The sequence below is a fragment of the Camelus dromedarius genome, chromosome 26, assembly GCF_036321535.1.
Source record: "Camelus dromedarius isolate mCamDro1 chromosome 26, mCamDro1.pat, whole genome shotgun sequence".
Lineage (NCBI taxonomy): Eukaryota > Metazoa > Chordata > Mammalia > Artiodactyla > Camelidae > Camelus > Camelus dromedarius.
The window spans coordinates 15,656,994-15,801,172 of record NC_087461.1 but is presented as its reverse complement, the minus strand read 5'-3'; the positions used below and the strand labels follow the sequence as shown (position 1 = coordinate 15,801,172).

At 39.0% G+C, this 144,179-nt stretch overlaps 2 protein-coding genes across 3 annotated transcripts; one reads left to right on the top strand and one right to left on the bottom strand.

The window, feature by feature from the left end:
- Positions 1 to 61,599: 61,599 nt before the first annotated feature.
- PTER (phosphotriesterase related) lies at positions 61,600 to 120,219 on the top strand. Of its 2 annotated transcripts, XM_010992045.3 has the most exons (6): positions 61,632 to 61,707; positions 90,885 to 90,981; positions 91,957 to 92,427; positions 93,766 to 94,031; positions 112,020 to 112,160; positions 119,381 to 120,219. In XM_010992045.3, exons 3-6 carry the CDS (start codon positions 91,996 to 91,998, stop codon positions 119,589 to 119,591), a joined length of 1,050 nt encoding a protein of 349 aa, XP_010990347.3. In that variant the 5' UTR covers positions 61,632 to 61,707; positions 90,885 to 90,981; positions 91,957 to 91,995; the 3' UTR covers positions 119,592 to 120,219. The 2 variants fall into 2 exon arrangements, with proteins under 2 accessions (XP_010990346.3, XP_010990347.3); XM_010992044.3 differs by lacking the exon at positions 90,885 to 90,981 and having other exon boundaries at positions 61,600 to 61,707.
- Positions 120,220 to 120,335: 116 nt separating this feature from the next.
- Positions 120,336 to 130,479, bottom strand: C1QL3 (complement C1q like 3). The gene is made up of 2 exons (XM_010992043.3): positions 128,915 to 130,479; positions 120,336 to 123,031 (listed from the first exon to the last, which is right to left on the bottom strand). The coding sequence occupies exons 1-2, from the start codon at positions 129,500 to 129,502 to the stop codon at positions 122,852 to 122,854; spliced, it is 768 nt and encodes a 255-aa protein (XP_010990345.3). The 5' UTR covers positions 129,503 to 130,479; the 3' UTR covers positions 120,336 to 122,851.
- Positions 130,480 to 144,179: the final 13,700 nt, after the last annotated feature.

Genomic DNA, 144,179 nt, shown 5'->3' with positions numbered 1-144,179 from the left:
ACCCTGAAAAGTCCTTCTGCCTGCAGACCTAATCATTGTCCTGCCCATGTTCAGACAGGACAATTTCCTTCTGGGATGAAATTGGCTACCAGTATTTGCTCACTCAGGAAAGGCTTACCCTTTTGTGGAACATAGTCCCTTTATATTTCTGTGCACCCGTAGCTCTCGGCTGTCTTTAAAACATATGTAGATTTTATGGCTATCCATTTTATTATGACAGGAGTGATGGCCCATCATGAACTTTTTCATCCTACCTAGAAGATAAGTTTTTTACCCGTATCTTCTTATTTAACTCTTCTCCCTTTCTCCCCCAATTTTCTTCCCACTATCCAGGAAACCAGGGAATTTTTATCTACCTTGTACATTCTAATTCCAAATAACTAGCTAAGCATTAATCACAATAATTGGTATTTTCTATATTTTGGGGGTTACTCTATGACCCAAATTCCTGGTTTAGCAATTAATATGCCAAAATGTAGGGAGACTAGTGCCAAAAGAATTTATTAAATTCCTTTTCAACTAAATAGAAGGTTTACAGGGAAATTATCTTGGCTGCAAAAACCTATTTTGAACATCAAAGTGTGATATTATTTCTATACAAATAACAAATCCTAATTCTCCTCTCCCACAGCCATGAGATGGCTGTCCCAAACCAATTAGGGCCAAGTTTATGGACTGGAGGAATCAAAAAAGATCAGATTACACCCTTAAAAAATATTAACTCTGTACTTTAGGTTAGTCACAGTAAGAATTAAAAAGAAACAAAAAAGGAGAGCAAATAAAAAAAGACTGATTCTGTGTAGTGTCTTTAAAAGAGTGAAGTCTCACTTTATTTCCTCTTTTTTTTTTAATCAATTTTTACTTATAGTTGTACTTGGTTGAATTGTATCCCGCCAATATTCATGTCCGTCAGGAAGCTCAGAATGCAACCTTACTTAGAAATAGATTCTTTGTAGATGTAACCAAGTTAAGATGAAGTCATGTTAGACTTGGGGAGAAGCCTAAGGCCAATGACTATTGTCCTTAGAAGGAGAGGGAGATTTAAAGAGACACAGAGACACAGAAGAGACACAAAGGGAAGAAGGCCATGTAAAGAAGACGGCCGAGACTGGAGTGATGCAGACACTAGCCAAATGCCAAGTAATCTCTGCAACCACCAGAAGCTAGAAGAGAGGCAGGGAACAGATTCTCATTCAGAGCCCCTAGAAGGCACCAACCCTGCCAACACCTTGATTTTGGATTTCTGGCCTATGGAACTGTAAGAAAATATATTTCTGTCATTTTAAGCCACCCAGTTTATTGTAATTTGTTAAGGTAGCCCAAAGAAATTATTACAGCAGTTAATTCTCTCCTGTAAAATGACCCTGTGGAAGAAAAGCAAGAAAATTTGTTTTTGTTCTTCTTTTCTTTTCCTCTCTGATATTGATAATGACTTACAGTGCATTTTTTGTTTGTTTGTATATTCATCACATGCATCTATAAAGAATAATCAACTTTATAACTATGAAAACAATAATTATTTATTTTTCTTTTGTAAAAAAACCCCAAAAGTAGTACCAAAGTGCTTTGGCTGAAAGAGTGGTGACAATTAAAAAAATGTAAAGTATCAGGGAAAGGAGGTCGTGTTTTTGAGGAGATTAGCAGGTTGATAAACGTGTCAAGTTGACAGGGCAATATGAAGTCAAATGAAGAAACTGGGCACGTAGTTAGGAGTAACACAAATCAAAATTACTACTAATTACAGTGACACCATTTATTGAGACCTGTATGCCATTCTACTAACTGCTTTATATCATCTAATATAAAACAACCCTGTAGAGCAGATATTAAGATTCCCAACATTCAAATGAGCAAAACCGAAGCTCTGAGAGTCTAACTTGATGCACATCACACAGGCAAGTGGCAAAACAAAAATTTGAATTCCAAGGCCATAGGATTACAAAATTTCTGGTCTTTGTTCTAGTTTAAAGCTTCGATGCTCTACAATTTCATTTTAAGGGGAGAAAAAAATAAGGCATATAGAATATTGGCTTGGTTGGAAATTTAGGATTCCCCCAATTTTCTTTGGGGAAAATTATAAATGATTTCTATGATCTTTCCTTAATTCCTTCCTGAAGCAATAATTGACTTGATACTTGTTTTTAACTTATAAAAATAGGAAACTTTACTTATGGTGCATACCCAGAGTGCTTAGTCGGAACATTCTTAAGGATAGTTAAAGAGGCAGAATGAAGCTTCTTTGGGAAAGTCAAATGAGTAATGACAAATTGATAAGATCAAACATTTATAACCACATATTTTCATCAGAGAAAAATTTCTGTAAGAAAAAACTGCAGTACTAGAAGGCAAGAAAAGTCTAATTAAAACTCAGGTAGTTGTAAATTAACAACTAATTGAAAACACATTATTTTGGAAATGAAGTATTCTCACTGTTGGATTTTCTTATTTGACCTGAAAACAAACAAACAAACAAAATATATATATATATATATATATATATATGGAGCTAGAAAAAGGGTTTAATTTGGAATCCCTTAAAAACTTTTATCTTTTTCTAAGGAGAAATATCTGTTAAAATTGTACAAGTTACAAAGTGCGATTACAGATCCTTCCACAAAGTGTGAGGCCTCCTTAAGTCAGCTGAGGATTTCCCTCAGGTGGCTATCATCACTGATTGTCCATCACAAGTCCTGCCAGTTCACTGATTCAGAGCCTCAATTGACCAGACCCCAAAATCTGCCACCATCCACCCTGACAAAGGGAGATAAATGGCTGAGTGCCGTCAGTGAGCTGATGATTCCACTGCCAACCACATTTCCTCATTTCTTGAGTGGTGTCACAGCACATTAAAAAGGAGAACTGGCTGGAAACAGATCCCCAAGGCACTCACTGAGATGGAGCCTTCCAGACCAGCATTTCCATTGCCAAATGTTATGATGTCCGATTATCTCTGGCACTTTGTCTACAGAATTGTTATTGCCGTGATACTTAGGCAATTAAGCAATTCCATTGGCTTGAAGATATACCATTCTTCTTGTGTTTAAATAGATGACAGAATTGATTGAGGTCCTATGGAAGGTCGGTACTCAACAATCACTCCACAGATACTCAGTGCTGTTTGTGATGAAGTCAAGTGAGGAGCAGGCTGAAGAATACAAGTCTCTGTCTAATACTTTGCTTAGACTTTGAGACAGACTTCTAATATAATCCTTCTCCCTGGAAGCACAGAATGACAAATACAGCTCCAGATGATGAAAATGATAGTCAGTGAATCTACAGTTAGCTAAATGAAAGAAAAATTAATTTTAAAAAGATAAACATCAAAGTCCCCTTTTTTTGTTGGTGCTTGCTATTTGAAGCTGCTAATCAAGACTTTATTTCACTTGTTAAATTCCTATCTGCTCATTTGACTTTTATTCCTGTTAACGTAAAAGATGTTTGAACAATAGTCCAGGGTTAGTCTGCCTTATGAGTATTTATATTTCTAGGAATTAACTACACTGTAAGAGAAAAGAGTGTTCATGTAAAGCGTTAAGGCAAAATGATATGGCTGGTTATGAATGGATTATTAATTTCTATCAAATGAATTTTAATGTGCCCATGAGTTGGTTAATAGACTATAACTGGAAGATTTTGGATTAAGAATAGCACATTTTAAAAGGCCATGTCTTCCTATGACCATAGCACTAGTTATTTTTGTTGTGCTTTATTTTGAATAAAATTCCTTCCTTATTGGTCACTTGGGAATTTCAGCCACATGAAACAAGACACAACTCAGAATGGTATAAACAATAAGGACATTTATCACAAGGGTGGAAGTCCAGAGGGCTTTACAGAGCTGGTTAACTCAGCAGTTTGAGGACACTGCCAAATACCCCAGCTTTTCTCTCTTAAGTTAACTAACTTGTCCCAATTGTGGCCGACAATTCCTGGTTTTAGTGTTTAAAGTTCAAAGTCCTGGAAACATTCTTGGTCTGGACAACTGGGATGATTGTTCACCTATTAACCCTTCCATCCTTGGAGTCTTAGCTTTGGCCCTAACTGAATTTTAGAGTGAAAAATGATGACACCAGCTCGAGTTCTTCTCACTCAAACACATTCAGAGACAGAAAAGTCCATTACTCTCTCTGTCTCCAAATAAATGCAAATATACTGTCCTAGAACCTGCCCAACACACTTCCCCAACACCCCCTCCATCAGAACTCTGTGACTTCTCTTTTCCTCATCCAGTCATGGGCAAAGGAAATGGGATTGGCATAGCAGGCTTCACCTAATCTGGATTCAGCCCCTTAGGGCTGGGAAGTCATCCTCCCTAAGCTCAGTGATGAGGAGAAGAAGGAAGAAAGGCACAGGGTGCTGATGGGTTTGGCTGGTGTCTGCACAGCAGATATTACTGGAAGCCTGTGGATCTTATTTTATAATGTGTGCTTGCCGCCCTGCTCCTGTAGATTCCTTGAGGGGGAAAGGAATCTCTTCCCCAACCACATTTTAGGATGTCAGGGGAGGGAAGCAGTGGGACTTTCCCAGGTGACAGTGATTCCTTCTCTGGTCTCTGCGCTGTGATTAGAAGCCATAGCAATGCAAGCCAGATTTCCATGACTTCAGACTGTTACGGAAACGACAGGCCAGTCAAGAAACAAGCACCACTCGGAGGGTTGGAGTACTCAGATGTATTACGCTGGCGGGCTCAGAGGGGCTTCTGCTCCGAAGCTCTGAGCACCTTCAAGATGTGCGCATGAGGTTTTATAGGGTAAAGTACAAGCATGGGGTATTCGGCCAATAGGCATGGAACAACTTTAGCAGCATTATCATCACAAAAGTGGAGGCGGGGAGGCAGCAAACCAACATTCCAAAGCCAGATATGTATCTTTGAAAATCCATCTGGCTAGCAAAAAAACATAAACAGCAAACCAACACTAATTAACTTAGATTTACAAGTTAGTCCAGCAGAACTCAGATCAGTATTCCAATACTTAGACTTGTGAGTTATCTTGTTAGACCAGCCCAGCCTCTCCTTCACATTCCTAGACTTATGAGTTATCTTGTCAGACCTACCCGGTTTTTCCTTCACAAGACAAACGGTGCTAGTCTTTCTAGAGTTCCCACTCTCCAGAAGATCAGGCCCCAGCCTCACAGACCTGAGATTCTTTACAAATAAAAACCTGTTTGTTTTTCCTTACATCACTCCTGTCTCCCATCAAGGGCTTGAAATGTCATCGCTTAACGTGCTGTCAGAGGAGGAGAAGCAGTATTGGTGGGGGTAGACTAGGGGTCTTTTGCATGATCTAGTGTTTATTTGGGAGGCCACCGTACTGTTTGTATAACAGGGAGCTGGTCAATTAAAGGCTGATTAGTAGAACCATCAGTTTATGTATAAAATAGCCCTCAACGGAGGGAATGCTCAGCCTTGCCTTCCAGAGACAGCAAGACTCATTTCAAATTCATTTTCAATTCTTTCCTCAGATTCTCAATAGCCAAAGCATTGGATTTAAGCCTCAATGCTCTTTAGCTGTAACATTTCAAGGATAGACTGAAGTAGCTTCTAAGTTACAGGTTTAAAAAAATTTTTTTAATCAAAGGTGTCAAACATTCAAGTAAGCCATTTTTCTGCCTAAACTGGTAGGTATCTTTGTGAGACTTAAAAGCGGCTGAAGAAACACCTCCAATATTTTCAATGAACTGCAGTACAGTGACCCTGTCAGTTGCTTTTCCAGAATGTCTGCACTGAGGATTTTTATCTGCACTTACTCCCCGTTCACAGAGGACCTCCTGAGCCACATCTGCAGGACCACATCAACAATAGCGGTGTCCTTTGCAAATGCAAATATTTGTAAAATAGTCTCAGAGTGGGTGGGCTCAAGTTGGCTGATAGTTTAGAACAATTAGAGGGGCTCCGTGAGCAAATGTCAAAATAAAAAAAAATTAGCAGAAAATGGGGCAAAGTGACAATACAAATGGCCAGATCTCCCTATTATCACTTGCTGTACATCTCACAAGACAGCTGATTCCCCGCTCTGTATGGGTTCCAGCATCCAGTGATTTATTGGGTAATTCAGCATTTGCCAGTATGTCTTGTGCTAATTAAATGCATCGCACTCTATTCAGAAATGTCACAATTGATTTGTCTTCTGCAAGCACTGACTTTATTTCAATCTTCTGAAGAAGATTTTATGAGGCCCAGATAACTTATCCTGGCACATTCATTTGCCAGGTTAGCTTCCGCATGTGAGGGCAGTGAGAGAGGAAACCCTCAGTGAACATTCGGTACAAATGCGTTTGCAGACATCTTATTTATCCGTTATGTGCCATATATCTGAGAAACAGCAGAGGTATAGCAAAATTACAAGCCACCTCATTAACCTATAAAAGCATTTAAACTTGACAGAAGTTAATGTAAAATGATATCGGCAGATCTCATTGGATGCTGTTAGATCAATCCAAAAACATGTGCTTTGAAAGTGTGTTATTTATTACGAGGTGTTCACTTATTCACAAATTGATTTTGACTAAATTTAGCTATTAACTAACTTGCATGCAAGAGGAAATCACAGAATGTCATTTCAGGGGCAGGGAGAGGAGAGGAGAAGCTGTAGTGTAGTGGAGATTTTAGGAGACAACACACCTCATACTTGTGGAGAATAACAAAGTCACGGATGGATGATCCGGCTTTATTTAACTTCTGGTAGTTTTCCCCAACAACACTCCCTATTCTGAACCCAGTTGCAGCCTCCATAATCAGGGTCTTCATGAAGGATGAGCCATAGGAAAAACAGCCAACTTAGTTCAGGGGAAATAAAAATTCAGCCCCAAAGAGCCACTGCTTATGAATTGATCTTCTGTGCCACAGAAAGAGAAAGACTATACATGTCGTGTTGGAAAAGAGTGATCACTGCATCTACGTGACAAGGAAAAGATTACTCAAAGAAGGGAGACAATGAAATCTTCAGCAGGGAAATTTTAGAGGGCATTTGTCTGGAAATCAGTAATCGCTAGCTTATATTATCCATTTTTCTCCTTGTTTATATTAACATTTAGGTTTGGGTGCAAAAATGCATGCCTGAATATTATCAGCCTACTTGGTCTTCTAGTAAAGACACAATTTTCCTTTGAAACTTAATGTAATGCTAATTATAAGGGCAGAGCTCTTTGTGAGGTTCAAGTTCAAGCTCTTTATGGGGTCCTACTGAAATGGCCAGTTCTCTATCTATTTTAGGGAAAGTCAAGTCTATGTGAGACTAATTAATTTATTCAGAGGTCCTTAGAATCAGCCATTTTACTCCACTTCTAAAACAGTGCAATCAAGTAATTTTAAATCACTCCATGGGATTTGGTTTGTGAACAGCTAATCTGCAAATGACTGTAGAAAGTTCTTCAGCAAAAAACACAAAAGGAACGTACAAGGTAGCAGTTTACCAACTAATTTCTTATACCTTTAAACTTTAAGATATACTATTATTTTCACTGAATAGAATAAGAAACTGAGACGCAAATTAGTCAAGAGGATCTACTTACAGGTATACAAAGAGTTGTAAAATGGCAGGACTAAACTAAAAAACAGCCTTCTGTCTCCAAATTCCATCTGTTTCCATGACAGCATGGTTCAAACTGTGTTGCAGGGCACTAAATAAAACAGTATCAAAATGTTATCAAGAAAGATGGACTAACACAATTCTGAATCATTTGGTTTAACACCGTATCTTCTTAAATACAGAACTGTAATAGATGCCATTGTGTGCTGTTCAGATCTCCCCTGCAGGAATGAGGTCCTCATTCTTGGCTGCTGGAAATGTCGGTGATAGTTATTAGCTCAGCCCTTCTCCAGGAACTGCCCTTAGTCCAAGGTCACCTGTCCTTCCAGAGGGCAGCAAGTATCCCATGATTGGCTCAGGGAGGAATATATAGTCTTGACATCTTACCTCACAGTGAGATGTCTCTGAAGACCATCACAGCTTTAGAAGCCCCTGTGGGAATCACTGAGGCCTCTGTTGTAACTGCACTGCAATTTGACTTTTCTATTGATCCAATTTGGCTTCCCTCACTCCCTTACAAGTGGGGGGCTCCCCCACTGCCTTTGATCTAATCTCCACCTCAGAGTCTGCTTACTAGGAAACGTGACTTCTAACAATAAACATCAGATTGATTCCAAAAATCATAATGAATTTCACATTTTGAGCACATAAGAACTACTAGCAGATATATGTTTTCTTAAGATCATTTCTACCAATTCTTATCTCCCTATTTTTGGTTACATACAGTTCACACTTATTGGTTAACTTTACTTGCTCTAAAATTAGATACAATCATTATCTGAGTTGTAGATTCACAGGAAATAAGACAGCTCATATGGATTTTAAGAGATTGAAAATATAAGTAGGTTTGAGAGTTTAGACATATGTTTTAGAGCATTATCCATAAAAAAGTACGAAAACTAAAGGTGGTTTTAATTAGCTTATAAATGTTGTAAAATGTGAATTGAATAAACATACTTTTTTGTTTGTTTTTACTCAAGACACCAAAATAAGAGTTTTCTCAAATCTCGGATGAAATATGCAAATAAACATGAGAAAGTATCAAATTATCCAAGTTATAATGGAGACAGAAAATAAAAGGAGGCTCTTAAAAATTAGTGAGTCTGCAAGTAACAGATTTATAAAAAAAGTGAGAGATAATTACCTAAATTAGTTCTAAAAAATCATTTGTCAAAATTCAGTACTCATTCATGACAATAAAAAACACTTTAAAAGTAAGGATAGAAGGGACTTCTCTAATCTGGCAAAGAATGTATCCCCAAAATCCATATTTAATTGTGAAACATGCAAAACTTTTCCCAAATTGAGAAAAAGAGAAGGGTACCTGTTAACAATATTATTGCATATCATACAGTTCTAGCCAGTGTGATAAGACAAGAAAAATATAAAGCCTAGGAACTAGGAAGCAAGAAATAGAAGTTTCTGTTATTTGCAGGAAAGATGATTTTTTGCACATACAGGATGCAAAAGAAAATAAAAATATTAGAATTGATAAGTAAATTTAGCAAGATAATTGGTTCCAAGTTCGGTCTATGAAAGTCACTTTTTTTCTAAAGGCCAGCAAAAAATAAAAATGGCATTTTAAAAATTATACCACTTATAATACCAATAACAAACATAAAATAGGTTGAAGATAAATCTAGGAAAGGATATACAAATTTCTACTCTGAAGACTGCAAGACATTATAAGGTGAAATTAAATAAGACTTAAACAGATATATACATATGTCATATTATGGATTTAAGATCAATATTATAAAGATGTCAGTTAATAAAGATAAACGTATACCTGCCCTACAATCCAGCAATTCTACACTTAGATATTTAGTCAAAAGAAATAAAACCAAATATCCTCAAAAAGACATCCAATAATGTTCAAATCTTTATTCACAATAGTCAAAAACTAGAAATAACTCAAATGTCTATTAATGGGTATTTAATGGATATGGATAAATGAATTTTGCTATGGTTATATATTGGAATATGGCTTAGTATTTAAAAAACAAAAAAAGAACAGACCACTGACAGACACCACAACATGGGTGCATCTCAAAAACATTATGACACCTGGGAAAATAGACATAAGAGAATATATATTGCATATTTCTATTTATATAAAATTCTATAACAGGCAATATCTATCTCTAGCAACAGAAAGCAGATCAGTTTTTGCCTACGGTAGGGGTAGAGAAGAAATAGATTAGAAAGGAACTCAGAGAACTTTTTTGATGTGATTGAAATATTCTTAAAGTTGATTGTCAGGGTGACTACACAGGCATATATATTTTTTTCAAAACTCAAACTGCACACCTAAAATGAGTACAATAAATTTCAAAAGCCAAAATAAAGAAAAAAAAATCACTGGCTACAAGGATAAACAATAAAAACTCATTCTAAATAAACACAATGTATTCATAAGATATATAGCAATGTGCTATCTCCAGGAACAAAGAGATCTCATAAATTTTAGATGGACATTGTAAACTCCCTATCAGGATTTCAGAAAAAAGAAAAAAAAGAGAGAGAGATGACACACTCAAATTAGGTAATTTAAAAAATATTTAATTTAAAATTTATTTTTATTAAATAAAATAATTGATTTAAAAGACATAAGCAGAGTATTAAAAAACTATAAGAGAAGTTGCAGTAAGACCTTAAGACCAAAGGGCCAAGGAAGGGAGTGGTTACTGGGACATAGGAGACAATCCTGTGTAGAGGTATGCTTTGATAAGACCATCAGGAGGAAGATCTCCAGTAGAAACAACCTGCAGGTGGGGAATGAGGGGGAATTAATACTCAAACTCATCTTCTTCCTTCCCTCCTGTCTCCTGCTATGGCCCCCTTTGCTGAGCATATCAGGAAGCCAGAGGCAAGGATGCTCAGTGATGTTGTTTGTACAGATCAGCCTCTTGAGTACAAAGCAGAGTAGAGAAGACTGAAGCATGCTTGTGGAGAGGCAAGTGGAGTATACACAACATAACTTCCAACTCCCACAATCCTTCTCACTGCCCCCCCCCACCGATTGTTATTTGGTAGGTCAACAGTGGGCCTAGGAATCTGAATTTTTAAAGCTGTACAGGTGACTGACAACCAGTAAGTGATTGGATCATTGCATAAAACTACCTCTCTGTGTTGATCGTCAACAACAATAAAATTTATAATATGGACACATAGGCAAAAATTTCATGAGATTCCACAGGTAATTGTTTTTCAATATTTATTTGTAGGCTCCATTCTCCTAAGGAATCTGAGGAAGCTGATACCACAGGCAAAAGGCACTTCAGTGACTATTAGAAAATTAAGTATTGCAGCTGGGACACCTGGAACAGTGACATTGGGCTCCTTCCTCTCTGGGAGTTCATGAGTTTACTACCCAGGTCTTTACCCCTGAGGATTCCTGGAGAAAAACACTGAAGGTCACAAGAAACATGAGAAATCAGTAAGGTCAAGATACCCAACTGTTTAAGAGATAAGATAATAAGAGTCATTAGTCATGGGCAGAGACATCTTCCCATAAAGGGAGCAGCTGTTGGGTTTATGGGATCAGTTAATCTCAGTCATACTTAAACTTATTTTTGCAAAAGGAAGTGGGGGATGCATCTAGGAATAAGTAAGAGGGGTCAATTTACTTCCCAGAATTGTTTAATTGCTCCATTCTTTATTCTGAGGCTTTTCATAGAAGGGGAGACTCTAAAAAGGAGAGCAAAGCACTTGCTCTCAGGTGCCAGGTGAAAAATATAAGAGCTTTCCCTAATGGCAAATCACAGAGCCTGCACTTAGGGCTCTTCAGATTAATTTCACCATCAAAAGAGAGAAAGGTGAGAAAAATGCAGCAAACTTCAACATCAGCACAGACGCAACCACATTTTCACAAATGTATATTTTCAGTAGTACAAAAAGCTGTGTCTTTACTTTTAAAGTACTTAAAAGGAAAAAAAAATAGAACTGGAATTATAACACAAATTCTGTAAAGAATACACTTTGAATGTATTTTTATCCTGAATTCACGTAATAACAGTATGATGCATACCTCGTATGAGAAGACAGTTACTAATGCATCTACAATGCTTCCTTTTTTTCATTTAAATACCACAGTAAGTGCATAACGTTTTTGTATAGGAGTAGTACATAAATATGTTCATCCCCAAAATGACACAAAATGTAAGCATGATTTTAAGTAAAATGATTTTTTTAAGCATTTCTATTTTTTTCCTATAATAAGACAACAATTACACTTTTTTTTTAGAAGAGTGGGTATTATTAATTCCACCCTCCAATGCCTCTTTGTTCTCCAGATCAGTGTCTGACACAGTTCTAATACAAGGGATCCGTTTCCATAGACAAGAGCTGCAAGATGGAGAGGGCAGCTATGGAAGTTTCTGAGGTCAAAGAACTTGAATATGGAACCATAATTAACTGGCACAGACACATGGATCAGCTTCTCTGGGGTCAGTGTAGAGGAAGCAATTGCTGTCATGTGGCCATAAAGGATGATGCCACAGAGTCATCTCTAGAACTCAGGAGGGGAATGCAAGTAATCATTTCCCTGCAGATGCTCCTCTCGCATTCAGGGTAGACCTGCCCCTAACACTTGCAAAACAGAAGGTTAAGCTGACAAATACAGACATATATTGGTTAAAATATTTACATTTTAAAAAGCAGGCTAAAAACAATGAAAAAATATGTTCTACTACTTAACAAATATACCTTCATAATGACAACTTAGAAAAATGTATATAAAGCTGTGGCTTTATAATATGGCAAATCAGTAAAGCAGCAAATGACTAAATTTAACTATTTTTATGTAGTCAGACTATTTTGTTGCATAAGTAAGTCATAAGATAAAGACATATAACTCACAAATTATAAATAATTCTGCAAAGTTCATTTTTGATATCTTTCCAGGAAATCAATTATGTTGTTATAATGAAGATATGTATATAATTATCAATTTAATTGTCAGTAATCACCTAGATTTACAGTAGTGATTTTAAGTGACAGTTATTGACTATATTTTCATCCAAATGTAAATTAATGTAACTGTGAAAAATCCAAAACCCATTTTATCTATTTTTAAATAGTTATTAATTAAAATAAAGGGAAAATACAAATTGCATTTAATGTTTGTCAAAATATCAATTTGATCAATTTAAGTTGCTTAATATAACTAAAATTTTTAAGCAAAATTATTTAAACATTCATTTATTTTTTGTAAATTTCATTAAATATATTTGTAAAAATAAGACTATTTTTAATTCTAGTGTTCACTGTTTATCTAGTTGCCATTGTATAGGACTGATATATGCTTTACATATCTATACCTACATATTTACAAATTTAAGAGTAGTATGAACCATGTAATGTCATGGAAATGTTCTGCCAACACCTGCAAGCTATTGTGCACATTACAAAACTTTGTGAGTACTTCCAAAACCATGAATTGGAAAAAGAGGGGGAAAACTGGACTGTAGTTTATACTGGGAAATTCACTTGTTTTACAAAAATCTATTGGACTCATGCCATCTTAGAGGAAAGATTTGTTAACTTAATTTGCCTTCCCTTTAATTAAATGCCTCAACTTTTTCAAAGCCCATTATCCCCGCCCCCAGTTCTTTCTCCCACCCACTCCAATGTCAGCCGCCTTCAAGGCTCCAAGGCACTCAAGTGCAATCACTTGATTCAAGGTGTGAGAGCAGGAAACATGAATGAATTTTCCCTGCAGCCTGAAAGTTTAGGACAATGGATATAGCCTTGCTGGTGCTGAGCACCAGCGTTTATCCATAGTGGGTCTTTGCGATTGTAGAGAATCCCCTGAAGTTCAGGGCTGGGATTTAGACTAGCAGACTCCACCCAACGACACCACCACCACCACTACCGAAAGTTTAAACTGATTTGTTTCACTCAATTCACAACGTCTTTCTGTATGTGTAGTTCAGAGCCTGGAGAAATATGGGAACTGGGCGAAGACTAACACAGTGGGAAGAGTAGAGCCTGTTACCAACTAGAAAGGTTATGACTACCTAAAGGCATTTAAATTCAAAAGCAATTTGTAAACATATAAGATTTACCCTAAAGTGTTCTCACAAACACACACATGCACACACAAATGGTAACTATGTGAGGTGACAGGTATATAACTGACTTGACTGCGGGAAGCACTTCACAGTGTATCCATTTATTAAAGCATCATACTGTACACCTTAAAAAAATCACATTGTACAACCTAAATATACACAATTTTTATTTGGCAATCATATCTCAATAAAGCTAGAAAAACAAAATTCCTGGCCAAACTGAGGCAAGTCTGAAACAACTGTGACCCATCCTGCAAGACTATTGTTGAATTATACAAAATAACTTGTTCTGCAGTAACAAATATATATGTCACAGATGTAATGCTTATAGGTGCTGCTCAGAGAATAACTCCCAGTCCCCAGTCCCAATCCAAAAGCACAATTCAAGCAAACCCTAAGGCTTGAATTTGAGATCAGTGTTTTCTTCTCTAATTCAACAGATATGGTATCTATCTATCTATCTATACACACACACACAAACATACATACACATAACATCCCTATATATGTGCACATAAACATACATTCCCTTTTTCCTGGAATTTTGTGTGTATATATATACATACTATGTATATGTGTGTGTATATACATATGTGTGTGTATGTATATATATATATATATATATATATATATATATATATATATATATATATATATGTAATTGGTATATGTGTGTGTGTTGATTGAAGAAAAACAGTGAATTTTATAACCCCTTTGTATATTTAAGTGTTCAAGGATAGTATCCGAGGCTATTACTTCTCATAGTCACTGTTGCTAAAATTCAGGAAAGTTGCTATCAGGAGGGCAGTAATGCCCAGCTTATGACCCCATGTTCCAAACAGCTCAGCAAAGCAAATATAAGAGCTTTTTGAATTTCAGTTACCCTACAGTTAAGCTTATGTAGTAGAAGGCAATATTTAATATGATTTAATTTAGGCTAAGGTTTAAATTTTAAAATACGCTTTTGGACTAATCAATTTCTGCTTATATTGACCCCGCTTATATTTCCAGAGTTTTCCTTTTTCTGATTTACTTCAAAACTTCTTTCTTCAAGGCTAATCAAGACTTAGCTAGGGTTAGATTTCACTGAGAGCTGATGAAAATGGTGCTTCTCATGCAGCTCAGGGCTGAGTTGTACCTATTACATTTTCCCCCCTAAGTGTGGGAGTATCTTGAGTCACATCCTCAACAGCAAAGGAGCATTCTGCACAATCAAGAGGCTTTTATCTAGATTTTAAACATAAACACAAGCAAAGAGTGAATAACAACCAACCCTCAAAATGAAATATTTGGTAATGCTTTGTGCTAACATACCGTGAAAATGCTCTACTCGTTAATTTCTCAAAATCACCCTATAGAAAGCTGATGAAGTATTGTTAGCATCACCTCCATTTCACAACTGAGAAGGACAAGGCAGAGAAGTTAACTACTGCCCAAAGTCGTACAGTAGTATACAGCTTACCCAAGACCCCTGACCATGTCTGCTAGATCTTATCTGTCCCCCCACCTTTTTTTTTTTTTGCTTGCTGGACGTACCTGAGCCTCCATTTTCTACCCAAACAGCTTCCCTCCGCTAACTCCATTTCTATTTCAAATTCTATTCAAATTTCATTTCTTTACCCAGTCAAGTTATTTTTTGTAATTTTTAATTTGACTACAAAGTTTAAGCCTCTATATTAAAACTAATACAGTTTCGTCTGATATAAATTGCCTTAAAAAAAAAGATAATGAACTCTTTTCTACATCCTAACATTTTCAGCATACATCAATCAAGAGTAACAAGGAATTTAAACAGAGGTAGAAACATATTTCTCCATAGTGAAGAACTCATAATAGCTCCCATCCGAAGAAAGCCAAGGAATGACTTGGACGGTTAACGGAATTAACTTTAAAAAGTGATGAAATTTTCATAAAGTAGAGACTTTCCTAAGGTGTAAAACAAATTTGAATATTATATAATGAATTACTAGAAGTGAAATGTTAGGGCTATCTAAAACTACCCTTAGTCTAAAGAATCCTTCACAAAGAAATAGAAAAGTATATTGAAAGAAAAAAATCTTACTGAGGAGTGGAAAGGTCCAGGACCACAGTGAACTACTTTTACTAAATGGTTGATCCATTTTTTTTCTAGCTGTACATTACTTTCTGCAACTTGAGGCAACCAGTGGTTTCACCCAGACCAGATGGTTGACCTTTTCTTGAAAAGGAAAGCATCACCTACAGAAGTTCTTGATTCAGAGATGACTCATTGGTGTCCACTGTCCATGAGCACTGTTTCATACAGATGGACACCTGCTTCATGACTAACCTCTGCTATGGGCTCAGTCGACTTGGAGACTGAGCAAATGATTAATGAGTGAGGAATGTTTCTTTCTCTGCTACTTATAGTGTCTGCACCAAGATGGAATGCTATGGCAACCAGAATATAGAGAAGTGATGGGAGGATGTTGCTGAGTGATGACAAAAGCATTTTGCAGGAAGGACTGAAGCTATGGGAAAATGAATACAAAACAAAAATGAAGTCTTGGGAAGGGAAAAATAAACAGAGAACAAAAGGGGAGGAAAAACTCAAAAATGCTGGACATTTAGGAGGAAAAATAAAACTTTACAGACCTTAAACAAAATGAGAAACTTTTCTGGGTAACGTGGAAGAAGCAATAACAATAGAAACCACAACTCAAAAAGCTCTGAGTCCATCAACTAAAATTAGGTGATTTTTCTATCACATTTGAGCAGGTGTGATTTGTTCATCACAGATGTCATAAACCATCACCATCATCTTCCAGAAGCAGCTAGTAAATGTCAATTATACATGACTAGGGGGGTCCTGTTTCAGTTTTTTTGCCAGAAAATTTCATATTCTTAGTTTTTACCTAGTATGTCACTTTGGTACGCATTAAGTGCACAACTAGTTGTGTTAGGTTATCATGTACAGGAATATCGAAGAGGAAAAAAAAGAAAAAAAGAAACTCTCCGAAATATGTCATGGAGCAGTTATTCAAATAAATGCATCTTGGCAACATAAAATAAGGCATATATAATCAAGATGGCATCAGGTGGCTACTGAGTTGCATGTGCTTACTGTACTGTGAAATGGTGAGCTCAGTTCCCATCTCTGGGAGGCTTGAACAGAGGAGGGAACTCAAGGGCATTTCTAGTGGTGACTAAAAGAAACAGCTTAGTGTCCTGCTGGCATGGAGACATCTGTAGAGAATGCCAGGCTCAACAAAGATTCACTGAATATACTTAGCATCGCTGATATTTACAGAAAAATGATGAAGGTTAACCTGTGTTTGAGGAAGGAACTCAATTCTCTGGTCAAAGAACCAGTCCAAGATTCCTGCAGTCAAAATGAGAAGAGATGTTAAAAGTGCTCAAGTTCCTGGGAGATGTCATGAGAATCCACATGGCTCAAGGGGCATTTTTAAACCATTCATGGGGCCAAGCACCCAGCCCTGGTAATCCTTTTCCCAGGACTGGGCCTAGGTGTCAAGGACTTGCTGTTCCCTCCGCTCCACTCAGGCACCCATTTCAAAGGATCAACCCCTGAGCTGCACTGAAGCCAGTAGAAGCAAGACAAGCCCCTCCTTTAAACAGAGTTCCTCCAACTTTGTATTCTGTGCACAACTGTGAACTCCTCCATGGTCAGCTTCTCTCGTCTGAAAATTGTATTGGAATTCTTAGAACACACCACGAAATGATGATCTTTTTCTACATTCAGCAAATGTTTGTGTTATGTCTTCTTAGTGGTGAAAGGAATATGGTAACTGAGAAAAATCTTTTAACTTAGTTTGAATACTCATTAGGCCTCATTTCTCAAGACAGTATTGGTAACTATTACATGCCAGTCATAGAAGTGAACTGTAAAAGCTGCTCTGAACACGTATGGACACATTTTTTTGTGGACCTGCTTTACCCTTAAGTAAAATCCTGGGTGCAGGATATCATGTTGGTGCAGAATTTATAGGGTTAAGTTAATTTTTCCAACATGTTTGTACCATTACACATTCTCATCATCGGAAAAAAAAAAAAAGACTAACCCAATCCACATTGAAATTGGAAGATCTGAACAGAGTGGCAACCAAGGCAAATGTGACCCCGTGACCATCAAGTCCATTTGGTTGAAGCCAAAAGACTTTAATATTAGCCTTACCCCCTCCTCTGATTGTGTGACCACTCAGGGCAAGTCACCGGCAACTCTTCCTTCAGGACTGATAGGTGACACAGAGAAGACCATCCACCCAAAGGCAGCGAAATCAATCAGTCAAGCCTATGAATCCACCTAAACTCTCATTAACAGCTTAAGTGCACACCCTGGTATCATGGTTTGAAGACTGTTTTAGATGTTCCCGGAGGGCAGTGGCACTCACACCCACAGTGGCCTTTCTGGTATCAGAACAGTGTTGATTAGGTAATGTTTGCAAAGATGGGGCGAGGCTCCTAAGGTCCCAAATAATCCTCATGAACGGTCTGTTCTCTATGGCAGAATCTCAGCCAGAACTGAGGAGGGAGGGAATGCACTCTCCAGCTGGGCTGATGTCCAATAATTTGTCTCTAAGAAGCAACAATTACTTTTCAGGTGTTCTGTCGATGAAGGCCTACATACATGCTGCACTCTAAAAATTTCCCAACTATTCATTATCTGCAAATCCATTACTTGCAATGAGCCTATAGCTCTTGGCATAAAACACTGAGATTCACCTCCTTCCTGCTAAATATCTAAAAAGTCAGGAAAAGGACAATGGAGCAGAATATGACTAACCCATCCATCAGGTCACTTCTGTGACAATTCCTGCAGACCCTTTGTCCCCTCTCCACCACTATTAACTATACAGTCCAATTAAACCTAGCACTGGTTGTCCACAGGGATTCCTTTCATACAAAAATGCAATTCTCTCCAAGATTCTCAGCATTATCTAATGGCCTGCATAGAATCAGTGTGATGGTCTCTGGCTGGTTCCCAGGGGACAAATTGATCACCATGGCAATAATCAGAGGCGCTCACCCTACAGAGGGGCAAGGTAAAATCCACAGCACCACGGAGGAAGCAAATCAGATTATCTCTGAAGGGCTGCCTCCTTGGAGTAGGCTGCTGCTGCCCATTAGACTGCTCCTACACACACATACACACACACACACACACACACACAAGCACACACTTACGTATGCATGAACGCACACGTAGGGCCAAGTGCCAGAATGTGGAATCAGGCATATGGTTGGAAACTGAGTGGGGAAATCATGCCAACTTCTGCTGCAGCCCAGCTGCCTCTGCTCAGGTGGTCTGGGTCAGCTCTCTGTGAATAAGACCCACTCAGCCCCAGGAAAGGGCACTGACTGATACCTGCAGAAATACAACTGGACTGAATCACAAAACCTCTTTGCCAGCAATAGAGTAGACGGAGGAAAATCCAGGAAACATGATTCCGTGACAATGTTAAAGTACTGTAAGCCTAACTCAAAACCCTACTATAATTGTAACCTGCTAGATTATACAATTCTTTTGGAGCGACTACCACTATTAAAGGAGGAACTATTTATTTTTTTCTACTATCTAATTTTTTCTACTATATTGCCTTCAACTAGATTTGCAACTTTTATTTGAGACCTTCTCTGGAAAGAATTAGTCATTAAAATGTAGACGAGGGGAAAAGCATAAAAGTAAATATATACCAGTATTGTGTAACCTCTATAGCATAACAAATGCCCTGTGGGCCAAGCAACATAAATCTACTTTCCTGCCCTTGTATGAAGTTGGCATGTTTGCACCACACAAAGCTGGGATAAAATCATTCTGGGCAGAAGTTAATGTATGCATTCTCATTATTGCCTATTGTGGAGCACTTACAAACTCTTCCTTATTATTCTGCACACTCAAAGCATGCATTCACAACCCTGACTTTCCTTTGGTGCTGAGAACAATCTAGGGACAGTCCTCTATAGATAATCAAGGGAGAGAAATATTGTCTAAGCCTTCACGGAAAGTTCCCACCTTTGTAAGGTCAGAGGCTGACATCTAGCCCCACATGACAGGAATGATGTGGCTTAGCAGTCAGACTGCTTCTCAGGGGGGCTGCCTGCAATCAGTTCTGGGTAGAAAGATGGTCCCTTACAGGACTTTTAATGAGCTTGCTGAAAATCGCACTGAACCCAAACACAGAACGATTTCACAATTAGAAGTTGGAATGTCTACTCTCTTACTTTTCTGTCACATTTTCATACAGGGTGTTAATAGGTCCTTCAAACTGTTTTTAACTAACCCCTTAAGTAGACGGCAATTAAAGAATTTCAATGATGCTCTACCATATAGGACAAATCATATTTCATATCTGTGAAAATAAACCTCATCTTTTTTTTCCTTTTTCAAGAAACCACTACCTTATGTTAACTTATTTTGTGTTAAAATAAATGTGAATTTGACACAACGTTTTGTAGAAAGTTCCTTTATTTTAAACTGCTGCCATTTAAAATAAATAGCAACCTCTTCTTTACTGTGATCGTAGTAAAGATTTAACCTATCTATTTAATCTCTGAGTCTCAGTTTCCTCAGTCCTTGAGGAAATTGAGGTTTGTGTGTCTATCCCATGGGTCTGTGGTGAGGAATATATACTTGGCATGTAATAGTTTCTCAAACAATTAACTACCCACTTCTCCCACTTATTAACCATCTTTTTGTCAAGATTTTACCTTAAATATCCTTAACTAGTAAAGTTCAATTTTTGTTCTATTTCATGAAAACAACATAAACTGATGAGAGGGACTGAGGCAGAACATACGCACCTATAAACCTAATCACTGAGCCTTCTGTCTTCCACATCAATTAAATGTCCTATCTCAAGTCAAGTGTCTTCATTCTTCCTTGCCCTCAGTTCAGGGTGTGCAGGGACATCCTAAAACGAGATGTCACCCAAACCAAGAGAAGCTGGGAGGCATGGGCGCATCTCATTTGAAGAGGTCCATTGTTAGGTTGGGGGTGTCATCTTCAAAGTGAAGCAGAACTGGGTTCAAATCCCAGTTCTCCCATATTTGGCTGTGTGATCCATGACGAGGTGTTCAAGCTTGCTAAGTCCGTTTCTTCATTGGTACCGGGGTGATGCGCATATATGTCAGTGTCGTCAAAGATCCAGGTGGAGTTGCAGTGGAGCTATTGAAGATTAACATCCAGCATAGTTCATTTGTATGGGTGTCTTCAATGCCCTCTATCTAATACTGTATGTCTACTTTTTACTCCTTTTCTTAAACAGAGCTCCTCAACTTGCATAAATGTCAGGCCTACCAGTTCTGGATCTAGTCCTTATATGATGATTACACAGAATAATAAACATAAGGTAACTGGCCCACAGCAATTGTCTAATAAATGGTATTACACCAGACTCACAGGCCAAATGCTTGGGTCTGGCATTAAGTAAATGCAGAAAAGGCTACCGTATAATGGTATTGCTTACAGATTATACAAAGTTTAACTTACCCTAAAACATGCCATACCAAGCCTGGTGAGATGCTGGAACCAAGATCAAGCGACATATTTGGGATCAACATTAATATTCAATGTGTAACCATATTTAGATTAGGAAGTTAGGCTTCAAGTGAATGTATCCCAGGATGGGTCAATTTAAATGTCTAGGAAGCAATGCAACAGTCTCAAGCAAATGATGCCCAGGGATCTAGCAGGGAGGGCTCATAATGGAGGGAGTGGGGGGCTAGTGAATGAGAGCCAAGACTGACCCTCTCCATGGAGTAAGTATGACACTCTGCCCACGAGGGGTCTGTCACCCACGTGCATCCGAACCTTCTAAGAAACCTCAGTGAAAACACAACTTCCCTGACTTTACCCTAGCCCACTAAATCAGGAACTCTGGAGTTGGGGTCCAGGATTTTGCTTTTTTAACAAGCTCCCCCACCTAGGTTGTTGTGAATTCCAGGTCGTTTAAGAACACTACTGATTAAGCCTGAAAGAAACGACTGATGACATATTTTTCAGGATCCCATATATGTTCCTGCCTGGCTCAGAAGATGACCAATTTCCTACTGATAGCACAACCCTTCTCTTTCACAGTAAGAGGCAAGTGGCTTGTACTTCTTCTTTCTTGATGGGTCACTACAATTGTAGATAAAGAACGTATCATTCAGACCTATATCACAATTTCAGTAAGATCGGGTATCTCACAATATCCTTGTGGATAAGATGGTTAATGTTAGCTGCAATATGGATCTACTGCACAGAGAAAATAGAACCCTCCTGAAGAAGGTGCATTAGCAGCCACAGAAGCCTGAAACAAAGTTTCTAGTGAAAGACGAAATGCTTGCTCTCTGGCTTTGTCTTGTTCAATCTTGTTACCGATAACTTGAATGGAAACCAAGCAAGCATGCTTACAAATATGCAGATGATGCAAAATATGGAAGGAATAGATGCCTGGAAAAGGATAATGATCAAGCCACAAAGCAACCCCGACAGGCTGAAATGAGATATGGAAGGAATAGATGCCTGGAAAAGGATAATGATCAAGCCACAAAGCAACCCCAACAGGCTGAAATGAGAACCAAAAACAAGCAAAAGCATGGAATTGACGCAAACATGAGTGAAAAGAAAAGAAAGCCAGGACTGTTTCAGGAGGTGATTATTGAAACAAGTTTTGTTCAACAGCAAAATGCTGTTAGTTTAACGCTGTTACTGCTACTCTTCTATGTGCATTTATTTTTAGTTTCTGGAAGAGAATAGTTTTACTCTATTCTGTGCTGGTCCCACTATGTTTTCTTGGGACAGATTTGTTTCTGGGCATAACATTTTAAGAGGAGAAATCCTCCAATTACCATGCAGCCAAAGGGGGATTGCTAAAATGGTGAGGAGTCTAGAAATTAATGTCTGCTCAATTTGACAGCTTGAGGTGAGGGGGGAAATACTTGTCTTTCTTCAAGTAATGGAATGTCTGTAGACTTACTCTGTTGGTACTGGGCAAAAAATCATGATTCTGTGATAGTTGTAAGAAGGCATATTAAGTTAACTATGGGAAAATACAAAGAAATAGTTAAATACCTCCCAAAAATTGCAATGGAGAATTCAGAATGGAAGTGAGCTCCCGGTTGTGAAGGTAATCAAGCTCAGACTAAATAATGACTCAGAACTGCTCCAGATTGTTTTCTCCCTATTGATATTGTTTGGAAAGGAGAGTGGATACATCTGAGGTGCTTTCAGCTCCATAGAAAGGTTTCTACTATTTGCTTTATCTTAGGTAGCTTAGGGTATTGGCTGCAAGTTGAAGCTGGAGAGTGAGCAGAAAGCAACTAGGAAAAGAAAGGGGGGAAAAGGGAGAATCTAGACATTCAGTAAATATGCATGGAGCACATACAGAGTGCCATACCCCATTCTAGGCACTGGGGATATGGTGGGAAAAAATCCCATCCTCAACCTTTGCACTTGTAGAGTTTGTATTTTATTAAGAGACAATTATGAGAGGTGGTTTGGTGATTTCCTCCTGCTATGAGAACACAGAGTAAAGTAAAAAGTATTATGGGGAGTGAAAGGGAAGCATAATTGTGCCAGGGAGGACTTATTTGAATGAATACGTTTCAGTTTAAATAAATCCCAAGATTGCTTATCAATGAAATCCACCCCGTATTAACATTTCACTGACTTCTCTGAAGCATTGCAGTCTTTTCATTTAGAGAGGGCACACTTGCTGACCCTATCCCCCTTTTTAAACATCCCCAAATGACCAACTGGCTCTATCAATATTGACTTCTTTACAGGAGGTCACCACCTACCAGATGTTACATCCATCACTGCAAACAAGTTCCCCTTGACATATTGATTATTTCATTTTTCATGTCTTTTGGCCAGAACCTCCTTTCTAATTAATGTATTCTTGATTCTATCAGCACGTACATCTTTGATGTTCCCAAGACCATACCATCCTCCTGAATCACCAGCTGCCTAACTCTCATAGCTGCTGTTCCCTATCCCTGGCTCAGTGATCTTCTTGAACCCCGACTCTGTTTGCCTTGCTTTAGAAGAACGTGAACACCTTGCCAAATCCCAGTTCCAGGGTTGCTTCAGTTTACATACATGTATCTCCTAAGGTGTCAGCAGTGAAGGGCTCTTGCTCTAAGAGTCTTATATAATCAGATAACCCCTCTACTTTCTCTCTGCTTTTATTGCTGGTTTCTGCTCATTTCTGTTCACTTCCAGGAATAGTGCTGTTGGGCTCTGGAGGTCAATGGTGAGGGTGTTTGAGTTAATAACCTCAACAAGCCATGAGACATTGATCTCCAGTCTCCTAGTGCACTCATATTTCTCCCCGTGGAATTAGATGCTCAGCTATCTGCCAGGGGACCTCTTCCCAGACAGTCTCTGATTTGAACTATCTGAAGGCTCCTCATCAAGCTGCTATGGGAGACTAACAACCCACATAGCTCATGCCACATACCCCTCTCCTGGAGAAGGGAGCTGCGCAATCAAGCCAATACCTCAGTCATAGAAGACTAATGTCCCTTTGCTTACATCCTTGAAGGGGAGAAATAGCTAATGTGATTCTCTCCTTCCTAAAGGCTCCCATGCAGTAAGTGGCTGGGATTAAATTATCCAATCACGTCATCTATCCGTTAGAAAGCCTGTCACTCTTATGCTGCATTTGCAACTTGTCTCTTTAGCAGAGGGGCTCAATACTGTGAGAAGTGGCAAAGGGAGCATTATGATGCCGGATAATATAATTCCAAATACCATCAAGGCCATAAAATGGGAAGTAAGTGATAAATAATTTATATTTATCAGAATGACTGAATCTTATTACAAGTTCAGCAATATGATATCCTCCCATACAGCACAGACATGGATGGAGAGAATTTCAATAGGTGGCCAGGATCAGATTGAATTCTTGTTTAAAGCCCTATGAACCTGGTGTGAATCTGATTGATCTTTTTCTTTCTTCACTGGTCCCTAGAAAAGAGGGTGCTAGTCTTTTAACAAGGAAGTACGCAAGTGGAAAAAAGAAATCCCATTCAACCAGATAATTTGGGAAAGATAAGAAAACATGGCCATCAATAATAAGGCGAAGATGCATAGTTCTTAATTCCAACTTTACATTTATTCTGAATGCACTTCCTCATTCATTCATTTTCTTAAACACCTAGAGCGTCAGATATTGTATTAGGGATTGTGGAAGATGCAACAATGAAGACTAGATATGATTCTTAGCTTCAAGTAATTTACACCCAAATGCAGCATCCTAGAACAAACCTTGGGAAGCAGAACTCCACCTTTATAAGAGGAGATGTGAGCATATGTCTGAGCTAGACACAAATACATTATCTATTTCTCCCTCCTTCTATTTTGATGGTATCTGCCTAAATCAGAGCTGTTCCCCCTTGAAAAGTTTTCTCCTGGAACCAGGTCAGTGGTTTGAAATGCAAAAGATCAAATCCAGTTACATTCCCTAAACAGGATAATCAGAGCAAAGTCAGTTCGCAAGTGATCAATTAGACTTTGTTTAACACATGTTTTGTAACAGAAACGACCAATGATCAGGGAGGACTATCTCTGAAAACAAGCTAATCTCAACACATTTGCAAATATGTGTGCCATTGCAGCAAATGCAAATGCAAAACTCCAGGCTGCATTTTTCTGTTGGTGGTGGGATATATCCCAAATATGAGCACGGTGTAAGGAACAGTTATTTTTAGTAAATACCTGATCATGTGCTGGAATAAAAACACCAACCCCTTTTCACCATCTCTGCTTAAGGGGGAGTAATCTGCTTTGAGTAACAGTAGCAGTTCAGCTGTGCACATCTTTGCCTGGCATCTGGCTATATTTTCTTTCAGGGTAGGCTTCCAGATTTCATCTTCTGGTCCAAAAGAGTTTATTAGATAAACTACCATCAGAATACATTTTTTTGCACACTTGTCCCCATTCCTGCTGCGGCAAATGACACCTGAAGGACGTCCAAGATGGGAAAACTGAGGGACACAGTGGCAGCCTCTAGCTACCAAATTTCAGGAACAGTGAGCAGAGGTTCTGGGTTATTGCCTCCTCCAGTCATGACCTTGAGGACTTTGGAACAAATGAGGCTTTGTCATCATGACCGCTTACTAGTGTATCCTCTTCTCCTCCACCCGCATTCCACCTCAATCGCTCTCCATAGCCCTGCTTCAACAGAACCCCCATGTTGAATTAGCAAAGCTCTCAGAATTGCCCAAATGCAGCAAGCTCTTCTGAGTCTCTGAGTCTGTTCCTGCACTGCTCTCTCTGCCTGGAATGGCCTTTCTTTCCCCAACTTCCTCCTGCTTTCCAAATACTAATACTAATAACTTTTAAAACCCAGTTCAGGAACCACCTCTCCAGCATCCTTTCCACAGCCTTTCCACTGCAGAGGAATTAATTCCTGCCTTCTGTGAGTTTCCTACTGTTACAATAACAAATTACCATAGATGGAGTGACTTAAGAGAACCCAAACTTATTATCTTAAAGCTTTCGAGGTAAGAAGTCCTAAAACTCAAGGTGTCAGCAAGACTGTGCTCCTTCTGGAAGTGGGGAGGGGAGAATTCCTTTCCTTCCTTTTTCCATCGAGGCTGCCTGCATTACCTGGTTCATGACCCCTCCCCCAAATCACTCTGCTGTCTGTTTCCTTCACATTTTCCTCCTTCTCTCCAACTCCTGACTCTCCTGCTTCTTATTAGGACCTTTTCTGATTACATGGGGTCCACCTGGGTATTCCAGGAAAATCTCCCCATCTCAAGATTCTTAATTTGATCACATCTGCAAAGATCCTTTCACATGTAAGGTAACCTATTCACAGGTTCTGGGGGTTAGGACATAGACATCTGTGGGGGGCAGTTATTCTGCTTACAGCACCTCTTTTTGAAGCCCCACTGTCCGGTTCCAATTATCCATGTTAGCTGCATAACATTCCAGTGCATTTTGTTTATAAAAATCACCCTAACAGCCTATTGTCTCCCAGAAGATACCTTGGGTCTTTAAGTTTTCTTCTCCAGTGTCTAGAATTTTGCTTGTTACTTAGTGATTGTTCAGTAAATTGAATCAGATGTTTGTAGAAAAGAAAATCAGGTAGGGAAAGAGTAAGGATGATTCAACTGTAAGGCTATTATTTGACAAGAAAATATAATAAACAAATTTTTGCATCTACATGGATGGCAAAACAAATCATTGGAAAAACTCAATCAAATTCAGCATTGTGGCATAATGTCTCATAGATAATCACAGAACAACAAAATCCAACAGGTCTAGATCAGGGGTTGGCAAGCTATAGCTCATGGCCAGATGTTTTCGTAAATAAAGTTTTATTGGAGCACAGTTATGTCCACTTGTTGACATATTGGCTAAGGCCACTTTTGTGTGTCAGTGGCAGAGTTGAGTATTGCTACAGAGACTATCTGCCCTGCAAGCCTAAAATATTTAGCATTTGGCCCTTTATACAAAATGTTTGCTGAATTCTGGTCTAGATAATGAGAGATTAAATCAGAATTTTGTTTCAAATAAGTCAGAGTATGAATTTTGAAAGCTGAATTCATCTATTCAACTATCATGGTAGTCAAATGCCCAGCTACTTGGCTGGGTTCCCTCCACCTTTTAGATTAGTATGCTGACATTCTAGTCATGAAGTTATAAAGTTGGTCAGTTGATATATTTTGAATATATTAATGATAGCTGAGATAAAATAGTGGTGTATCTAATTTCTTATCCAATAATCAAACTTCCGACTTCCTAACTCCATCCTTATGAATGTGGATTGAATTGTTTTACCAATGCTTAACAGTGGCACCCTTAGAAAATTACTTCAGCTTTTACGATGCATTGTTTCTGCTTCCTCCTTGCCTCTTCAGAATGCATTCACAGACAACAGGGAAAAACAGCCACTCAATTCTGATAAAAATTAATGTTTTTGCAAGAGGAAGCAGAATAAGGATGAGAAGAAAAGTCAGGAAGTAAAAAAATTTTTTTTCTAAAATGCTATGTTTTAACAAAGATGGTTTTCTAGTTTTAAAAAAATAAAACAAAACAAAAACAAAAGCCACAATGTGTGGTATTTGCATGAAGTTAGAACTTTTGTTCATATATCTGAAAGAAAATATTTATTGGTCAAGTCATTTTTGTCGTATCACTTTAAATAATACCCCTTTAATTAAAAAAAAAAGTAACATTGACCTGGCAAAAAAGTACATTAGTAACCACTATTATAAAACTACTAACATTTAATCTAGTTTCTAATACTCAGGAATTGGAATTAAGAGTCTTGGGTCATAATTCCAGTTTTGCCATGAACTTGCTGTGTGAACTACAAGTCATATACATTTCCCTAGCCTCAATTTCTCCTTATGTAAAGTCATTATAACAATATATTCCTCACCTAATTCGTGGAACTGCTGTTACAATAAAATGATGTAATGTTGGTGAATTCATGCAAACTCTATGTAAGTGAAAGATATTATTATTATCAGATTATTGCCTTAACATCTTTCCAAATTGTCTCTGGCATTAAAAACGTTATTGTCATAAACATCTATAATAGTGCTCCATAGTTGACTATGAAATAATTCTCCTTGTGAATTTCACAGTTTAGATTTTATTTTGATGTAATAAACAAGCATAATTAACTTTTATTGTGCGCATTATTTGTGGGAATGTTTTAACACATTAAGTATAGCCATCTATCTCAGCAGTACACAAGGATTACCACGCTGAAAAGTGTTATCTTTAAAAATGGGATAATTTCATTTGGAGATTTGAGCTTGGTTTTATTGCTGAGATTAATAAAATGTTGTTGTTTAAAATGAAACTGTTTTCTTTCCAGCACTTCATATTTTTGCTCGGTTAAAGAAACAGCAGTAACATGATTAGATGTCAGTAATTAAATATCTTTGCAGAACAGTATCTTAATGGCATATATTTAGAACACAGCCATACCAAAAACATTCATACAGCTTTAATATTTAACAGCTTGTTTCTTAACGACCAACCTTCTGGTGAGCTGATGTTGACTATGTATAAAGGAAAGCAAGCAGTTTAGTGTCAAATTAAGGGAAGTGGAATATATTATAATGGTACTTCTTATGTTTTGCTATTCTCACATTCAGCCAAGTATAATGTTTTTATTTAATACGTTTAACTATCAATTCATCCCTCTTATTTTTAGCAACACGGGCCTTCAATTTTCTCTAAACGTAATAAAGGTTTATCTAGGGACCAAAAAAGAAAAAAAAAATTCACTTAACTTAAATGTCATGGGGAAACAAACACATGTAAGAAGCAATAGGCATTTCCAGTACAATTCCCAGAAAATAAAATGCTGAAACCACTGGAAAGGCATTTGGGGAAGTGAAGAAGAAACAACCTCACACTCTGTCTTAGAGATGGGAATAGCAAAGAAGCCAGGCTCCTGCTGGAGGTTCTGTGTTCCTCTTTTACCTAATGTTAAACATGAGTTTGTGAATAAATAGAAGTATCCCTAATTTATTAATGGTGTACTTTGTTTTTGAAAAGAATGTAGTGTTTTCCCCAAATTTTGAGTTTGATTCTAGTTTCACAACTCCTTCCTATAAGTCAGGGCTCAGTTCTTTGCATTAAAAACTAAAGAAATATCCATTGACTCTAGTAGGTAGGGTGACTTTCAACAATCCATGAGGGGAGGGACATGACTCTTCCTATGTTTATGTCCCCGTAGTGATAATGGCCCAGTGGTCCAGGAAGCAAGCTGTCCATCAAACACTGATTCGTATCTCCAGCTGGGCGGAGTAAGCCAGCCTGCCACGTAGGGCAGACAAAACTGAGTCTGAAGTTAAGCCACGAGGGTTCAAAGTTGAGGGCCACCACTTACTGCTCTCTGTGTGGCCCTGTCTTGGCAAGTTGTTAACCATCCAGATCACTTTCTCTTACCTGTGCGCTGAAAGCACTAACAACGGTAACTACTTCCTGGAAACGTCAGAATGTTTAAGCCAGGTAGGCAATTAGCGCTCATTAAATATTAGAAGAACAAAGGTAAAACACCGTTAGGGAAAAATCAAGCAAAGGGGAAACATAGGGAGAGAGAGTGACTGTTTAGATTAAAGCAAGTCTTTGGTGGGGGAGGCCAGGAGAGGGGGATTTAGAGAGAGGTGACTTTTACAGTAGTTGAAAGGGAGAGAGGATGACATCCCGCCAGCGGGTTCTGACTCCTTCACGTCAATGACAGTTCATAAGATTACCCCAAAATTAGAAGGTTTTGACTTAAATGCTGTATACATCCTCTTGACCTCTGATCCTTAAAATATTGTTCACTGTTGCTGGCCTTTTGAACTTAATTATGCTGAGAATAACCATGGGTGTAAATCTGGAGCAGCTCACACCCTTTGCATGTGAACCATTGGACACTGTGCTCATTACTCCGGTTTTTGGTAAGCACTTGATAACTATTTGTTGAATAGCTGATCTCCCTGGCATTCTTCTAGCTGTTCTGCACTGTTATCCGTGGAGCATCAAATACCTTGTGTAGAGATAACAGAGGTCAGAGGGGTGGCTCGCATTACTTCTAGCAAATGAGGGCACTGAGGGCCCCCGTGAGATGCCTGTTTGTGAAGGCAGCATCTCATCAGAGGGAAAATGGGTAACGCCGGCGAGAACATCTCCCCTCTGTCCTCCTGCTCTATTCTCCAGCCAAGATCATAATCAACATCCTTCAGCAGTGAATGGCCTATCAATGGCTGAAATGGGTGGGGAAAAAAATAATTCATCTCTGATTCATCTCTTGAGGACTCCAGTGGAGGGGATTTTGATAAAGGAGAGTGGTAAACATTCTCAGCAAACACTGCTCTCCTTCAGTCTGCTTGGAAGGGAACTAAAACACTGCCATAGAAGCAATATTTCTATGAAATCCTCCCTGATTATTTCCACCAGGGTCTGTCCAGTGTCAAAGCCACACTATTTAAAAAGAAAGAAGAGGGGGTATTGCTATGAATAATGTGAACAAGTAAAGGGAAAGGCACCGGAGAGTAAGTCAGAGAGATAGCATTAAAATGCCTTTTTGTATTTGACATAGAAGCAGCCTTATCTCAAAAAAAAAAAAAAAGTCTGATGAATATGTAAGCCGCTAATACTTCACTATATCTGAGATTCCATCTTGGAGAGAAAAGGAATGATTTCATTCTGGTGTTTTGAAAAGAAACCTACAGAGAACGAAGAGGACGTGTCGCCACTTAAAGACAGGAGAGTGTGATACCACATTCTGAGAAGCTGTCTCCTGCCACCGGCCATCATAGCATCCCAGGTTTCCATAGGGTTTGACACAAACAGAAAGGCGGGGTTGTAGAGAAAGCCCTTATTTTTACCTCTGGTTTAAAAACAATGGAAAGAATGAAGCTGTTCCCTCCATCACAGACAAAACCAAGTGCTATTTTTAGGTTCATAGTTAACTTCAAAGCAGTTAAGAGTCAAAGGACATTGAGGGAAGAGAAAGCACTAAAGACTTTACATCAATAGCACAACAGCACATCAGCTATCAACCCATCAGAAATGAACAAGCTGAAAATTGCTTCATTTATTTTGAAATAATTTAAATCCAAGTCAATGGAAATAATTAAGTGAAAACAGTTGGTCCCACAAAGAACAATCAGTGTAGTGAAATGGACCATTGAAGCAATATTCTCTCACTCTGATACCTTCAAACCACCCTAGCCCAGGAGTTCTCACTATTGACTTTTGGGGCCAGATAATTCTTTATTGTTGAGTGCTGTCTTGTAGTCTGTAGGATGTTTAGCTGCATTTCTAGCCTCTAACTACTAGGTGCCAGTAGCACCTTCCCCACCCATAGAATATCTCTAGACTTTGCCAAATGTTCCCAGAGTGGGGGGGAGGGGGGATGCAAAATCACCTCAACTGAAAACCACTGCCTTAAACCCAGTCCTGCTTTTCACTGATCCATAGTTTGCTGTCCACTCAGATACCCCACAAGACTCATCTGACATCATCACCTACTTCTCAGATATCTCAGGCTTCACTTCAAAATGTGCTAACCCATCCCATCCTTAGCTCATCACCCTTTATTTTCCTTCACATGGTCCTTGTACAGATCACGTTGTTTTCTTAGGCACTGGGCTGACAACACCACCAAACTGTCTTAAGGCCACTAAAAGCACTTGTTGCAAATTTGGTGAGCCCTGGGTTCAAATCCTACCTCTGCCACTTAGAAGCTGTGAGACCTTCAGGCATATCATTTTCTTTTCTGAGTCCTGGCTTGATAGATAGATAGATATCCATATATATATGGATAGAATTATACAAAATTATATCTACCCTATAGCAATGTTGCAGATTAAGTGATATATGTAAAGCCCAAAGCCCCCACCAGCATCTGGATGTACTTATTTCATGATAGCTTATAAAATTGAAAATATATTGCTTCAACATAAAGAATAAATTTGAGGGGAACAACAGGAGGCTGGTTGTAGCTAAAATAATGTTTGATCTACTAGCACAAGAATGAACATCAGCAGTGCTGGGAATGAAGAAATGGTCAGACATAGGCAGGAACACAGGTGAGTGCAGATCATCTGGACACTTGCAAGTGGCTTAATGATTATGATGGTCAGGGCCAGGGAACATCAAATGATGGTGTACAAAGATGGAAATGTAAATAGCTGGTGTTGACAGAAAACACGACATGTGCCTAAAATAGACACAAAAGAATCAAGGGCTAGATTGGTGATTAATTCTTCTTTTGCTCCCTTCTGTTTCACTAGCCAACTATTTGCATCTCATTGATTTTCTAGCTAATTTGGAAGTTGTCACCTGCTTGTAAGAGAGTTCCCTGTTTCCTTTAGATTAATTTTTACCTGCTCAGTGTTTCTCTGATTGATTCATCATTTTAAAAGCAAAACATATTATTAATGATGATTAATTAATGTGATACTTCTATAGCATCTATTTTTGTAATGTATGCCCCCAAAAGATGAATGAATATGTCTTAAATTGCATATAGCCATTCTAGTCTATATTTTTTAAGGAAAGGTAGGTACTAAAAACCCAACTAGTTTAAAGAATTAGACTTCAAAAAACAAACAAACAAAACAAAATACATTGCTTTGTTAAACTCATTTGCAGAGTGGATTTCTTTATGTCTAGAATAGTACACTAACAATATTAGGTAAGTTTGAAGATAAATGCATATTCAATCTTCCCTTTAAATCTAATATTAGTTTAAAATTTGTTGCTTAATTAGGGGCTGAGCTGGTAGCCCAATATATCCTTTTATGTAACAATAGTCATGACAGAAATTATTGTATTGGATCAAAATAATACAGCAGTAGCTGACAACTGCATTTTTCTATCAGGCACATTCCTAATAGCTCTATACAATCACTATTAGGCCAAGCCCCAGTGAGGAGTGTCAGGAAAATTAAAACAGACAGGCACCTCTTTAAGGCACTTGGTACAATTTAGTTTGACTTAATAGGGTCTGTTCCAGGGAGTTTGAATAGAAGTATAAGCTGTTCCACCAAAATTTTCAGATCTTGTGTTAGAGATGTCAGCTGCTTTTGATCATGTTGATCATGGGGTTCTTTAATTTGACTCGTCCATACGGCTAGGTTCCTACAAGATATTATCTTGTTTCTCCACACATTTAAATGCTTCTCTGCTTTCATTTCAGTTTAAGCAAATACGCATCCAGCAATAACCCACCGGATTATGAGCTTCCCCAAGTCAATATTCTGTGCACATCTTTTCAGCCATGTTTTTTCAGTTACTATGTATGTTTCTCCCTGTATCCATTTTGTCATGTATGTTATCTCTGTTATATCCAGTTTTATCACTCTATTTTTAATCAACTACAAATCTTGCCTCTATAAAAATTACCAATGGAGACAACTTATTTTCCATCTTAATAGAAGATAAATCGTATAAATTTTATTATCAAATTCTATCTCTGTTTTAAATGTCTAGAACAAAGGTGAATTTCACTTTTATTGCATTGTCTATTCCATTTTTGAAAACAGTTTAGGGTGCATACCCAGACTGTGAAACTTTCCATAGCAACAACATATAGGAAAGTATATGGCTTTCGTTTGCATTTTCTAAGCTAAATGGCTGTGAGCTACTTTGATTTTGGCCTTTTAAATGCATTGCCCCCAACATTCACAGATAGGACAAACCCCCAAATTTCTCATGTGTGCTTCTGAATCAATGGAGTCAATTGTTTTTATTTTCAAACTATATTTTAATTATGACCAGTATTAGGGACTGAGTTTCAGGGAATTAAAACTATTTTACTATGTACTCACATGAGATATGAGATTATTTTCTTTGTATATAATCTGGGGGGTAGAGAAATTAGATATGATTAAGAAAACTAATCTCTCTCTTTCCCTCCCTCTCTCTCTCTCACACACACACACACACACACCCCTATGTGACCGCCAAGATCTGAATCATGGCTGGGACCTGGTGAAGGAGGGAGTGAGGTAGAGTGTTTATATATTGGGGAATATGGTGCCCATTGCTGATGGTGTTTAGACTTGGGGGGAAGTTCACAAGTTCTAAAATCTCAGACCTAGCTGTTGTTTTCCTTACTTCACTTGATATTTTATCTCATATAAGCTGAGAAGCCTGGCCAACCGCAGTTAAGGGGCTAATGACTAATTAAACATTTTCTAAAGCCTGAAGAGTCACCAGTCTACTAGCAGGAGACTTCTGGGTTCAGCAGTGCAGCCAAGAAATCCAGATTCAACATTCATGAAACCTGGTGTTCTTTTGATAAACCATTCTCCCAAAGCAGTGCCTGGATAATTATATTTTAAAATGAGTAACTGTGGTTGTGATCAAGAAGATGGGGAAGAGTAAGCCCTAATTTTCAATATTTGTGAATAAAAGGAATTTATATTATTCAAATGTAAGGAGCTAATAATATCTCTAGAGGGTGATGCTTTAGAAATCTGGAACCAAATTTCTCTGTTTGCAGAAATGCACACCTCACACAATCCACATTTATACGGGTCTGGTTTACTTTAGCAAAAGTACCTGTTACATATTTGTTGGTGTTTTCCTACCTTGTGTTGTTGATGCTGCTTTAATTTTATGTGAAGAACTTCCAAAATACAAGGTTCTGTTTCTCTTGAAACATCTATTTACTTAAACATGAAAGTCTGTTAAGAAATAGAAAAAGACGTGGAAATGCACACAACAGAGGGGAAAAAATTTACATCAAGATATGCATATTCTCAACTTGGTTTTAAATTTTTTTAATCAAAAATTGAATGGATACAAAATTTAATTATAACATGTGTATAAGGTATGGTGAATTACAATAAAATTGACCACCATGTGTCCACCATCCAAGATAAGGAATAGAGTGTTTGGAGCCCTTAAAGGCCCCCTATGCATCACTCCATGAGGTCATACCACTCCTCCCTTGAGGAAACCACTACCCTGAATTTTGGTTTATACTTCCTTTGTTTTTCCTCATAGTTTAGCATGTATGTTGATATATTCAAACAATGGGTGGTTTAATCTTGAATGTTCTGAACTGATATAAACAGAATCACTGTCTGAATTCCTCTGCAACTTGATTTTTTCACTCAATATTATCTTCTGGGATGCACCCAACCTGATCTGTGCAGCTATGTTTTCTTCTTTTTCACTGATATATAGTATTGTTACATTATTTTATTAAAACACATAAAAAAGGAAAACTGGCCGTGAAAAACATATGTCTTGAGTATTTGTTATTTAAGAGAACTTCTAGCTTCATTTCTATTTTATCCTTGACTCTGCTTCCCTGGAGAAAAAGAATGACATGTTATTTACTATTGCTCACAGAGAATTTAGAGATTATTTTGCTCAATTATCTCACTTTATGTATGAGGTAATTGAACCCCACATAGATGAAGGGATATATGCAAGAATACAGAACATTTATGCCTCTGGGCATCTAACTTCAGCCTACATTTCATTCCTCCTCAAAAGAAAAAAAGGGGGGAGTGGCTTACCCTCTGCCATTCTCTTGTACCTTCTCATTTCTTCAGGAATAATTCATCAAGATACCAACAGAGGGACTGTGTCTAGACTCACTTCAAAGTGACCATATGTTCTGATTTTCAGGAAAAAGTATGATTTGATTGTATAATGCATGTTTTTACTCTTAAATACTGCTCCACTCTGTCATCTAGAAAATAAGCACTTTGTGGATTGTAAAGTTTTCTTTCTCCCACTTGCAACAAAAGAAACTAGTGAGAAAAGTAAGTTTAAAAAACTAAGATGCTCTAACTTCAGAATGCACAAGGACTTTCTAGAAATTCAGATTTGGAGGCTACATTCTCAGAAAAACTGATATAGAAGGACTATGAAAGAACCCAGGAATGTTCACTTTTAACAAGCACCCATGATTGACACCGTTACCAAGTAACCTCCTCGAGAAAATACAGAGGAAATGAACTTGTGCGTTATGTTGGAAAACAAGTTACCAAGAATACTCTTGGTTCCCATGAGTAGAATTTAAAAATAAAAAATAAAAAAAACAAAAGGAAGCAAGAAAGGAAATAATAGAAGCAATTTCAGCAAACGAGGGTTAGAGGGTAGCAAGAGTATAAAAGCAATTATTTTATTTTTTCATTGAGATATAAGAGACATATAACATTATGCTAGTTTCAGGTGTACAACATAATGATTCAATATGTGTACATACTGCAAAATGACCACCACAGTAAGTCTAGTTACATCTGTCAACGTACATAGTTACAAAATATTTCATATAGGATAAGAAATTTTAAGATCTACTCTCTTAGCAATGTTCATATATGCAATACAGTATTGTTACCTACAGTCACAATACTGTGCATTACATCCCCAGAACTTTATCTTATAACTGGGCATTTGTGCCTTTTGACCCTCTTTAACTATTTCTCCCACCCCCACCACTCACCTCAGGCAACCACCTCTGTATTGTGTCCCCATATCTATAAGTGTGTTTGTTTTGTTTTATTGAGATCCCACATACATGTGAAATCATATGGTAGCTGTCTTTCTCTGTTTGACTTATTTCACTGAGCATAACTCCCTCCAGGCCTGTCTGTATTGCTGCATAAGGCAAGAAAGATTTCACTCTTTTTATGCCTGTATAATATTCCATTGTGTGTGTATGTGTGTGTGTGTGTGTGTGTGTACTTTATTTTCTTTTTTATTTTACTTTATTTTTCCAGCTGTATTAAGAAATGATTGACACACACCATTGTGTAAGTTTAAGGTGTGCAGCATGATGGTTTGATTTACATATACTGTGGAACGATCAGCACAATAGGTTTCATGAGTGTCCATCATCTCCTACAGATACAATAAAAAGAAAAAAGCTCTCTTTGTGATGAGAACTCATAGGATTTACTCTCTTAAAAACTGTCCTGTCACACAGCAGTGCTCACTATAGTCACTATGCTGTCAATTATATCCCTAGTACTTACTTACAACTGAAAGTTTGTCCCTTTTGACCCACTTTGCCCATTTTGCTCACCCAAGAATCTCTGCCAACTTGTTTTCTATGTCTGTGGATTCAATTTTCTTCTTTTTTCTCTTTTTAGATTCCATATACAAGTGAGATCATAGGATATTTGTCTTTCTCTGTCTGACTTATTTCACTTATAATGCCCCCAAGGTCCATTCATGTTCTTGGAAATGGCAAGAGTTCTTTGTTTTTTATGGCTGAATATTCCACTGTATGTATGTATGTATATACACACACACATATATATACACACACACATACACACACATATAGTATATGCAATATATTATTATGTAATATAATATAGCAATATAATATGCATATATATTACATATGTAATATACATTATTATATTTTACACACACATATATATATAACAACTTCTTTATCCATTCATTCACTGGTGAACACTTAAGGTTGTTTCCATGTCTTGGCTATTATAAATATGCTACTGTGAACATGGAGGTACAGATACCTTTTCAAGTTAGGGTTTTCAGTGGAATTGTTGGATCACATGGTAGTTCTACTTTTAATTTTTTGAGGACTCTCCATAGTATTCTCCATAGTGGCTACATCAATTCACATCCACACCAACAATGCGCAAGCATTCCCTTTTCTCTACATCCTCGCCAATACTTGTTTCTTGTCTTTTTGATAACAGACATTCTAACAGGTGCAAGGTGATATCTCATTGTGGTTTTGACTTGCACTTCCTTGATGATTAGTGATGTTGAGCACCTTTCCATGAACCTGTTAGTCATATGCGTATGTTCTTTGGAAAAATATCTATTCAGATCCCCTGCCCATTTTTAATTGGATTATTTGTTATTTTGCCATTGAGTTATGTGCATTCTCTATGGATTTTGAATTATAGCCCCTAATCAGATATAGGATTTGCAAATATTTTCTTCCATTCATTAGCTTGCCTTTTCATTGTGTTTATGGTTTCCTTCCTTTGCTGTTCAGGAGCTTTTTAGATTGATATAGTCCCACTTGTTTATTTTTTACTTTTGTTTCCTTTGCTTTTGATGTCAGATCTGAAATGTTATCACCAAGATCAATGTCAAGGAGCTTGCTACCTAACCTTACTACCTTACTAGCTATGAGTTTTATGGTTTCAGATCATACATTCAATACATTTTGTGTTAAATTTTGTGTATGGAATAAAACGGTGATCTAGTCTCATTCTTTTGCATGTGGGATAGCCAGTGTTTCCAAAACCATTTATTGAAGAGACTGTCCTTTTTCCATTGTATATTGCCCCTTTTTCATAAATTAGTTGACTATATATGTATGGGTTTATTTCTAGACTCTATTCTGTTCTATTAATTTATGTGTCTTTTTTATGCCAATACCAAACTGTAATATAGTTTGAAATAAGGAGGGTGTGATGCCTCCAGCTTTGTTCTTTTTTTTTTTTTTTTTCTTCAAGATTGCTTTGGATCTTCACAGTCTTTGTAGTTCCATACAAATTTTTGGATTGTTTGCTCTATTTCTGTGAAAAGTACCCTTGGAATTTTAATAGGGATTATGTTGAAACCTGTGAATTGCTTTTGGTAGCATGGACATTTTAACAATATTAATTCTTCCAATCTTTGAGCATGGAGTATCTTTTCATTTATTTGTGTCTTTTTCAATTTCTTTAATTAATAATAGTTTTCAGTGTCCACATCTTTCACTTCCTTGGTTAAATTTATTCCTAGGTATTTTATCATTTTTGATGCAATTGTAAATGGGATTTTTTTAATTTCTCTTTTTCTTAGTTCATTATTACTATGTAGAAACACATCAGACTTCTGTATATTGATTTTGTATCCTACAACTTTACTGAATTTGTTGATTAGTTCTAACAGTTATATGCCATTTGCAAATAGTGACAGTTTTACTTCTTTCTTTCCAATTTTGATGCCTTTTATTTACTTTTCTTGCCTAACTGCTCTGACTAGGACTTCCAAAGTTATGCTCAATAAAAGTGGAGAAATTGGGCACCCTTACCTTGTTCCTTTTAGCTTTTCACCATGAGAATGATGTTAGTTGTGGGTCTGTCATATATATGGTCTTTATAATGTTGAAGTACATACCCTCTATACCCACTTGTTGAGTATTTTTTTAATCATAAATGGATGTTGAATTTTGTCAAATGCTTTTTCAGCATCTTTTGAGATGATCGTATGATTTTTATCCTTCATTGTGTTAATGTAGTATATCACAGTGATTGACTGGAGGATGTTGAACCATCCTTGTATCCCTGAAATGAATCCCTCTTGATCATGGTCTATGATCCTTTTGGTGTATTGTTGAATTCAGTTCGCTAATCTTTTGTTGAGGATTTTTGCATCTGTGTTCAGCAAGGATATTGACTTGTGTTTTCTCTTCTTGTAGCCTCTTGTCTGGTTTTGGTATCAGGGTAATGCTGACCTCATAAAATGAGTTTGGAAGCATCCTCTCCTCTATTTCTTGGAAGAGTTTAAGAAGGATTTGTATTAATACTTCTTTGAATGATTGATAGAATTCCCCAGTGAAGCTGTCTGGTTCTGGACTTTTGTTTGTTGAGAGATTTTTGATTATTGATTCAATTTTTATTAGTAGTAGGTCTTTTCAGATTTTCTATTTCTTTATGGTTCAGTCTTAGTAGGTTGTTTCTAGGAAGGTGTCCATTTCTTCTAGGTTGTCAAGTTTGTTGGTGTATAATTGTTCACAGTAGTCTTTTATGATTCTTTGTATTTCTGGGGTATCAGCTGTAATTTATTTTCTTTCATTTTCTATTTTATTTATTCAGTTATGTATTCATTTATTCCTACTTATTCTGAGTACTCTTTTTATTCTTGGTGAATCTAGTTAAAGGCTTGTCAATGTTTTTACCTTTTCAAAGTAACAGCTCCTAGTTTCATTGATCTTTTCCATTGTCTTTTTAGTGTTTATTTATTTCCACTCTATCTTTGTTATCTCCTTACTTCTCTAATTTTGGGCTTCATATGTTCTTCTTTTTCTAGATCCTTGAGGTGTAAAGTTATGTTCTTAATTTGAGATTTTTCTTGTTTCTTGAAGTAGACATTTGTCACTATGAACATCCCTCTTAGGTGCAGCCCATAAGTTTTGGTATATTGTATTTCCAATTTCATTTCTCTCAAGGTATTTTCAGATTTTAAAAATTTCTTTCTTGACCTATTTGTTGTTCAGCAGCATGTTGTTTAATATCACATATTTGTGATTTTTCCAGTTTTTTTCTTGTAATTCATTTTTACTTTCATACCATCATGGTTGAAAAAAATGCTTCATATGATTTCAATCTTCTTAAATTTATTAAGACTTGTTTTGTGTATGATTATCCTGCAGAATTTCACATGTGTAATTGAGAAGAATGTGTAATTGGTGTCTTTAGGATGAAATGTTCTGTATATATCTGTTAAATCTATCTACCCTAATGTGTCATTTAAGGCCAATGTTTTCATGTTGATTTTCTGTCTAATGATCCACCCATTGATGTTAGTATGCTATTAAATCCCCAACTATTACTGCATTGCTGTTTGTTTCTCACTTTAGACTTGTTAATATTTGCTTTCTATACTTAAGTGCTGCTATGTTGCGTGCATAAATATTTACAAATGTTATATTTTCTTGTTGGGTTGACCCCTTCATCATTATGTAATATGATAATGTCTCTTATTACAGTCTTTGTTTTGAAGTCTATTTTGTCTGAAATAAGTACTTTTTGTTTTAAATTCTACTTTGTCTGATATAAGCATAGCTACCCCAGCTTTCTTTTTGCATAGAATATATTTTTCCATCCCTTCACACACAATCTGTGTATGCCCTTATATCTGAAGTGAATTTCTGTAGGCAGCATACAGGTGGATCTTGTTTCTCTTTATCTGTTCAGCACTCTATGTCTTTTGATTGAAGAATTTAGTCCATTTACTTTTAAAGAATTATTCATAGTTGTACATTTATTGGCATTTTGTTAACTGTTTTCTGGCTGTTTCTGTAGTTCCTTTCTATTCCTTTCTTCTCTTGTGCTCTTTCTTTGTGGTTTGACGACTTTCTACAGAGGTGTGCTTAAATTCCTTTCTCTTTCTCTTTTGTGTTCCTACTATAGGTTTTTGCTTTGTGGTTACCATGGTGCTTACATATAACAACTTATATGGGCCTACTTCAAGTTGATAACATCTTAAGTTTAAACACATTCTAAAGCTCTACATTTTTTATTTTTTCATGCCATATTTTGTTTTTAATATCACATTTTGCATCCTTTCATCTTGCGTATTCCTTAACTAGTTATTATAGCTACAGTTATTTTTACTACTTTTGTCTTTTAGTCTTCATACTAGCTTTCTAAGTAATTAATTCACTATCTTTACTATATATTTACCTTTATCAGTGAGATTATACCTTCATGTTTCCTTGTTACTAGTTAACACCCTTTCTTTTCAGCTTAAAGCAGTCCCTTCAACATTTCCTGTAAGCACAGTTTCCTGTGATGAACTCCTTTAGCTTTTGCTTGTCTGAAAAACTATTCTTTAACTCTAAATGATAACTTTGCCTGGTAGAGTATTCTGATCGAAAGTTTTTTCTTTCCAAACTTTTTTCTTTCAGAACACTGAATATATCATGCCACTCCCTTCTGGCCTGCAAAATTTCTGCTGAAAAATCTGCTTATAGTCTTATGGGGTTTCCCTATGCAACAAGTTGTTTTTCTCATTTTGCTTTTAAGATTCTCTCCTTGTCTTTAACTTTTTATATTTTAATTATAATATGTTTTGATGTGGTAACTTTGGGGTTTATCTTTTTTGGGAACCCTGAACTTCCTGGATCTGGATGTTTGTTTTCTTTCCCAGGATAGGGAAGTTTTCAACGATTATGTCTTCAAATATGTTCTCAGTCCCTTTCTCTCTCTTGCCTCCTTCTGGGACCCCTCTAATGTGAATGTCTGTCTATTTGATGTTGTCAGATAAGTCCCTTAAGCTACCTTCACCTTTTTTCATTCTTTTATTCTTTTGGCTGCTCTGATTAGGTGAGGTCCACTGCCCTGTCTTTCAGTTCACTGAGCCTTTCTTCTGCTTCATCTAGTATGCTGTTGAACTCCTCTAGTGTGTTTTTCAGTTCAGTTATTGTATTCTTCAGCTCTGTGACTTCTATTTGATACTTTCTTACATGTTCTATCTTTGTTGAAATTCTCACTCTGTTCAGCTGTTCTTACTCTGAGTGAGCATATTTATAACCATTACTTTGATCCTTTCATCAGGTAAATTACTTATCTCCATTTCATTAAGGATTTTTTTTTCTGACATTTTATCTTGTTCTCTTTTTCTTTGGCAGGGGAGGGGGGACATATTCCTCTGTTTCTTCATTTCGCTAGACTCTCTGTATTAGTTTTTATGCATTCGATAAAACAGCCACTTCTCCAAGTCTAAAAATTTGGCCTCATGTAGGCAATAAGCCTTACCATTCAATCCTAACTCTTGATTGTCTCTCAAGTCTTTGTGATTTTCCAAGCTGCCTATTTTATTTTTAATGACTCCCAGTAGTTAATGGTATGCTAGCTTCTGCCAATTTCCCAAAGGGCAGGCTCTCCATCAGCACCTAGATTCAGGCTGATTGGTAGCCAGATTCTCAGGCAGTAGCTTTTAAAGTATGCAAATATGTACTGTCTTATGGGACTGCAAGTGTTAGTAAGTCTTGTTGGCCTCCACTGCCAGGTAATCTGTAGGTGTCCCCTGGGCAGCAGTCACAAAAATTGGTGCACCAAACTAGTGTATAAGCATCTGTCTGACAGATACCAGCAAGCTGTAATGAGGTAAAGGGAGAACCCAAGACAGTTTGCACCAGCTGACATTCCCTGAGAGCACATTCATAGGCTTCTAGAGCCTGCCAAACCTGAAGCCCACCCCTCAGGCTGAAGTCCCTGAACAAGGTAATATGTCTCTTTTATAGAAAGACTAAGTGTGTGTTTCAGTCTGTTGTCAGTGCATTGCTTTGGGGGTGGCAGTCTGCCGAGAACTCTCTTTCTCTCTGATTGTTACAGTTCTGTGAGGCCTGAAACACAAGCCCCCTGGGCCACCATAGCCAGGTTACCAAGGAACGTCCTCTGGGTAGTAGCCACAAGGACTGGGGCACCAGAAATAAAATCTATAGCACTAGATGTGTGTAAAAGTTCTCTGGAAAATACTGGTGCTCTGGAGCATGGCAGATAGAGGGAGAGCATGAAGATATCGCCCACCCTACATGGTCTCTGTAAAGGGTTAGTCAGCCCTTAGATATGTGTTTAATTAGAAGTGTGACCTGCAGGCTGCAGTTATGATGATAAGCTAATTTGCCTCCTTCACAGAAAGACTGAGTTCCTGAGCCTCTTATCTCTTGCTGTGGCTTGGAGGTGGTGTCCATTTAAGAACTCTTTCTTTATTAGTGATACTCCAATGGGTCTCACAATCATAAGCCCCACCAGCCATCATATCCAGGCAATGTAGTGATGTACCCTGTTGGCAGCTGCAAAACACAGGGTACTGGATGTGAAACCAGAGTACCAGACACATGAAAAAGCTCCCTTCTGGGAGAAGGTGGTGCTTTGGAGTGTGGCAGAGGAAGCACCAAATGGAGCACAACAATCTCCATCCACACAGAGTGTTCCAACAGGTTCCCAAATGTGAATCAGATGACTGCCCCTCAGGCTAATGTTCCAAGACAAGCAAATGAGCTTCTTCTACATAAATTCTGGGCCCCCTCCAATTGACCACATCCATGCTGGGCAGGTGAGCCTGAGTGCGTGAGCCCTGTGAGACCCATTTCTCAGATTACTGTAGGGCCTTGTGGATGTGCGCTCCCTTGATTTTCAAAGCTAGATGCTTTGAGGGCTCATCATTCAGGTGCAGGTCTTAAAGTCCGGGGGTGGCCAATGTGGAGTTCAAATCCTTCGCTCCTCATGGAGAAACTCCAAGTATGGAGTTCTCTCCTGACTGTGGGCTGCTGTACTGGGGCGGGGGGGCAGTTATGGCAAGATTGTGTCCCAGCCTCTCCTACCAACTTCGATGTGGGCTAACTCTCATTTGCCCAATGGGTAAAGGTTGCTCAGCCAGTTTTTAGGGTTTTTATTTTTCCTAAAGGAAGTTTTTCCATAAGTAGCTATGGATTCAGTGTGTTGGTGGGAGGAGGTGAACTCAGGATCCTCTTACATCTCCATCTTGTACTGAAACCCATCTTAAAAGCTCTGATTTTCAATAGTAGCAATAGTAAATCTCCTGGTAAGATTTTTGAAAGAAAATCATTTAATGTCTGAGCACACAGCACTTACCACACAGTTCTATCTCTTACACAGCACAATGTGAATTACTCGTATACTTGTTAATTTTTTTTTCTGTTTTGTTTTGGGTGTTGGCTGCCCATTATCTGGACCTTCTCCTACACTTGGTTAATATTCACCATGTGGGGGCTGGTAGGAGGCAAAGCCTACTTGCAACTGTGGGAGCCCAAAGCACCAAATATTCACTCTCACTGCCTCCCTTGCATTGGTACAGAGGTGAGCTTGATCTGTCAATACGTAAACTCTTGACTTTGGGAGTGAATAACTCAGATCCTTTGTTGTCAGTGGGCACAGCATCCAGTTTTCAGAAGCAGTCATGGCAGATTAGACCTACATATATACACCTTTAAGAGTAGCATGAATTAACAATTGCTAGATTTTCCTCAGCTGCCATGTGCAACTAAAAGCAAATAACACATTAATTCATGGGTATCTTCAGGGTCACAAATTAGAACATAATTAGAAGCAGAAAAACGAATGTTTGACATTGCTAAGAAATGTTATTTCCTGACCTAAGACTCAACTGTAATGATAGTGTCTGAGAAGGTTTGGACATGTTCATTTCTCTCTCTTGTACCTAAGTTCCTTTGCTGCCCCAGTTCTCCCTGTGCTTTTAAGCAGTGTCCATCTCGCATGTTGGCAGGGATGCCACCCACAAACAATTCACAGCACTGGGAATAAGCACTTTGTGTTTTGAGGATGTAGAACAAGAGATGTGAAGAGGTATTTTCCCAGGAAGAGAACAGTGTTCAAATCAAGAACAAATGTTTACAGTGATGAGTTCTGTACTGCCAGCACTGAGCACCAGATCCCACATGACAGGGATGCTTGGATGTTCTTTAATGTATGTATGCGAGTGTGTGTGTGTGTGTGTGTGTGTGTGTGTAGGATGTGGGGCTCTCTAAAAGACAGGACCCAGGGCAGGGACTTAAAGCAGCACTATTGACATGAGTCTCGATGATACTGCAGTCACTTGCCTAAGAAGCAGCAGTGACCATGACACCCTTTCCAGACTGGTTCTGTGGTCCTGTACATTGTTTAGTCTCCCTTCACCCTTTATTTATGGCCTTACTCCCCCATCTTCCTGACAATCTTTGTTCCTAGATATCCACTCATAAACATGGCTGCTTTATGACTTTGATCCACCAGGGTTTTGCACAGTTTCCATAACACAACCTGACATTCCAGACACTCCAGGCACTACTGAATTTGCTAGAGCACAAGGTCCAGACAACAGAGTCACTTGTGCTGCAGATTAGCTTAACTAGAAAATTTGTCTTTCTTTTTCTTCCTGGTATGGAGGAAACAGGTGTGGAGAAAGAGAATTTCCCTGAAATTTTTCAGTGTTTCCATACCCCATTAAGACTCTTCAGGGGATTTGATACACAGCCATTTTTCCAGATAATTGCCCTGATCTGAGAGAGTACTAACTTTTCTTGTTTTCCCAGGTGGACCAAGTATTTAGAGCTCTGAGCAGGTCCCTGGGCTAAGCCCAAGTTGTCTTGAAGACTGGTGTGCTCTCTCTCTCGGTATTTGCATTTCAAAGAGGAATGGCCCCCAGAATTTAGAGAGTTCTCAAGGTCATGAAAGCAGAGATACCCAGGCTAGCAAGCTTCTGGAGAGATTTATTTACATACAAAAGGATGAAGTAAAGAGGAGCCTCTTTCTGGGGTGGAGGAGAAAGTGGGATAGGGGACCTGACTCACATCACCTCAGGGAAAAGACTGCGACAAGGGGGACGGATGAACTTACTGTTTACTACGTGGTATTTAATGTGAAGTCTCTCTCTGATCCAGAATACCCAGTGTGCATATCCAGGATCAATTTGATGAAGATGAATATTAACAACCCAACAATAAGACATAGGCAGGGTCTGTCAAATGCATTTTCAGACCCCTTACATCAAAACAGAAAGGAATGCCATTGGTGGTGAAGGGTAGGAGGGATGAGCATTGTGATTTTTAATTAGGGACACTCTTGAGCCTTATCCCAAATCAACAGACTCAGAATCTCTTGGTATGGGATCCCCAAATCTGCATCTTAACTAACACCCATGCTCCTTCCCAGTGACTCCTTTCTTTGCCCACCAAAAAGCAAAAGGCACTAAACATTTAAGAAAAAATTTATATGAAGACAATGGCTCCCAACCTGTGATCTAGGCCCCTTGGAGTTCCCTGGGTCCCTTTCTGCAAGTCCATGAGATCAAAACTCTTCTGATAAGAATCTTTTGATGCTATTTTCCTTTTTCACTCTTATTCTCTTACAAGCCTACAGCAGAGCTTTTCAGAGACCACATGTCGTGTGATGGCTTCTCTGCTCCAGCAGCTCACAGAAAGTATGATAGGTATTCTTGCGTCTGAAAAATATTCCCCATTTTCATTTCTAATATGATAAATTTGAGAGAGGCAACCAACATAAATAAAGGCACTTTAGATTCCCTAATAAGATTTAAGAATGTAGGGATAAACTGGGAGTTCGAGATTTGCAGATACTGATTGGTATATATAAAATAGATAAGCAAGTTTATACTGTATAGTACAGGGAACCATACTCACTATCTTGTAGTAGCTCATGGTGAAAGAGAATATGAAAATGAATATATGTGTACTCATGTGTGGTTGAAGAATTGTGCTGTACACCAGAAATTGACACAACATTGTAAACTGATTATACCTCAATTAAAAAAATAAAGAGTGTAAAGGAGTTTTAGAGAAATAAAGGTTTAACAACCATACTACTAAACTGTGCAGGACCTAGAGGTTCATCCTATCCAGAAGGCATTTGCACTCTGAGATTAGTTTAACACAGTGAGCCTTTAATTCATAAATACACGGAGGAAACACTTTGTAAATTAGAACTGTTTAATGCCAATGGAGTAAAGGCAGGCCTCATTTTATTGTGCTTTGCTTTATTGTGCTTCACAGGTATTACATTTTTTTTTTCCTAATTGAAGGTTTGGGGAAACCCTGCAGGTCTATCTGTCATTTTTTCTACAGTATTATTTTTTAATTAAAGTTAAGTACATTTTTTTAGACATAATGCTATTGCATACTGAATAAATGACAGTATAGTGTAAACATAGCTTTTCTATGCACTGGAAAACCAAGAAATTCATGTGACTTGCTTTATTGCAACATTCACTTTTTTGTGATGGGTAGAACCAAACCCACAATATCTCCAAGGTATGCCTGTACTCTGTCACCCCTTTTACTTTTCACTGCCAAACGAAAGGGTTAAAATCCCTGTACTCCTTTCCTGAAAGGTCATTATTCACCTAGATTGGAGTAAATGTTCACTGAGTGTCATTGTGGTCAGTTTGAATGTGTTTGGTAATTTTTAACAACAGTAAACCACTAATAACTTCTGTTTAACTCCAGGTTAAGCAGAAGACCTTTTAATTTCCATCCTTAACATTGACCAACTTTCCAAAATGCAGCAATTTCTTTTTCCAGAGGGCAAATGAAATATCCTTTAGTTTGTTCTTATTAATTCAGGGTCAGCTGGACACACATTTAGAACTTCAATTCTGATGCAGGGACACGGCTGTAGAAGGCTTGGATGGGTTGGTGGTGTTCTGGCATAGAGCTGCCATTTTGTTCTGTAACGTTTTCCTAAATAGAATAGCGTGCTCTTCTATAATTTTCCCTTAAAAGCAGTTTGAATTAGAATAATAAGAACTTGATCTACTTTGTATTTTTCTATTATAAAATACCTTCACATTATTATAATCCAAAAAACATACTATATGCCCAGCATATATTCCTTTCTACAGAGAGGTAAAGCGAGATTCAGTGGAGTTCATTAAAGCTTTTAGTTAGTTGAGGTCTGTACATTTTAAAATTTAATGTTAATTAAAAAATACATTTTAAAAATTAGGCTATTTCTCTAATCTACTTTTATTGGTAATATTTGAAATTTCTGCACAACGTTTTTCAAAAATCATGCTAAAGGTTAAGGAAATACAGGCAAATACACTTTTCCCATTGATTTAGGACAAATGCTACGATTCTAATATGCAGCTTTTTCTCTAATTCTTGTTTGTTTTTAATTCATTTTGGTTTCGGTTTGCTTTTGGAGAACAATATCTTTCCCCATAAATTCTCAAATAATGTTCAAGGCAAGTAATATTTGAAGGCAAATCTACCCTTCTTAAGTAAATTATTATACGGTTATTCCCTTTATAAAGCAATACATACTGCTTTGTTTTCAATAGAAATTATACACCTTGCAGTCATTTAAACTGATAAGCATTTATGCTTTTATTCATGTTTCTCCTTCCAACTTCTTTCTATCTTAATGTACAGAAGAATAAAATTACTGCTGCCATCTCAAGCAAAGTTCAGATTCACCAGATAACACTAATCCCTTAGGTCAAGTGGTTGAATGCACTACAGAGAGATGGGGGAATCAAAATGGACCCTAAGGGAAAGGTGGCTCTGCTATTAATTTTCCAAGAGCATGGAGAGAGGCGCCATTTCCTGCACACGGCCTCTCCATCCTAACCCCAAATAATGAAAGAAACTGCTCCAAACAAAAGCAAGCCATTTCATATGCATGCAGACTTGGATAGTTCAGATTTGAAACGGCAACTTGATTCCTTGACAAGTTACCACCCACTGCCCACATAGCTTCTCCAACAGAGCCAGCCCATGCCAAGGAAAATATATTATCTACCTCAGTTTTCTAGGTTACAGTAACAATTACTGACCCTACAGAGTTTGACTTGGTAGGAGTCCTATGCTCAAAGCAATGATCCTTGATATCACAGATTCTTTAATCCAAACAAACAGAAATGGTCAACATCTGGCAGGAGAAACAAGATGAAGCCTTTCTTTGTGGCTACAACTTCTACACCCTCTTCTGTCTTGGATGAGTTGCTGCAGGGGGCTTTGAAGATCTGTGATGATGTAAAGGATATGTGAATGATTTGTTTGAATAGACTTAAAACCAGAAGTGGTCATCTATTAATATAAACTAGATAAGAAAACCAGCTACTCATAGGTGGAGGAGACAGTAATTCATGCAGTGTGACTTTAGAACTCTAATTCCAAAATGCTTACCAAGGTGCCACCATGGTATCTGAAATTTACACCATCAGACAAATCACTATGCTGGATTAAGTAAGTGTATCTCTAAGTGTGTTCTCCATGGGACATTAATTGGTGTTATACTAAAAATATATATATACACAGATACATTCATTTATATTCATAAATGTGGGGAAATCTCCAGTTTAAATAAATAGCTATCTCCTGAAGATCTTATCCATACTTGGAAAAACTACAAAGTATTCTGAATCTCCAATAATGGAGCATAAATAAGTAGTATTTTCTAAACTTGATTGACCATGGGACACTTTTTGTTTACAATGTATCTTATTAGACTGTTTTTTCCCAGATAAAAAAAAATGCATCTTTCCCAGATGACCCGAAATAGCATGCAAATGTCCTAACTAGATGGACAACTCATGAACCCATTATCATTCATGAATACTTGAGCCTAGATTTTTTTCCATCAAAATAATTGGCTGCAGAGAACAGAAACTTGCAGTGACAAGGGATTAATATTTTGCTCTGGTTGAAAGAGAATAGGCGATACCTAGAGGTTCTGGCAATGGTGAGGAGTATTGCTGGGCAGGTAAACTCAGGTGCAGGGCTACCCAGTAAGGATCACTTCAAATCCCAGAGTGAGGAAAAGAAAGCATAATAGATTTGCAGATACTGACTGGCATATATAAAATACATAAACAAGTTTATACTGTACAGCACAAGGAACTACATTTGATATCTTGTAGCAGCTTATGGTGAAAAAGAATAATGGAAATGAATATATGTATATTCATGTATGACTGAAGCATTGTGCTGTACACCAGAAATTGACACAACATTGTAAACTGACTATACTTCAATAAAAAATTTTTTAAATTACAAAAAGAAAGCATAATAGGTAGTCCAGAGAACATGTGTGAGAATCACCAAATAGACTAAGATAGAAGTGAACAGGGAAAATGGTAGAAAGTATTAAAGGAAATTTTTGTTTATGGAAATCTTTTGCCTCAGACTACCCTTACCAAGAAACAAAAATTTCACTATTTCTTATTTCCAGAGGCAGCCAGTTATTATAGCTCTCCCTGCCTGTAAGTCCTCCAAATGTAATTCTTTCAGCCATCATATATAAATGAGTATAATTACAGTGTGCACAATAATGGAATTCTTCAGGAATACAAAGTTAATGCCTAACGTTCAACACACTACGACTCTCCCATGCTCTAAAGTTTAACATCAAGCATATTTGAACTCCTACCTTCTACGTAAAATAGGTTAACTTACTATTTTAAAACTATTTCTCAAAACCACACAATTTTATTTTATTTTATTTTATTTTATTTTATTTTATTTTATTTTATTTTTATTTTTATTGAAGTACAGCCAGTTACAATGTGTTAATTTCTAGTGTACAGCACAATGTCCCAGTCATGCATATACATACACATATTCATTTTCATATTTTTTCATTAAAGGTTATTACAAGATATTGAATACAGTTCCCTATGCTATATAGAAGAAACTTTTTATCTATTCTTATATATAGGGTCTAACATTTGCAAAGCTCAAACTCCCAAATTTATCTCTTCCTACCCCCTTTCCCCTGGTGACCATAAGATTGTTTACTATGTCTACGAATCTGTTTCTGTTTTGTAGATGAGTTCATTAGCGTCCTCTTTTTTTTAGATTCCACATATGAGTGATATCATATGGTATTTTTCTTTCTCTTTCTGGCTTACTTCACTCAGAATGACAATCTCCAGGTCCATCCATGTTGCTGCAAATGGCATTCTTTTCTTTTTCTTTTCTTTTTTTATCACTGAGTAGTATTCCATTGTATAAATATACCACCACTTCTTTATCCAGTCATCTGTCAATGGACATTTAGCTTGCTTCCATGTCTTGGCTGTTGTATACAGTGGCTGCTATGAACATTGGGGTGCATGTATCTTTTTGAATTAGAGTTCCCTCTGGATATATGCCCAGGAGTAGGATTGCTGGATCATATAATAAGTCTATTTTTAGTTTTTTGAGGAATCTCCATACTATTTTCCATAATGGATGCACCAAACTACATTCCACCAACAGTGTAGGAGGGTTTCCTTTTCTCCACACCTCTCCAGCATTTGTCATTTGTCCAAAACCACACAATTTTAAATTCTGTATTTCAGCTTTTTTCTTATAATGAGAGTTGAAGACTCACCTCCTAGAGGAAGCACCTCTAATCGTTCCCCATGGGATGTTAATTTCTACTGTAAAGTTCTAGTCAAGATTCTGGATTAATATATAAAAACCATTCTCATTTTAAAGTTAAATTTCTCAAATATTTTCAATGATGAGGGATTCACCTGAGTGTAAAAGCAACTTTTCTACATTGCCTCTCATTATAACTGAATACAGTTCAAAAGAAAGTGGTGATGGAGGTTTTGTTTGGGGAAATGAGCATATCATGTTAGCACCACAATTCAACGGAGACATGAAGGCTGTTACTTTGAACTGCATCCCTTTCCTACTGAAGGAAAACTGTGTCCTGCCAATAGTAAGAGTTTATTTTTTTTATCCTACCCACCTAAAGTCATGTTTTCCACCTTAATACTCACATCCAATGAAACATTTTCATGTGAGGTTTCTACTGTCTGTCAAAAGGTGCAATCTGCCTGTTCTATGATGTGCTAAGATATTTGTACTTTGCCAACTGTTAATTAGTATGACAGCCTGCAATTTTTTTTTATTATTATTTAATTCAGGGCAGTTCCTGGTGTCTAGGCTTAGGTTAAAAGTGCAGGCTGACATAACTACTCTCCTTTTACACTTTCTCCATATTCTCTGGATGCTGACAGAAATATTTTTTAAGCTGATAAGTCAGGCTGTCCTGTTATCTAAAAGAGGGAAGAAGGCAAGCAAAAAAGTTAGGAAAATGAACATTTCCATGACTTCGCCCAGACCAGAAGGAAAGTAGTAATTCCATCTCCGAGGGGTCTAAGTGATATCTTATTCCTACATGATTTATTTTAAAATATTGAATTTGCCTGATGGTAAAAGAAAAAAATTACATTGTTTTCTATCACTATAATAAATGATGTGAGGGAAAGTAGCTTGTCCTTTTAAATAAGGACATATCTCAAATTTGTCTCAAATCCTGTCTTTTCTACCTTTCTTCCTCTTTGACTGCCCCCACTGATTAGAATAATCAAATAAGGCTGATTTAGGATCACACATCTCAGCAGAACTACAGGAATCGCTCAGGACTGGTGCATCTGCAAGGTCAGGTAGGATCAATGAAGAGGCAAGACTCAGTTTTCATGCAATTTGTGGGCAAGAAACAACTCCAGAACAAGGCAAGGGAGTTCTATCCAATCCGCTGACCAGGTAGAGGAATTTTCCGGCATATTCACAATAGCACTCGGTTGCTTTTACACAAAGCACAAAATGAAGCTGTCTTGGGGCAGGTGCATATAAACCACAGGCATCTCCATCCTGAAAGCTTTGCCAGTGTTACTGCTGGAATGTCGCTTCCAGGGCACACAATGAAAGGCACCTTGAAATGTATCAAAATATGCTGCAAAGTAAGACACAATCAACATTAACTTTTAAACCATTGATACCAAAATACTGCTCCAAAGTAATGAAAGTTAATTAACACCATTGCCTTTTATTTGGTGGGTAGAGGAGTGGGGGGGTGGACCAAAAGCAAAGCTTGCCTTTTTATCTCAAATAAAAATCACATGCCTTTTTATCTCAAATAATCATCGAGTCCGAATCTCTATCTACCAGGTTTCTTTCTGTTGAACGACCTAGATCAGGATGTGTAGTTGGACAAGCTCAAGCAGTATTAAGATGGCGCACCCACCATCCATGCTATTCCTTGGGCACCATGGAGTTAACTGAGGTCCAACGTGACCTGCGGTGGATCTGAAGTCTTTCCTGGTGCCCCTCTGAGTTCAGGTTCTCCAGATCAGCCCCTGTCCTAATTCTGGCAGGGAAGCCAGTGTGGCCAGAATTGTTCTTATCAACTTCTTACTCTCTCTGCACAACTTCCGTGCCCCACACCACACCTACAAAAAGGGAGTCTTTGTGAGAAACCATGTACAGTTTCCCCAGGAAAAGCTTGGGATCTCTGATTTAAAGAGCAGAGGAGTAAACCAGAACATCTTCACCCTCATCCAAAATCTGCCAAAGACAAAACACTCCTTCTTGAAAATATGTATTTTGTGACTCTGTTAAGCCTCCATACACTCACACTCTGAATGTTATAGAATTTTGAGTGTTAATGTTAAAATAGTCTTCTCAATATGTAACTATTGGAGACATTATGCCTTGGGGAATTATAATCCCCATAAGACTGAGCCCAAGTCAAGCTCATTAATTTAACTAGCAGACTATGCATTTAATTCTGCTGTTGAGGGAATTTTATAAGTCTGCCCTATTTTCTATGTCTGTGAGAAGTAAGTAATATCATTAGCTAATTTTAAGAACAAGTTAAACGGGCGAAACTGTGTTAAGAAATATGGCACTTGCTGTCACTTTGCAACTGATTTTTTTAACGGTAAAACTTTTCCTACACTTTGGAATCCTACATTCAGAAGTGGTAATGGTGGAGGTGCCTGAAATACTGCGTATCTCTAAAAATAGCAGGGGAATAATTAACATGAACTTCAGGAGAGTAGCTGCCCCCTTGAGACCAAAGAAGAGGGTACAAGGAATATTTATGGTCATGGTAATGCTGGGTGGTAGTTACACAGATATTTATTTTATTACTAGGCTTTTTTTACTTCCATAATACTTATTGAATAAATTCTTCTCTGGCAATTAAGAATACTGTGTACTTGATATTCAGGTAAGACTACCTATTAAAGTTTCCACACATCTATGCACCTTATGTTAAAAAGAGTTCTTTATTAAAATGACCACACCATCCTCACATCCTACTACCAACCAAACATCAGAATAATGAAATGCTCTATTTTAAGGAACCTTAAGAAAAAGAATGCCAGCACCTAAAACAGAAGTTTTCTGATTACATCTGTTACTATTAACACATATTCTGACCTTAATCTCACACATATGCCACGATTAGGGAGGGCTTTCTGACTCACTCTGCCTCTCTCAAGTTGAAACCTTCCTCTGGGACTTCAGATTTCTTCGAGGTAAAAGCCCTTTTGAGCTTGCTTCTTTCTCAGTGGTTGGTGGCTTTTTTTTTTAAATCCCAGTGAATGTCCTTTGCCTCCTTCCAAGAGGAGAGAGTTGGACACTAGATTGTTTTTAAGATCTTCTGGCTCTAAACATCTCTGATTGTGCGACAATCATGGAAAGTGTCAGCTTTCTTTTCTAGCTTCCCTGCTCTGAAAGCATCTGGTTCCTTCTCCACACAATTGAAAAAAAAGAAGAATGCCTGGAATTAGGAATTACTTTGCTCTCTGACTTCTCTTTACTCTCCAGTGTGAATCACCAGCAGAAGACCCTTTATGTCCTCCTATGTCTCCTACACACACACACACACACACACACACACACACACGAGCACAGTACCCAGAGCGCCTGGCCTCACAGGGTCTCCAGCTCACGTCTACTCCTGCTTCTGCTGATCTGTTCCAGATACATATTCCCGTGTCTGGATAATAACAACGAACACATATTGATCATTTTGCTATGACTTTGCAAAGCACTTGACTTGGACTACTGGGTAGTTAGTTCTTAGCATTTGGGTTTTGGAGTCAGATAGTCCTAGTTTTGAGGTTAGCCCCTTATTGGCTATGAGATCTTGAGCAAAAAGATATCACATCTCTGAGCCTCAGTTTCTACTTCCATAAAACGGGGATTATGTAACTATAAAATCTTAAAAATGCCTAAAAAGTGCTATTAGAATAGTGACTGGCACATAGACTGTTGATAAATGATAGTTATTTTAAAAATTGTTTCTAGCATTATTGCCAGGGCCATGAAACTGGCCACTTTTCTACGATCGTGGTCCTCTGCTTCTCGCCCAAAGCTCGGACACTTGATTTTCCTGCCTCCAGCCTGGGTTTCGAATCCCTTCTCCTGATCCTTTGGTTCCTGGGCTTCTGTCTGATGTTCCTCACATGGGTGGTCTCAGAGTACCACCCCCTGAGGACCACCTACCCTCTTATCTGAAAGCGCACTATTTAATTCATTCTATTTGCTGTCTCTTTTTCTTTTCTCCAGTTTTATTGAGATATAATTGACATACAGCATTGTATAAGTTTCAGGTGTTCAGCATATGATTTGACTTACATTCATCATGAAATGATGATCACAATGCTTAGTGAATATCCATCATCTCATATAGACACAAAATTAAAGAAATTTTAAAAAAAATTTTCCTTGTAAATAAATATCAGGATTTACTCTCTTAGCAACATTCATATATAAAGTACAGCTGTGTTAATTATGTTTATCATGATGTACATTACATTTATCTTACAACTGGAAGTTCATTCCTTTTAACTGCCTTCATCCAATTCCTCCTCTCCCCAGCCCTTGCCTCTGGTAACCACAAGTCTGATCTCTTTTTCTATGAGTTGGTTTATTTGTTTGTTCTTGATGTATAAATTGACCTACAACACTATTTTCTCTGTACTTCAACCATAATTACCCCTCCTGTCTAGCATACCTCCCAGTATTGTTCTGAAGACTTCAGATGAGATACTTTCACATAGCAGTCTCACTTAATCCACACACAAGCCCTAGGAAGATACGAGGTCTCTGCCAACCTCCATACCTAAACTCCATCTCTGGTCCCAAGGCAGCTTCTTCAGTTCCCATTTTCTCCCAGTGGGATGGGACACAAATCAAATCTGCTAAGTCACATGGCTATGCTTAGCTGCAAAAGAGGCAGTCAAGTGTGATCCTTAATTGGGTGGCCATGAACCCCAATAAATTATTAGTGTGAAAGAAAAGGTGAATGGATCTTAAGGACAATCAGCAGTCTGCCAGAGGGTAAGTGTTCTCATTTTATAGGAGGACATCATGGCTCAGGGAGATAAAGAGGTCCCAGAATTGGAGTCAGGTCTTTCAGACTCCAGAGAGACCTCTGAAGGTACTGGGTGGTCCTACCTGGTTCCCTGTGTTCACTGAGAATGGAGCTGCCTCTGTCTGGAGATTCATTCCATCAGAAGGTCCTGATCTCCCCCTTTATTCTAGCTAGAAGATGAAAGCAAATTCTTCTCTTTGGTTACTTTAGCTACAACATGATTTTTTTATACTCTGGGATATTGTTACTTAACAATATTTACTAAGTAAGACACAATTTTGCCAAATACTCACAGGAAAGAGTTCTTTAGCGTAAGGTTGCACAGGCTGTGTTCCTTACATAGCACAAAATATTTAAAACCAGTATCTAAACAAGGTTTCTGAATAGTGATTTAAACTAACTCCGTGGCAAAAAAAAAACTACACACACACAATTTTAAAAGATCCTGAAATGAAAACATAGAAATTATCCATTTTACTTAAAGGAAAAAAAGTCAAGTTGTTTGAATTATACATTCCAGTCATCCTTTTAATGTTTTCTTCAAGGCCACATTGTTTTGTTTTTCAACACTGAGAAAACTACCATTTGGTGTTCTTCACAGACACACATGCTTGGACTTAAAGTTAATGAATAGCTCTCTTGCTGATTTTTTTTTTTTTTTTTTTTTGGATTTCATTTCATTTTAATTTAGCTCTCAACATTGTATTTAGTACTAGACAGCAATAATCATGCAATTCCCTTATTGCATGTGAATAGATGTCTCGATCACTTAAATAATTCTCTTAAGGATTTGGAAGCCCAGAAACCATTCAATATTAGTTATTAATGGCTAGCTAAAGGAGGGTGGTTTTCAATTTGCATACAGAACCACCTCATTCTCTTACCAGGACGAATACTCTATTAATCAGGGTAGGCTACCTGCTGTAACAAAAAACCCTCACATCTCCGTGGTTTAAGACAATGAAAGTACATTATTCACTCATATTTTCTCATAGTTAAGGTTGGTAGGAGGGCTTTGCTTCCCACAGCCATTCAGTAGTGCCCTTTTGTCTCCGCTATCCAGGTTCTAGGAATTCTCATCCAGCTCCTGAATGGGGAAAGAGTGGAGGTTGTGGGGCAGATGGGAGGTTTTTTGATAGGCCAGTTCTAGAAGGCACTTGTCACTTTCCCCACATCCTATGGGCTGCAGCTCAGTGGGAGGACCACACCTAACTGCAAGGGAGCCTGGGAAATGTAGTGCAGTGATTTGCCCAGGAGGAGGAAGAAATGGGTTTAGTGCCCACCCAGCCACCAAATACCATGTCACAAGTCACAAGTACCAAAAGAAATAGCTAGGCCAGGGGGGAAAAATCACTTTAGAAGTGTTTTAAATTATTGGTGTTATAATAAAAAAATGACATTTTATTTATACTAGCAAATCTAGTGATAGTAACAGGTGTTCTAAATTCATCTCAACTTTTACAAGTTATTTACAAATAGCTGTCTAAAGTCAAATCTTTTTTTATTGTGGTAAAATATTCACAACATAAAACTTACCACTTTAACCATTTTTAAGTGTATGATTTGGCAGCATTAAGTCTACCCACATTGCTGGGCAACTACCTCCACTCTCTAGCTCCACAATATTTTCATCTTTCCACGTTGAAACTCTGCTCCTTAAACACTAACTCTCCCTTCCCCCAGCCCCTGGTAACCACTATTCTACTTTCTGTCTCTAAGAACTGGATGACTCTAGGCACCTCATGTAAATGAAGTTATGCAATATTTGTCCTTTTTTGTCTGGCTTACTTCACTGAGCATAATTTCTTCAAGGTTCAACTAAGTTGTAGAATTATCAGAATTTCATTCCTTTTTAAGGCTGAATAATATTCCATTATGTGTACAGACCATATTTTGTTTGTCCATTCATCCATCAATGGACATGTGGGTTGTTTCCACCTTTTGGCTATTGTGAAAAATGCTGCTATAAACACAGCTGCACAAGTATCTGTCTAGTTCCTTGTTTTTACTTCTTTTAGATCTACACCCAGAAGTGGAGTTGCTGGATCATTTGCTAACACTCTTTTTTAAAGAACTGCTCTACCATTTTCCACAGTGGCTATAAAGTCATAATACCTTTTGAAGACAAAGTTGTGATTGGCTTCTACAGAAGGTTATAATGACTCCTTCATAAAAGTATAGTCCCCATTCAAAAGTTCCTTGAACTGGGGGGTTGTGTGTTTTCAATTTAGCTCTTAAAGAACTAGAATAGTTTTAATTTCATTTTTTGTTTGCCTCTAAGTAAAGTAATAAAATACACTGAATAGTTGCATTCTCTGGGAGGTATAAAGAATAGGAATTTGATAAAAAAAAAAAAAAAAAGAATGTGTGTTGAAAGCTCTGTCCTATCTCTGTTATGACATTGGTATCTGATAGATATTCTAGAAATGGTGGGACTAGTTTATCACACTACGACTAAAAATTACACCGTGACAAGAAAATTTCTGTAGCGCTGGAAGTTTTGACTTCCAATTAACAATTAAGACCCGACAGCAACACCATTTATGAATTGATACCATCAGCTGTGCTTTTTCCCAGGCGCTCATCTGATAATTATCTGGATTACTTTATATTTTGTCTTCTCCAGATTTTTTCTATAGACTATTTTTGCATAAATATTTAAAACAACTAACTAGGGTGATGAAAACCTGAGTGCTTTCCAGAAGTTTAATCTAAACAGCGAGGGGTTTTGGATGTTTGGGTTTGATTTTATTCTCTCTGCCAATTTAGTGTTTCTGAGTACAGGTACTGTCAAAATTCAAAGATACTATGGAAATGAAAGGCAGGTACTGTGGAAAGGAGAGTGCATTTGAACTAAACCCTTGACAGAGATTGATTTGGAAACCTTTGGTTCCTCAATAGTATGATTTTTAACTCAACTATTTCATCATGGACAGATAACAGTATGTTGATATTCCAGGTTTCAAAAAATATCTCCAAGTTGAGCTTTTCCAGGAAGAAAGGCTGGAAAATGAAGTTGGGCACAAGGCTTGATGTCAGATTATGATCTCTGATAGCAGAACATCATAAAAGATCCCCTTCATCTGTTCTTGTCTGCTTATCACCAGGGCTAATTTTGGGGCCAGGTCCGAAACACGTTATGTTAATTATTTTTAAATAGGATGGCATTTGGTGCTTAACCGACAGTAGTGCTTAAATCACAAATGACATGAAATGGAATTACAGTCTATGCTTACATGCTGTAAGCTACCAAAGCCTTTTTTCACTGTTGTACATTTAATTTGCATGGATTTCTATCCCTTTGTTGGAACACATGTGTTTACAACACTTCAGAAAAGTTCCTGAAATAAAACACCTATATTTTAATTTGAAGTTTCTTTGAAGCTACTTTCAAAGCAAAATAAAATCTAGTAGTTTGTCTTTAATGCTGTCTTTTTAAGGTGTAAAGCCACAGAAAGAAGAGCCTGCATGTGAAATCCATCACACATCTTGAACAATGGGTGTAATGTAGGCAGTGGAGAACTTAGTAACTTCCATAAAGAAAAACTGAAGTCATTTTTTAACATGAATCTTGATATAATTTCTCGTCTGGCAGCATGGACTAGGAAAATACATAACATTATAAATAATGGACTTTAAGGCTTCTCCTTAAAAACCATTGTCAGGTACACATTTGTATGGCTTCATGGTTGCAACACAGGCAATCAAAGTGGTAGCAAGCACTGAAATCATTCTAGAAGCCTCCCTTGATCCATCTATTCATTATACAATCTCAGTATGAGCCCTAGTCATTCCTAGTAATATCCAACTCACCTAATACTTATGCCTCTGGAGTTCTTAACCGCTACATTTATTCCTGTCTCTCCCACCACTGGGAGCTATTTGTATCCCCTTCCCTGTTCCTAGGATTTAAGCAGCCACCATCTTTAAGGACTATTGCTTTCCCAATATTTTCTCCCTGTCTATCCCTTACCCACCAAAAAAACTCCAAAACACTCCTCTCTCCTAGACCCTTATTTTCTCTTCTCCTGTTTCTTCTGACTTCAATATGTTAATATATTTCCTAGCATCCTATCCCAGTGCCCCACTCTCTACTAAGAAGGTGGGTGTTGTGACATCACCAAACTGGGTACTAGCCATGGCCTTGCACCAGGCACTTCTGTTTTTGGAGACAGTCTGTTTTTGGAGATCTGTAATTGGAGGAGAAATTGATCCTAGCACATGTAGATTGTACCACAAATTAAGACAACAGATTATCTAGATAAGCAGAGGTGCCGTCAGGGAACATCTTCTATTATTATCATTATATGTTTGTCTTCCTTTCAAATGACACCTGATGGTTCTTCCCACCTCAGCACTCATCTTCTGTTTCTCAGAATTCAGGATAAAATTAATTGAATACAGTGTAATACTTAAGTTCTCTACGGTGGCAGCTGCTTCTAGGACTATGTTTTGTAGATGACCCCCAGGTATTCACTGAGCCTGTTTGTCACATGAAGTCCCGGGGTCAGCTCAAGAGCTTACAATATAGACTATAATTTTAAAAATGAGAAGCCTCAGTCAGGCCCAAGAACAGGAAACAATGACGGAATGAACCGAAAGCTGTCTGTATTCAGGATGGTTATCCAAATCCTGTTCGTGCTACCAAACTGCCAGTGCACATCCTCTGACATGTGATGCTTGGAGGAGACGAAAATAGATACCAAAGCCTCCATGTTCCAGGCATTTCCAGGGAGACCTGGGATCTGGGGGAAATGCAGATCTTTCCCCCTAGGGGATCTAGCCCCTACTCCTTTTGACTCAGCCGAAGTAGAGAGAGATGTGAAACTTCTCTTTCCATGGTATTTGGGGGGTACCTACAAGAGAAGGAAGAAGTGCGCAGAAGTAGGCTCCCAGCCCAGCCGCTGAGCCTGACGATCCCCTACCCAGGATAGGCCACGCCGCCTGAGCTCGGAGCTCAAACTCATCCTGGAGGCGGGCGGGGCGGGCGGGGCGGGGCCCGCTGGGTGTGGCCTAAGGCTGACGGCGGGCCCCGCCTGGCGTCCTGTGGGAGTGACCTAGGGCCAGGGTGGGGGTGGCCTGGAAGCTGGGCGGGGCGGGGCCCGGTCCTCCCCGACGCGGCCCGGGGACCCGCGGGCGGGGAGAAAGCCACACTGGTGGGGTGGGGGTGGGGTGAAGTGGGAGGTGATTGGGGCGCGTTAAAGGAAGTTGGCCCTGCCGAGGGTCCCCGGGGAGAAGGCGGCGCGCAGCGAGCGGAGGGAAGGCGCCTGGGAGCCGGAGCGGGCGCGGGAGCTGTGGGCCCGGTAGGAAGGGTGGGGTCACTGCCGAGCTGGGCGTGTGAAACCCCGCGGGGAGCCCCCGCAGCGGTCCGCCGTGGGGAAGGAGCCTCAAAGCAGACTCTAGGGCTTTGGCGTGCTGCTGACTTGAAGGAAGCTGCAAAGACAGTGATCTTGCGGCTGCGTGAGGCCTAGGAGGCGGGCCTGGGCTTGAGGTGGCTGGTTACCCCGAAGTCTAAATTCCTGCAAACCCTTGCTTGAAACCCAAGGCTCAGAGAGGGTCCCGGCATGGCTTGAGCTCAGGGTTGCTCCACAGAAATGCTCCTGCGTCGTCGTTGGGCAGCTGTGCTGGGATAGGGGCGGGGGAAGGAGGTGTTGTCTATTCCACGCTCTTTCTCCTTTAATAAGATTTGAAATCAGACCTCTAAGCCTTGGGCTTCAGCGTTCCCCCTTTATTTTACCGTCATGGTCCTTCTAGCATAAGATATTTCGTTGCAGATACTACTATATATAAAATAGACGAACAACAGGTCCTACTGTTTAGCACAGGGAACGATGTTCAATATCTTATAATAACATAATGATAAAGATATAAAAAGTACATATATGTGTGTAACTGAATCACTATGCTGCACACTGGAAACTAAGAACATGTTAAATCAACTGCACTTCAATTTTTTTTTTTTAAAGACATTTCAAATACACGAGTGTGGATATGATCGTGGTATTTACAGCCACAGTGTTGTGATATTTGTGAAGACGCCTCAGGTGCAGTCACACCTGGGATGGGGGGACGTTTAGAGACGAGCACTTTCTCCTTGTGTAGACACATGAGTCTTGTTATTCTTAAATCACCTCTGCAGTGGAGGAAGCCGACAAGCATTTATTCCTATCCTAAAGGATACTCACACTCATTGTCATACAGAATGAAGTCAGTAAGAAAAGAGCCCTAAGACTTACGACTCCTCCTTGGCCAGTTACATTTTATTTTAGGCAGTAGGGGTGTACAGCAGCTATCTGGAAGGCCTGATGTAATTTCAGAAATAACCAACCCCTTCAAAATGAAATCTCAGTGCACATGGCAAAGAAAAAGAGATCAGACAACATGCTCACTGTTGATAGCAAGATAGCAACTCAATTTTAAAAAGAATCATTTGAATACAAAATTCACAGAGTGATGCTTTAAGAAACTACATGTTCATATGTGGAGGCCAGATGTTGCTTTATAGTAGAAAAGTGACTAAAATATATATAGCATAGATTTTTGGAATAAAATAGTAAAATACATTTTATTTCCATTCTTTGATCTTAGAATCACAATGGGAATGCCTAAGCCTATTTTTTTTGACAGTTAGAAAAAGCTAATTACCAGGGGTCTTCTCTGAGCTCTGTATCTTCTAATTTAATCAATTTAATCATCTCCACAGCCCTGTGAGGTGTTCTGATGTTACAGAGGAGAAAGTTAAGGCACAGAAGAGTGAGGCCATGCTGCTGGCAAGTTGGGGGCGGGGGGGGGGGAATCTGTCTATCTAACTCCAAAACCTGTGCCCTTATCCACTCGTAGTTTCTTTTCACAAGTGTACCCCATATCCAACAAGGAATAAAGACACACTGATAGAGCAGAAAGACAGATTGCTGGTTTAAAGAACTCAAAGGACCCATGAGTAGAGCCTAATTCTAGTTCTGGTTTCAGCTCTTTAACTTTGTACACATTACTTACTTCTTTCTAAACACATAAATGTAATTGATCTCTAGCTTCTACTAGATCCAGAAATCTGTAGGTTTGTGAAAATAAGATTCTCCTTTTACCATCTAGAGATATTTTTGGTTGCATTTGGTGTTGAAATTATAGGGTGGTCAGGAAGGGTCAGGTTATTCATTCAAGAAATGTGTACTGTGTACCTGGACAGGCACTGGGGCTGCAACAGAGAACAGGACAGATAAAGACTCTAGCTTCTTGGAGTGTGTATTGTGGTTGGAGGCAGAGGGGCTGGAGGAAACAAAGAAGGAACCAACTGACAAATTAACAGACAGCTACAAATTGTAAACAGAGGGCTGTGACAAAGAAAAATGGAGTAGGAGGCACTACATTTTTAAAAATGCACCCTATAATTTAACAGATTAAAACAACAGACATTTATCATCTCAGTTTCCGTGGGTCTGAAATTTGGGTATGAGAGGTTTGGGTGGTTTGGGCTCAGGGTCGTTCACGTGTCAAGCTGTGAACCAAGGCGGCAGTAGTCTCAAGTCTTGACTGGATCTTGACTTGTAGGATCTTGACTCGTAGAATCTGCATCTTAGCTCTTTCATGTGGCTGTTGACAGACTTCAGCTGGCTGTTGGCCAGAGACTGCAGTTCCTTACCATATGGACCTCTCCACAGGGTTACTCATGATGTGGCTTCCCCAGAGCAAATGGTCCAGAGGAGAAAGGAAACTCAAGATGGAAGCTACCACCCTTTTTTAGAACCTGATCTCAGAAGTGGCACCCCATCCCTTCTGCTGTATGCCACTGATCACACCAACCCAACTACACAAGGGGACTGGAGGACTGGAGTTGTGGGAGGCCACTGTCGAGGCTGCTGGCCACAAGGTCGATGGGATGTCCAGGGGGAATGTTATATAGGCTGCTGGATATATTACAGTGTTGCTCCCAGGAGCAATCTGGGCTACAGATAAGTATTTGGAACTCAGTCATGATATATATGAAGTTGAGAATGTGCAAGAGTACCTGGGGAGGGACTAGAGATGGAGAAGGGACCCTGACTCAGTCCTGAAGAACCCAACCTTTAGAGGGAGGTGGAGGAGGATCCAGCAAGGAGGATGGCCAGTGAGGTGGGAGGAGAATCAGGACAGTGTGTGTTCTGGGGGTGGCTTAATGGAAAAAGAGGTTTCACTGGACAAGTTGCCCCTTCCCTATGAAGGGTAAAAAATACCTTGACTATGGCTGAAGGGAAAAGAATTTCTGGGAAAAAATGCAACTTCATACAATTTGCAGTGTGTATAGTTAAATTTTGACCTAGATAGGAGCAAAGAGCAGGAGATCATATTTAGAGTCTTGAAAAGTCTATGCCTGTGTACTTAGTGCCCTCTAGGTCTGGGGCTTGGCCAGGAGAGCCCCGGGATTCCCGGAGGTAGAGAGCCCCTATGTAAGTTTTGTAGGGTTTGCTGTCAGATTTAAGCTTGAAGACAAAGTAATGAGCTGTATGGAATGGGAGGAGCTTCTGACCTCAGAAAGTATACATTTTTGCTTCCATATGCTTTAAAGTGTTAGGATTATATGAAGAATCTTCTCAAATGTCTTAAATACCCCCAGTGAACCATACAGGAACATTGCTGAGAATCCCTTAAGCTGTGTTCTGCCCTATGAACTTCATTCTTCATAAGAGAGTCTGAGATGGTTCTTGAATATGTTTTTCATACACTTGTGGCCTCATTCTTCTGTTCTCAGTGGTTCTTGTTTTTCTTTAAAAAAAAAAATTCATTTAACAAAAAAAGCCTTCTCATTCACAGACATTTCCCCCTCACTTAAAAATAAATTAAAGGAAAAAGAAGAAAAATAAAAGGCCTTTTCCCACCTGGTCGCCTGGCCTAACCTGGCTCTGTGGTTCTGATGACCTGCTTCATGAAAGCATTATCTCCTTGGGTACAAACGTCTCTGCCTGCTGGGCGTGGGAGGCCTAAGTGTCCTTCATTTCTCTGCCCTCTTCCAATGAGGCGATGAAATATAGGTGGAGTGACCTGTGTCACTTCCAGGTGGATGCTCTAAAAGCCAGTGAGAGATTTGCCCCACTCTCCTTCCCTCCACTAGAATGACCATCAGTTTTCTAGGTAGTGGCTGTCCTGTGAGCTTGGGTCATGGAATGAAAATAACCAGCAGAGCCCCCGTCACTCTGCACTAGACACATAGAGTGAGCCAGAAATCAGCTTTTGTTACATTTAGACCCTGTGATTTGGGGATTTGTTTGTTAAAGCAACATAACTACTAGCCTGTCCTGACCAATACACTCAGGTAAGGTCTGAGCCGCATGCCTCCAGGGATTACTGGCTTCTGGTCTACCAGACACCTTGGGAACCTAAGAGCAAAGGTGCTGTAAAAAGCTTGCTCTTGTGACCAACATTCCTCTTACTGTTGATGAGATAGCAGGTGGACTTGTTTCCATGACGCTCAAGTCAGCTTTATGATTTTAATCAAAAGTGGCAAAAATGGCATTTAGCTGTCTAACTACATTCTGAAAGGGCAGGCAGCCGGTGTTGAAGTATAAAATACACAAAGGCTCAATGCCCACAAGGGATAAAATTAAGGCTCTCATTTTAAAATATGGTTTGTTTTTTTTTTCCGGCAGGAGGAGGTAATTAGGTTTATTTATTTTTTAACAGAGGTACTGGGGATTGAACCCAGGACCTCATGCTTGCTAAACATGCACTCTACCACTGAGCTATACCCTCCCTCCTAAGGTTCTCGTTTTCATTTTGAAAAACATAATCCCCCCCTCTTCTCTGTATACATGTGTGTATATATATTTATTTATATACATATTTAAAATTTTCAGTATCCTTCCAGGTATCCTAATATAGAGGAATGTTCATTGGTTCATTGTTAAGGATAGTTCTTTCCCAACGTAGTTAGATCTATCAGTGGATGCATTTCAGATATTATTTTGTTACCAAGGGACACTTGAAATGAATCATTCATACTTACCATTGACTAATTTCTAAATGTTTTAAAGCAGCTTCAAAGAGCACTTTAAATATGACTTCCTGGCTACATTATTTCAGATCTAAGAGGATCAGAATAGATGTTGCCCTCCACGTCCTGGAAGCCATGTGTTCCTTCTTTTCCTCTGACTTAAACAGAAGTGAAGCAGGGAGCATTTTGCTTAGGGCAGAGCCAGGCTGCCTTCTTAGGGATGTTGGCTATAAATCCACTCTCCCTAGAGGTTCACAATCAAAGTTCTCCCCCTCTCTTATTCAGACGAGTGATATGATGATGATAAATTGCTTGGACATGACTGCCCCAAGCACTGGGGTGATGAATTATGTTGTTCAGGGCATGACCAAAGATTCTCCACTGTCAGTCTGCAACATTGAATATTGGCAGTATTCATAAATAGCTTTCTGCCAATTTTGGTCTCTGCTCTGCATGTTAAATCCTGTTTTCACAGGTCATGGTTCTTAGTTCTTAATCGTCTCTGTCTTCCCCTGAATTCACTTAGCTAATCAACCTTTTGTTTTTTTCTGTTCCCTACTCACTAAAAGGGTGGGCTGTTCTCACAGTTGTGTTCGGTAAACATTGAGTCTTTCTTCACAGAAACTGTTAAAATAATAATTATCTGTCCTTTTCTCTAAATCCGGAGTAATAACAGCTTATCTTGCAGTGGCTTAATTGGGTAATTATTTAGTGTTTGAAAAGCACTTTGAAGAGACTATTGGTAAATATTATTGTTAGTTTAATGCTCCTTTGTGTAATTGAAAGTTCATTGCAACCACAAAACCATCAGTATTAGTGTGTGCCAACAAAGCTGTCTTTCTTAATATTGGTTACTATTTTCAAAATTATATGTGTATTGATTTTTGAAATATTTAAGTTGTTTTCACACACTCTCAACATTATCATGTTTATACTGTTGCGTTTCTACGTCTCAGCTGCTACATTCCTTATGTATCTGAAAAAGTTAGATGTCATTAGTTTTGGTCTCTCAAAGTTTGGAGGAAATGTAAAATGCGATTCCTAACTTAGGGGTATCTCACATCATACGGCTGCCACATCTGCTGTGTGTGGCATCTGCTTAACTTTTCAGCAAGCTTTCCTATTAAGCCCTGACAAATAACTGCAATAATGATTTATTTAGTCAGAGACCATACACTGAGCTGTCACCTCATTGGCATTAACATTTGTCAAAAAGGGTTAGATTATACTGCATATGCCTGACCAGACCCTTCGACAAATTGTCTACTCACTTTATAGACCCGGAACCCCCAGGTGTAATTAAAAGCCACTTCTGTAGCTTGGACTGCATGACCTCCATTACTGACCGTATTAGTTTGCTAGGGCTGCATAACAAAATAAACAGCAGAAATTGATTTTCCCATCATTCTGGAGGCTGGAAGTCCAAGGTCAAGGTGCTAGTAGATTTGGTTCCTTTTGAAGTCTCTCTTTTTGGACTGATGGTCTCCTTCTCCCTCTGTCCTCACACGGTCTTCTTTCTGTGTCCTAATCTCTTCTTAGAACTACACAAAATAGTCATATTCAGTTAGGACCGACTCTAACAAACCCACTTCAATGTAATTGCCTCTTTAAAGCCCCTATCTCCAAATGCAGTCCCACTCTGAGATGCTGGGGGTTAGAACTTCCACGGAAGAATGTTTGGAAGGGGCACAGTTCAGCCTAGCTTACAATAATAATGGTGTCTAGAAACTACCATTTTAGTCATTTTCTCTGATTATCAAATTGAGCAATCAAGGGATAACTACAAATCTTGGGAGGGTCTACTCAGCTCTAATACTTCTCCTTAACATTACCTGGAGGAGAGCTTTACGCTTTGGGACTTAAAAGACTGAACTAATTCGATAAAACTAAAACCACATTATTAAATGAACTCTGTATAATTTATTAAATGATTAACCATGAAAGGGACATAATCAAGTGTACCTTGCTATCTGATCTACAACCATCCAAATATTTGTTACGATAACTCACAAATTTTTTTTTTTCTCTCTGGATCAAAAATGTGCTATGACAAGTCTGCATACTTGGGCCATCAGAAAGGGCAACAGGAGATAAAGTACCGCTGTGGTCCTAGCTCACATCTTCTCCCTCGAGGGTGCCGTCTTGTGCTCCTGCTGTTAGATGTGTTCTGAATTACTGCCTCCGTGTTATCAGCTGAAAATGTCTAAGAAAGCAGAAGAGTCTCTGAAGAAAGATGATGGGCCCAAGTAGAAACCAGATAAGCCCTTATATTTGAAGAAATATCGGGAATGTGAAAGCCTCAGAGACCTCAATGTGACCTGTCCCCATCTCCCACGCACACTAGGGCTGATCGTGGAAAACTTTTCAGTGTTCAATTTCAGAACAGAATGGCAGTCTTTTTTTTTTTTTAATTCTTTGGAAAAATTGTCTTTTGCAGCAAACTTATAGCCAGAAATCCTTAGAGGATTGTTATGTGGGTTTATAAAAGTACGTTAGTAATATTTAGCATAATTGGTGGACTGAGAAACATGATTTTCCCTTCAAAATCTGTTGTTGAACTATTGTTGAAGCTGAGTGATGGATACACAGAGGTTCACTGTACTAGTCTCTCTACATTTGTAAGCTTTTAAAAATGTCCATATTAAAGAGTTTAAATAAATGAATTAATTTGTAAAAAAGAGGAAATGATTTTATGTTCATATAAAATCAATTTCTTCTTTATATATATTATATACAATGAATGTATAAAATTCACTTCTCCTTTCTATATAAGTACAGGTTCTGGGATGCATTTTTTGATGCCATCACATTTTCTGGGACAGATTAAATTTTAGCAATGAGGTGTGCATGCACACTTAAGAGAACACACGTGTGAGGAGAATGTTTTCACTACCAGTTGCTCCATAGAAAAGTACTGTTGAAACCTCTACTTGGGAAAGATATAAGGGCATCTTTGCTAGTTTGAAGCTCGATTATTGGACACACATTTTTATTTATGGCTCCCTGGTCTGTGGCACGTCTACCATTTCACAAGTCGGAGTTTCCCAGGCTGCAGTTTCTCCAAGTTCAGTTTTTAACTTCAGAGACGTTCCATTTGCCACCACACAAATCCATTTAACACAGGAATTCCAGAGGAGGCCACTCGCTTCCAATGCCCCATGCCCAGCTGAAGCCCTTCTGCCCATGCTTTCCATAAAAATGTCCTTGGCTGTTTCAAGAGGCATCTTTACAGGCCGACACTGGGCGAGAAATGAGCTCTACTGAGACCCCACATCCCTGCCTCCTGCCTGCCCCTCCCTGCCAGCGCCCATCCCAGGTCTCCCAGCTCCATAGGCAGAATCAGGGACTGTCCTGAGGCCTCACTTGTGAGTCTCACTCACATTTCTGTGCAAGTCTAAGGCCTGACATTGATTCCCTTTTGCTTCTGTGTTGCTTTCGACTTGCCTCATTATCAACCAGAGAAGAACAAATTCCGAGGGTTCCTCTTTCTTCTGTGCAACTAAGTGGGAGCAGCTGAGTGCATATGTAGTGAAGATCCCGCTGTCTGGAGTACAGACATTACTGAGACGTTGACCTTAACAGCCATTTGTGACCTGTTCGGGATCCAGGGAGAGAGAAGCTTCTAGCAAATCCAGTTTCAGTATACCTTTTTGACTTCTTTCATTCCTCCAAGGTATAGCCTTTTCGCTTTTTGCCTATCAGTGTATTTCAGTAGAAAAATTACAATACTTCAAGCTAAGAGGTCCAAGTCTAAAATGGTCTCTGTAGTTGTATATATTCTTGTCTGGTGAATGTCATCTAATTGTTAGATTTAAAATATCAAAACATACACAGTTTCTAGCCTTGGGGATACTTCACAGGCCTTTGCTATTACTTCTTCTTGCTACAATGAGGTCAAAAGGATCTGTTTCTAAATTCCTCTGCTATCTCATAGACGAAATCAGAATTGAAAAAAAAATTTTTTTTTTAATGCAGAGTTTTCATAGTTCTTTATGTAGGGACATTGTAGCTTTTTTGGTGAACCTGTTTCCACGTCTTTGTTTTTATTTTTTGTATTGGTAATACCTTGGCCAAATAAGTTTTCATTAATTATTCCTATATAATGTAATGATTTTACAACATTGGCACCAAAGGGGAATTTCTTTATATGTAGCGATGGATTAAACTTTACAGTTTTATTCTATAAAAATTGGAAGCTTACAAAGTAGCTCTACTAAGTCTGACCATAATGTCTCCACCCATATTCTTTACACTATATAATATCATATTTACATTTTAAAATCAACATCATTTAAAATAATGTCGACAATTATAGGATCAATGAAAAGGTCTGAGAGTTAAAGTTGGAAAATAGCTTTCTCTGCCTAGTTAGAAGTCAAGGTGATGACCTGGGGGATGTTACCCCAGGAACAAATGTTAGCTTTTTGATAGGCCTGAAAAAATAAATGTGTTACAAGACATTGCAGAGATGTTAAATGCCCTTTAATTTGCACAAACTCAGTGTAATATTCATCAGAGTGAATGAATTCATCGCTTATTAATATTCATCAAATTTATCAAATTTGATTCATTCTCATATCGTCCTTGAGTGTTTGCTATGCCTACGTATTACCTTTAATTACTTAGCATTTTCCTCGAATCCAACCCTCTGCTTTCCTTCAGCCTCATCCTAAGCACTAATATCCATGAAATCACAGGCTTGCCGTGTTCATTACTTTTCTCTAAAACACATGAAAACAAATAAATACTTGTTTAAAATGTTTTTAAATGCCCATCTATTATCTAAAATCAGTTTGAACTACCAGTGGAATACGTTTCACACCTTCTGAAAACACTGACAAAAAGCAAGCAGATTATTGACTTTTTCTTACTTATCTCACCATCTACTAAAAATTAAAATAACTCTTTGTTGTAAAAGTTGGCACAGAGTCATTTTCAGAATAGTTTTCTGTCCTTGTACTATGATGGTTAGAAAAGGTGGAAACATTAGAAAATGTATACACATGTACATATATGTGTTTATGTACACGTATGCATCGGTAATGGATCATTTTAGCTGTTATTTGGGAAGGAGCCAAGAGTTTTCATTTGCTTAGACAGTCAGCATCATTTATTTGAGGGCTAATTAGCCACCATTATTTTATACCAGTGCCTCTATGTTACTGTTAGTCATATGCAAAATGAAGAGTGAACATAAAAAAAGTAATCATCTGGGGTGTGAGGTATTTTTCATTCATCTGCTAGTAATAATCTGAAGTTTATAGTAAAGTAAATACGGTAATGTGGCTTGTTACAGTCTGGTTTGCCCCATGAGAGATCAGAAAAGACTTAGAAAGATATTAATAGCTTTTACATTCCTTGTGTAACTATGTCCTGCCTGCTTTTCTCCTACTTGTAAAGCCCCACTTGTTGAACATCTAAACAAAGTGAACTCATGGGGAGCAGCTGTAAACCTGGTTTAGAGGTCACTTAATGCCTCTTCACATGGAATCAGAGAAGATGTATCCGGGAGGAACCCTACAGATCACCTTACCTAATTCCTTTGTTTTATTAATGAGAAAACAGGCCTACAGATTGATTTGCTCAATAATACATTTTTTGCATATCAACTTTGGGGGGGAGGGTAAACTTCTATATAGTTGGTAAACTTCTGGCTTTTCCTCCTCTTGGGGAAATAGCGATATGTTCATGAAGTATTATGTTGTCCCATCTGGGTGCCTTCTTCCATTTTCAAAATACAGTAAGTAGACATTAATTTTTGGTGGCACTTAAGATACTTTATAGCTTCTAACTTTTGTTTGTATCAAATAAAAAAATTAACCTATTGCATAGTATCAGGAGTGGTGTCTGTTGCTTTGAATACATTTGCACAAGAGAGGGAAAGTGATATTTTTTTAAGCAGTGACAAGATATATTTTCCATAATAAAATTTTGTTCTTATGCTTAGTGCACTTGGATTCCAACATCCCTGAGTTCTTGATTTTTAATCTGTGCGTAATAATAATAAAATAATTAAAAAACTGATAATCAAATGTAATAAAAGTAAGTTTTGATATGAATTCATAATGAAAAATGTATGAAACGAGTCACTGAGGAGAACAGACAGGGAAGTGAGAGTTTAATTTCATGTGATGCCTAAACAAGAACTCAAGGAGGAACAGAGTAGCAAGCGCCATAGACTTTACGTATGAAATTAAAAATAACTTTGAGAGGAAGGACAGCTAATTTTGTTTATGTAATAAGTTTCTATTGCTCCACAGTTTGTCGGTAAAAGCAGCTTGGAGCACTTAGAGAGCCCATCTGTATCCTCACTGTGTTCCAATTTAAAAAGTGTTAATACTTTTTTTTGGAAACTGAGCCACGGAGTAGTTCTGAGATCTCCCCAGCACCCGTAGTTCGAGAAGGAAAATGAGTGACCATTCCCCCTCGAAATGCTGTCATTTGCCATCCGCAAGAAGGCAGGCGAGTCTTGAAAAACACAAAAGACATGGCCAGTTGCTGATTCTTCTGTGGTTAATGCTACAGGAGAGTCCAGACTCCAACACATCTGCTCCCTGCGTTTTCAGACCCACTAGCAGCTCTGAAGCCTATGCCTTCTCCCCAGTCTCATTAATTTACTCCTTCATCCATGAACATCTTTAGGATGCCTTCCACCAGCCGGTCGTGGCTCTAAATGCTGGGTGTGACGTGGTTCTCACTGAACACTGAGCAGAGAGGATTCCTTGAGAGTTAGGATAATATATCTGCAGTTCTCCTGTGGTGTCTCCAGAGAGTGTCAGAGGATTAGAGGCCCCTCCCATGAACACAGTGCCCTGCCCGGCTCTGCAGGATCTGTCCTTTGTCACAGACACAGCACAGTCACTTTACAACATGGCCTCCAGCCAGAGAGAGTGTCAGGGACTGGGTGGTGCTTTTCTGAGGCTTGGTCTTATGCTTGAAGAGAGCACCTGCCCTCTTTCCTCTCTTAGCAATAAAACTCAAGCTGCAGCTTTCATGCTCTGCACTGAAAGCAGGAGAGATCCAGGCAGAGGAGAGGATTCCCCCTCACAGCCTCTTCTTGCTTCCTCCATGGGGTGAGATGTGGCTGCGTCCTCTGCTATTGTCTTTGGCGTTCGTCCTTCCCAGAGTTAGTGACTACAAAGATGACAGCCAGACTCATGAACGCTGGTAACCTGGGTTCATTTTCTGCCATACAGTCTGACCCTTTATTCACTGGCAAACATTTTCTCTCCAGGAGCACCTGGTATGGTTGCACTCACAGCCACGTACTGCTGGTGACTTCAGAATTTAGCATTAGAGTGTTCGCCGCGTTCACCTACACGCTGCTAAGCCTGACTACAGCGTAAACTCCGGGAAGACGGGGACCACGTGTCTGCTTTTCCTCTCTATACCACAGAGAGGGACTGACCTCCTTTCTCACTGCTGTGTGAGTCCTAAACAAACAAAAACAAACCGAAACAAAACACTGACCTCTTGTGAAAGGACATCTCTTCAATTAAGCGTCACGAGGCAAACCTTCCTGCAACGTGCCCTGACCTTCTGAGATGTGAAATGCTTTATCGCTGAGCGCCACTTCTTTACAAATATTTTTTAAGCGTTCGCATCACAACAGCATGGCTCCATGACAATTAATCTTCTGTGGTAATGCAGTGACAATGAGATGATTTCTCTGGAGAATCTATGCTAATACTATTAAAATGCTCTTACAGTGTCAAAATGATTGCAGTGGAAGCATGTGGGGACTATGCTTATGTGATTATGATATTATAGTGATGGGTGATTACCATAGGAAACTACTAATTCAACTCTGCAGGGACTTGCATTATGAAGCCATTATAACATGAGATTATAATGACACAATAACTTGGATGCACATTCGTGATGTGAAAACTAAAAGCTAATTTGAATGCAAGTAGTATTTCCATTAAATTGTAATTAAACATTGAAAGCAACGCTTGTTTAAATTTAAGACGGAGACATGCAGTCCAGAAATGAAAATGGTGGGAAGGGATACATGCCAAGTACAGGCTTAGGAATGGTTAGAACCATTTGCAACTCTGCCCTTTAGAATTTACTAGGGGTGAACGCTCACCTCAAAGTGGCCTCCCCAAACCCTCTCCCCCTCTGCTGGCCTCTAAAGTAACCAAAACCTGTATCAGGACACAAGAACCCTGGAAACACCTCCCATCCTATCACTGCCATCATTAACATTGTAAGCCTCCTTGTTTCATTTTTGGACATAATAGTACCTTACCTCCCTCAACACAAGAGGATAAAGCAGTTTCTTTCCATTGTAAGTAATCTTTTAAAAAATACAACAAAATTAATCCATGTTCAAAATCAGACAAAACAGATAAGCACAAAGGAGAAAAAGGAAAACCTTAAAAAAAATTCTACCTCTTAGAAATGACCTATATTAGCACCCCTGGGCATTTTCTTTTCTTTCAGACTATTCTCCATGCATAGTATATACATTTTTTCTTCAAAAATTTGTATTGTATAATACCTTAAGGCCTGCCTATTAATTCTCGCCATCCCTGCAAGTTGCAAGATCTATTTCTTAGCCAAGAGAATCCAGTTGATAAGTTTTTGCTTGTTTTTTAAAGGTCAGCTCAAGCTGGACAATTTTACATGTCACCCAGGAAACTATATTTTGCTATTAGGGAATAGTATTTGGCAGGGTTTATGCTGTGCGTATGTCAGTTACAGGATGGGTCTATAGTAAATTTTTCAGAATCTTAGCAACGCTGTACGTACTTCATTAACACTGATCTCTGCTTAGTGATGAACAGTGCATTTGATAAGTCATAGAGTTCTAGCTTGTTCTTAATTGATAATTACTGTATGGCTTAGGTCAACATAAAGATAGATTATGAAAAACTAGGAAAATTTAGGGGCTACTGAACTTGTTAGATACACCCCTGCATTAGCTTGCTCAGATGTCATAAGGACACACAAGAGCTAATACATACTCCCTCCTAATTATGACTCAAAGTGGTTATTACTCCTTGGTTTAAATATAGTTGAGATGAGTTTTTTGTTATTAAGTATTTAGTTCACACTCAGGCTGTATGCCTTATGGTTATTTTTATTACCACTTCTTGCAACAACCAATTTAGGTAGATAAATTTCAGTGACTCGGGTTCTTATTTTTAAAATTAGGGAAAGGAAAGCACAGCGCACTTAAATGTCTTGCTTCAAGCCATGCAGTCCACACTGAACTTGGGCTTAGATTTTCTGGTCCTGGATAATTGTAGTTTCTTCCTTAGGCAAATGAGGGATGTCCCATCTGAACAGCACTTCCACCTTAATAGCCACCAGTATAACTTAGTGTGATGTTTATAGTAAACACCTATGTGGTTAAATAAAAGGAACACTGGATTGACAACTGAGAGACTAGGTTCTATTCTAGGTTATCTGGCCTTCAAAAGACTAGGATTCAGTTTTTGCATCTAAAATTGAAGCCTTTGAGTTAAATGATCTCCTTAGTCCCTCCCAACTCAAACATTCTGAGATCACATAGTACTTAACACTAATGTAAGTGTTCATATTTTAATTATAAATATTATACATTTTAATATTTAATATTAATAAAAATATTTATTTTACTGGCTTTAAAACAACTGATCTAAATTCAAAAGCATGCCTTATTTAGATACATCTAATCATTTGATGTGTTTTAGCAGACTTGTAATTTCAGTTAAAAATGTCTTTTTTATTTAAGAAATTTATTAAAAGTATTAAAGTTGTAAATATAAATCTAATCCAAAGAAGAGATTAAAATTATGTCCTTTGGGCATAACCTCATTATTGTTAAAGTACAGTTAGAACTGCAAGGAAAGGAAACTTCTGCTCTCATAATTGTACAAGTATACAGATTAATAGTTGTAATCATAACATTTAAAATGTATAACTTTCTGTGAATTCTTAGGAACAAAGTAATAGCAATGACTGAGGTACCAAGTTAAAATATAATGCTAGACAACCTTTCTAAGTCTTTTAGGGTACCTTATTTGTATGAGGGAAATCAAAGCATATTACATTCCTTTTAGATTTAAATACATATACGTGACTAGAGATTATTCAATTAAAATTTTATTACTTGGCTGTAGGGAATTTTCCTAATTTTAGGAGTCTTATTATCCAGAGAATTTAGAATTACACTAGAGCATTTTTTTTTCTGCCATCCTAAAGATTGGGAAAGAGTGATTATTGTTCTGTCACACATGTAGTTATTACAGATCTGCCCTGGATCCCATTGTTGTAAATCAGTTTTCAGGAGTAGAAATAAGCTGTTTGTTACTCTATTTTAGTACATCAAATACTAGTCATTCCCCAAAGATGTTTCTGTGTCACGTGCCACACTCTCTTAGGACCAGGCAAAATTTGCTGTCTTGCCTTCTTTCCTAGACCCATTACTAAAGATGATCTCTAAAGCATTTTTTCTCAAACTTGAGGGTCCACAAATTCTCAGCAACATTTGTGATTTTTGTGTTTCCACTTTTATGATAATATTAAAGCATATTCTGAATCATCATAACCATCTTACAATGAAATATTGCCATAGGATTTCATTATTTGTATCTCCATTTGTTTTTCAGACTTCAGTGATGAGAAATTATTACCTAAAACCACAGAGAGCATCTGTCTTTTTTTTCCAATGTTTTTTCCCCAAAAACTGGGATCTCTGTTTCCCTGGGAGCCATGACTGTGTTTTCTAGGATGTCAGAAGGTAGAATATTGAGAGTAGTCTGCTAAAGTGATTTGGGCCCTTTAACTTCCTTTCTAAGAAGTAGAGTTGATTTATATGCCAGATCATCTATGGTAACTGCACATCTGTTTGTTTTTCAGAGTCTGACTTTAGAATCTACACCGATATCCTAGGTGTAGAACCAAGAGTCAGGACTTCCTCTGTTTTCTAGTCTTTTCATTCTTCCTAGCACTGCCATTTGTACTGCGTCTTCAGCATAAGCAGCTCTTCTCCCAATATGACCTCCTTAAGACCGGTACCCACTCATCTCTCTGTTGCTGAGGGAAGCGTGGGGAGGGGGTGGGGAGGCAGCTGTGAGAGAACTCAGCCAAGCTTCTGATAAACCAGCCAATCAAAGTGAAGAGATTATACATCATGATACACTGGGATTCTTGTCTTGTGTTCTTTTGCAAGAGAAGGGCAGTGTGTATTTTCTTTGGTGCTCATTTTAGGCATTCATCAATAAGTGTTGGTTGAATCCCAAAGGAGAAGCCTCAGAGGTCATGGTTCCTTTTTATGGGATGTATTCTGCCTTCAGTGAAAATGGGATTGCTCATCATCCTTGGCTGAATAAACCCCATTTCCTCATGGGTGAAATGGGTACAATAATGATAAAAGTGGATTTCTTCTGAAAGTATATCCTATGGCCCAGTCTTCTAGTTGGATACTTTTCAGTGACTCACCTCCTGCTGATCCCTTGCCTATTTCACAGGGACATTATGAGATTTAATTAAAGTGTACAGAGCTCCCTGAGCTCATCAGAGAAACACACGGTGTTATTATTGTAGATCATACTTCTGATATTCCATAATCTCTTGAAGGTAATGAAACCAGCAATATAGAAAGCTAGGGCCTTGATACAGTGTGAGTTTTATGAAGACACATTCATACCATGTTATAGTAATAGTGGTCATTGTTGTGGGTTTAAAAGTGCAGAGTTCAATTACTGTGAACTTTCTAATTGTTCTAAGTATTCTGATTTAATTTTTTTCCCGTCAATAAATAACACATTTGAGGGTCAATGAGTATTCAAGTCACACTGTTTTAGGTCAACATTTAAGACTTTCCAGTGTAGTTTTTAAACTCTTGATTGTGAAAAGTACTTTACACAGCTAACATTTTAATACATTTGCAATTTAGAAAGGGAAAAAAAGAGAGAGTGCTCATCCAGGACTCCCTTACCCTGAAATGTACTCCTGCTCTTAAAATCCCAGAGGAACAATGAAAATTCACTTTGGTTTCCTAACTCATCTGGCCTTCTGTCTCCAACATTCAGCCTATATTCACACTGCCCATTTAATTACCCTCCTAATACAGGGCTCATCCTCTGGGGCCAGCGCACACGTCAGTGTTTTTCACTACAGACCGTTTACAAACCCCAAAATATGCCCTCCTTTGTTCATGCTACCAGAATGCCTCCTTGCAAAAATCCTCTTAAGGTTCTGCAGCCTCACCTAAATGCCACCTCCTCCAGGAAGCCTTCCTATTCTCTCCCATACGTGTGATGAATGTTACTCAGAAAATCTCGCATTGGATGCTTACCATGTTTCAGGCACTGTGTTGGAGCTCTTCAGCTTCCAACAAGCAGGAGTGTTCTTTTTTCATCTTTGTTTCCCATAGTGTCCTCCTTTGGACACAGTAGATCCTCAGCAAATATTTGCTACATCGAATTGAAATGCACGCAGGTGAAATGTATGGATGCCTGGAAAGCAGGCTCCTTTATGTCACCTTCCTGTGGTCTGAGAATTTAAGGCCCAAGTTATCCCCTCAAACCTAAAAATCAAAGCTGCTTTTCTTAATATTTTGAGAAGAAGAATAATAGCTGGTCACAAACCTTAACAGAAGCCATATCGCTAATGAGAACATCAGATTGCTTTTGGCTGAAAGTGCGTGCCGGCAGTGTGGAAATGAAGGGTGGATACACTGGTTGAACAAACACTTTTCAGGCATCTGCTTCTTGCCGGTAAGTAACGTAGCTCAGAGGTGGTATCCGCTTCTCTGGGTGTCGGAATGGAACTAGTTATATCCATTTATCAAAACAAAACTAGTTATATATATGGCTCCTCTTCCTCAAGCATGGGTGGCGTTTCTCATGCACGTGTCCGGGTAGGCAACAGGTCATGTTTTGGAAGTTTCTAGAACAAGACAAAAAGAGTCCTCTGGCTCTTTATCCTTTTTCTGTGAGACTACCATTCGTGCGTCAAACAGGCTAAGCCTGCCAAACTAAGAGAACATACATGGCACTGATTCTTTCTAAGTCCGAATTAGCTAAGCAGAGTAGCAAATGTCAAGACTTTTCTATGACAGTCTACTGTGTGCTGTTCAAAATAAAATAAAAAAACCTGAGATGATTTTGTGGGAAACATCTTTTAGGTAGATAGCTGTTTGTACAATGGAAAGGCTTTCTGGGATTCTGAAAATTATTTTGAAGTGAAACTGTGTTAAAAAAGAAATTAATGTGGATGGTCTATACGTTTAAAAAATTAGCTGTCAGAGTTATTATCCAGTTTTATTCCTTGTAAAGGAATGGTTACTGCTATGAATCACCTGCAGTAATTGCTAAGTAGTTTTAGTTTCCTGGTTTATAATTGGTGTCTACTAATTCAGGTAGGAAAATCCTTGAAGATATAGTCACTTGATTTTGTTTTTATATGCTGAAGAGTCTTGTTCTTATTTCATAAGGGAAAGTTTTGTGTTTTTTTTTTAAGCATATATATTCCTAGGTAGTATTGTGTTGGGTGCAGAAGGATATGCTACAATGGCAGGTTTACTATGTTCTGACGGCTTGGAAGGTGAAGATATAGGAAAGTTGAAAATACAAACACAGCATAAAAACCCACAACCCCAAAACTTTGGGGGAAACATTTTCCCATGCTTTTAAATAATTTTAGCTTGTTGATTTAAGGAAATAATGTGATATGCCACAAAAGGGTGTGCTATGACCTCAGAATTATCTCTTATCAGAAATATATTGATAAATAATCCAGGAAATTTTTTTTAGCCCTTTTCTAACAACTGTGAACCTCTTCTTCCTTTCTGGTCCCAATTCTACTTCCATTTATAATTTCCCTGCTTCTGCTTTAATATTTGTTTTCTTTATGTTATGTGTCCTTCTTTTATTTATTTAATTTAAATTTTTCCCCTGCTGGAGGTGCTGGGATTGAACCCAGGTCCTTGAGCATGTCAAGCATGCACTCTACCACTGAGCTGTACCTCCTAACCTCCTGCTTTATGTTACATGCCTTTTGTGTAAGTTACCTCAAATCCTTTGTGGAATAAGGCTGGATTAAAATAAGCAAGCATATAGCTATTAATTAAGTACTACTATGTACCAGGCACTGCCGGGGGGCTGAGGAATGAGAAGCAAGACACTGACTCTGCCCTTAAGGAGCTCAAAGTCTGATGGAGAGATGTGAATACAAGACATGAGTTTCAAGGGTAAACTCAGAACTATTGAGAGAACCTAGAATGGGCATCTTACCCAGATTACTTGAGCAACCAGGAGGAAGAGCTTCCAATTAGAAATGATGCCAAAGCCCCATCCTGACGGCCAAGTACAAGTTAGCCAAGACAGGAAAAGTGTTGAGGAGGTGGAGTAGGAGTAGGTTGGGCTTCTTAGCTCAGGGAAGAAAAAAAAAGGCAGCAACACTTTCAAAGACCTGGAGACAGGCGCAGACATGTTGAGTATCTCCCACAGCCCTCCCTGCCAAGCACAGCATCTTACACTTAAGGGATCCTCCATAAATATTTGTCAGATCCATTATAACTGTTGTTTTAATGGATGGAGAAGCTTGATGTTAATGGGTTAATTTGGGGGGTTGGGGGGTTGCAGAGAGGCTGGGGGAGAAAGTTCAAGAGAAGTAATGTGACCAGGATGGGCAAGGAGAATGTGTTTAGGACCAAATCTGCGGTGCCCTCAGGACCAGACAAGGTTGAAAATAGAGGTGGCTTCTGAGGGAATGACACCAAGTTGAAAATTTAGCCAGAAAATCAGTGGGGGGTGGCAGGGAAGGCGCAGGAGGGGAACAATATAAAGTCTGTAGGAAGACCTTGAGGTGAATGAGTCTGGCATTTCTGAGTAACTGGAAGGCCAGGGAGGAGAGGGGTCAGAGAGAAAGTGTGGAGTGAGGGGTGAAATGACTGGAGAAGCAGGCAGGAACTAGATCCTGCAGTGCCTTACAGGTTATGCCCAGTATTTTCTAAGCAGGGAGAGACATGATCAAATCTCTGTTTTATCAGGATCTCTGGTCTACAGGGAACAAATTGGAAGGAGGCCCAGCGGCTAGATAACTGTGTTTAGTTCATCTTTCTAATTGTTTTTCTGGCAGTTAACGTGCCTTTTTAAAAAAGAGATTATTTTTATGGTTTTGTCCTTATATGTGTGTGTGTGTGTGTGTGTGTTCAGTTAAAATGTATACCATTTTATACCCCTCTTTTTCACTTATAAATAAATGATGACCCATATTTCATAATTCCTGACACTTTCCTAGGAAATGTCTCATTGACTACCCCCACCTACTTTCCTAACCCTACACGGGAGTGTATTCAGTAATGGGATCTTGGTCCTTGTGTGGCTTGACTGTGATAAACATTATTCAGGCTGCTGAACCTTTTCTAAAATTTTCATTGGACTCCAGGTCTAACACTAGAGTCAAGTTCAGCCCACAAAGGACCCAGTCAAAGAGCGTGAGCCACTGCAAAGGCATGTAATTTGATCAGAAGCATTTGCACATGAACAATATCAAATCTTAGGCATGACCGGCAATTAGCAATACTGTGATAATAAAGGAGAATTTGGAACAGCTCTTGAATTCATAATCTTTGTCTGTGTGGTTTAGTTAAAGGATTCAAAATCTATATTCTGTTATTTCACAGGTGACAATAGTATAGGCATTGTTAAGAGTGACCTTTTCTCATTTTTCTCCCTTTCACTGATATAAATGAAACAGACACACATTTTAAAAACTGGAAAATAACATTAAATTGTAATGAAGAAAAAATTATCTGTCTTTACTACTTCTACTGCCCTAAGATACACAATACATTTTAGTATTTCCGGTTAAGTTCTACATATATTTAGCTATATACACTCTCCATAAATTTACAGTTTTGTATTTTTTCACATGTTATAAGAGCATTTTCTTATACCACTTTGCATAAGGCTCCATCATATTCCTATAATGGTAAATGTTTTGGTCACTATTCTAAATAATGCCATAAAGAAATCTTTGTGCATAAGTATTTTTCACAGGTAACTAAATATTTCCTTAAGACAGATCCCCCAGCAGCACCGTACCATTTTAAAACTCCAGCTCCACATGGCTAAACTCTTTTTCAGAAAAGTTGGGCAAATTTGCACTTTCCCAGGGTTACATATAGGAGGGCCATATGTCACCATGTTTATGTAATATTACTCATCTTTCACAAACCAGTCAGTGAACAGAGCCAGCTTTGTTTTAACCATCTTCCAAGTGACGCATTCTGCTGGATCTCCAACAATGTAGACACTTCTGCTAACTTTTAGGACTAAGTTTCCATTTATATAGTTTTTATTTATTTATTTTTAACTTTATGTTTTTTAACTTTTTTATTGAGTTATAGTCACTTTTAACTTTATTTTTTGAAGCATAGTTGATTTACAATGTTAGTTTCAGGTGTACAGCAAAGCAATTCAGTTATATATATATACATACGTACATACATATATAATTCAGATTCCTTTCCATTATAGCTTACTACAAGAAACTGAATATAGTTCCCTGTGCTATACAATAGGTCCTTGCAAGTTGCCATTTAGAATGGAAAGCTTTTTTTTTTCCAAATGCAAAGCTGGATTTCTATCTATGAAAAATTGCAAATGGGTATTTGTGTTTCCCACACTGCAAATCTAAGTTCCTTCAAAGATGTATACATTTTAAATGCTTTTATTAATAAGCACTGTTCACACAAAATTGAAATCAAACTCCCTTCTCTGCCACCATGTTTTGGGGCTTATCTGGCAGGAGTAATTCCAAATAAATATCTTAGTTATTTGATATTTGGACATTTGGACAGCTATTTGAAATTTGGACAGTTTTCCATTATGTTGTATCCGCTGGAAATTATTTTTAAAAAGTACATCATGCTTGAGGTTTAGTTTGCAGGCATGAGAATTTTATGTCTGTAGCCCCTGCTCTGTTCATTTCTCACTAAGAAGGCATAATTTAAACTAGACTGTCAATTTGTTTGTATATAAAAGAAAAAGTAATTATTTATGGGATATTTTAACCCATTGGGATTTGGAGTATAGTTCTAGATATTAAACGCCCTTTCTGCTTGCAAACTTCAACAAAAAAAGGGGGGATTTTCATCTTCTTGGAATTACAGGGTTGTAGTAAATTCTCCTTTCTTCATTTTAAAGTCAAACTTTCTGCTCCTTCACTTCGTTTTAAATTAAGGCATAAACAAACGACTTTCTCTTCAGCTCAGTCTGGTTTCCCAGGTGCTATGTAAGTGAAGCCATCTAATGCTAGGCACTATGTAGGATAGGACATAAAAGAAATAGCTCGCCTTCCGCCTCCTACATACACACACACGCACAGCACACAGTCAAATGGAGACCAATCCCTTAATAGATCAATTTAGTACACTGTGACAATTGCTGGGATATACTTTGTATTTCATTCTATGATATGCTCACTATGAGTTCTCCCCATCCCACCCCCACCCCTGTGAACAGGTTACTTAAATAAACCAAGTCTATGCACTAATGGACTGACCGCTCAGAAACTAGTTCCCACTCAAGCATTCCAACTTCCTTAAATCCTAATTTCTGTTCCTGCCTACCATGTGAGTATCTCTTTCTTCATGCCTGCTGATTGCTGTAAATTCGCAGATATCAAGGGATATGATGCAAATAGATGGCAAAGTAAAATCGAAAACTTTAAAGAAGGATGCAGTATGTCATGAAGTTGAGGGGAGTGATGTCGGAGAAATGCTAAAATACATGCCAACCCCAAGTGCGAATGTGACAGTTAGACCCTGGACAGCCCAAGAGGAGAAACTAGCATGGATAACATCAGGATGAGTGCCGCAAGAGAATAAGCAGCATAAAACTGGTTAATAGAGGACCTTGTTAAAAAATGATAAAGTCTTCAGAAATATTTTTGCAGAAATAACCTTTTTCATCACTGGGATGCAAAAGTCAAGTAAAGGATGTCATATCACCTAGTTTTGTCAGAAAAATTATTCGCCCCTTCCCCCACCCAAATATAGCACTCAATTAATTTTTTGTTCTAAGAATTAGGGTGTATCTATAATGATGACCTATTTTATAATAGTTTACTTTTCTACTTTGAAATCTTAATTAAGTCCTTTAAATATGACTTCTTATTCAGCATTGGTCTGCATATTTTGATTACCCATCTCTGTGTAACAAACCATCCCCTTCAAAACACAGGTTTCAAATGAGAGCCATTTTATTATCTCCTGTGATCCTGTGGGCTGGCCAGACTCTGCTGGGCTGGCTGGAGCTGAGCCTGCAGTCACGTGGAATCCTGGCTGGGTTAGAATATTCAAGATGACTCACTCCTGGTTTGGTACCTTCCCAGGGGCGCCGCAAGGCTGAGCTCAGTGGGGGCTCTGAGGTGATGGGAGGGGGGTTCTCTCCCACTATCCATATAGTCTCAGTGTCTCTCCTTCTCCACATGAGAGGGTAGCCAGACTTACATATATATGCAGCTCAGGATTTCCCAAAACACAAAAGCAGAGGCTCCTTCCAAAAATGTGGATGGCACACTGATGCAGCATCACTGCCTCCACATTCTGACCAGCTCAGGTTCAGCCTGGAAGGATGCTTCACAAGGATGTGAATCCTGGAAAGCACAGTTCCCTGAAGCCAGCTATGGAGACCAGCTAACACACTGCACCAAGCACCTTCATCCAAAAAGGCATTTCCAGGACCAGTTATCCATGGATGATGAGGACCCCCCGCGGCTGTAATCACTTCAGTGGGTGGTTTCCAAAAGTCAGTGGATTGTGATGTCAATCGCAGTGCTCAGTCTGCTTTTAACCATCCTGGGCCTCAAGTGAAGGAATTCCTTTCTAACAGATTACAGCCTCAGTTGGACTCATTAGCTCCGACCCCTACTGTTAGTTTTTAAAAGAATAAGTTTAGGTTCATTGGCCTGAGGATACTCAGTTCAAAGTTTGGCAAATAATGCAAATTCAGAGCATTTGTGTGGTGTTTTATAATTTAGGTAAAGCTTTTAGGTATCTTCTTATTTGCTTCTTTTTTTCAAATCTTATGTAGTAGATCAGGCAGACATTACTCCAACTTTTAAGTGAGGAGACCAGCTCCTTAAATTTTTTCCACAATTACACAGGTAGAAAACACTGTAGCCAGAACTTCAAGTTCAAGATTCTTTCAAACCACCCCAGCCTCCTAGCCCCCTGGAGAGTTCTCTATTAAGCTGAAACTTAAATTCATCCATTCATTCATTCATTCATTCTCTCTCTCTCTCTCCATTTATCTATGTATTCACATGTATATAAAATGTGTATTTTAAAACCATCCTTAAAGTACAGACTTCACTCATAGTTAATGAATGAAACTGACTTTCAGTGAATGAAATTCATTCATTCTCTCATCATGCATAGATGTATATATGTATGCACGTGTATATAAATATACATTTTTAAAACTGTTCTTAAAGTACAACCTTCACTGATAATGGTCTGTAGGAAGTCAGTAGTATCCATTTCAAATTAAAGGATATCACAGAAACAGGATGTCGTATAGTCCAACCCCTTAAGTTCACAGATGGGAAAACAGGCTCAGAGTGTTAGGTTACTTACCCAAAGCCACACAGCTTTTTAGTGGAATGGCCAAGAGCTTTGGACTCTGACTCTACTGTTCCTCCAACTAAACCAAGCCACCTCAAGAACAGCCTCCCAAGTGAAATTGTATGAGGAATATTGTGTGGTTAAGACATTCATTTGATTTGCCAGGAATTAAAAGTAACACAAATTTTAAGATTCTTAACGACTAAATGCCATTAAGGACCAGCTGTGCAGTTTGCTCAAAATATTGTAGTTTCCAGGAGACAATCTACTGCTAGGAATCCATGGGAGAAAAAAAAAAAAACTCCGTCTCTAATAAGCTAAGAACTAACTTCACTGCACAGAGTTCTTTACAAAGAAAAAGAAGTGACTGCGATTGTATCCAGTAACTTGGTGTATGTTTCACTTCCAAGATTGTATGTTAGCAAAATAAATAAATAAATTTACATTGTACATTCTTTTTTATATATATATAAACATTTTTTACTGAGTTATAGTCATTTTACAATGTTGTCAAATTCCAGTGTAGAGCACAATTTTTCAGTTATACATGAACATACATACATTCATTGTCACATACTCTTTCGCTGTGACCCACCACAAGATCCTGTGTATATTTCTCTGTGCTACACAGTACAATCTTGTTTATCTATTCTACATTTTGAAATCCCAGTCCCTTCCTACCCCTCATCCCCCTGGCAACCACAAGTTTGTATTCTATGTCTATGAGTCTGTTTCTGTTTTTTGTTTTTTAGATTCTGCATATGAGCAATCTCACATGGTATTTTTCTTTCTCTTTCTGGCTTACTTCACTTAGAATGACATTCTCCAGTAACATCCATGTTGCTGCAAATGGCATTATGTTGTCAGTTTTTTATGGCTGAATAGTATTCCATTGTATAAATACATCACAACTTCTTTATCCAGTCATCTGTTGATGGACATTTAGGCTGTTTCCATGTCTTGGCTATTGTAAATAGTGCTGCTATGAACGTTGGGGTGCAGGTGTCATTTTGAAGTAGGGTCCCTTCTGGATATATGCCCAGGAGCGGGATTCCTGGGTCATATGGTAAGTCTATTACCTAGTCTTTTGAGGAACCTCCATACTGTTTTCCACAGTGGCTGTATATCATACATTCTTACAGCACTGAGTGTGGAACCTACTTCTGAGAATGAGAAGGGCTATGAGGAGCTAGATCTTAGTTTTCCAAATGAAGAAAAACAAAGTCAGTTCAGCCCAGCAGACAGCATTCTGCCAAAATCATGCAACTACTACTTATGTTACTACAATAAGTAGTGAGCAATATTGCCTTTTGCTCTGAGTAGAAAGAAATACTGCTTTTTTCTGTCTCTCCCTTTCCCCTACCCCACATCTTTCCTCTCTCCCTTTCTTTTACCAAGGAGAAAATATTTTCAGTTTGTTGACTAAACAGATAACAGATTCAGGAAGCCAGTAGTATGATTTACCAAAGCCATGGTGTGTGTGTCAGACTTGAAGGGTTGACCAGTTAGCACATGTTTGACTAAACTGAAGAGTCAGTTAAGACACAAACTCCATCGCTTCAGTCAAGAAGCCCAATGTGATTTGAGTTTAATAATCGTTTGAATGACTTGACCTATCAGTTTAGATCAACTGTTCACATCAAGGAAGACAGGATAGGGATGGGCTGAGCTGGCCCAGTGGAAGGCACCTTTCCTAAGCACACCAGTTTGTGACCCCATTTTTCTAGGAATGTCACTTCCTGGGTACATCGCTGCCACCATCTTCATATTTGTTGTTTGAAATTTGGAAATATCCTCAGTTTGTCTCTGTTACTTCCTTAATCAAAGAGACAAAACAAAACAAAAAAAAGCATGGGGTGAAACCCACCACTTTCCTCTGAATTCAAGATACAAGTTGTTCATTTGTATCTGAGTGATTTTGATTTATTTACATCACAGTTTCAAGAACTTGCAGGGTCCCATTATTGCTCTGTGTCCTGAGGTGATTGGATTTCTTTCTCTTGATTCAGGCATGACTATTGATTTTTTTTAACATTGTTTAATATGAAAAGTTATAACTCTCCATGCAGTAGAGCCATTTAACCATAAATATTTGAGCAAATGGACATGTGGTGATGTGTGCAAGGAGGAAACTCTTTGTCACTGTTGTTCAGCCATCTGACTGGTGCTGTTTGAGAGGAGGTGTGTCAAAGGCTTGATACCTGCACATGATGGAAGCATTCAAACAAGCTTTGAAGAGTATTATGCGGTGTTAAAAATATTTTGGTCACAAATCAAATGTCAGCTTTAAGTGCAGTGTTTGTGGAGTCTGCCGCTCTGTATGATGTAACCCATGAAAAAACAGAAGTGCCCACACATTTCCATCAGACAGCACTTTTTTCTAAGGATCCCATTTATTTGGGGAATACTTTTATAGCACCAGCAAGTCCAGTTAGAAACTTCCATCTGCTGTACTTCTTACTGCTTCTGCTGTTTCACCATCTCCACTGGCATTAATCTCAGACTAAACCACCACCGGATTTTTGTCTAGATTCTAGCAACACCCACTGGTCTCTGCAAGCACCCTGGCCCCCTTCTGTCCATTCTCCACTCGGTTGCCAGGCTACTCAGATCAGATTTTCTCCTGCATAAAACTCTGAAATGCCTTCCCATTTTTTTTTATCAGTTTGAGTTTGATCAGGGAAAGGAAACTATTATTAGTGAAATGGACCAAGGGAGTTGTTACAGAGCTTAGAACTTACTCAGTTGCTGAAGAAGTGAACTGAAACTTGACAATTTCATCATTGCTTCTAAAACTGTAAATCAAGTGGCTCCAACCTGATCTAGGACCTGGTACAGCAGATGCAGGGGCAGGAAGAGAGCTTATGTCTGTAAAACAGGACAGTGTATTGCAGTTAAAGAAATTCCATTCATTCCTGTGTCAAATATTCAGAGTTCTAGAAGTCTGACTCTCTGAAATGTGAATGGAGTTGAAATGGATACTCAACCTAGGTAGACAGAAAAATCTTAATCATAATGGCAAGTGCGAAATAGCTGTGACAAAAATATCAGTGAAATGAAACTAAAATTGCTCCCAAACTACCCACTTACCACCCAATTTCCAACAATTTGGCCAATTTGCTATATTTTTTACAAAAGTTAATTTACACATATATTTTCAAAAAAGACCACTCTTGCGTATTATCTCTGGTTTCCAGCTCAGTGGTGGTATGCTGTTCTCTGATTCTGTTCCTCTTGTCTTTTTGTTCTCTATAAAGTTCTATGTTCTATTTTTTTTTTCTGTTGATTCCATAACTCCTGGAATTGGAAGAGTTGTTTCCTTTGATCAGGCTATAATAGTAATTGCAGACTGTCCTCAGTCTCTGTGACAGCTCAAATTTCATATCTGAAATAAAACAAAGCATGTGGCAAGTGTGTTTTTAGCTCCGGCTGTCTCTTTCCCCATTGCCTTTTGTGCAGGTATACGTAGTGCTGAAGCTTCCCACGGACACTCTAAAAAATGCCTGAAGCCTCCTCTACGTGTTGGTGGTCACTCCTGTTTGCACAGTTGTGGTCTGTGCTTCTCATTGCCCACTACTGTCCTCTGCTCTGTGAACTCTCCTCTCTGTGGTGGAAGGCCATTAACAGCCCCTTGCCTGTCGATGGAGAAGAGAACATGTTCCAGGCTGAATATAGACCAAAAGGGGCTCCCTCACTGCCCAGGACTATGAAATCTACCTGCATATTTTATCCACTAAACGTCATGTGCTAGCTTAGAGCGAGGATGGCTACAGCTCGTTCTTTAATCTTTTCTTATCTTTTAAGTATGGCTTCCATTGTGTGTGATCATAGGAAGCACCGAGGAGTTCCGCCTGAGAGTGTTAGAGGAATTTCCCAGAGGAGATGACATTTCTTAAGTGATTTTTTTTTTTCACAAAGACTCACAGCTTGTGAGCGTGAAACTTACCAACATTGCTCTTTCAAATCTGTATCAATGAATATGCAGTTTGGTACTTTTCTAGTAAAAGTGATAGTTTTTCATCAATTTATCCAACTTTCTGGTCCCTGGTGGCTCTCCAGGAACACACGTGTAAGGCCATCAGCCAGAAGGCAGGAAAGAGCAAATGAACCCACACGGAATATTGAGTCTATTATTAATGGTACTTTTATTTCGTCAACTGAAGAAACTAGCGACATATGCCTTGCTCTCAGTGACAAGGAATAAGGCATTGAACGATGAGTTCCCAGGTGCCATCAATGGAAAAACATAATGCCCTGTGTGGTGACTGGCAGCTACACGGTGACCTCTAAACAGATGTCATCTTCCTTCATGGCCACCACATGAACTATTCTAGCTGATGGAAGTCTGGCTTGCAGACGAGCACTCACAAGCAAAAATTAATGGCCACACTAGCCACAAGTCCTAAAGTTATCTGTCCAACAGTCTAAATCAGTCATTTATGCATTGTGGGCCAATATATATATCAAACATCTGAGTCCCAGATAATTGCAGTGGCTTGAAGTAAACTGGCCCAGAACTCAGTATCCTTCTTTCTCCTACAGTGATTTGTTTTTCTCCTTGTCTTATGTATGCAGTAGACCCATTACAAATTTGTCCTACACCCAGTGCTCCCCCAAATGCTCTCTTCTCTAATCAACCACTTCCTCTGAAAAGAAATAACCTAGGAAATACATAGTAGTTTCTAGAACCAGAATAACAAAACTGCTGTTTCGTAAAGGTGTGTGCTATGTGCCACACACTTTTATAGGTCTTTTTCACCTGTGGTATGTAGTTTAATTCTTGTGGCAGCCTATGAAATGAGCATTCTTCTAGTTTACAGATGAGACAACTGATGCTCAGAAAATCACAGAAGGCCTTCAAAGGGATGTGGGGAGAAAATGGTTTTGGAATATCTTTTTAAGGAACAATGGGAGACCTTTGAAAGACACTGTCTTTTCTTCAGTTCGCAGCCCATTTTGTCCGCCGTCCTGTGGGTGTGTCTCATTGGTCTTCCACGCAGACCACCGTCTCTGGCCGTGGTTTTGCTCTTGGTTGTGTAGGTAGGTGTTTGTTTGTACCACTTTCCATATCGCCCTTTTTCTTTCCAAGTGAAATCCCTTCTCTTTGGAAATGAAGAGCACTGGAATTGGAGTCCTTGCCGTCACTGATAGAAACTTGGTGAATACATAATTTGTGTTACAAATGAAAGTAAACTGAGGATAAATAGAGAGGTGTTTGCTCTTTTGAGAGAAAACAGATTCAGTTTCAGTAAATCATAGTCACTTTCATTATGACTATGAATTTTGGCTTTCAAGTATTTTTGAAGTATATTTCTGTGTGCCCTAGACAAAAGAAAACAGTGAGAATGGAGAAGTTTGTTTGTTTTTGTTTTTTCATTATTAAACCTAAATGTGCTTACCCCCCAGTTATTTTTAGGGAATAATCTGTGAAATCGTCATAGTCAGAGATTTTGTCGTAATCCTCTTCATATCTCCAATTTCTTCATGGTGGACCATCAACAGAAATTTGTTCACTTGGATAGTAAATGAGTAATGGGATGATCAGTAGCCTTAGTATATTTAATTTAGCTGGAAAATGACAAATGAAACAGTTCTGATATATGGCTGCTTTTGATACAAGTTATTGATTATGAAGAGTTTTTTTAATGGAGATTATTGTTGAATTACCCAAGGAAGTGTAGCTATGACTAATGAGATAAAATTAAGCAAAAGAAAAATGTGAACTGAATATCAAAAAATATTTCCAGTAGATGAGTTTGGGATTAAATCAGGCGGAGGGGTCCCAGCGGAAGTGGTTGGGAGACATTTAACACCACACATGTCACTTAGAGCTGCAGTGAACTTAAACAATTTACAAGCGACAGACGCTGACTTTGGCAGGATGATAAGTGAGATCGTATCTCTACTTTCATTGATTCTCTCTCTTACACTGGTATATGTTCACAACCTCACATCCCCTATGGACAGAATTTATGTGTGTGTCAAATTTTCTGATTATAGTTTTCTTTTTTCCAGAAAGCACTCTTTTTAGAGCATCTCCTGGTACCATCAGAAATGTCTTCCTTAAGTGGGAAAGTCCAAACTGTATTGGGCCTTGTGGAGCCAGGCCAACTGGGTCGTACACTGACCCATGAACATTTGACAATGACCTTCGACTGCTCTTACTACCCACCTGCTCCATGCTATGAAGTTATCTCCAAGGAACCTATTATGATGAAGAATTTATTTTGGATCCAGAAGAACCCTTATTCCCATAAAGAGAATCTGCAGTTGAATCAGGAGACAGAAGCCATCAGGGAAGAATTGTTGGATTTTAAAGCCAAAGGTGGAGGGGCTTTGGTGGAAAACACAACCACTGGGATTAGCCGAGATGTGCAGACTTTGAAGTGGCTTGCAGAAGAGACTGGAGTCCATATCATTTCAGGAGCTGGGTTTTATGTGGATGCAACCCACTCTTCAGATACCAGAGCCATGTCAGTGGAGCAGGTAAAAAGCCCTACATTCTTGGACAATATTTGCATGCAAATTCAGAATAATCAGAATGTCAGTCCATGGGTTATCCCTACATGTCATCTACATTTGGAAATGTCATTGGTTCAGAGGCACACTATTGAAATTTGCTAGCAGAGGCATCTGTCAATGGGACCTAAATTAGGAACATTTCATTTCATAAAGAAAAAGTGTCCAGGAAGGAAATCTTAATGCACTGGTCACTGGAAAACCCAATGTGTTTGTACTTAGATTCATGTATATCGTATCCACGCTCAGTCGTGGTGGCAGAGCATGTTTGTAAACCTCAGTTTTCCATTATAAACTTCAGTTATGCAACCTCAATTTTCTTTCTGGATTTAATAATAACCAGCAATAAAAATTCACTGTAGGCTGAAACTTGGCAGGCAGAGACTTGGCACATTTGTGAATAAGTTTCTTTCTCCTTTTACAAAACAGGAGGGGTAGGAGAAAATCCATTTTACTGTTTCTATCATCATAAAATCTTAAGCAAGAAGGGGCAGAAGGAAAAGGAAATCTTTCAGGGACAAAAAGAAAGAATAAGCCACAAAGCTTTTTTACATGTGTGTGTGGTCTTTCTATACTACATGTAGTATATATTCCTATATGTTTACTCATATATGTTTATTTTCCTTTGTATCTTCCATTGCCTGTTTGATAGGCATAGTATGTCAGCTTCAGTCTTTGCAAAGAATCAGTAAATCCTTAAAATACTTTATATATCAAAATTTTAGCTGCATTTTTTCTCAATCAGGCCTTTTTCTTCTTATATATTATTTGAAATCTATCCTGATTGTCAGGAATTACACATTCTTGTAACCACTCTTAGCAGTAAACATAAATATAAGCAAAAAAATGTCATCTTAGTATATTGTGTGCCATGAATTTGAGTTGCTGAAGATGGTCAAGGACAAAATAAATAAGGGAAAATTAAAGAATTACTTGATATGGTTGATATCAATTCAAAAGCAGTCTTTTTACATTCTAGATGCCCCTTAGGTTAAATTATAGATTTTTTATCTCAACGAATGAATATACAATGAATGTACTCTCATCAAGTTACATTTTCCCCTACAGTTTCCTAAAGCCTTGAATTTCTTGTTAAATAAACAGTAACATACTATTGAATGTTTGATTTAGAGTAACTTGTTGAATTTGTGATTTGGCTAATAAAATGCCTTTCTCATTGGCCAGTATTAACTGAATGAAAGTGGAGATTTTTTTTTAAAATGACTGACTGAATGAATAAATTCATTCACATAGTGTGTTGATAAAATCTACAGTCTACAGATTTTCATTCTCACACTTCCTCAGCTTACTGATGTCCTCATCAATGAAATTCTTCATGGAGCTGATGGAACCAGTATCAAATGTGGTGTTATCGGAGAAATTGGTTGCTCCTGGCCTCTGACTGAGAGTGAAAGAAAGGTTCTGCAGGCAACAGCTCATGCCCAGACTCAGCTGGGCTGTCCTGTTATTATCCATCCGGGAAGGAACAGAAGTGCCCCATTTCAGATTATCCGAGTGTTGCAAGAGGCTGGTGCAGACATCTCCAAAACAGTAATGTCACACCTTGATAGGTAAGCAGACCATCTACAAATCACTGCAAGCCATCACATGCTTAATGGATGACCAAATAAATAAAATCATCAGATCAATGAAATTCTAGAGAAAATGACTAACTACGTGGAAGATAGTATTTATTTATGAAGTTTTACCATAGACATTAATAAAGGTCAATGCTATTTTTGTCCCTACTTTGTGCCAGATAGGATCCCAGGTATTTTGCATAAGTAATTTCTTTTAATTTTGTTAACCCTTCATAACCCTTTATGGTAAGTGTCCCTGCTTTGTCTCAGGTCATGTGATGTCACAGTAGCTGCCAATTTCACATGCTCAGGATTGGCAAGTAGTTAGAGTGATGAATTTATCTACAAATATAAAGGGAAGGGAAAGTGAATGGTTTTACCTTAAGAAGACCACAGACATAAATGTTTGGGTTTGCTGTTGTGACTGGTGGTTTGAATCATCTGAATTTTGGAAAAGTCAATGCTAAAAAAATAATAGTAATAAGTCTATTTGTTTGGTGGTATTCCGTCTTAGTTAACTATGGCTACTGTAACAAATTCTAAGAAACCGGGAGGATAAGACAACAGAAGTGGATTCTCTGGTGGTTCAGGAGACCAGAAGTCAGAAATCAAGGTGTCCTCAGGGCTGCCCTTCCTCCACGGATCTACAGGAGGGGTCTCCCTTGCTTTCCCCAGTGTCTGGTTATTCCAGGCGTTTTTGGCTTGTAGCCAGCCGCCTGACTTCAATTTATGCCTCTGTCTTCATGTGGCCTCCTCCTGCCTGTCTGTGTCTTTTCTTATATGGACACTTGCCATAGACTGAGTGCCTACCCAGATAGTTCAGAATGATCATCTCAAGGTCCTTAACTTAACTACATCTGCAAAGACCCTTTTCCCAAATAGTGTCACCTTCAGGAACTCCGGACAGTAAAACATGGACTATCTTTCTGAAGCCCACCACTCAATCCCCTCATACTATATTAGATGTGCAGAGGTGAGCAAAACAATTGACTATAGAAACAGACATTGGCTGTGGTTAATTTTATAAAGAAGCCTAACAATATTGCAAAGGCCAGATGGCTTTTAGACTGAACTGATTAAGGAATTAACACAGTATCAATGAGACTAATAATACAGTTATTTCCGTCGCACAAAGTGGAATAAAGCCATACTAACAGAGTGGTAAGTCTTGGTCATCAGACTCAACATTCTGCTATTTAGTAAACTAACGATCCTGCAGAACATATTGATAAAATGCTTCATCTTAAAAAAATACTGTAAAGTCCTGGCCAGACAAAAATGAAAACATGTTACAGTTGGGGCAGAACAGAGAAGCCAGGGTTAATGGGGAACCTGAGGGACATCAAGGGAAAGGCAATTGTGCTGGCAGCTGGGTTGGTATTGAGATCAATATTTGGCCATCTTAAGAATCTTCTGGTTGTACTGATAAAATAGAAGAGTGTATCTGGAGATTGGGCATAGAGGTAATGCCATCAGAGTGTGAAGAAAAGAATCTTTGGACCCAGAGACACCTGCTTTTAAATCTTGCCTCTACCATTTGCTATGAGATCTTGGGTAGCTTCATTTGAATTTAAAATAATGTATTTGATAATATCCTTTTGTATGATATGGAATATATGTAGGCTTTAATCAATAAGGATGATTTTTAATACTTTTTAAACAGTGTGAAGTATATCAGACATACAAAAGAGTACAGATAATATATTTTTTACATTTTTAAAAATATGTATTGGGTTCTTAAAAACATTGTGTTCTGCTGCTATTATATAAATGCTCTCTCTATATCCATTAGACCACAGTTGTTAATCATGTTCAAATATTCTATATTCCTACTGATTTTTTGACTGCTTGATCTATTGGTTACTATGAGAAGTATGCTAAAATCTCTCCTGGTGGATTTTTAGTAACTGTACATATTTCAAATTTTACTTCATATATTTTGAAGCTCTGTTATCACATGCATACAAATTATGTCTTCCTAATGAACTGAAACTTGTATCAACATATATTGAACTGCTTCATTTTGTAATGTACTAGAGTTTTTTTGTTTTAAAAGCTGTTTTATCTGATGTTAGTATGGCTATACCAACTTTTTGTGTTTGTCCTTATAATTTAGATATATCTTACATAAAAAAATATGTGGCTGGGTTTGAAGTTTTGCCCAATCATTCTCTTTTTTTACCATGGAAAATTTAGTTTGTTCATATTGATTATGTTTATTGATATGTTTATTTCACTTTTTCCTTTTGTCATAGTTATTGTTAAACTTTCTTGATTTCTTTTTGTTTTATTTTCACCTCCATATTCTATTTGTCCCCTTTACTTCTTTAGAAGGTATGTATAATATTTATATCCTATGAGTGGTTATAGTAGAAAATTTAGCATGTATGTTTAACACATCAAATTTTTAAAATGCTAAATATGGTAAATATTTTTTACCCTTCTTCCTAGTAATACAAAGTCTTTAGAACTCTTCAATCTCAATTATTCACTATCTAACTTCTATGCTATATTTTCTAGGATATGGGGTTTACTTGATTTTTTTTAAAAAGTCTCAGTGATTAGACATTATTTTATTACTATAAAACATGTAAATGGTCAATGTATATTTAGATTCACTTTTTGTGTTTGCTTTTTTCTTTGCTTACCATTTCCTCTCACATTTCAGATCTTTATCCTTGAATTATTACTTTTTTCCTGAGGCACATCATTTGAAGATGGTCTGTTTTGGTGATAAATGCTTAGATTTCATGTGTCTGAAAATGCCTTTGGTCTTTCATTCTCAAGAGATAATTTGATTTAATAATTTATAGTAATTAATTAGAATAGATAATTCTATTTAAAAGTTATTCTTTCTAAGCCCTCTAAAGCTATTCCATTTTCAGCTGACACGTATCATTGCTGTTATATCAGCTCAGACTAATTGTGCTTCCTCTGAAGTAATCTGTCTTTTCTTTCTGACTACTTTTTACCATCTTTGTCTCTGGTAGTCTGTATTTTCCCTATGCTCTATCTCAGTGAGAATTTCTTTTTTAATTTGTATGCTTGGAATTCTTGGATAGGAGAATATTTTATCATCATTTATGGAAAATTTCAGCCATTGCCTCTTCAAATATTGTTTCATCCATATTTCCTAGTATTTGTATCATAAAGTATAATTTGATACATGTAGTATCTTTTTACCTGTCTCTCATGTTTCCATCCATTTGCATCTTTGAACTGTAATTTCTTTGGATCTATCTTCCTATTTACTACTTCTCTCTCCAGTGGCATCAGTCTGCTGCTTAGCCTATCAATTTAGTTTATAATATTAAAAACTATAGGGTTTTTTCCTTCTATAAGTTCTGTTTGGTTACTTTTCAAATCTCCTTGGTTAATTTTGATAATTTCTTTTTCCTTCAGCATGTTTTCAACTCCATCTTTAAAAAATATTAAGCATACAGTATGAATCTTGTAATTAATAAATCTAATTTCCACTGTCTTTTTGCTCTGATTTCATAGTTTGTTGGTTCCTCTGGTCTTCATTCATTATTTCCTTATAAAATAATTACTGTGATCTTAGATTCCTTGGAAATTATTGTGAGTCCTGGGTTGGAGAGTTTTTTTCCTGGTTTTTTGTTTGTTTGCTTTCTTTGTTTGTTATACACAGTTAGAGGGTATTACCAACCTGAAACTACTTTAAACTAAACTTTTAAATTAAAAAAAAAATTTTTTTACTGTGGTAAAATACAGCAACATAAAATTTACCATCTTAACCAGTTTGAAGTGTCAACTACAGTCATGTTCAGTACACTCACATTGTGGTGCAATGAAGCCCTAGAATTCTTTTTGCCTTGCAAAACTAAAACTCCACACCCACTAAGCAACACCTCCATCCCCCTGCCTCTGGCCCAGGGCAGCCACCATTCTACTGTCCGTCTCTATGAATGTGACTGCTCTAGGTACCTCATCCAAGTGGGATCATACCATATTTGTCTTTTTGTCACTGTTTAAACTTTTGAGGGGCTTAAAACCACACAAGTGCTATGAATTCTGGCCCCTAAACTCAGTGAGTGGAGGCTTGTGGTTATAGATTACCATGGGAGAATTTTCCCAATTGCCTCCCCTCCGCCGGAAGACAAGAGTGAGGAAGACATATAATCTCCAAAGACTCCTTCTGTGGGCCAGATTTTTACTGAGTCCACCCACTGTTTGTGAGTGAGAGGAGTACTTCTTTTATGTGCTGGCAGAGGCTGTGTCTCCAGTTTATCTCCCACCATATTCAGCCCCAGCTGTTTCTCACTTGGCCCTTTAAGAACCCCCAGGCATCGAAAAAAAACAAACAACCTGATTAAAAACTGAGCATAAGACCTAAATAGACCTTCTTCCAAAGACACATACAGATGGTCAACAGGCACATGAAAAGATGCTCAGTATCATTAATCAACAGAGAAATGCAGATTAAAACAATAATGAGGTATGACTTCACACCTATCAAAATAGCTATTATCAGAAAGAACACAAATAACAAATGTTGGCAAGGATGAGGAGAAAAGGGAACCCTTGTACACTGTTGGTGGGAATGTAAATTAGTGCAGCCACATAGAAAACAGTATGGAGGTTTCTCAAAAAACTGAAAATAGAACTACCATATGACCCAGCAATTCCACTGCTGGGTATATATCCAAAAAAAACCAAAAACACCAATTTGAAAAGATACATGCACCTCGATGTTTATAGCAGCATCATTTACAATTGCCAAGATATGGAAGCAACCAGGTGTCCATCAACAGATGAACAGATAAAGATGATGTAGTATCATCATCTTATATCATATATACACACACACACACACACACAGAACGAAATACTACTCAGACATAATGACTGAAATTTGGAGGGTAATATGTTAAGTGAAATAGAGAAAGACAAATACTATATGATATCATTTATATGCGGAATCTAAAAAATATAACAAACTAATGAATATAACAGAAAAAGAAATAGACTCACAGGTACAGAGAACAAACTAGTGGTTACCAATGGGGAGAGGGCAGGAGGGAGGGGCAGCATAGCAGAAGGGGATTAATAGGTACAAACTACTATGTATAAATTAAATAAGCTACAGGGATATACTGCACAACACAGGGGAAATAGTCAATATTTTATAATAACTATAAATGGAATATAACCTTTCAAAATTATGAATCACTATGTTGTGCACCAGAAACTTATATAATCTTGTACATCAACCATACCTCAAATTAAAAAAAAAAAAACAGGTAAACAGCAGCTCCAGGTCACCCCTTACTCCTCATTTTCTCTGCTCTCTCTTTTGTTTCTGCCCTCTGAGCAAATCCTTTACTTTCCCACCAGCTTAGCCAAGCATTTTAAAATGTGATGTTTTGTCCCCTTTTCATTTTATTCATTATTTTATTGTACTACGCTGGGAAGGTTTCCTGTGAGCGTTTAGCCTGCCCTACTGCTTGAACTGGCTCATGATGATTCTTAAAGAAGAATCTTTCTAACTCTATTTGTTTACAGTTAGACATGTAGGTAAGTTAGAAAATGCTTGGCATTGATAGAACATACGTTTTCACTGGAAATTGTGAAATAAACCTTAATTCCTAGAATAGTAGGGCTGTGCTCACAAAATCAAACCCTATACGCACACATATATGTTTATTCCTTGCTCATAAAATCAAACATACTTACATACACACATTTGTATGTGTTCATTCCTTGCACATAAAACTAAACAACAAGTATAGCTACATATATATGTATTTTCTACATAAATACATATAATATGTATTTTCTTTTCAACAATAAAGCTTCACTATCTGATTTTCATTGGCTTGCATTTCAATGCCTCCTTTTAAAATGGTCCAGGATGGAAGAGAGAGCTTGACCTGACATCAGACAAACTCAGAGCATCCTAGAAAATCCTGAGACCAATTCTAGAACAGCCATCCATTCTGTACCTAGATTAGGGATTTTTCAGGGTTCTAGTGCCTGAAAAAGAAATACTGTACCTTAGAAGTACGAACCTTTCAGAGGACAGGCAGCTAGGGAAAATGGCTTTAGGAAAAGCGTCGCCTTTGGCAAAACAAACCGAATAAAGTAACAGAAAAAAAAAATCAGGGAGGTGGATGCAGGCAACTTTGGCTTTTTGATGTGAGTGTTCACAGCAAGACAGTTGTCAGGCTGACGTTTGACTAGGTCATCCTTTCACAGACTCTCTGAGGTCTGCTGAGCTGCACATGTATTGAAAGGGCAAGGACTTCAGCTTCTATAATGGGGGCAAATCACAAAAGAACATGTATGTCATGCAACAAGATGAACAGACAACACACACAGAAAGAAGAGCATCCTGAAAACAAGGCTTCCAGGAAAACAGCAACAACAGAAGTTTTCAGGCATCAAGGAGACAGTTGTGAACCCACAGCCTGCCTAACTGCAGGGTCACAAGTTAAGGCACCAGCTCTGCCCTGCCACCCTTTTAGGACACTGGGCTTTCTAGCAGGACCAACACACAAACTTGACCACCTGGAAAATTGTCCATTCATCTCCTGAAAGTTAGGATTTCTATTATTTGAGAAAACAAAAATAAAATGATCCAAGTGCTCACAACCCACTGAAGCAATTTAATATTTTTGAAGGTATGTAAGTCTTCACTAGCATTCATACAGAAGGCATTTTATTAAAATACACACACAGACACACAGACACACACACACAACAACAACAAAGCTGCTATACCCCTATCCAAAAGAAGCACTTGGGACCCTGAGAGGGAAGAGTTAATGAATGGCCATTACCCTAGAACACTTCTAAACCACACTGTCATCATGTGATCACTTGTGACCTGCTTAAGGTCATTTGCTGGGAGAGAACAGCCTGACAAGATGAATCTGCTTCTGTGTCTGGGCCCTCCCCTAACCATCTGTTCTCTTTCAGAAACATTGTCCTAAGGAAGTGCCCATGGACTGTGGTGGACGTAACCCTAGGGAGCTTCGTAGGGGGCTGCTCGTGACAGTTACAGGCACCCAAAGTCAACACCAGCACTTAAGTGTTCCTGTCTGGGCTTTTAATCCACAAAGGCACCATGCCTTTTAATCACTTACTATAACTTTACTTCTTATTAAAACTCTACCCACATTTCCTGGTGGCATATAATCACAGAACTGCCTCTGCCCCTGGTCTAATACAGGATAGAAGGAAACCCATGGAAAGTTTTTTTGCCATTGACCTCCAGGGAAATTTTACCTACAATGTACCATAGAGTAGCTGCAGGTATTTTTATAACAAAATGCTTTCATCAGTAAGGAACGTTGGGTAAAGCAACATGACTGGAAGGTATCTGGGTACCTAACTATTTACTGATTAAACGTTGAGCCCCGGGGAGGACAGCGGACAGGTGCTATGCCTCAGTCTTTTTCTACTTGGTTATCTATTTAACAAACCAAAGGGCTTTGATGGAAATCCAGGTCCTAGAGTTTTATTAGGGGGCACAATGATAATTAAGTGCAGGAACATATTCCAGCTCTTTTAAACTTTCTTCCCATGGAAGGTAGAGGAATTTGACCCAAGGGTTTCTGAAAGAGGAAACGGTGGAGCCCAGGGGATGGGCTAACAATACATTGTCTTCTCTTTACCCTTGATTCTTCATGCCAAATTCACCCAACTCTTTCAAGGATACAGTCCTGATCTATTTTTTCATGCTGTTCATTAGATGAAATAAGTGAGTAGAAAAATCACTTAATTTGTTCATTCATTCAGCAAATATCTGTTGAGTGCCTAATCACCACATACCAGACACTAGGATGTATCAGGCAGGGAGTAAGACCCATTTTCTGCCTCAAAATGATTATTTGATTATGATTATGGTGACTTAACCGTAAGGTTGTCTTTGTAAAGCCACCCAAAAATAATCATCTGGTATCCTCAGAGCTGTACACTTTTAATTCTTATGACTACTAGTGAATTAATGTGAAATCATTGGAACACAATTCCAGGTAAAAGACTGGCAAATTGAAATTAACCAAGAAATATATTATATAGTATGGTAGTACTTTAAAAGAAAAAAAGAACAATTGGAATGTTTTGCACACAAAATGGTTTATAGCATTTGGAATTCTGTGCCTATGGGACTACAGTGCTGTATTCACAGTTTATTGCTAGGATTATGTGTATGCATGCTTTACGTGCAAAATGCACAGTCCATCATGAGAGAAATGAGTGCGCATTGTAGAGTATATAACATTGTACACATTATCTATAGCAAAGACACCTTATTTAGTCGTGCTGGCTAGTTTAGGAAACAAAGTAGGAGCCTGATAAACACATGAGAATTTTTAAAAGAAAGAATTTACTTTATCCAGTCATCTGTCAATGGAGATTTAGGTCATTTCCATGTCTTGGCTGTTATAAATAGTGCTGCTATGAACACTGGGGTTCATGTATCTTTTCAAATTAGAGTTCCTTCCGGATATATGCCCAGGAGTCGAGATTTGCAGATGGTAACTACCATATATAAAATACACAAACAGCAAGCTTCTACTGTATAGCACAGGGAACTATGTTCAATATGTTCTAGTAACCTATAATGAAAAAGAATATAAAAATGAATATATGTATGTATATGTATGATTGAAATGTAGAAATTGACACAACACTGTAAACTGACTATACTTCAATTTTAAAAGAAAGGAATAAAGAAAATACTTACCCACCACACTCCCTTTTCCCATTTCCTAATGTTCACTGGCATTTCTTCTTTACCTCTATGGCAGACCATAGCGAAATATAAGAAAAATGAGATGCTTTTAAACACATCATCAGGGCCACAGTTATAGACTTGGGTATGACTGTGGCTACATTTTACATAAAAATTGACATTGGTTTGTAGCGAGCATTCACCGACATAGAAACACAGACCTTGAACACATTCCAGTGTGATGTCATGTAATGACATTGACCACAGCTATTCTTTCATGAATGCAACACATATTGCATTGCAATGGGACAATGGAGAAACAAGGGGGTGCTGGGGTCACACTGTCTGATTGTAGTTCTGACACCAGCACTTACCTGCTGAGTGACCTTGAGCAGGTCACTTAAGCCTCCAAATCTTTTCTCATCTGTCAGAAGTGGTTAAGAAAACAATTTTTTTTTGAAGTATAGTCAGTTTACAATGTTGTATCAATTTCTGGTGTACAGTATGTTTTAGTCATATATATATACATACGTATATTCATTTTCATATTCTTTTTCATTATAGTTACTACAAGATATTGAATATAGCTCCCTGTGCTATGCAGTATAAACTTGTTTATTTTATACATAGTAGTTAGTATCTGCAAATTTTGAAAGGAAAAATTATTTTTAACCCTTAAAATGGCAAGACCCACTTAAAAAGAAACAGAAAATCCAGACAGATATTGGACAAACTGAAATGTAGTCAAATGACTTAATATACCTAAAAGTGTCTAATAAAATGCAATTAAGTTATGCTGGTAATTGGCATGTGTTCACAACCCCCAAATGTACTCTTTAATAGAGACACTGGGGCAGACCAGCCCAACATCAGGGCAAATGAAGGCACTGCTTATGTATTCTCTAAAACACATTATACTCACCAAAACCTTCCACTAGTAATTTTTTCCTTCTAAAGCCATTTTTCATGATTGTGACACCATTCCCATGAAATGTGACATTTTAACAAATAGGATTGCCATGCCTCTGAGATTTATCTTCACTCTCCTCAATACCATCATTCCTTGAATCGTGTATCGCCTTACGTGAAAAACACAACCTCTTTTGTGCTCTGTGGCAGCTGGAAAGTTCATATGGTAAAAAGCTCTTCCTAGGGTGGATAAACTGTGAAATGCATTTTAAAATAAAATTTTAATTACATTTTGCAATCCGGAGCCAACGTCTGGTTTTAGTTTAATTTAAACAAGAGTTTTTCTCTCTTGCAGCCATCTGTTCCTTTTCCTTAAGCCTACACTTAAGTCATAATATTGAAAGTGTGACGTCATGCCCTCCTATGACATCATTAAACATCGCTGTATGATATGGACCCAAGCAGAGAACTGAATTGTGTGGGAGGAAGATGCTTGTTCAAATATAGATAATGAGGGAATAAGTAAAATAAATACCTGGCAATCTGAATTATTTTTCTATTTCTTTTGATTCCCAATTATTCTCTAAAATTGAAAAGACTGAGGGGGAAGGATATAGTTCAGTGGTAGAGCTCATGCTTAGCATGCACAAGATCCTGGGTTCCATCCCCAGTATCTCTGTTAAATAATAATAATAATAATAATAATAATAATAATAATAATAATAATAATAATAATAATAATAATAAACCTAATTACCCCCCCACCAAAAAGAAAACAAAAACAAAAAACAAAAAAGACTCTTCTATAAAAGTAGTGCTTTATCACAAAAAGAATCCTCTAAAAAAATTAATGGATCTTTAAAATACCTACATTTATGGTAATAAACTAGTATATTAATGCAAATGTACCACTTAACTGATGGTTTTGAGTTTGTGTGAAACCAAAGTTCCTGGTAAATATTTAACTGAAGTAATAAATTATACTTTCTAACCATAGACAATGTTTGGGCCATACATTAAAAACTTGCATTATTTTATTCAGTTTCTATTTTTGACATTAAAAAATAAATTAATTGAAATTCATCAATTAAGAATTTTTCAGATTTTGGAGTTAAGTTGCAACTGCCATTAGTAGTATAGGAATAAATGCGAACAGTGTTTTAGAATTATATTAACATTGACTTTATTGGATATCAGTAATTTACATATTAAATTTCTTTTAAACATTGTATTATAAATATTTTAAAAATTATTTTATGTTATTACATAAATAGTTCTAGGTTAGTTTAGAAATTATTTTAAGTACTTGTTGAAGAAGTTTAATTATAACTTTTATAATTATAATTATAAAATTATGAAGAATCCCACATGCCACTATCTGTGCAAATATTCATTGATTTTAAATTAAGAAATTCAGAGGGAGAGGGAGTTTTTTTTTGGAATTTCTTTTATGGTAAACAATTATAATAAATCAGTCATTAAAATTCAACATTGTTTTAAATAAATCAGTTATACACAAACATCACCTTATTATTATGTTTTTATTGGGGAGAGGATAATTACATTTATTTATTTATTCATTTATTTTAATGGAGGTACGGGGGATTGAACCCAGGACCTTGTGCATGCTGAGCATGTGCTCTACCATTGGGCTATAGTCTCCCCACACCATGTGTTTTTAAATTTAAAAAATGTTTTAAATTACTTGGCCAAGTTCGTACATTTTGGCGCTGAGTGTATTTTGTGCTTCTGCGTATGTCAGGCCCTGAGCTAGTCCAGTCTCAAAATGGAGCGACCCTCAGGGTGCTTACCCTCCATGCCCAGGAATTCACAGATTGGAAGGGCTGATGAATTCCAACGAAGTCACTGCACAGTGTGATGAAAAGTACACTAGCCTAGGGGTTGGAATCCCCGGGTTCTTGATCACTTAAAAGACCCAAGCTTTAGTTTCTTCTTTTATGCAATCATGTTAATATGCAGCATAATTGTTACACCAGTTCCTTATGAGTTTCAGAACCTGCCCATTTAACGATACCAACATCTAATCAGCTGCCCACGACAGGCCCTTGATTCTCTGTCTTCACTGCTGTCACTGTGGGGACGGTGTCCCATGGCTTACTCATCCTGTTTGCCCTACTCTGGTCAAGGACAGCCTTATTTGCCCAGATGTCAGTCTAAATTCCTCTCTCCTCTGCACCCCTACATAATAAAATCTGTCTACCACACTAAGATCTCCAAATAAAACCCCTCCTATCCATTCCTCTGTCGTTAACTTAATTCACGTCCTCATTTGTCACCTGAACTATTGTAATTGTCTCCATACAGGAATCACTCCCTCAGCTTTGCTCCCCAATCGAGCCTCCACGTTGCCACCATTTGGATCTTTCTGAAACAAATATGATTACCTTCCTCCACCCTGATTTACAATCCTGCCATGGTTCTACTTCACCTTCAGCACAAAATCCAAACATCTTGATCATCTGGTCCCCACCCATCTCTCTACTTCATCTCCCACCATACCTAGTGCACACACAGAATCTGGGCTAAAGCCACAATGACTGTGACTCTGAGTATCCTGTGCTGAGTGTTCTTACATGCTTTTCAGACAGCCTACCCCCCACCTCCGCTGTAAAGACCCTATTCTCCCATCTACTAGGCAGAGTCTTTCTTCAAAATGCATCTCATTGGAACGTTTTCTTCTCTATGAAGCTTTTCCTACCTGAGCCGAGCAGTGTTTGGTATCTCCTCCTTTGTGTCAGTCCAGTTCCTAGTAGTACATTCTCACACTCAGTAAGGTCTGAAAAGCAATTATTTCTTTCCATGCCTCTTCCCTAATGGACACTAAACTTCTTGAAGAATGGGACTCTGTATTATTTGCCTTTGTTTTCCCAGCTCATACTTCACAGTAAGCAGATGATCAACAATTTCATATTAGATGGATGGATGGATAGAAGGATGGATGGATGGAAGGAAGGATAGATGCATCTCCCCTCATGTACTTTAGCTCTGATACATTACAGTCTTATCTTCCACAAACAATAAGCTCTTTTGACCTCTCAGCAGTTGTTCTTCTGGGCTGTCCATCTCTCACCCAACATTTGAAACCCACCAACCCATAATTTTCTTCAAGATTCAACTCAAATGAGTCTCCTCTTTCATTATTCTTTCATAATACTTTGTAATTATTTGTACTATAAAAAGCTTTCAACACATTTCAACACATTTAATTGCAATTTAAATATCTATCTCCTTCCCTAGACTTTAAGTTCTTTGAGACAGCAGCTTACCTTTCTTATTCATATTAGTATTCCCAGCACAAAGTAGGTGGTAGTACAAGACAGTAGATGTTTGCTGAATTCATTCACAAAGGTGTACTTGAATGTATGAGATAAAATAATGTATTTGCGAGTTCTTTGAAACACTAAAAGCCCAGGACAAATGTTACATAATGTTATCATCTTGATCACACCCACGAGCCATGGTCTTTCCTTTGCTTCATAGTTATTTCTACCTGGATGGTTCACCTTGTCTAAATTATCACTTCACACAGACTTCCTTGCTCCCACTCGGAGTGCATTTTGACATTAAACTAAACCCCTCAGCTCTTGGATAAGATCTAGAATATAAAAAAAGTTTGAAAAACAGAATCAACTGTCTCATATTTTAGTACCAGTCTTAAAACACTAGTAAGTGATAACTGTGTTCTGAAAATGAAGATAGCCAAACCATGTTAGGTGACCACTTTCTTAGCTAATAGCAATATGTTTGTCATAAATTTATGCCTGTTTCCTTATACAGAGAGAATCTGTTTACTGGTTGAGGAGCAAAAGTGCAAAACATGCAACTGAAGAAATGATATAATATGAATGACAAGAACAAATACTTGATACAAAAGTGTCATCTTCCTCTTGGGAAATCCCAGGATATTTTACAAATGACATTGCAATCACTTTATCCCCTTTGAAGAAAGAAATTTCTGCAGTGTGAAATGCAAATGGTCCTCTGCATCTCACAATCACCTCACTGACTATTTAGTGCAAGAAGTTAAAAATACTTACCTTAAAGTTTGGGGAAGGTTAGGATAAGAAAAAATTTAATTATTCATGGATATAGAGTTGGAATGAGGAAAACTGGCTGAGGCTGACACCTTCTCTCTAATAAGAAGTGCTATGAGATCACTGATGACTGGGAGGGGCAGGACCTCTGTTAAGCCTCATCTGAAAGGCATCAAGCAGAGTACATTTTCCCATGGTACCCTTGTGACATCTGGGGTCAGTCCTTTCTCCAAGTGAAAAAAAGTCACACGCACAAATGCAACTTCAGTAGCATCTTGACAGTCCCTGGAAGTCATCCAGCTGATTGTCTATCAGTTTAATGTGGTTAAGTCACCTTGTTAGACATTCATGGTGCAGGGTGTTCTGAGATGCCTTTGTGATGGGGTGTATTTCTCCATAGGTAAGTGCTGACATAAGGAGCAGAGCCACCGTGGTGGGTGGATGCTCTCATCACAAAAGGGGCAGCAGGGCCAAAGAACATGGCTTCTGAAGACACACACAGTCTGTGTTGATTCACCATTCCTCATTTGGGAAGTTGCAACTTCCAAACTTTCCTGAGATGTAGTTCCTTCATCTATAAAATGGGGATGATCACACTTTCCTCATGCAGTTTTTGTAAGGATTAAATGCCTGAGGATTATTAAGTGTTTTATTTTCTTGCGCACCTACTTCTCCCATCCAACCCCCTCATTAATATCTAAAATCAAACTCTATTTTTTTTCCAGGGCTTTCCTCCAAAAAGTATGTAGGATCACTGACACTATTTTTTTCCCAGGGATTTTACACTGTGTTTCCTCCTTCAATAAGGAGAATTTAATAAGGTGAACTCAATTCTTAGTTGTCCTCACACTAATGTTCAGTTATCCAGAGTGTCACATCATCAAAGTCACTAAGAATAATATATGTATCTCATCTTTTTAATGACAGCAAATTTGTCTGCCTCCTTTTTTAAAATGCATTTTCCTGATGTCCAAAACATCATCTTAATTGCTTCTTTTCTGAAATCTTCTCCCCTTACACCATGAAATTTTTAAGAGTGCTTTACAGAGGGACCATTTCCTTCAAAGGCACACTCCTTTCTATATGCTGTTCTGTTCTACAGAATAAGAATTCCCAGGGATTACTTTTGGGCATATGTAGATGAATCTTACTTGATACGTAAGTCTTCCTCTAGAAAGAGATCTCTACCCATGGTGACGTTCTTCAGATAATGTTTACCATATAGGCAGAATTTATATATAATTGACTTCTGGAGAGCCATATGCCTACATTCCCCATTCCTCTCTGAGATGAGGCTTCTGTAAGCCTCATATCCAAAGAGATCATGCAGGGCTTCATAGACCACTGTAAGACCTTGGCTTTCTCTCTGGGGGAAATGGGGAGCTATTGGTGGGTTGTGAGCAGAGGAGAGACTTGATGTGACTTATGTGTGAAGGTAGACTTTGGTTGCTGCATTTGAATAGACTGTAGTAAAGCAAAGGTAAAGGAGAGTGATTAGGAAGTGGTTTCAGGGATCCTGCAAGAGATGATGATGGTGTTTTGGACCAGGGGGGCAGCAGGGGAGGTGGTGACATAGCCAGATCCTGGTCCTATTTTGAAAGTCAAGCCAAAAGTTTACCCCAATGGGCTAGATGTAGAGAGAGATCAAGAAATCAGTCAAGGATAAGTCCAAGGTTTTTGGCCTGAGCAGTGGATGGGCAGAGCTGTTATCATCTGAGGTAGGAAGGGTGCTGGAGCAGCTGGTTTGGGTTGGGACATGAGGGGTTTAGTTCAAGGCATGTTAAGCATGAGTTGTCTCTTAGGCATACAAGTAGGGATGGCTAGCAGGCTATTAGATGTGCAAGTCTGAGCTTCAGGAGACAGGACCTCATCACAGAAGACCCTTAACATGTGCCCCTTAATATCTGTAAGAGATTTAGAGCAATGTCAGTCTCCTTGTGAGAAAGTAAGCAACAGTCACGATTAATATAGTTCCTTCTCCTCTGAACATATCATTAGAAATATTCAAAATAACTGTAGTGGTCAAATCTTGTCTACTTTGAGCTAGTGAGTGAAGACCTCCACAAAATAATCCTTTCTTACTTTTTGGGTAAATTCCTCACTTTTCAAGTGCAGTTTGAGGCTGCTATAGGGAAGGAATTACATTTCAAAATAAAAATTTTTAAAAACACGATGTACACACAAGGTCCATGTAATTCTGGAAAATGTCTTTTGAGAATAAAATATTTAGCAACAGAAGTCATACAGCATGATGGTTAAGACAGCAGATTCCAGCCTTGAAATGAATTTACTTTCTAGCACATCACCTTGAGTGAGCATCTAATCTCTATACCCCAGTTTCCTCATCTGTAAAACTGAAACCAGATGGGATTATTGAGAATATTAAATGAGATAATAAATATAAAGCACTTAGTGCAATGCCAGGCACATAGTAAGTTTTTATATTTGTAGATTATGATGATGACGATGATAGGCAACTTTACTTTTTGTTTTCAATTGGAGCTAGGACTAAAGATTTTCCTATAGTTTTTCATTTACCATGGACTTTTCAATGAATATACATACTTACTATATCACTTAAAGTTTAGAAAACTTAGTCTCAAGGCATTTAGGCCAAAAGGAGCAAAAAGACACTGAAATCAGAAGTTAAGAGTCTGATCCGACCTGTTATTGGCGCCTCTGTTCCTTTCTTGACTCCCCAAGCAGCCCACCCCAGCCCTTTGTCCATGTTGGTAATTAACAAATGGAATTAACTGACTCAAAAGGAAAAGTACTAAACTTACCTCTTCCGCCTTATGTTATTTTAATTGTGTATATTTCATTTTTGAGCATGGTTCCTTGGGGAAAACAGAATGTTTACTATAGAAAAACACATATTCTTTTTAGCCCAGTAATTTTGGAAGCAAAAGTGGTCTCCATGGTAAGAAGATAGGAAAGGAGTAGTATTAATAGACGGTAGCACAGAACTAATGCACATTTTATAGTAAAAAGGAAAGACTTTTTTAGCCTCCCTGCTGAAAACAACATCGTGAACTATATGTTATGCTAAACCCATAAAAAGAATAAAAAGGAGCTGGCTATACTATGATTGCTTGGCGGGAAAGTCAAGCGCCAACTCCCAGGAAGCATCCCAGGACAGCAGAATCACCTCGCACACATCACACAGAGGCTTAATTGGTCATCCTAAGGTTTGAAAGAAAGGCTTTGAAAATACTTCTGACCTCTGAGAAGCAGATTTATAGGCTTAGAATAATGATTTAATCTTTGCATCCTGGAGATGCCGAAATAATAGACTATCAGAGTGGGTAGAAGCCTAGTAAGATGATGATTATCTGACTAATCCCAACTCTTCTCCCGGCCAATTTTGGATCCCAAACAATCTCTTCCTTTCTCTAGGTCCTTAACTCCCTTCACACAATGTTTAATGAGGTATGTTTCCCCCTCATATTTTTTTCCCCATATTGTCTCCTGGTAGGGTTTTTTCTTTCTTTCCTATTTTTCTGTGTGTTTGAATCTCTATGATGATATTTTGGGGGTTAACTTTATGCATCCTTTTTACTTGTTATTGTCTAAATTTCCAGACATAATTCGCTCTTGCTCCAAACTCAACTCTTCTGTCCATACTCTGTACTTAGCCTACAGTTTTCTCCTTTTCCATTCATTTATGTTATCTTATAGTGATTTTTTTTACTACGATCTCTGTTGAAGTGAGAAGATAGCCATAAAATTATCATAAAATAATAAACGCTACTTAAAAAATAAGCACACCAGAACATAAATATCTGTAGATGTATTGCCCCTTTTTAAAAAAAAAAAAGTTGCAATGATATGCACATAAGCTTTGGAATTAATTTTAGAATCACTGGATGATCTTCACAATAAAATCACGTTATCACCTCACCTTGGCTTCATGTTTTATCCAGATTAGTATTATGCCCCTAATTCACCAGACCTGATGCCAAATTTCCTTTGATAGTTTCCATGGTTCACAGCAGTGCCACTAAGGATTTCCCTATGGAACACATCCTGAAGACAATTCTGCAGGAGAATTATAAAATTGTTTTTGAGTTATGGCATCCTAATTAAAATGTCTCTAAGTACTTTAGATGGGAAAACTCCCTTCTGGATGGGCAAATTCCCTGATTTCTGGTAGCAAGTTGAACTTACTATTTTATAGTCCCATCCCAAGAGCCAACTCAAAAGATCTTTTACTTGATTTCAACTATATTCCAGTACATAGTGTGTAAAAAACTTTTAATCTGTCTAGGTGGGAAATAAGTCTTGGCAATAACAGTATGTCTGTCTTATTGTCTCTAGGACTATCCTTGATAAGAAGGAACTGCTGGAGTTTGCTCAGTTTGGCTGTTACTTGGAATATGATCTCTTTGGAACCGAACTTTTTCATTATCAATTCAACCCAGATATTGACATGCCCAATGATAATAAAAGAATTAAAAGGTAAATATGAAGAAATCTCTCATAGCATTTCCTTTTACCGTTTCTTTCTGATTTTCATACCTGGGTGGGTATTAGCAAAGATTCAGAAAACAGTAAGCAGGCAAAACCAGAGACTTGCAGGGAAAAACACATCCTTGCTATTAACTGGGAGAAAAATCTCTATATATTATTTCAAGGAGAAAATGAGTCAGCTTAAGTAGGCAAAAGCTTAGGAGAGCCTTAGAATTTCAGTGCAGACGGGCAGCTGATAAGAAACACAGATAATTCTCAACCCAAGCCATGACAATAAAAGAACAAAGAACATTTCTCTCTTTTTATTCCTAATGAAGTAAGCTGTTTTTTCCCCAGGTTGACCACACCAAAGTCCTAACCTCCTGCAATGAGTTTTTGAAATGCTTTATTAAAAATATTTACCAAAGAGGTGATTACAGCTTAAATGCTTAAATAATGTCTAAAGGCCAAACATCATATAAAATCTAACCTCTCAAAATTAACCAGTATTTTGGGGGTGAAAGTAAATAATTGTACAAGTCATTCTCTGCAACCAAGGAGAAAATTTGGGGAGTCAAGGCTGGATGGCTACCTGGTTTCTCCTGGTGATATGAAGACTGAATGCATCAAGTTAGGGAATCTGGGAGGAGAAATATGTTTGGGATTGACAAGGATGACTTTAGTTTGGGAATATAGTGTTGCTATCCAGTGGGGCCCTTGGATAAGGGTGTGAAGCTCAGGACAGAGATTTGGGCATAAATCTAGACATTGTTGGTTTGCATGTGACAACTGGAAGCATGGGAATGAATAAAATCACTCAGAGATGAGAATGAGGACAGAGCTCTGGTGACCACCAACATTTAAGTGATGAACTCAGAAACAGACACACAGGGATGGGTTGAAAACTTTTTTCAAAATGTTAAGAATATCAGGGAAATGCACTGTTATGAAAGTTTGTGGAGAAGAATACTTAAAGCAGAAAGGCTTGAACACTTGTAACAGGAGGCAGATAACAAGGGAGATAAAGACTGAAAAGTATCCATTGGCACAGTTCCACTCCTGGGCATATATCTGGAGAAAACTCTAATTCAAAAAGACACATTGCACTCCATTGTTCACAGCAGCGCTATTTATAGTAGCCAAGACATGGAAGCAACATAAGTATCCATCAACAGCTGAATGGATAGACGGCTACAGAAATGAGAAAACCATAATTAGAAATGTGATAACTACAAGGAGCTGCAAGAAAATAAACATGAAGATGTAGAAAAAAAAAAAAAGACATTAAAATCCTAAAAATGGGAAAGGGGAGCCCAAAAATATAGACTTTTTTTCTCTCACTTTTTTTCCTTTTTTCTATTTTTTTCCTTCATTCTTTTTAGGATGTGTTTGAGCATACAAGACTACCAGTCTAAAGTAAACAGATATAGTAAGAGGTAAACATACTTGAAAAATAAGGTAACCACAAATCAAAAGCATACAACAGAGTCACAAAACCCAAAAAGAAACCAAGCTAATACAAAAGAAAATTATCAAACCAGTAAAATACCATATGATATCACTTAAATGTAGAATCTAAAAAAAAAAAAAAAAGACAAACCAACTTATTCACAAAACAAAAACAGACTCACAGACATAGAAAACAAACCTATGGTTACTGGGGGAGAAGGGGGTGGGAAGGGATAAATCGGGAGTTCAAGATTTGTAGATACTAATATATGTAAAATAGATAAACAGCAAGTTCATACTGTTTAGCACAGGGAACTAAATTCAGTATCTTGTAGTAACCTGTAGTTAAAAAGAATATGAAAACAAATCTATGTTCATGTGCGACTAAAGCATCATACTGTGTACCAGAAATTGACACAACATTGTAAACTGACTATATTTCAATTAAAAAAAAGATGAATGGATAAAGAAAATGTGGTATATGTATATATATATATTCCATTATATGTATATATGATGAAATACATATGTAATGGAATATTATATAATAATATATATAATGAAATACTACTCAGCCACATAAAAGTATGAAATAATGCCATTCACAGCAACATGGATGGACCTAGAGATTATCATACTAAGTGAAGTCAGAGAAAGACAAACATATCATGATATCACTTACATGTAGAATCTAAAATCTGATACAAATGAACTTATAAAACAGAAACAGACTCACAGACATAGGAAACAAACTTATAGTTACCAAAGGGGAAAGGGCAGGAGGGATAAACTAGGAGTTTGGGATTAACAGATACACACTACTATATATAAAATAGATAACAAGGTCCTACCATCTAGCATAGGGAACTATATTCAATATCTTATAATCTATAATGAAAAAGAATATATGTATGTAATTGAATCATTATGCTGTGCACCATAAATTAATACAACATTGTAAATCAAATATACTTCAGTTTTTTTAAAAAAGTATCCATTGGATTCCACAAGCAAGAAGTTCACATTTCCGAATCAGCAAGTGCAGTTTTGGTGGGAAAGGCTTGAGGGATGAGTAGAAGTGAGGAGGAGGACAGAGACCACGGAGGGTTCTCTTTCAAGAAGCTCGGTAGCAAAGGGAAGCAGGGATATAGGGCTGGAGCTAGAAGACCAGACAGGACCAGAGGAAGGTTTTATTAGGAGCTGAGCAATGTTTATGTGGCTGAGAGCAAAAGCAGAGAGATGGACAGAGAGAATGAATCCAGCCAAGTAATACCCGTTCTACAGGGATGTTCTAGAATGTGTATGAAATAAAGTACACAGTGTTCAGAGGAGTGTCTGGGGTGGAATATGGAAGTGGTCAATGGTAACTTAAAAAAATCTGGACAGATTAGAGATATAGAGCAGGGCTCCTAAGGAGACAAATTGATGGAATCTGGGAAGCCAACAGAAAGTCAGTTGAAAGGAGGTATACTTTCTCCATTGAAATGAAAGGAGGCGAGGCAAACAGTGGGTGAATGCAGATCAGTGTCTTGGTGAGAAGAACAGGAAACTGAGGACATAGATCTGTCCTATAATCTTTAGTGTCCCCATGAAGGAGACAAGGTCATCTCCTGAGAAAGAAAGAATGGATTCAGGGCAGGACATTGTAGAGGAGGATGAAGGCTGGGAATGGATGTTGAGTGAATGAAAAGGATACTGACTAAGGACACATTGTGTGAAAGGCCCCGCTGAGGCTAGAGATCATGACTACATGACTATATATTGGCACCAATATGCATGATTTGGTGATTATTTTCCTTAAAAATGTTTTGTTTTGGTAGCAGGACCAAAGAAGTTTTGTGAGTAGAAGTAAAAGATGTAAACAGAGAGCTCGAGAGTTGGGACTCTGTCTGAAAAACATGGCTGATATCCAGGAGAATGAGGGAGGAGTTGAGCTGAGAGTCCTGAGGTCCAAGTTGGAGGGAAGAAAGTGCACAGAGAAACGGAGAGACGTATAGGAGTAACACAGCAGGGGCAGACACCTGGATGCTTTGATGAAGTGGGTGAATACACAGAGTAGAAGAAGGTGAGCAAAAAAGTAGAAAGATGTAACTCATGGTCAGAGCGGGAAACTGAAGGTTTCAGAGCGGAAGTAGTTTTGCATGATGACAAGGAGCAGAACTGGGTTCTGAGTATAGAAAACTGGTTGGAATGGGAGTAAGCCAAACCAGAGTAGAGAAGTGATGTCCAGAAACTGTGAGGCTCAAGGAGCAGAAGGTAACATATGTACACTGGGGCTGAGGGGGAGGTCTTGAGCCAGTGGCCACAGCTGAGACAGCCTTGGGGTCTTTTCCCTGGGAAGTCCATCTTTACATGATGCCTTCTGCTGTCACTGTGTATTGGCACCCCTCCTGGATGAGCTCATTAACAGCGAAATATGCTTCAAGTTTAATATCATCAAAGAGAGTTAGCTCATCAGTGTTACGGTAGTTACATAAATACGGAGACCCTCAGCTCTGCATAACCAAGCTGCTTTCACTGTCCTGACCAACAGGTCAGCCTTTTGTTGTTGTTGTTACTACTCAGATAAGTTCTTTGACAAACAGATTTATTGTTTCTTGTTTGTCTGTTTTGTTTTATGATTTTGATTTACTTGCAGAGGAGTAGCATTCAATACAGACAAACAGGTTTCCCAAGGGCCCTACCAGCTTGGACCATACTCAGAGGTGAATATTCTCTGGAATTTAAAATGGGGTGGTGTGGTAGATCTTTCTCATCTTTCATGATCTCAAAACCATAATTTCCTGATGCACGCCCTTGACACAAGTGTTACAGCTCATCTTGGAAATAGGAAGTTTGCTCCCGGGACCTGCTTCCCTTCTCTAAGCCCTTTGTCGCAGTGAGGTGTATTTCTTGCCCCCCTACACCTTCCACGAGGCTCCTAGACCTTCCGGAATAAGAGAGGGGATCTACAGAGGGCAATCTATGAAGGCAATATCGGGAAGGATGACCAGCATCTCCTCCAATAGTCCTTCTTAGCATCTTTAGCTATTAATTCTAGAGCAAAAACTTAATTTTGGTCCATTTACATGGTGCCAAATGTAAACCTTCTATATGTATGGAAATACATAAAAAATTACATATATGCCCATGTGCATTTGCACATCTACATATCTGTGTATGCATATATCCTTAATTTTTCATAAATTAAAACCATGCATTAGGTCACTGGACTCAAGTACAGCTCACGGTAATGACTAAATGGCCTTTTGGGTTGTGCGTGTGCCAGTACTTCCTTGTCCCCATATCTTGGGTGCTTGAATTTCATCATTCATCGGCAGTCCTTCTCTGAGCCTCAGTCATCTCAAAGCTTTGAAGTACGAGAACAGGGAAGTACTCCTCTGCCTACCTCTGGTTTTCAGCCCCTGAAATTCTGTGTCTAACACCTGTTTTCAATCTTCTGCTCCACTTCTCAAATCTTATTATATCTCTGCCTTTTCACACTTTGTAGTCTCTCTCTAATATTTGTTTGCAAAACACTAACTCATTTGTATTTCTATAATTACTGTGATTTTTTGTTTTCTCATCTGTAGTGGTTCCTGCCTTCTGGCAGCTTCTCTGGATCTACTGTTGTTCCGCACAATAGCACAGCATGAGAGGTGGTCTCTTATTTTAGAAGTGACCAGGCAGTTTTTCTTGATAGTAGGATATAATTAGGTTTCCAGAGCCATCACATTCTCTTTCTTGTGAGATAACGCATCTCCAGATTCTTGACTTAACGAGTTCTACGGTTCCCATTTTCAAATGAGTATTCTTCCTTACTATTTCACAAGTCAACATCTTTGTATTTTAGGAGATGACACTGGCCTCTTGAAGGAATTTGTCTATCTCTGCGATATGCCTCTGGAGGAAGAAGATAGCGTTTGTTTGTTTTTTTTTTCCTCAGAGGAAAAGAGACAAAAACATTGAGAAATGCTCAGAAAAGAAGCAGGGAAAAGTGTAATCTAAAATTTCCGGTAATGTGACACTCCCTTTCAGTTGTGGATAAAGGTCTGTCACACTTAGTTTTAGCACTGTGTATGCATCTGTTACAACCTCCTCTTTTTTCATAAATGATCATACAATTGTCTTAGATAATTCCCTTAAAGAGACTTTGTTTCAAAAGTAACTTCAGATCAGAACTTTTGGACATTATACAAATTTTAAAGAGGCAAATAAAGCCCCACCCTTATTATGGGGGCAGGCAAGGGTATGGGGGGTGTCGGGGAAGGGCATTAAGGGGTATAAACTATTAGGTATAAAATAAGCTACAAGGATATATTTTACAACACAAGGAATATAGTCAATATTTTATAATAACTATAAATATAGTATAACCTTTAAAAATTGTGAATCACTATACTGTACGTCTGTAACGTATAATATTGTACATCAACTATACCTCAATAAAAATAAATAAAGAGGCAAGTAATGACAGTGGCACAAATACCACTCCAAGTACTTTTAGGACACGCAAGGGGCAGATTTCTAGACAGAAAGCCCAGGTTGGCTCTTTTCTGGCATTCCTTTGACCTACAAACACAAGATCTAATCTTCAAGTATGATTTATTTGAAAATGTATGTTCTCAGAGGGCAAGGCTGTGTGCTTGAGGGGTTTTTTTGTTGTTTTTTGTTTGTTTGTTTGTTTGTTTTTGGTTTAGTGGTCCTCATCTTGCTGACTGTAGTAGCTAGTTAAAGATGACTCAGGCACTAGAATGCCCAGAAATGCTATGGAAACAAACTAACAAAAAAACACCTTTCAAATAATTAGCCCTTGGAGGAAGGAGCTGTCAATCCATTTGGGAATCTAGAGACTGACAAGACCAGAGAAAAAATGCCAGAGACCAGGCATTGTCTCCAAGTTGCATCTCCTGCCGTCAGAGACCCATAGAAGTCACGGCCCAGCATCCAGACACATACAGATGGTGGCTGTCAGGAGGTGACTCACACTACAGATTACAGCATTTAAGGAAGCAAAGAGGATTATAGGTGTTTAGACAATAGGCAGGAAGCCGTTCCTTAGTCAACTGACTATACATTTAAAGGAGCAGCCAGTTATTTGTAGCCATCTTGCTGAAATGGAAGGAACGCAGAGTTAATTTTCATTGGCCAGTTTCACCCACTGCTCCTGAAACTGCTTCTAAGTCAAGGTTCCCAACAGTTTCAAAGGGACTGATGCAAAGGGACCATACCTGACCTTTTAAAAGTGATTTAACTACCTCAGCATAGGGCCTTCATTTTCAAACCAGCTGATTTTACTGTCAGAATGTTTTACCTGTACAAAGATTATTTTGGTTTCCCTATTTTAACCACAAATAGTCATTGATTTTATTTGCTAGAAAAAAGGAGAAACAGAGAGAATGAGATCTGAAAAATGGACCCACGAAGAGGGGCATTTTAGAATGGAGAGCTGGGTATGAATCCAGAATACAGTTATTTCATAAAATGCTGAAGTGGCCATTTATTCAAACAGGCACATCCTATTTATTAGAAGCTATCTTGAATGCAGTATTGCCAGGCATGGTCATAAATATCACAGGCTAGAAATTTGTGTGCAGGGAATAAGGGTCACGTTCCGACTAGGATGCGGTAATATCTTTATCATCACCACGCAACACGGATTAAGGGTCTCCCAGGACACGTGCCACAGTGGAAGATGGTATCTTTCCAACACAGCAGGTTTATGAGTAAAAAGTTTAAAGCATCCTGAGAACTGTAAATGTGAGACCAACGCCACATCATGAGTGAACGTGTTTTCACAGGGTGCGTCTTCTGGTGGACGAGGGCTATGAAGACCGAATTCTGATGGCGCACGACATACACACGAAACATCGGCTGACGAAATACGGAGGTCACGGCTATTCTCACATATTCACCAACATAGTTCCTAAAATGTTGCTCAGAGGTATAACTGAGGACGCACTTGGTAAGATACTGATCGAGAACCCTAAGCGATGGCTCACTTTCAAGTAGGACGAGTGTTACACATTCAAACCTGGACTGTTAAGCTTGCAAGGAACGTAGGATGAGTTCAAACCCGCCCTGAGCTATTCATCGGAGCACACACGACTAACCACAGAGTATTTCCTTTTTATGAGAATGAGAAGGGTTCTGCCTTCTCAGAAACTGGCTGTTAAGGCTGCACCTTTAGGGAGTTACTAAGCCTAATTAAGCCCTATTGTTTCTCCTTACCAAAATAAATACAAAGGTCCCGATTTCCAAACAATGATTTATAGTCTATACCCACTTAGTGGAGCTTTGCTTCCTTTTGTTTGGCTTTCTTAATCTATCAGCCACACTCTACTTGAGAAAATTTAAAGTGTTTCTCGTCAAGTTACCCCCGTCTGGAGCAATCTAATGTTCCCGGTAATATTGATGATTCTACTAATTACCCTGCTGTTCTTTAATTAATGCTTAATGAATAATATGGCACTTTCAAATAGCTTCTGCAGCAAGGAAAGTTAAATTTTGAGGCTTTTTTTTTCCAAAGGATATTCTACTACAATTACCAATTCAAAATGGTAAAAATATTGTGGGAGGTTGATTATATGCTGTGCACCTATCTATACATACTTATAATAAATCTCTCTTGTTGCCTATGGCTTTCTGGTATCCATTTTCCTATAAAGTTTGTTGTGTTTCCTAAAATTTGTGTAAGGGGGACATAAACACATAACATAGTACTCAACTATAAAAATCCAACCATAAAATTCAAAATATATTACATAATATAGTTTAATGAATCATTACATTTATAATAACAAAGGCCACAATTTAATTAATTAATAATATATAATGCAAAAAAAGAGAGAGAGAAATCTTTGCCTTATATATATATTCCCTTTATGTCCTTTACCTTTTATTTGTTTTTCCTTGGGCCTAAACAGAGAAAATAATGCTTATTTATCTGAAGAAAAGGTCAGATCTATTAGAAATGACAGTCTGATTCCAGAGCCGACTCTTTAAAAGGTATCCAGCCCTGATGTTTTCTGTAAATAAAGCCTTTTGTGAAACTCTTAGTTAAAACTCTCAGTTGATGTGCACTGCTGTTTGTAAACTAATCTTTTGGTTGAATCTTTCACTATGCTATTTATCACCTAAAAAAAAAAAAACCCAAAACCTCAAACCCTTGTTGCTAATTCCTCTTCGACAAATATATATTGTTAAATGGAAGTAAAATCCATTGCAACTCCTTTATGTTATCTTACGTAGTAGAAAGGCCAAACAGAAATAGTCATTATTCTTGATGAACAGGCTAAGTGTTTTTAATCATTATCAATCATGACCGTTACGCCGACCAAGGTGTTTAAACCGAGCAAACAGCACCTTCAGATGGGAACACCAGGCATAACTCTTTCGGAAAGTTGAGGTTTGCTAAATAAAAGATGGTTCTGTGGATCAAACATGATCAAGCTTTCTGTGTATTAGAACAGAAAGTACCCAAGAGGAATGAGCCAGGAGAACAAACTAATTCCTTTAAATGAAAAAATGCAACTGTCCTTCGTCAGTAAAACAGGCAGGTTCTGAAATCTCTTGTTTTTGAAATCTACTTGTCAAAGAGTCTTCAAAGGCAACTGAGAATGGAACAGATTTTTCATTGACATAAGGGAAGTTGTCTGGTAATTAGGATATCTCAACAAGAATCTTAAATCTTTTTCTTAAAGAGATGGATTTCGGCAGTGTCCTTTAACCAGAGAGGAAGGATTTTCACTACTCTCAAAATCTACTTTACGGTCAGCTTAAGATCACCCGAGAAAAAAGAAAAAAACTGTTAATTCCACTGCAGGTAATTCACAAACATTGTGAAGAACAGCTATTCTTTGTCTCTGCATTGCGAACAGTAACAGTCGGCCACAAGACGCAGCAGAAATATTGATTGGCATCCCGTGATAAAGAAGCCATAGGCTTAATTTACAGACATGTGACTTATGGGGCATTTTAACCTAATAAGATTTAATTTTCTGGATAACTCTTAAAAGAGAAGCCATTTAAATTATTTTGCTACTCTCTATATTTTTCATCTTCCAAAATACATTTCAATCCAAAATAAGTCAAATGATTTGTCCTTTTTTGTGTGTGAGCATACACATACATTTTTAAAAATTAAATGTTTGGGGATCTACAGCCACTGTGTCAATGGTCTGAAGCAATATATATATTATTTTTCATCTAACACATATATACATACATATATATGTAGCAGGTATTTGTATAAAATATATACACTTTGTTGTCATATTGGTTATATGTGAAATTGTTCATTTTGAAATAACTTCAGGCCATGACTTGTAGTAACTATTTGAAGGCCTTACTTAGTGTCCCCTTGGTGACGCATGCAAATTAAACCTAGGTGCATTGGGTTATGAATAATCTTGTGTTCCAAAGAAGGCGAAAGCCTCAGTCTGATTTAACACCAAAGAATAAACTTCTCTGACTTTCCAAGTAAATCTAAACGCATTCTATTGACAAACCAGACACGGGGGATTTTCTAAATACCATACATAATTACACATTTTCACACTTAGAGGGTCATCCTATGATACAATTTCAGTTTCTATTTTTTTTTTTTTAAAGACTATCACCAGAAAAGAGAGGAAAGAAAATTCATAGGAAAAAGAAAATGTGAAAAAATGATCATAGGCTTGGGAATTCCCTCAGATCCAGAAAATTCCAGGTTAAGGCTTGAAGTTGAATCACTCCCAGGTCTAGCTCTAAAGTTAACAAGAGGACAAGGCAAACAATTTCTTTGGGGACAAGCAGCATTATGTCAATTAGACTGTCTCCTGCAGGGTAAAAAATCATTCTTCCCACAATATGAATGGACTCCGAGTATCATAATAAGCAAGTAAACTCACAAGAACCAAAGCTGACACATGGATAAAAGCGGCAAGATCACAGTACACCAAAGTATCATAGATATTGAAGAAATAGTTCCGTGTCTTAGATTTTTCTATAAAAATTTGTGATCTATATAGGACTTCATTCACATGGACACTAACGATAAGGAGTATTTGCTTTGGCGGTAGTGGATCACACATCTGCTTATCTTGCTTTTAATATTTTTTTTACATGTTTCTGAGTATACAGATGTGAATCAGGTAGCATTTGAATTCCCCACATATACACAACTGAGGTGCCCTGCATCTGGCATCCCCTGGGATCCTCGATTCACTGACGTTAGCCATACGAATCCAGTGTCCAAACTCAGAATCATCAGCTTAGTTTTTGCGTGATCAGTCAGCATAGATAATAAATCCAGAAAATGTGCTGTATTTGTTGTTGTTGCCTCCGTGGGCTTTCCCGCCATCTAATTTGATGTAGACTTCGTCTCCTGGCTCCAAATGGAGAACCACGCTGTTACTCGCATAGTCGTAATTCTGATCAGCGTCTTGTGCAATTGCACTGGCACGCACCTATGTGAAGCAGACAAGAATTAGAATTTGTAAGAGAATTCTCAGGGCTCCCCCCCTCCCCCGTTCACACAGCATCATAAGCAGAGTGGCTGTCAAAGCACAGAATTTAGCACAGGAAAGTACGCCTTGGCCTTGAGGCTTTATGAGGATATCTTTGTAAGAGTTTCACCTATGTTATTGGAAAGGAGAAAACAGTGCTTTGTGAGGGTCATTCTAGCAGTCTTTTATTTTTTCTTTTACTATATGTTGTAAACAATGCATACCAATCTGTTCTCTTCCTAAATCACTACTTTTTTTGAATTCCTTGTATCTCTGTGCCCAATCACTTCTCAAAATGGAAATAATAGTAATTTTTGCATTTTAATCTAAGCCAAGCAGCTATATTCTAACCAGCTGTTTATGAGGACGGAAGTTCAATCCAGACTGCAGTTGGTCCTCATGACTATTAGAAAATTGATATCCACAGTACGTAAAGACTTGGAGAAATACCACTACTCAACCATACAGGAAGAAAAAAAAGAAGAAATCCTTTTGATTTGGGGCTTCCTAAATCTAAATTCAAGGAAAACCCCCTGTACCCGAAGCTTAACTCATTTAGACATCTTTGGTTCTATCACTCGTTTCCAGAGTTCATTTTCATATTTGTATCTTTTTATCACTTCATTGTAATGTGCACACTTAAATTATCTAATGTCAACATATCTAAAAGTTATAGAAGGATCTAAATTTCCGTGATTTGAAGTCTCTTAAAATTTCTAGAATTTTTGAATGATCTCATGGAATACCCTCTTACATTTAGGTGATTCTAAGTGTTTGCTTTGCTTTGAGGATAGATGCTTATAATCCACCCAAGTTGAGCCCATGATCTCATTAGGGAGCTAACAGACATTTGCAAACAGTCAAATTGCCTATCATATCAAGTAATACGAACATTGTCATATCCTCAACTCAAACTAGGCTTCAAATCCATTTAGCTATATTTTAATTCTGCCATGGAAAAAAATTTCTCAATAGGCAGACTTGTACTTGATTTATTGCAGTAAAACATCTACTTTGTGGCTTGTTTCTATTCGACTGTAATGCTATTTCCCTGAATAACATAGCAAGTGATTTAGTGGTTTTGTAAACCTGCTCTATGTAATAATGCATGACTTGGGGTACAATATGCTGGATTCTATCACTTGGCAAAATGAGGGAAATGAGACCTAAGCCAAGAATTTCTCTGCCTTTCTTTCAAAATTTAAATGATAGGTTTGCAAATTAAATTTTCATGTGGTTATGTTCTCACATTAATGCTGAAACGTTAAAAAAGGAGAAGGCTTTTTGACACTGCTGAACTTGTAAAGTAATTTGAGTAGTATTTTAAAAATTTCTCTCTGGATATCATATAGCAAAAGGAGAAAAGAAAGGCCTCAAAAGATATAGAATTACTTAACACTGTGCTGACTGGCCACTAATAAAGCAATATACCATGTAATTATACTCAAAAGCAGGCTTAAATGTATACATCAATTTAGTGAGGTGATCTGTTTTGACTATTAAATAATAATACAATTTAATGTCATAATATTTCCTAAGAATTAATCACGAGCTTGGAGGAGCTGGATGCTCTGATTCATTAATGTCACCTAGTCATTAATTCCCAGGGGGAAAAAAAATTGACAAGAAGAGTAGTACTATTTTCGACCTGACTTTTTTTTAATGTGTAATTTCTAATGGGTGAGAAAAATTAAAATACAAAAGAAAAATTAGCTATATTAGTAATATATTAATTATCAATCCAGAATATGCTTCTCACCTATTATTAATAACCAGGCACATTTTTATTTTGTGCTTTAGGTTTTTAGTATTAAGTTCCATGGGTATTGTGGTTTAATACTGTTTGCTAAGTGAGGACATTTGGGAACTGGGATTTATTAAAATCATTTGATTTAGAGACAACAATCTTAAAATATATATATATATATACACACACATACATATATATATATGAAATGCAGTTTTTATTCTATAGGGTATAACCACAAGCCCCTGGAAGTGTGACCATTTTTATTCAGTAGGTGTTACCACGAAAACCTGCAAATGTACGGGTGTGATCCCACAGACTGGAAGGTTATCCTTAACGGTTTTCACGTCCTTTGTTGGATAAAGCCAGTGTGACTGCTTTTTAATGGGAGTGATTCTCTGGGATTTTAACCTATACTGTACCATAACTCTCCCAATTAAATACCTGCCGCACTCCAGCGTACTCTGCACGATTTTAGTACACCTGCTCACCTGATCGTGCTCTAGAGGTATAATGGGACTTGAAATTTCAAGCTCTGGTATTCAGCCCAGTACCTGCCAACAATTCTCCCTTTGAGCCATCGAACTATTGAGGAAGGTAATGTATCCACCCTGGAGGCTATTTTCGGGTTCCTAAATGTACACTGATTTCAGCATTTTCTCTAAGAATAGGATGGATGCATGCACGCTTTCCTTAGCCTGACATACCCATTTCTACCTAGATGTACTCTAATATCTTTTCATCTTATAAGTTAACTATTTAGATTCTGCTGATCTTTAGTGCACATTTCACAGGCCCTAAAAAGAGAACTGATTTGACATTTCACTAATCTTGCTAAAAATGAGTATCAGCCCACAAACTGTCTGTTGTTTCCAGTATCTCTCACGTTCACTGGTGCCACAACTAATAAATTCTCAGTGTAAAAATTGGTCTTTAATTATTTTATAGTTCTAGTCTTGAGCCAGTTTTAGTTTTTATTAGTGGCTTATTAGAGTGGTATTATAGTGGTTGGATTCAAGTAGCAGTGTTTTTTATTCAGGTTTCCTGCTAAAAGTATACAAACACTTAAATATTTCCCGCCTCCATGTAAAGCTATTTGAGTCCAACTTATACCTTTAATATGCACTGTCATGGGCTCTTAACACATGGTAAGATTAAATTTCGGTTGATGGTTTCACGGGGGATATGAGAACTGTGGTCCTTTTAGTGCTGTGTTTGTGAGGATGTAATAGGTCATGATGCCTTCCCATTATCTGATTAGTGAGGGTTTATCATTAGAGACAATATTTATGGCAACATTTGCTAATTTAATTAATTGCAACTGATGTTCTCATAATTTCATTTTCATTGTACTTCTGTGGAATCATAAACAAAAGGTTAAGTGGTGCATCAGGTTAATTTACTGGCCTTTGATGTTTCCATCTGTGATCCTGCATTCAACACAAAGCATAAATAAAATGGTTCTCATATGGTTACGGACCAGGGGCATTCCTCTATCCTAGAGTGAACTGCAATTTTAGTTTAATTTTTTGTGTGTTTCTCAAATCCACTTAATCCATAGAACATCACACTGACATGGATCTCTGAGCTTCTGTTTTATGAAAACAAATTAGGTCGGCTCAGAGGGGGGAAACTGCCATCTAAGAAGTGATCAGACAAGAGCATAATTGAAAATCAAGGATAAACTCTTTACTTAAGATTAATTAAAAAAAGATTTGATAGGATTTCTCACTTGCAACTGCCTGCAGACCAGACTTTACGAAATAGGTCTATTCTAGAGATAAAATTCCTTAACAATAATATTGCGATAGCCCTTTTGCAAAATAGTCCATGCTGAACTAGAAAACCTACTGTATTTGCTTTTCTGAATTACTTGTTGCTCACCTTTTGTAGAAGCAGCAGCTTAATAATGCCAATGGGAAGCATTAAAGATTAAAAGGTCAGCTTTTTTGCCTTTTTTTCCCCCTGAACCTCACAGAATGTACATGCCAGGACAATACAAAGAACTCTACACTCCAAACAAGGAAATAATTTTAAAAACAAAATGCATCTACAACACATACATGGAATGGTTTTTTAAAAACAAAATGCACCTACAACACATACATGGAATGGTTTTTTTTGGAATCTACATCTGGATTCAGGATCAACATTTAATCTAATTAAACGTACCATTCCCTGGCTTTTCATGCAACAGCAATTTCCAGATGCTTAAAGATGTGTGCTTTTATCTCTTGGCTGGTAAAACTGGAATCTTAATTCCATTTGAATGAATACCTCTAAAAACAGTCTCTTCAGCCTGATAGGATTTGCCAGACCTAACCTTTGAGTCAGAAGACAGCCAATTTGTAAATAAATGGGTGCCTCCTTGCTGCCTGCTGAGGGGCTGTTCATAAAACCATTTTGTTAGTGTGACAGAATAGCTCTATTTTGGTACAGTGAGTCATGCCCTCTTCAGCCACTTACCTATAACTATCCCCCTGCTCTTTAATAATTTTTATATATCTTAATATTATTTTCAAGCGTAATAACTGTAATAAACAACCCTGTCAGTGCCTCCTGGTGGCCATTTTCCCCTCTTTTGTTCTACCCGACCTTAGGGTCCCTTAAGATACTTACTTCTGAATTCCTCTAGAAGTGAGAAGTGGTAGGAAGGGGGAGGGACAGGATATTTTGTCCTTTCTCTTATACATTTAGGGTATTCGCCTTTCACCTTGGAAGAATTCTGACACTGAATTGGGTCTTTGGAATAAATTCTGCTTTAATGCTGCTTAACAGAAACCTGGGTTATGGCCAGAAAGACCTGCGTTCAAGGGGCAAGTGACCTGAAGCGGGAGAGCCCTTGTGAAATCAAAACCGGCCCCGGCAGGGTCGCGGGTCACTCCCGGCACCACCCAGTAAGCAAAGGTAAAGCCCAAGGACTCAACCCAGACTCCGGGCTGCAGGGCCTCCACCAGCCGCCGCTGGTTCAGCGCGTGCAGAGGGTCTGATGACACTTTCGGGTGGTTACAAAAATTATTTTCCTCCTCTGACTAAGAAACCAAACACACCTTGGTTTCACGATGACAGCGAATTTCTCAAGCAAACGGGAAAGTGGCTCTGACCTAACACTGCAGACCCGTGGCCCCTGTGGCAGGGCCGACCCACTCGGGGGAGCAAGTCCTCCGGCCGGCCGGCTGAGGGCTAATCGGAGGCTTTTTCACAGTCAAAGCCAAGGCCTTTGCTGAGAGCAAAAGGCTGGGTTGAAAAGACCCTCAAGCAGGCGCCCGGGGGCTCCCTGGCGGTGAAGCCCATGGCCCCGGGGCTGGGCTCGGCCCCCCGGCCTCCTGGCCACCTGCCTGTGCGTCCTGCTGCTCCAGCCAGTGGAGTTTGGGTTCTGCGTTTGGGCGCGTGTTTTACGGAACAAACCCACAAGTCTCAACTTTTCCCTTTGTTGTCAGTACTCATTATCTCTCCCACTTCTTCGGCTTAAATCTAAACCGGAGTCTGCATCTCGAGTTTGACTGTTCGTTTCCCCGACCTGGGACGCCGCAGGGGCCTTGCGACCGCCGGACCCATGGTCCTGCCTTGGCGGCCCTGGACGCGCCCCGCCTGGACTCACTGCTTCGCGCCTCTTCTTGTTCCCTTGGGCCTCTGTCTTCCTCCCCCGGGTCCCGGTCTTTCTTCCCCGGATTTGTCACTCTGGCACGCCCATTCCTGGCTCCCCCAGCCCTCCCATTCCCCGCAAAGCCTGACAGAGACCCCACACCACTGAGGATCCCGCAGCCCGGGGTCGCCTTCTGCTCGGGACACCCCGCGGTGCACAAGCTGTCCAGGGGACCGAACTCCCGGCTTCCCGCCCCTCCGGGGTCGCGCGCACCTAGTGCAGGTTCCTGGGATCAGGAACCACTCTCTCCAGGCCGCCCGGCGCCGTTTGGCGTTGGACCCCCGCCTCTCCTGGGTGGAACGGCGTCCCCCCCCTCGCTTGTGGCTCCCGAGAGCCAAGCTGCCGCGCCCTTCCTCCTCGGGCTCCCACCCTCATTTCCGGGGTCTCCTCCCTCTCGCCTGCACCTTCCCGCGCTCTCTCCCCGCCCTCCCCGCTGCCTGCCCGCACTCACCTGGTTGTTTTTGCAGAGATCAGCCCACATGCTGGTGCCATCACCTCCGCGCATCAGGACGTGGTAGGTGAAGAAGTAGATGCCTGGGATGGAGCAGGTGAACTTGCCCGTGGTGGGATCGTAGTGGTTACCGAGGTTGGTGACCACGTCGTCGAACTTGAGCACCTCGTAGCCTTCGTGCTGCCGCTTGAGGCCGGCGTAGAAGGCGATCTTGGGCACCGTGCTGTAGGTGGCGGCGCTGATGGCCCCGGCTGCGTTCAGGCCGGGCGCCCCGGGCGGGCCCGGCAGGCCTTGGCGGCCGGGGTCGCCCTTTTCGCCCGGGGGGCCCACGGGGCCCGGCGGCCCGGGCTCACCCGGGGGCCCCCGCGGGCCCGCCTTCCCCGGCCTGCCGGCCTCGCCTTTGGGGCCCTGGATGAAGGTGGGCAGGGACTGCATGAGGCCGCGGTCGGGCGTGGCGGCCGTGCTGGGCGCCTTGGTGCCCCCGTAGGGGTCGCAGACCATGCGGCAGGTGCCCAGCATCTCGTAGTGCGCCGACGTGCCGGCCGAGCTCACCAGCACCGGGATGAGGATGACCAGCAGCAGCACCATCACCACCCCCAGCGCCCCGGCGGCGATCAGGCGCCTCCTGCTGCCCACCAGCCGGCTCAGCGCGGGGCGATCCTCTTGTCTGCTTTTGGACAAAATTTTGAAGGTTGGGCGTGGACCTCCTCAGAGCCGAAAACAACCCCCTGCGAACCCCAAGTCCCCTGGGCGGGCGCGCGCCGGCCGCTCCTCGCCTGCTTTCGCTCCCCCCGCTGAGGCTGCGGCTGGGGAGGGAGCTCGGACGCCGAGTGACTTGAGCTGAAGTCCCGAGCTGGGGGTGGGGGCGGGGGGAGGGGAGCGCAGGGCGCCCTCTCGCCTCCCGCGAGCCCCTTCGCACCTGTGGCTGCCGCGGGCGCCGGCGCGGCCACCCGGAGGGCAGAGCAGCCGCCGCTTCTCGCGCTCGCCCAGGGCCGCTCACACTTTTATGCCGCCGCCGCCGCCGCTTGCGATCGACTTTTCCGTTTTTGCCGACTGCGCCAGTTCGCACCAACTTTCCGTCTGAAGTTGCCTTTTTCTGCCTCCTCTTCTTTCGCTCGCTGGGATCGCCCTTGTGCCTTTTTTCCCCCCTCTTTCCCTCCTTAGCAACCACCAGGACTCTAATAGATGCGCACCCCCAAAACCTCGCGCCGGCCGCGCGAGCTCGGGCCAGGCGCCCCCCGGGTGCGCGGAGCGGCGGCACTGGGCACGGGCGGCTCGGCGAGGCTCCGGGCTGGAGCGGAGGAGCTGGCGAGCAGCGGCGAGCGCCTCACGGCCGGGAGCGGAGCGAGAGAGAGACTGAACGCAGAATTCTGCCTGGGTACCACCTGCCAGGAGAAGAGGAGGCTGACAAACGCGCGCCGGAGCAATTTATAGGCACCCAAGGCGCAGAGGAAGGGGAGCCGCTTTGGCATCTCATTGCGGCATCTGCTCTGCTCATCCCACTCAAAGAGAGTTTGGCATTACTCTGACAATGTGGGATTTTTTTTTTTCTCGGCCTCTCTTTTTTCCCCCTCTCTGCACATGGATGAACAGTGAGATCCCGAACACTCCCTTGCTGAACCCAGGCGATGGCAGCGCTCTCGCTGGACATATGGGGAGGGGAGGTGGGGAGACAGATGTGCGATGGCCTTCAGAACTCAAGAGTCACACCTAAGTCCCCCACTTCCCTACTGCCTGCTGCCCCAGTTGGAGGGTGGAGTTGAAGGTTGAAAGGAGGGTGGTTGGACTGACAGTATTTCTCTAATGGCTCACCAACAATCAGCGTTTCAGGTGTTGTGTTTTGTTTTATTTTTTCAAAACGCCACTTTTAACATAAGGAGGGCCCTTTAGAATTTTCCAGATGGTAGATGTGATTTTTTTAACCTTATGGTTTTCCTCTCCAGCCTTCCAAAATGAAATAAGATGTTACCCAGAGAACAGTAAGGTGTGTTGAAAAGGCAAAGGATGGTTCTCAAAGATTTTAAATGAACCTGCCCACCGCACAAAGGCGGGGTAGGGGTGGTTCTTTCTACAAACGCTGCAAATGGTGAGTTTATACCTACCTACTCTATTTACAGGCCTACAATTCTAGTAACCTTTTAGGAGATTCAGCCATTGGACCTAAGTTGCATTTACTTAAAGGTATTTCTCACACATGAAAAATAATCCCATGTCAAGATGCCTTCAAAAGTCTTCAAATAAAGCAAGCAGCGTTCACAAAAGTACTGGGCAAGGTCTTTTTCCTAAGATACGGGAAGAGTTCTGTAAGCTCCAAAGCACATTTCCTGCGTGTACGTTGTGGGGGGAGGGGGAAATCGGCAAACTGTGAAAAAGAAGAGGCCCCATTCGCAGTGACAGAGCAGGAGAAGCAACAGCCTGGATTTATAATGTTAACGGAAGGCTCCAGAGTTGTATTAGGCAAGTGATCCCACCAACAAATACATAAGACACACAAGAACGGCTTTAAATAAACAAGGAGAATTGATTCGTAAATCATACTTTTGCATTCAGGAGCAATGGATGTCAATCAAACGTGGGTGACATTTGCTTGTCAATACGGGGATGATGGCTGGGAAGACGGTGACTTATTACATCAGGGCGAGAATGGAAATGAGAAGCAGGAGCAAATACATAGCAAGCAAACAATACCATCCCAGGTGCCGACTGGGGGCCTTTGATCTTGTCTGTGGGCTCCATGGCTGGACTGGCACCTCCTCTGTGCCTTCTGCCTACCCCCTTTCCCACCCTACCAGTTCAGTTCTGTCTTTCCTCCTTCTCCGTCTCAGAACGAAATAAGGTCAAAAGAGAAGGCAGAAAGAAACAAAGATGCATTGATTCTTTTAAGAGAAATGTCAGCAGCTCATCAGATCTTTCCTGGGAGAGTGGACACTGAGGCACTGGGTTGTGGGGCTCAGCCAGGCCCAGGTCTCCCCACTCTGCATTCTCCCTCCCCCGCTGCTGACACAGCTGCTGCTTCTGCTACTGGGAAGCCATCCTTCTCACTTCTCAAACCTTTAACTTCTATTTGAGGGGAGTAGTCTTATATACATGTGTCTTTATCTTGGACATAATTACATGTATATTTCACTCTACTTTTGTTCACAGTGTGCTGCCTTATTTTCATATGTTTAAGCCACAAACACATAGTAAGTTCTCTCCTGGCTCCAAGACCTAACACATCTTCCGGGTGGCTTCTCAAAGTCACCTTTCTTTGCAGGAACAAAATGGTAATGTGTGGGGGCAGCAATGGAAGGTCATGTATTAATGAAATAAAACTGTCCTGGATACACCAAATGATCCAAGAGTCATAAGACTACTTTATTGCTAAGGAGAGTTTAGTGGGTGATAAAAGGAAAGTTTGTTTTTTTTAAGGTAGAATTGTATAAATAAATCCTCACTCCAAACCTCATGATACATGGAGTTTTCCCACTGAAGAATGCTCATCTCATAGAAGAACACATCAAGGATGAAACAGGACAGTTGGAATGGGCCCTAGAAAGCTAGTCTCTCCTCGCTCACTTGGCAGATGGTGAGACTGAGACCCAGAGCCTGGAGTGGAATAGGGGCCATTCAGGGCATTTGCTGTACACCTTCCTCTACACCTCAGTATCAGTGTATCACATCCCAGCCTAAGCCTGTGGTACTGTTCCCAGTCATCCAAGCTTTCCTCCTCCTCCCTTCTCTAATGCCAATGCACAGCTTGATTTCATAAGTGAGAGCTCTAACATCTCAAAGTTCTGCTGAGATCTGGACTTGTGTTCAACAGTTATCATTCATTGTGAGAACATTACCTCCCAGATCACACAGCTGACCCCAGTCTGTCCACTGAGTGCACAAACCTGGGCAGGGCACGGACATTTGGCTTTTTAGTGAAGTGAGTTTAAATGTTACAGCACTTTCCTTTTTTTCTAGAACTGTCCCACCATGTACTTTTGGGAGAAACATTTTTTTTTTTTTGGTTCCCCCAAGATTTTCAGGGACGACTGGGTTGTAGATGAACTCTTGGCTGGTGGCTGCCACTTTCCACTGCTTGAATTTCTCAGAAGGATCTCTGGAAAGTTACTCACGCTTCAGCCCTTGTTCTGACAGTCTAAATAAACCATCTGATATGGCATATTACTCATCGTCTTTCTATGTATATAATAATAGAAAAATGTGTCAATTAAAAAATTACTTGATTCTTTTCAGTCCTCATCAGGGGACCAACATTCCTCTCATATTTGATATTAATTGTGGAAGCAAGCCCTGGAATCTAATTTTCACAGCATTTCCCATCATTTCTCAAAAAAGCACTAGGCTCCATAGTCCCCTGTTCCTTTTGCACCTGAACCTTTGGGACTGCTAACTGATAAAGTCAAATACAGAAACCCATGGGCTGGGTGGGGTGACAATCCTGTGATTTTTCACCTTCCCCACATCACTTCTGTCTCTTTCGCAGAATCGAGCAGATCTGAAGCACATGACTCCCACACAGACGTGCACGGCCATCCATTAATCTTTATTGAGCACCCACTGGCAGCATAGCCCTACGCTGGGCTCTTATGAGGCAAACAAATATTTAGTCATGAGAATGATTTCCAAATCCAGCAGCACTTAAACAGAAATAGCAGTTCTTATCACAGGAAAAAAAAAAAATGAATTCACTACCCCAAGGGCTATCTAAAGAAAAGACATAAAAATGTAGAGAAATTAGGACTAGATCAGCCATTTATGTTAATTTCTGGGTCTCCAAATTGTACTTCAGAACACACACTCCTGTGACCAAAGAATTGCAGGTTTCTAGCCAGACAGGGTCTGCCTGAAGCCACATAAGGAAGCTATGGAATCAGAGGGGACTTAACTTCAATCTTTGCTTCCTCATTTAGTAACTAGGAAAGTCACTTGTAATCTTCCTGGGGCTTAATTTCCTTTTCTAGGAAATAGCTGAATCACAGGATTGTGAAGATTGAGTTGACGCATACAACTACAATGATACTACTCAATGCATAACCAGAATCCAGTAAATGTTACCTTTCATCTCAGGATATTGTAGGTCTACTGAGTAGTGTGTATCTGTCTATGCATTGGATGGTAGAACTCAGTAAAAATTCAGTAAAGGAAGTTAAAACTAGAGTCAGACTTCAGACAAATGGCATCAGATGGACAGTAACAGACTTAGATGAAACTAGAGAGAACACAGAAGGGGAGTAGCCTTCTATCATTCAAAACAAAGCAAGACAACGCTGACAACAAGGATCAATTTACCTTTCTTCAAAGTAAGAAAACAGAGCTCATAGCCAGGTCATTTGAATTCAGTGCAGTTTGCTAGACCCCATATTTAGATTTAAGACCTAGTAGGAAGCATTCGGACACGCTTTTTGTCCTCTGGAAAGTTCTCTAAATCCCAAGTGGCAAGTGTATGTAAAAGTCACTCAGGTACTTATTCAGGACCTGATCCTTTGGATGGTGACTCAACAAAGCCAACCTACCAGGGGAAGGCAGCTTTGTATATGCAGCCAGAAGAGCAGTCACTCTGCTGGAGGAGACCTAAGTCATCACCACGTTCAGCAGAGAATTCTCAACACAAAGCTCTCCACGGAAGATAGTGAGTTGAACAGCTAGCTTGCCAGATCTACTGTTAGAAAATTAGCGAATAGCCAGATGGAGCTGGTAACTAGCACATTACGTAAGACTCCCTTACAATACATGGCTTCCAGTTGGTCTCAAACTCTTGCTATATCGTTCAAGAGAAGGCTCAAATCTCTAGTATGGATATAATACTTTTTACTTGCTTGCCATGGGCCAAATTTTTGGTCCCTATGACTCTACTTAATGTAGAATTGAAGGGAAAAGTTACAAAGAATGAGCTCTAAGAGGTTGGCAAGTCCTCCCAAGCTATGCTTGTGATAACTCAGTCATACAAGGTAGATGGATGAATTCAAGAAACTGAAAGCAGCCGTCATTAGACTAAAGGGAATTTTCCAGCAGAAAATGTATCACAGGGACACAGCTGAGAAGCTGTGCAGCAGTGACTTGGCACAGGTAGTTGCAAGAATTGGAGTAGTCTTACTATTTTGATTTGTTTAAAAAAATTGAATGCATCATGCATTCAGGGAGGAGAGGTTACAGAGAGCCCCCAGTGGAACCAGACATATTCAGAGCAGCCCATGTTCTAAAAACTAGCTCTAAGAGTCATTAGGGTGGAAGACATATGACTATCAAGTGAGGGTTCCCTCAGCCCCACTCCCCACTCCTCCTAGAGCAACTGACATTCAAGTATGAACAGTATGTCCTATGAGTAAACACTGTGTCCCTTGGGTGTCTGCATGTGAATAGACATATCAGCTTTACCCTAATGACAGCAATCTCTTGGGGATACTCTTAAACTATATAAAAATAGATATAATTTGAAACATAAGCCTAAAAATGAACTGTGAAGGTAGTTTAGATTTGTAATAAGATGGAAGGAAAAAAAATTAACCTATTGTAGGTAGTTGTATGTTCAATATAAATAGATTGTATATGTCAGTGTTTCCCATTGAAAGTACTTGTAATGATTCATAATTCAATTAATGACTTTATCTTTGACTCCAGGGTGTGGAAACATTCAGTAAAAGTTGATCCCAGGGTTTTGTGATTTTCACTTTCCTCTATAGCTCAAGACACAAGTGCCTCCACTTGTCAGTATCCACAAAGGGTCCAGGTTTCACTCAGGCCTTTCTCACGTGCATCCCCAGGCAGGAAGGTTCTGAGGGGGAAGTCGTCCATCATTCTGGGTGTTTTAGCCTCTTACTGCCTGCTGCTGCTTTGTAGGGACCATTCCAGCAAGCCAGCAACTTCACAGAGGCAGAAACAGAGAGAAAGTTGTTCATGTTATTATCATTGGCTGCTTTTGTGAATTTTTGGTAAAGTTTCATGAGAGAAGGTTTAAAAGTATGGGCTAAATTGGAGGGATGAACCGAACATGTCTATTATCCAATAGCTGCCAGCATGTATTTATATGTGTGTGTATATAATCCCAATTATGTATATTAAATATGGCATATGTATTATAGCATTGTAATACATATACATATATTATTTATGATCATACATATGTATATATATGTATATGATTTCTTTTACATTTACTCTTAAGGATCTGTTTCTGTGGGTGGGCAGAAGGTCTTAATGATCAGCTAATGAGAGCCAGATATGGACTAGCCATGGTGGTGTCTCTTTGTCAAAAGCCCCAGAACGTCCCTGGTACACAGGAACATTTGCTCTAGCATTACACAGACCACTGACTGGCCCTCTTTGCCCATTTCCCTCAGGGTTGAGGGTGGCACCCACATGGTCCTTTTTTACAAAAGCCTTGGACAGTAGAGAGAAAAAAAAATTAGGAGCTCATTAAAAGGAATTTTAGGAGAAGTGTGGTTTTCAGAGAAAAATCATGCATTAGGTCTAAACTACATAATTAACTTTTCCTCAGAAATTCAGAACGAGCTCAGAAGGCCCTAATCTAATGTTTTATCTGGTGTTTGACGGCACTAGTTAGAATGAATTCTCTGGATAAGTCGCTTCTATTATCTTCTCATTAATATGTTCAATTCAATTCAATTTAATTTAATTAAAAACACACAAGAAGAGAACGGGACAGGGCTGTCTCTTTCCTCTCCCTCCAGTCTCTCGCTTTTCCAAACCATCTCACACACAGCATTTGCCATGACCCTCCCTCAGCACCTGCTGAAGCCACCTCCTTCCTCCCTCCCCTCAAAAGCTCCCGCTGCCCCCTCCCTCCCCTTCCCTCTTTGTCTTTCTTCTCTGTGCCTCCCAAGCACCGTGAGTTTCCTTCTTACAGCACTAACCTCCTTCTGCTCTGCTCCAGGCCCTTGTCCATTCTCCTGTTACTGAGAGAAATACCAGGTCTTCCATCTTTGGCCTCCCACCCCACCCCAACTCCCACCCACATGCACTAAAGACATGTTTACTAGGGGCTAAATGCACATTTGTGACTTGAATTGCTGAATGGAGGACAAGCAGCATGGTTTTCCAAAGAACCTCCGAAGACCTGAGAAATCTGGATGCACTGACTGAGCCTGGACAGGAAAGTAGGCATTTCCAACGATGGAAAACTCTTGAAGCTGCCCAAAATGCTAGGTTAAGAACCAGATTTGTATCAACTATTATAAAGAAATAATGATTTAAAAAAAAAAACTGAGAAATCACCTGTCCAGGAGTTGAGATTTGAAATATATTAGGACCCAATATGTATTTACAGGACATGATACAGGTATTAATATTCACTGATATTAAGGACCAGTCCCAATCATTTAAAAATACTAGGTTTGTTTAGCCATTGTATTTTCAAAACACCTTACACCATGTATATGGTGGGAGCAAAAGTTCTCCTGTGATTACTGAATGAGAACACGAATTCCCCAGGGATTTTTGCTGGAGAGGATGGCCCCATGAACCACCCACACTAAATGGTCCATTGGGTCTCCTATGGGGTTCATTCCCCCATTTCTTTAAGATGTGTCTTAAAGTCTTCTATCTCCACTCTGTTTGCTGTCAAGAAATGGTGACAGTATATTTCTTCTAAAAAACAGAATAATCATATTAATTCTTTCAAACTTCACTTATTTCCAAAGAAGTATTTGAAGTTTCTGATAAGGAAAAGAAAAGACATATAAAATAGTTCCTTTAAAATAAAAGTAAGAGAATTAGAGCTGTAGGACTGAAAGTAGGGCTGGACGAGGGAGAAAACATTGCAGCAGAAGAACGACATTACGGATGGCAGCTGCTTTATAAAAAATAAAATAGTGCTGTGTTCCCCAATAGCCAAGGCAAAAAGAGAAACACCATGAGTTACCTTTATGTCCTGACTTGTTAAAAAGAAACATCAGTCTTTCAGGAGAAAGAGAATTTTTCCTCTCACAGAATTCTAACAAGAGTTTACCAGGTGAGGGATATGAAATAATACCATGGAAATCAGTCAAAAGCAGCTTTACAGAAAATGAAGAAATAGTCTCCAATGAGGAATTAATGTAGCCCAGATCTAATTCAGCTTACTAAGCCCAGAGCATCTTGAAATTCATTCAAAGAAAGCTGACACGTGGAATAAGAGGCAAATACCACTCCTAGAAAATACATAATTAGCAAAAAACAGAATGAATGGGAGAAAGAGCGGGGTGTGGAATTTAAACCAGAAGAGGTGATGACTTATTTTCAAATAAAAATCAAAAGTGTAGTAAATGCTATCCCTAGAGTGACAAAACTCAGTGAAAACAAATGCAGATACACTCCACATTTCTGTTTCCTTTTAGTGCGTAATTTGAAAAAGAATCAGTCAAGTGTGATTAGCTACAGAAAAAAAAAAAAGTTAAACCATTTGGCAGATTTGTTCCCAAGTCATGACTACAATATTTTGACCTGGGAATTATGACAGATAGAAAAGTATTACTCGTATTATAAAAACACAACTTTGAGCAGATAGGAAGTTAACTGAATCACACCTAAATCTCCAATTTTGTAAACAGAAAATGACTGCATATACTATTTGACAATGATTTTCATAAACACCAGGAACTAACCATATGAAAAATTAACACCTGTATTCGCCCCTGTGAATTGCAAGCACTGATCTAATTACTACAAAAAAAAAAAATCACTTCTTCCTCCACATTCAACTGGTCACTTATGAGTAAGTGTATTTATTTCAGCTCCAATAACTCCTTGATTTAGCCTATAGTAAGCCACTGAGTATTTAGTCACAATCTCTATAATATAGAGAAGTACATGCAAGTTAAAGCACTCCAGTACTCCTGAGACAGTCAATGAATTTTCTGAAGATTTTTGAGGATGCAGTATAGTGTGAATTTTAATGATTTTCAGCTCCTCTTAGATCTACACACAAATATAGAAATCAGTATTGGGCAATGCAAATGAACTCGAAATGGGTTCAGTGGCTGGTAATGCCATCCCTGTCATCCCTGCGCTGAGAGCTTTAATGCCCGGATTCAGAAACCACAAAGAAGGTAATGCTCTCCCCTCAGCACAAGATAAAAGGCAAACTGCTCTTACGAAGTGATAAACAGTCCATAATACAAAAGGGGGAAATAAATGCTCTTTCATGACACAAAAGGGAATGGATCCAGGAAGATAAAAATGCGCAAATAAATACAGCTATTTTAAACTAGTAAAGGAGAATCTGAATGAGACAGGAAAATGACTTGCTGGTTTTCCCTCTTGAGGGCTTCCTATACCGAATGTTCTTAGAATAACTCAAGTTTCAAATATGGCAGCACATTCAATTTCCATGTGTACATTTCGTCATGGTCGTGGAACGCTACCAAGCAATGGGGGGCATTTCTAAAGAACTGGAACCCCTCGGAAATGACAGCAACACTACTTATCAGTGCCAGTGGAAACAAGCAAAAGGAGGCAATCAGAGGAACAGTGAAGCTTCACCATATAGGTGTCTTCCATTTCCTCTGACGAGCTCAAAATCTGATGCTGAGTTTAGCACCCTGGTGGCATAAACAGGGGTCCCTCATAATTCATCGGGAAGTTGATAGCTGGGAGTGGGCAACTCCAAATTAAAATCTTCACCGTTCTGTTGGCCAGGAGATTCGTTTTTGCTGTCATCCAACCCATCCACTCCTCCCTTTGTTTTCCTGATTATTAATTTTGGACTCATTAGTGATTTCATTTTTTCAGCCACAAATGCAATTATTCTAATGATTCATTTGCGTAACAGCTTTTAATCTAAAGTAGGAGAGAATTTGATCTAAACTGAGTTCTCTGAAATGAAGTGCCCTCTTTACGGTTAGAGAGCATATTTTAAAGGGGTTTGGAGTCTTTGTGTGGAATTTAGCTGCAATGAAAGAGCTCAGGATGATTACAGGATGATTGGGAGATCTATATACGGTGACTTAAATAAAGCATGCAAGATTCAAGTTGGAAAACTCTTCTTGAGTGAAATCTTCATGAAAATGGAAAATTACAGGATTTTTCTCACTAACATACAACGTTAGGCTTTGGCAAGATGTCATTATAGCTGATCTTAGCAATAAGAGCTGGTTAAAGTAAATGAGATGGTTGCTGAGGAAGGGAGGGGCTTTGATTCAAAAGCTGTTTGTTTTGTACAATTTTTCATACTGATGAAGCCTCAAAAGACTGAAAGTATTTCTTCAGGTTGTTAAAGGAAGAGGCAAAGAATCCAGGGAAACCTTTCAGTTCGCAAATTATTCAGTTTTTGTATAGAACAAGTCCGTATTAAGGGACTAGATGTATTTTTAACAAAACACATCCTATTCCTTTTTATAACTCCCACAGCATCCATACCAGCACCTGGGCACCGAGTGAGCCTTCAATAATTGTTTGTCAAAATAGGCAAAGAGAACCATCTTATTTGCTGCTTGTACCCAACTAAAAGGAAAGATCAGAGCATATACAGGGCTTACTATGCAGTGGAAGGTTCTAGACCAACTAATAAAGTGATACCTTTATCCAGAGCACCGGACCCCGATTGAGGCGGTGGCCCCACTCACACTGACTCCTTGTTCCTTGAGCTCAAGGGGAGGAAACCAGGTTGGACATCATGTGGCCATTTTGTCCTCAAAGAGCTGGCGGCCTTGTCTTTACCACCCACATTTGGCTGAGTAGACCCTTGTCTCCACACGGGCCATTCAGAGTCTCCTCTTTCCTGATTTTTGAGAGGTAGACTGGAAAGGTTTGGGAATTGACCACTCCATGGAAGAAAGGCCCACAAGAGTCATTAGAGCTGCCCTTGGTTCTTCCAACTGTCCTTCTGAGCCTGCAGGATATATTATATCTTCTAGTAAGGCCTACCACCACCTCCCTATCCCCCAGCTCCCAACTTTTTTTTTTTTTTTTTAACTTTTTCTGCCTAGAGCATTTCCAATCCAAGTTGTTTACAATGGAGAGAACCATAACAAACACAACCAGGTTGGGGCTTTAATGGAAGGTCAGGCTCTCTTTTGCAGAGTATGGTCCAATAGAACTTTCTGTGATGACAGGGTTGCTTTATCTAGGTTCTGTCCAATGAGGCAGTCACTACTCATATGGGGCTACTGAGAATTTGAAATGTGGCTAGTGCAACTGAGAAATTGAACTTTTACTTTCATTAAATTTGAATTAAGTTTAAATAACCACAGGTGACTAGTGCCCACGGACCGGATGGGGCCATATCACGGGAATGAGAGGAATCCTTTTTCTCTCCATAAGGACAGCACACGAGCGATTTCACTGATGCAATGAAGCTACACATTGGCTGTGAGCAAAACCTGAGAAAAAAAGATGACCCAGGAAGATCGTAGGAACTCTCTGGCGTTACTCAGAAGTGGCCTTCAGAACAGAACCGTGTATTAGCTCACTAGGCCATCATAACAAAATTCCACGGACTGGGTGGCTTCAACAAGAGAAATTTATCGTCTCAGCTTTGGAGGCCGGAAGTCCAAGACCAAGGTGTCGACAGGGTTAGTTCCTTCTGAAGCCCACCTCCCTGGCGTGTGGATGCTGGCTTCCCGCTGTGTCTTCATGTGGTCTTCCCTCTGTGGGCATCTGTGTCCTGATCTCTCTTCTTATAAGGACACCAGTCTTACTGAGTTCAGACCCACTCATATGGCCTTGTTTTTCTCTTAATGACCTCTTTAAGGGCCCTATCCCCAAATACTGTTGCATTCTGAGGTACTAGGGATCAGGACTTGCATTACGGATTTGGGAAGGAACACAATGTTCTAGGTGTGGGTAAGACTGAGAGACAGAGGAACACTGAAAATTCCAGTCATTAGCGTGGCTGGGAAATTGCTGTCCCTTGAGACTGGAGACCTGCTCAGCATTTCCAATCCAAGTTTGGCTGCATTTTCTGCATTTTAATTTCAGCAAGAGATGAAGTGCAGACATGGTCATGGCTCTGCTCTAGGTTACCATTTCCAGGGTGTTTAATGAGTATGACTTCTTTCATGTAACCATGAGACTCAAATGTCAATTTTGACTCAGTCAATTCTTCTTTTGAAATTATCTCTCATTTTGAAGTTTTCTTCCTCCAATTGCTATCCAAAGCAGGTCTTCAGGACCACATACCAGGACCCTCATAACAGTCCCTGAATGATGTCTTGGCCCGCAGCCTCTCCCCGTTCTTGTTTACTGCACATACTGAGTTTAGATTTTTGTTCCCAAGAGACAGTGTTCACTGTTCCTTCCATTTCTTGAAATCTTTAAAGGACTCTCCCTCAGTCTGGATGTCTCAAGAGAAATCCCAAATTCCTAACTTCATGCTAAGTGCACTATATTATCTCACAACACCCTGCTTATGACTTTAATAACTCCTGCTACCAAACCCCCCCACCATCACCTCTTCTGAGTCCCCCCGCCCCAGATCAATTTCCTCAACTTTCCACTGACATATCTCATGCACATTTCCTGGCCCAAGTCAAGTCCTTGTTCATATTACTCAGTCTGGGATATCTTTGCAGGCCCCAGCTCTCAAGGGACTTACTATTCATTCCAAGAAAGCTTGTATTCAGATTTTACTACCATTCTGTCTAAAATAGCGCTGCATGCTTTGGCATCCCATAGCCCTGCTTTGTTTTTCTTTATGATGCTGCTATTGGCTGTACTGTGTCCCCCACCCCCAGTACCTCACAATGTGGCTGTTTTTGGAGACAGGGTCTTTAGAGAGGGGATAAAGTGAAAATGAGGTCATTGGGGGGGTTAGCCCCACGTGAATGCTGTCCTTATAGGAGGAAATTAGGACACAGACCTGCACAGAGAGAAGACCAAGTGAAGACACAGGGAGAACATGGCCATTCACAAGCCAAGGGGAGAGGCCAGGAACAAACCCTCCCCTCATGGCTCTCAGCAGAAACCAACCCTGCAGACATCTTGACCGCAGACCTCCAGCCTCCAGACTGTGAGAAATCTCCTTTTTGTTGTTGAAGCCACCCTGTCTAAAATACTGTGAATGGCAGCAGTAACAAACGAATATTACGAAGACAGGTGTATATATATTACTACCTATTTTTTAAATCTGTTTCCTCCTACTAGAAAGTCAAGTTCATAAGGGCAGAAACTCAATTTTGTTCACTGCTGTATCTCCATTGTCTAGAGCCCAGTGCCTGGCACGTGGTAGGTGTTCCAATAAAAGGAGCTTGGAATCCCATTCTACACGCTCGGCTCCAGCCACCTCTGCCTGATTCTGGGGTTTAGCACAGGAAGCCCATCGTCAGGGAAATAAAAACTACACCCTCCAACCTAACTTATCTTGGTAGCCAAGGTAGTTCTTTGGCCTCTGTTTGCTTTATATTATTTCTCAATATGTCTTCAACTGGGGCCGGGAGGGGTGCCAGTAATTAGTCGTTTTGCTCCTTGACATTCTGCAGTATCTTACAAATGCAGGTACTCCATGAATATTTTCCCCCCAAACGGCCTATTTACATGTTTCCTGACAACTTCCATACATGTATATTTTGACTCCCAGCCAGATGCCCAGCTTCCAGAGGGCAGCGATTGTTCTGAGCACCTGCAAGTCTGCCCTCAGATAGGAGTGGCGCCGTACATTTTCAGTGACTCAATGACCAACGTAAACTTCTATTGAGCCCTGGGGAAAGATGAGTCCAGCTCCCAATGACTCCCCTTCTCTGAGGATTTTCTCACTTCCCTACCCTGCTTCTCTCCCCAACAAGGCGCAGGGCATGGAGGTGGAAGTAAATGAGCTTGTACCGGGAGCCTCTGTCCAATTCCCCTTGGCCACAGACATTGGACCGGAGATGCACACTGTGCTCTTAGGATGACTTCTCCCAGGAATCTGGATTGAGACAGAGAGATTCCTGCTGGCCTCCTCTGGCTGCAAGACCTATTTTTGTAGACTCAGACAACTGATGCTCATCTCGTGGTGCACAGAAGAAAAGGCAGTTCACAGAGAAAATGAAGGAGCAGGCAGCCAGGCAGAGAGGAATAGAGGCAGGGAGCCTCCTGGAGCCAACTTCCATTTCTGTTGATCATTTCCAGGAGACACCCTCGTGTCTCTGTCATTAATTCAACCCCCAATTCCTGCTGCCTTTGCTTAAATTGGTTAGTGTTTGCTTCTGTCATTCACAAAACAAAGCAAAACAAAATACACAAAGACAAAACAAAATAAACAAACAAAACCCAAAACAAAACCATTAATGCTTTCACCCGTGATGGTTTTTTGAGAAATAGGGGTAATTCCCTTCAGAGAATGAGGCATAAAATTCCATGG

Excerpts from the sequence above, each read along its gene's own strand:
- C1QL3 (XM_010992043.3), bottom strand. The coding sequence starts at position 129,502 with ATGGTGCTGCTGCTGGTCATCCTCATCCCGGTGCTGGTGAGCTCGGCC. Across the intron at positions 123,032-128,914 it reads ATCTCTGCAAAAACAACCAG|GTGCGTGCCAGTGCAATTGC; the intron begins GTGAGTGCGGGC and ends TGCTTCACATAG.
- PTER (XM_010992044.3), top strand. The coding sequence starts at position 91,996 with ATGTCTTCCTTAAGTGGGAAAGTCCAAACTGTATTGGGCCTTGTGGAG. Across the intron at positions 92,428-93,765 it reads GAGCCATGTCAGTGGAGCAG|CTTACTGATGTCCTCATCAA; the intron begins GTAAAAAGCCCT and ends ACACTTCCTCAG. Across the intron at positions 94,032-112,019 it reads GTAATGTCACACCTTGATAG|GACTATCCTTGATAAGAAGG; the intron begins GTAAGCAGACCA and ends TATTGTCTCTAG.